Here is a 144179-nt window from a genome sequence, read left to right as displayed (position 1 = left end):
CTCCAGCTGAAATGGCAGAAACTACCACTCCTCTGCAGAGGGTCAGCAATGGTCCCCCTGGCCTAGCTACGCTACTACATGACGTAGTGCTTTGAGAATTGGAGTTGAAGATCCAGGTTCAAATCCCCACTCAGACATGAATCTTCCTAGAAGACCTTGGGTCAGTCACCATCTCGCAGGCTGACCTACCTCACAGGGTGGTTGTGAGGACAAATTGAGCTAACCATGTGCACCACCCGGAGCTCCTTGGAGGAAGAATGGCATTAAAATGTGAAAAATAAAAAATAAAATAGAAAAGACACAGTGGGAAAAAGTTATAGGCTGTCTCTCTCTTTCCATTGTTTGTTTTCCTCTCTCTCTCTCTCTCTCTCTCTCTCTCTCTCTCTCTCTCTCTCTCTCTCAGCTAATTTTCTCAAGGAATTGGGAGGGGAAAGTGGGGAAATTAGCTCCTAATAAAAAAGAGGTTCATTGAGTTTCTCTTGAGAAGCTATGCATGGCTGCTGGACTGTGCTTGGTTTGATGGCTCACAAGTTGGGGAAGTGGCACATAAAAAAAAAAAATTAAAACTGTTTAGGGTCTAGGCCAGGGGTGTCCAAACCCCGGCCCTGGGGCCACATGCAGCCCTCGAGGTCTCTCAATGTGGCCCTCAGGGAGCCCCCAGTCTCCAAGGAGACTCTGGCCCTCCAGAGATTTGTTGGAGCCCGCACTGGCCCGACACAACTGCTCTAAGCATGAGGGCAACTGTTTGACCGCTTTGTGTGCGCTGTGGAATGAGGGCTCCCTCCACTGCTTGTTGTTTCATGTCTGTGATGCAGTAGTGGCAGCAAAGGAAAAGCCAGCCTTGCTTTGTGCAAGGCCTTTTATAGGCCTTGAGCTATTGCAAGACCTTCATTCATTCATATACGTTCCATCTCTAATGTATTCATTTAGATAAACTTATGTAAATTTATTCAAATTTGAAATGTAAATTAATTCTTTCTCTCCCCAGCCCCCAACACAGTGTCAGAGAGATGATGTGGCCCTCCTGCCAAAAACTTTGGACACCCCTGGTCTAGGCTATAAGAGGGATGCTAAAGTTTTTTTTCACATGTTTGCCAAAGATCGGCACAGAAGGGTAATCTGTTGTATGGCCCACTCATCAAACTCTAGGTGTCTCCTTGCCATCTGTCCTTCATGTGTCCTCTCATTACCAATATCTACTTGTGAACCACCTGAAACCAAACTAGTTTGGCAGTCATTTCTTGTTGCTTTTTTTGGACACAGTAGAGCAAGAAATCTGGCTACTGTTCTACAGCATGGGATTGGCAATCTGGCACTGTGTTGCAGTGATGGGAGTGTTTGGATGGACTTCTCAAGTTCAAATCTTTCAAGAAGATTTGTCAATAAGATGAGAACCTTTAGCCTGGATTTATTTTTATCTCATGGCTAAAGATGCTTCTTTGCTTAACTGCACAGTGATGGCTTTTGATGACTGGTGGCTACAAGTGAGTGAGTGCACTTACCTACTCAAGTAGTGGCGGAGAGAGGAGAATGTATGAAGCTATCTTCTCAAACTGTTGGTCCATCTAGCTGAGTATTGGTGACACTGACTGAGAGTAATTCTGCAGACTTCGGACAGGTTTTTCCTGGTCCTAATTGGTAATACCAGGGATTGAAACAGGGATTGACTGCATGCAAAGCAGATACTGTAACACTGAGTTATGACCCATTCCCCAAGGGAGCTGAACTAACACAGTTTAGCAGTTAGGACGCCACCAGCAAAAGAGACAAAATATTTGAAGTTTGCTGCTGGCTGGCAAAAAAAAGTCTTGGGGGTGGATTCTGAGAGCATGTTGTTTGCTTTGAGGGGTCTGATACCATTTTACAGGGCAGCATTCTCCATACAAGTGCTTCCCTATTCTCTCATGTTTAATTTATCTATAAATAAGCAAGTATTACAGTCTGGAACACCATAAGTTTCTGGTGCTCTAGGAACTGTAAAAGGCTTTCTCCTGGGACCTTCTACTTCTCAAGAAAGTGGAGAGTGGAAAGTGAAGGAGTCATTGTGAGCAAGTGGGGTGTATTCACCTCCCTTACTTTTAACCAGATTCATCTGTTCACCACCATTGTCAGGTGGCGGTAGTAGAGCCAATGATTGGCGGCTGCCATTTCCCCCCAGAATAGCCCTATAAATCATGCCACCATATCATACAGATTTGTCTATAGAGGAAATTCTTGAGAGGGGAAAAAGAGTGATCAGTAAGCAATAGTCTCTTACTACTTTAGTCTTACTACTTACTACTTTAGACTTTAAAGCAGTAATAATAACAACAACAACAACTTTATTTTTACCCCGCCTTTCTCCCCGAAGGGACTCAAGGCGGCTTACAACAGGTTAAAACAGATTAAAAACATAATTTAAAAACAGATAAAAGCATATTAACACATACCATAAAAACAGTAGATAAAAAGTAGTAAAAAGGTAAAAAGAGCATAGAGCAGCAAGTCATAAAAGAATCAGGCCTGTAAAAAATTAAAAGATGTTGAAAAGATGTTAAAAAGGCCGAGAACTCAGAAGGCTTGTTTAAACAGAAGGGTCTTCAGGCCTCGCTGAAAAGTCTCAAGAGAGGGAGCCATTCTTAAGTCAAGGGGAAGGGAATTCCATAGCGTTGGTGCCACTACTGAGAAGCTTCTATTTCTAGCCACTGCCCCACGTACCTCCCTAGGCAGAGGCACTTGTAAAAAGGCCTTCTCTGATGACTTAAGAGGACGAGCCAGATTGTACGGAAGTAGGCGATCTCTAAGATACCCTGGCTCAGAGCAGTATAGGGCTTTAAAGGTCAAAACCAGCACCTTGAATTGGGCCCAGAAATGAATGGGCAGCCAATGTAGTCACTGGAGAAGTGGACTGACAGAGTCAAACTTCCTAGCTCCAGTAACCACACGGGCTGCTGCATTCTGCACTAATTGCAGTTTCCGAACCGTCTTCAAGGGCAGCCCCACATAGAGCGTGTTACAATAACGATGTCACCATGGCATGGATCACTGTGGCCAGGTCTCCATTATCCATGTACGGCCGCAGCTGGTGCACCAGCCAAAGCTGAGCGAAGGCCCCCCTAGCCAAAACCGCCACCTGGGAATCCAGGAGCAGCTGCGAGTCCAGGTGGACCCTCAAGTTGCAGACCTGCTCCTTCAGTAAGTTTGGGAAACTTCTGGTCTTGTCACAATAAGTTCCCCTTTCATCTTCCCGAACATCATCAAAATGTCCTACATTTTGGCCACTAGCAAATGGGGTGCTGAAAATTAGAGTGGGGGGGGGGGATGATTTCAGTTCAGCCCTAGTGCTATTCACAAGCCTGTTATTATAGGACTGCTTTTTAAAGTAAACAATATTTATATACTGCTTTTCAACAAAAAAGTCCACAAAGTGGTTTACAGATAAAATCAAATAATTAAATGGCTTCCTGTTCCAAAAGGGCTCACAATATAAAACGATGCTGGTCTTATCCTTCAGGTAGCCACAGACTTTCCCCCAAACGGCATTTTGCAAGGGACGCCCATCTCTCAAATCAAACGATTGGGATGTGATTTCCCCGTATTTTCCTCCCAACAGAAACATTTGGTGTCTCTGAACATCCCCCCACCTACTGTACAATCTCGACTCCCACATTTACGTTTATTTTCACTCACTCGTCATAGTGCTGAAACCCTGGGCTTGCCAGTCATCCAAGAGAAGAAAAAAAGAATGTAAAAATGTGATTTGCTACTCAAACGTTGCCGATTGTGGGCTGCTGAGTGATTCTGACATGGCCACTGACGGCAGGAGTTCTGTTGGAATATGCCAATGTGTGACAGCTCTTTTCCACTGCTTATTTGTCAGGCTTTCGTTAGAGCACCATATTTTTCCGATTAAGCCATTCGGAACTATTGCCCAGTAGCTAGAGGCACTTGTTACACTTTGCTGGAGCTTGTAAAATACAAGATATAGCACTGCTCACTCCACAAGAACAAGAAAAATGAAAATTATACATTTCTACCCCTGCCCCACCACCACCCAAAAACCAGAAGTAAGATGTTCTTGCTGTGTGGAGGAAGACGGAATAAATCGTAACTTTTTTTTACACCTTTAATAAAATATTGCAATTCAGTATTGTAAAATTGTGATTTACAAGTGGAGAGCAATGCAAATATATGCAAATGTGGTGCTTGGAGGGAGGTAACACTTTCTCTGTGTCATTCACATTCTCACAAACATCCTCGTTAACATTAGACCTCACATGCAACGATCATATGAACATAAAACTAATACGCACATAATCACACACAGTTCTTATATACCACAGACCAACAGTTGACTGGCAGACAAAATAGCTTACTTTCTTTCTTGTTGAACCACATCCCATCTGTCAAGAACCTTGTCTATCTTTACATCATGTATGTTGCTAGTTTAATTTTCACGCTTCTGAGCAGTTGAAATGTTCAGAAACATTCCATAACATGCAGCAGCTGAGCTGAAATGAGAGTTCATTTCTTTCTTTCTTTCTTTCTTTCTTTCTTTCTTTCTTTCTTTCTTTCTTTCTTTCTTTCTTTCTTTCTTTCTTTGCTTTTGTTGAACTTGTATGACATTAATGTTTTAATTGTTTTTTTGAAAAATATATTGTTTTATTTATGTTGATATTGTTAGCCACCTTGAGTCCCCTTTGGTATAGGACAAAGGCAGGATATAAATCCTATAAATAAATAAGGGCAAATTGGTTTTAAAAAAGCAAAACAACAACAACAACAAGAACAAAAACTGACTGCTGGATTTGACTTTGTAAATCTATAAATCTGCTAATTTTAGTCCTTTTTCCCCTGATTGCTTTATTGCTATTATTCTGTTCTTATGTCTTCTGTTCTTATGTCTCTTATGTCTCTGCTCTTATGTCTTGAGCACAAGGATAGGAATGCAGGGTAAATGTTTTTCTAATCAATCAATCAGTCAATCAATCAGTCAATCAATTCAGCACACCCAGTGAGAGCCATCCACAAGCAGCATTGCATTGGCTCATTTGTTGATATCAACAGCCCTTTAAAACATGATTATTTCACGCATGGGGCACATTTGCAGAGATTCTGATTGCATGGATAGATGCGCCACCTCCAGCTATACATATACAGATTGCTCTGTTTAGCCGTTGTTCCCATGAACATGCTTAGGTCTTGCTGCCATTCCCATGGCATGTTTGTTCTACATGCAATATATGTCATCTCTTTATTTGTTTAAAAATATATTTTAAAAATTTCCAGTTTACAAGCTAAAATATGTTACAAAAACATGCCTAATATGATAAAGCAGGGGTTCTCAGACTGGGGCGTCATGACCTGGCCTCTGAAGGCCCTGGCCTCTTTCCTCTTCAGGGGGGAGGCAGGGAGGAGGCAGTGATGCGATCCCCAGGATCACATTGCTCAGAAGGAAGGCAGGGACTGGGATGCATTCCCCAGTCCCTGAAACAACCTGTCGGGGGTGCCCGGAGCCCTGCAAGAGTGTCTGAAGGGCTCCCCAATCTGCAGAAAGTGAAAGTGGAGTGATCGCACTCCACTTCCCCAAAACCTGAAGTGGAGCGCAATCACTCCACTTTCACTTCTAACAAGCTGGGGAGCCCTGCAGGCGCTCAAACAGGGCTCCCCGCACCCCCAACAGGCTGCTGCAGGGATGGTGAGTGCATCCCAGTCCCTGAAGCCCTCCTGAGCAGCGTAATCCTGAGGATTGCATCACTGCCTTCCCCCTGCCCCCGCTGCCCCCCACCCCCGCAAGCACTTACAGCGGTGCAAACTCTCCTAGAGAGTTCGAAAACCACTGCAATAAAGGAATAAAAAGTATATAAAAAAAATCTGAAAAGCATCTGAAAAATCAGCATCTGAAAAAAAGAACCAGGAAAACAATTCAATGCACAATTTTAAAGCCTAGCCTGGAACAGTGAAAAGGTCTCCTCCTGGCCCCCAAAGAATGTCAAGACAAGTATCCTTCCCTGGGAAGAAAATGCAACTAAACAGGGAGCCACCACTGAGGAGACCCTCTCCCAGGTTGTCACCTGCTTCACTCAGGTAACACTTGCCTGAGGGACTTGAAAGATGATATGATCCAAAAAAGTGCAATTTAAGATTAACATATTTATTTTTTCACATTTTTATACTGCCCTTCCTCCAAAGAGCTCAGGGTGGTTTACACAGCTGCTCCTCTCCTCTTTCTTGCCCTCACAATAACCCTGTGAGGTAGGTGAGGCTGAGAGAAAGTGACTGGCCCAAGGTCACCCAGGAAGCTCTGTGGCTGAGGGGGGTATTGAACCTGGATCATCCAGGTCTAAGTCCACCTCCCAAACCACTGGGCCCAATCCTATGTCTGTGTAGTGCAACTCTTGTGTGTGCTACCCAGGCAACAGCCATTGCCAAAGTGCGATAGCATTTTGCAGTAGGCCAGCACCAGTTGCTGCTGAGGCTGGCACTGGCCTTTTGCTCTGGTGGGAGAGGGAGTGGCCACTGGACAGAGTAAGTGCGGTGGCAGGAGGGTGAGGGGATGTTGGAACAGGGGCAGAAAGAGGGTGTAAGGTAGTGGGGGGAGTATGGCCCGGAGGTGGTTCTGGCCTGGGAAGGGCAGGAATGGTAGCAAATTCTATCCCCTCCCCTGCCTGAAAGCCCCACACAGGCTACTCAAATCTTTACCAGCTATTGAGCTGGTGCAGATCTGAGTAGACCAACAGGAGCTGCCTGAGTCTGACATGGGGTAAGGAAACTAAAGGAACCCTCTGGCTACCTCCTCGGCCCCATGGGGTACAGTGGCGGCCGTTTTGGCACTGCTATACCATGGCGCCAGCAGCAAGATAAGATTGGACTGTGAGCCAGTCCATTGTTCCAACTCGCTTGGTATAAGGATGCCAAAGTTTGAAGTCGAGACCTTCTGCATACAAAGCAGGTGCCCCATCACCCATCTAAAGATGCAACCGAGGCAATTTCACTCTCTCTAAAGCAGTACATTGGAAGAATAGCATTCCTATAGAACAGACATCACTGGTTGAGATGCTCCTTCAGCCAGCCTCAAATTGACACATATATGTGCAAGTATAAGGTTCAAACACCACCCTTCAGTTGCTCGAACTGAATATGATTCATAAATGGAATTGTCAAGACCAGCCATTATCTTTGCCCACATCACATCCAAACCCGAGATATTATTAGAAATCAACAAGTTATATTTCTTGTTATAATTATAGTTATAGTTATAAGTTATAACCAACAATATGGTTATATTTCTCCATCTCAACAAGCAGCTTTCAAATGGCTATATTATTTATTCATTAGCATTACATCACCCCTGGGGGCTGGGGGATAAGAATAGGCCCTCAGTTTGGCTGTACTTGTCGTAAGAGGCGACTAAACAGCCACCGGGTAGGTGGGAATCAATAGCCTGGGAAGGCAGCTCATCTGAGAGAAGGAAAACTCTGATCCCAAACCTCCACTGCCTTGTGGCTACATCCAGTTCTGGAAAAGGCTTTAGGAGTCAACCTCGAGGCAAAATCCGGAGCCGGAGTCCCTGAGGCAGTTCATGGCTGAACACAGTCACATTCTGGCAACTCCTGCAATGCTGCTAGAACCAACTGTATTGGCTTCTGCCTTTCCATTGGACCATTTCAGCAACGTGGAGAGGGGGGATTTGCTGCAGGGGAAACAGTCTATCCTCCATATCTACTTTACCCAGGCTTCGCGCACTGGAGGGGACACTCTGTTCCAGAACCACCATTCAGAGCGCGATACCAGAGTCTTCCAAGACGGAAGGATGCCAATGCCAAGCATTACATTCAAAGTGCTATTTCCCTTGTTCCTTGGTGAGATAAATGAACGGAGGCCAATATACCCACAAAATCCCAATTTACAGCTCTTACCAGCCCGAGAGAGTTGTGTCATAAATTTCCCCCTCCGCTCCTCTAAAGACTCTTCATTGCTTCCACTTGAGTTTGGAGTCTTGGCCTTGGAATTCACTTGTCTTCTTCCATTCTCATCTCTCCTAGCCAAGTTACTTGGGGAATGATCCAAAACTATTTGGAGAATCAAATTGTGACATACATGGCCAAACTGTTTACAGTATTCTGTTAGTTAAAGTGCTGGGTCAGGGTCCAAAGATTGGCAACTAGGCAAGATTTGTCGAAGCTCAGAGACAGTATAGTGTAGTGGTTAGAGTGTTATGACTTATTGAAGTGCCACAGATAACACAGGCCAACACACATTTTGCTTCCTTAAACGTTACACCAATTCCTGGGTATATTTGGGGTGCCGATTCAAAAAATGGCATCCGTTTTGCCCTATCACCTCTAGTTTTGGAGATAGTATAGCCTCATTAGTGAATGGTTCAAGCAGCTTCCTCATGAAGAAGCCATGGTGTAGGCTTTCTCATGAAGAAGCTGCTTGAACCATTCACTAAAGAGGCTACGCCGAGTCTCCAAAACTATACGTGATAGGGCAATACGGATGCCATTTTTGGAATCAGCACCCCAAATTCATATCAAACCACCATAAAGTTTGGGAAAAACTTTTCTGACCCTCAATTTTGTAGGCCTGTGTAATTTTTCAGAAGAACTGAGGCTTAGGAGTAGACCCTATATTTTACAGGCAGAGGTTGATTTCCACATTAAAACCAGCTATCTCCATGTAGGGTTGGGAAAGGCCTCCCTCTGAAATGTTTGGAGGACTACTTGAGTCGATCGAACCTAACCACAGTGGTCCATGCCTTAAGTGACTTCAAGACTGGATTACTGTCATGCGCTCTACATGGGGCTGCCTTTGAAGATGGTTTGGAAGCTGCAATTAGTATAGAATGTGGCTGCCTAGGTGTGGGGCTGCAAGTTTCTGGAGGAAAAATCCACCACGGGTTACAAGCCATGATGTGTATGTGCAACCTCCTGGTTTTAGAAATGGGCTATGTCAGAATGCCAGATGCAAGGGAGGGCACCAGGATGCAGGTCTCTTGGTGTGCTTCCTGGGGCATTTGGTGGGCCATTGTGAGATACAGGAAGCTGGACTAGATGGGCCTATGGCCTGATCCAGCAGGGCTGTTTTTATATTCTTATGGATGAACTGTTTCCTGCAGAGTTAAATGAAGTGAGGGTAAAAGTGTAATCCTTCCCTAAAACAGATTCAAGTTGCAAGGGCAGAGCTTCACCTTGCAAGAGAGACTTAGCCAATCTCTGGTGGGGCCACAAAGTAATTTCCACCGCATCAGAGACTCATTCCAAAATTTGCCGGGATATAATTTCAGGCCCAAAGAAGAAAAAAAATAGATGCATTGCATCCATCCCCATCCTATCTTTTTCTATTGTTCTGTGATCTATTTGCATACCTAAAGGGAAGCGGCCTCTTTAATTTTTTTCCCTTCTCCTAATCATCTGAGGCCTATTAAGAAGTACTCTGTATCCTGTAATCAGACAATTTATACAGTGTGCTGCCTGAGGCTAGTGCCATTGTAAACAAGCTGGAAAACTCCTTTACAATAAATGATTAACATGGGAAGACACCATTCATAATTAATTCCCTCCCCACTCCCATTTTGGTTGGCAGATGGTCGAGGAATCTGAGCAATGGCCTATGGCCCACCCCTTTTATGTTCGCAGAGAGGAGGCCAGTCTTCAAAGGGAAGAAAGAAAAAATTGTCTGGACAGAGGGTTGGTCGGCGGGCTGATCTAGCCAAGCTCCCCGTCTCCTCACTGATGCTCACTGCAGGTCTGAGCTGAGAAATGGATCAAAAAGTCTCGTATTCATTGGCCGTGGAATTGCAGCTTTTAAAACACTGTTATTTATCCTTATTAAGAATATTTACATGTCTTTTTAAAATAAAAGCCAGAGATCTTAGAACAAAATAATGGAGGTAAGAAAGGAAAAAGGATGGTCAGCAGTGACCCTGGGCAACTTTATGCCCAGGGCCATGACCTCAGAGTGCAACCCCCTGGCTGGCACCCTGTCTCTTACCTGGGCACTTGCGTGGTGTTCCGGAGTGCTTGGAAGCCTTCTGAGCCTCCGAAATGTCCTTAAACCCCTTTGGTTTAACCCCTGCTAATTGGGTAAGAGGCACTTTTTCAAGTGGGTGCTCCTTTTTTTAGCAGGGGGAGAGTAACTGGCCCACCTCACCCCAGCACTGTATGTTCTAGTGGCTGTCTGCTGGTATTCATTTGCATCTTTTTAGATTGTGAGCCCTTTTGGGACAGGGAGCCATTTAGTTATTTGATTTTTCTCTGTAAACCGCTTTGTGAACATTTAGTTGAAAAGCGGTATATAAATACTGTTATTGTTATTGTTATTAAACAGTACAGCGGTGCCTCGCATAACGAAATTAATCCGTTCCGCCAGTCCTTTCGTTATGCGAGTTTTTCGTTTTGCGAAGCGCGTTTTCCCATAGGAATGCATTGAAATTTGATTAATGCGTTCCTATGGGCAAGAAAAGTCAGAACAAAGTCAAATTTGGTTTACAAAGTGTTTATTAAGTGCTCTTTAAAGGCATACATACTGTACAGAGGATTTCAAAAACGGGGGGATGCTGAGTGGGGAGCTTGAAGGCTGTAATCCTGTGCACACTTTCCTGGGAGTAAGCACAATGGGACTTACTTCTGAGGAGACACGCACAGGATTGTGCTCTAAGCTGGGGAGGACACAGCAGCTGCACTCAATTGCTTGCTTTTGCCGTGATCATGGGGGGAAACGTGAAGGAAATGGGGCAGTGAGAGGGTGAATGAGCGATGGGGGGATGCTGAGTGGGGAGTTTGAAGGCTGTAATCCTGTGCACACTTTCCTGGGAGCAAGCTGACATGAAGATCCTCCCCTTACTAGGGTGGATGGGATCATAAAGTGACATGAAGATCCTCCCCTTACTAGGGTGGACGGGATCATAAAGGGACGTGAAGATCCGCCCCTTACTAGGGTGGATGGGATCATAAAGGGACATTAAGACCCGCCCCTTACTAGGGTGGATGGGATCATAAAGGGACATGAAGATCCGCCCCTTACTAGGGTGGACAGGATCATAAAGGGACATGAAGATCCGCCCCTTACTAGGGTGGACGGGATCATAAAGGGACATGAAGACCCGCCCCTTACTAGGGTGGACGGGATCATAAAGGGACATGAAGATCCGCCCCTTACTAGGGTGGACGGGATCATAAAGGGACATTAAGACCCGCCCCTTACTAGGGTGGATGGGATCATAAAGGGACATGAAGATCCGCCCCTTACTAGGGTGGACGGGATCATAAAGGGACATGAAGATCCGCCCCTTACTAGGGTGGACGGGATCATAAAGGGACATGAAGACCCGCCCCTTACTAGGGTGGACGGGATCATAAAGGGACATGAAGATCCGCCCCTTACTAGGGTGGACGGGATCATAAAGGGACATGAAGATCCGCCCCTTACTAGGGTGGACGGGATCATAAAGGGACATGAAGATCCGCCCCTTACTAGGGTGGACGGGATCATAAAGGGACATTAAGACCCGCCCCTTACTAGGGTGGACGGGATCATAAAGGGACATGAAGATCCGCCCCTTACTAGAGTGGACGGGATCATAAAGGGACATGAAGATCCGCCCCTTACTAGGGTGGACGGGATCATAAAGGGACATTAAGACCCGCCCCTTACTAGGGTGGACGGGATCATAAAGGGACATTAAGACCCGCCCCTTACTAGGGTGGACGGGATCATAAAGGGACATGAAGACCTGCCCCTTACTAGGGTGGACGGGATCATAAAGGGACATGAAGATCCGCCCCTTACTAGGGTGAACGGGATCATAAAGGGACATGAAGATCCGCCCCTTACTAGGGTGAACGGGATCATAAAGGGACATGAAGATCCGCCCCTTACTAGGGTGGACGGGATCATAAAGGGACATGAAGATCCGCCCCTTACTAGGGTGGACGGGATCATAAAGGGACATGAAGACCCGCCCCTTACTAAGGTGAATGGGATCATAAAGGGACATGAAGATCCCCCCCTTAAGACAAACCAGGACAATAAAAAAAAAATTCGTTATGCGAAGCATAAGTCATAAAAATTCGTTATGCGAGTTACCAAACTTTGCACACCGCTTTCGTTCTGCGGGTTTTTCGCTGCGCGGGGCATTCGTCATGCGAGGTACCACTGTACTTCCAGAAAACTGGAAATATTGGGCCCTCCAGAGGGACCTCTAGAGGCTCAGAAAGCTTTCTGAGCACTCTAGGATGCTGTGCAATGCCTCACCACCTGAGGCCCCCTCCCACCACAGAGCCCCCTAGTTCTTACACCAGGGACGCCACTGAAGATGGTTCCATGTTCGAAAGGGACTCTGCTGTTGAAAAATGGACACATGGGACATTACAGCAACAATCGCTGGTGTGCTTCTGAATACCAGTTATGGCAGTGGTTTTCAGACTGGGGCATCGCGACACCCCAGCCTAAGAGCCCTGGTTAGTTTTCCCTTAAGGGGATGGCCTGTGGGAAGGCAGAGATGTGATGCTCAGCATTGCGCCCCTGCTGCCTGCAGCAGCCTCCTGCGGGTCAGGGGAGCCCGGCACCAGCCTCAGCAGGCCTCCACATGCAGCGCAGAGCCCTCCAGAAGACAATCACGACCATTTCCAGCTTTGCGAACGTGAAACAGGAAGTGGTTGCGATTGACTTCAGGAGGGCTCTGCGCTGCGTGGGGAGGCCTGCTGAGGCTGATGGCAGGCTTCCCTGACCCCCGGGAGGCTGCTGCAGGCAGTGGTGCGTGGCAGTGCGCCCCTGCGCCCAGATCAGAGGTGCGATGCTGAGCATGTCATCTCTGCCTCCCCCCTGCCCCCGCTGCCTGCAGCAAAGACTTAGTGGCTCTCAAACTCTCCCACTCTCTCTCTCCCCCAGAGAGAGTTTGAGAACCACTGAGTTATGGGGTAGCAATAGCAGGAATGGGGGTGTATCACTTATCTTCATTAACGGCATTTGGGTTGATCAGTTGGAAAGACCACAAGCAAATTGGCCCTTGGCCTGTTCCAGCAGGTATTCTTCAGGGTCTTCTGTTCCTTTTGTACTGATTGGCAATGACTTTAAGAGATGGGTGGACGTTTCCTTCTTAGCAGGGTGCCCTGATTGCTCCTGACCTTGTAGAGCCTGAAATCAGATATTTCTTAAAGCCAAAATACTGGTTGCTTACAAGATCCAGGACTGTATGTTCCCACTGAAATACAGGTGGGATGAGGTTCAGTCTGTACTTGTAGCAGCAAGAGGTTGGATGGATGTTTTCCCTTTTCTTCTCTGCCTTGTTTTGGCAAATCAAAATCTTTCTTCCCAGGATATTTTCCTGTCTTTGCTCAGTGGCATCTGGAAGTTTTCTCCACAAACAGGAGCCTTGATGAGCATTTTGAACACGAAAATAGCAGGAAGGGAAAGGTAGGGACATCGCTAAGGCATCTGGCACCCAAGGGCACAAAAATTTTTAACACACCTCCATACCCTCCATTAACACCCCCCCCCCATTTTTAAACAACCCCCTTATGATATCTTAGAGGCCTCCAAGAGGCACTTACAGTTTTTGGCAAAAACTGGAAGTGCCTTTCAGAGGCCTTCAGGTGACCTTAGGAGACCAGGGGGGCAATGGATACCTTATGACACCTTGAGGCCTTCAGTGAAAACCAGAAGTGCCTTTCTAAGCTACGGGGAAAACCAGGGCAAAAACTGAAAGGAACTGCCTTTCAAAGGCCTATAAGACACCCCCTCAAGGCATTGCATCTGGGACAATGTAGCTTCCTGCGCCCTTAGCTACTCCACTGGGGAAAGGGGTCATGACATGGACAGGTGAGCAGTAAGTATGAAGAAAGCTACAGGGACAGGAGAAATTGAAAGGTGCCAAGACAGGAGCTCAGCTCAGCCAATGCCAAATGTGGAAGGCCAGATCTCAACATGATGCTTATTCTGGAAAGGAATACTTTTTGTCCTCTCTCTTTAGGAAACCCGCTCAGAATTGGCTGAGCAAAGCAGGAAACGGGACTGTCTGGATAATCAACAGCCAGCAAGAGAGAGATTCCAAAGAGCCTTTGCATATTTCTGCAAAAGGCTCATGTAGCTATCCTCACTCCAAGGCAATTGCCTCGCCAGGAACGGGGGACTGGGCACGTTCTGCATGTTTGACATCACTGGCTTCTGCTGCGACTGTCAGCACGAGGTTTGCACGATGATTGAAAGGCTGGGATGACCTCGGCTTCTGTCGTTTATTAAGCGATCCCGGCAAATAAAGAGGTTCCATCAAGTAGTTCAGTACTAGCCTTGGACTCACCTTGATGGCTTAACTGACATTGTGAGAAGTGAATTTAAACCGTTGCGGTTTTTTGAAAAAAAGAAAAAAAAAGAAAAACTTTTAGGAAAGGGGAGAACTCGACCACCAAGCTGCCAAACTTCAAAATACGGGAATGTTTTCATCCAACAACGTATTAATTTTTCAAAGCCATGTAGTTCTGTTCCAGCATTCAGTTTTAGCCTAAGTACTCTGGTACACAGTGGATCTGGGTCAAATCAATCACTCAAGAACTTTTGGCCTCAACTTGGCAGAAGTTGAAGAAAAACTGCAGTTCAAACTGCTCGTTGCCTTAGATGTGTCCCCCCCACCTTCTATCATTGCCTGTTTCACAGCATTGATGCTTCAGAACCAACATTTGCCATGATGATAGAGTCCAATTTTTCAACCTTCCCCCATGCAAAAAACATCCAGCATGTGGTAAATTGAGGACACTGTGCTCCACAGTGCTCATTTATAATGTGTAAAGGGTATTTAATTTTTTTTTTTTTTTTTTTGCAAGAGAAAGAATTCTAAAAGATGAAGCCCACACAAGCTTTCTGCCACCTCAGCTTACTCCTTCATTCTGCATAATGTGCAGACTGAATCTGGCAAAAGAAGCAAGAAGGGGGCTCACAGGAGACACCAGCAACAGCCACTGGGAGGCATACCGTGGTGAGATGAATGGGACCATTGCTCTTCCCCTACCATCACTTTTCAAAACCCTTCTTTACCCACTCAGCAGGGCTTGCCTATCACTAAATAAAACTTTTATCGCAATAAACAATCCCAAGGGAGTGCTGGTGTATGCATTCAAAGGTGTACATCCAGTGTATGAAGGGCCACAATGAGGGCCCAACTGGTCCTGCTTCACCTCCCACATCAAAGGAGGGGGCACCCTTGAACATTTCCCAGAATTATCTGCAACACACAGGAGTTCCACGGCAGAATCACCTGTGATCTGGGAGCACATGGCTGTCGAAAAATGTAAGCACGTCTCTGGGTTTTGAAATCTAGGCAACTGAAAAGTCATTAAAGTCCATCTCAAATAAATGTGGCTGTAGTCTATCCCGGAGCATCCCTCTCATACATTTCCACTCTGGAAGCACTGGCTATCACAGTGGGCCAACCAATTCTACCTCTTGCGCAGTGGGCAGTACAATCTGATGCAATTGATTGAATGAAGTTGCAGATCTCTTGACTAAGGTATGCAACTTGTCCCTCAAAACAGCCACGGTACCAGAAGATTGGAGGATAGCAAATGTCACGCCTATTTTTAAAAAGGGAAAGAGGGGGGACCCGGGAAACTATAGGCCGGTCAGCCTAACATCCATACCGGGTAAGATGGTGGAATGCCTCATCAAAGATAGGATCTCAAAACACATAGACGAACAGGCCTTGCTGAGGAAGAGTCAGCATGGCTTCTGTAAGGGTAAGTCTTGCCTCACAAACCTTATAGAATTCTTTGAAAAGGTCAACAGGCATGTGGATGCGGGAGAACCCGTGGACATTATATATCTGGACTTTCAGAAGGCGTTTGACACGGTCCCTCACCAAAGGCTACTGAAAAAACTCCACAGTCAGGGAATTAGAGGACAGGTCCTCTCGTGGATTGAGAACTGGTTGGAGGCCAGGAAGCAGAGAGTGGGTGTCAATGGGCAATTTTCACAATGGAGAGAGGTGAAAAGCGGTGTGCCCCAAGGATCTGTCCTGGGACCGGTGCTTTTCAACCTCTTCATAAATGACCTGGAGACAGGGTTGAGCAGTGAAGTGGCTAAGTTTGCAGACGACACCAAACTTTTCCGAGTGGTAAAGACCAGAAGTGATTGTGAGGAGCTCCAGAAGGATCTCTCCAGACTGGCAGAATGGGCAGCAAAATGGCAGATGCGCTTCAATGTCAGTAAGTGTAAAGTCATGCACATTGGGGCAAAAAATCAAAACTTCACATATAGGCTGATGGGTTCTGAGCTGTCTGTGACAGATCAGGAGAGAGATCTTGGGGTGGTGGTGGACAGGTCGATGAAAGTGTCGACCCAATGTGCGGCGGCAGTGAAGAAGGCCAATTCTATGCTTGGGATCATTAGGAAGGGTATTGAGAACAAAACGGCTAATATTATAATGCCGTTGTACAAATCGATGGTAAGGCCACACCTGGAGTATTGTGTCCAGTTCTGGTCGCCGCATCTCAAAAAAGACATAGTGGAAATGGAAAAGGTGCAAAAGAGAGCGACTAAGCTGATTACGGGGCTGGGGCACCTTCCTTATGAGGAAAGGCTACGGCGTTTGGGCCTCTTCAGCCTAGAAAAGAGACGCTTGAGGGGGGACATGATTGAGACATACAAAATTATGCAGGGGATGGACAGAGTGGATAGGGAGATGCTCTTTACACTCTCACATAATACCAGAACCAGGGGACATCCACTAAAATTGAGTGTTGGGCGGGTTAGGACAGACAAAAGAAAATATTTCTTTACTCAGCGCGTGGTCGGTCTGTGGAACTCCTTGCCACAGGATGTGGTGCTGGCGTCTAGCCTAGACGCCTTTAAAAGGGGATTGGACAAGTTTCTGGAGGAAAAATCCATTATGGGGTACAAGCCATGATGTGTATGCGCAACCTCCTGATTTTAGGAATGGGTTAAGTCAGAATGCCAGATGCAAGGGAGCGCACCAGGATGAGGTCTCTTGTTATCAGGTGTGCTCCCTGGGCATTTGGTGGGCCGCTGTGAGATACAGGAAGCTGGACTAGATGGGCCTATGGCCTGATCCAGTGGGGCTGTTCTTATGTTCTTATGTTCTTATGCCTGTTCATTTGGCAACCAACCAGTCTTATTCCCAATTATGTGTGCTTAAGTGTGGAGCTACCAGAAACATCAAGATGAGAAATTGAAAAATATGCAACTTGGGGTGCAATCCTATCCCCATCTACTCAGAAGTAAGTCCTGTTATAGACAATGGGGCTCACTCCCAGGAAAGTGTGTTTAGGATTGTAGCCTTGCTCTCTCACAGCTTTAAAAAAAAAATTATAAATAGAATCTGGAATTCCCAACTTGGATTGAGACTATAGTGGGTGAACCTGCCCCCTCCCATGCTGTTGACTTGACCCCAGTTGCCCACACAGTTGCTTGTTCCATGGGGCAAAACATATAGGTACCGTACAGGTAAACAGCAGCTCAGTGTGTGATGTTGATTGGTAAAATGACACAGGGGCCAACCAAGTCCCTCCCCAAACTCTTCTTCTCCGCCATCATAGATGAGATCTTCAGAAAGAGCTCCATTGGCTTGGAGTTTGAGCTACAGAACTGCCTTTACTCTTGCTTCTGCCATGAAATCATTGCATGGCCTTAGGTATGCCACCCCTTTTCAGCCTCAGCTGCAATATCATTACAGGGTTGTTGTTGAATGGTTTAGATCTACATAATAAGGTGAAATGCTACACATATGCTAAATATCATCATTGATTCTACTCTTCTATTACATCTAGTTTAGTCCACAGACTGGTATTGTTATGAAACATCATCCTAAAACCATACATATTGAGGGGAACCATTTTGCACTGGCCACAAGGGACTTCAGAACACACTTTGGCCTCTAGCAGGAGCGCCAAACCCCCCATGGCTTAAAAACGATATAAAACCGTTGCAATCTGTCCGCCGACGAAGGCCTGGCCGGGTCCCGGAACACAACCTCCTGGCCTTGAGGTGGGAACCCTCCCTGGTGAGTTTTCCCTGACACAAATGCATCCTGCCTTGAGTTAACACAGCCACAGCCATTTCAGTCCTGTGGAAATAATGACTTGCAGGAGCGCAGCTTGTTGGAAGAGCTTGCTGAGATTTCAAACATGTGGCAATTTACGAGTGTCAGCGTTGGGAGGTTCCCCCCCTTAAAAAAATACAAAACACAACCCTTGTGTGGCAAAACGTGCTGTGCATTAGAGCTGGAATCCCCCTAAGGCTTTACCACCATGACTGTCCCACAGTGATTGTGTGGACGGATGGATCTCCTGGTGCCGTTTCTCTTGCTTTCTGCTGGGCAAGTGGACTATAGTAGAAGCAGCCACAGCGATTACTGCAATGCGGAAACCATTTTGCAGACTAGCTGGCATAACAGAAAAGGGTTTCTGCTCCATTTGAGTGTTACCTGTGTCAACCTGTCTGTCTGCTGAAGTTAACCAGTGAGATTCAGCTAAAAGTTTTCTCCTGAGAAGTTTCATTAGTGAAGGCCTTGTCTGGTCATGCTATAGAACGTCTACCAACACAATAGAATAGTGATTCCCAAACTTTTAACAATGTTGACCCACCAAGCTTTATGAGACCAGAAAAAAAACGTTTCACCTTACCAGCCGCTCAAGCCTCTGTTTTTATCCTTTTTAGTATGTTAGGAGGGTGTCCACCTTCTGGAGCATTTCTTGAGCTCCACGTACATCAAAATCAGGACCATTCTGGTGGCCTTTGTTCCCCTTCACCTGACCTTTGATAAGAGCCAAGGCTTATTTGCCTACTTGTGAGTAAATACACACGTGCAGCTCAGTTTCACTTTCCTTAGGGCTCAATACATTTTTCTTGTCAGCTATCAGCTTGCTTCAGTTTCACAGCCCACCACATTGCAGGTGGGGAAGACTGAGGCCGAGACGGAGTGGCTTGCCAAAGCTCACCTTGTGAGCTCACAGGAGAGGCATGATTTGAACAGTCCTCATTTGCAGGTTAGCCTCTTAGCTGTTATGACATACCAGCTCTGATAAATGTGCAGCCAAGATTTCACTGTGTTACAAGGAGGAGACAAAATCCTCTTCCCTGCTGCTGTGCCTTCCTGTTGCGTGCCTGCCATAGACCTGCCTGGGGCAAATACCCCAGGCTCCGGCCGCTGGGACCCCGCAGAAGCCTCTCTGAGGCTCCCGACGGGGGCGGAAACTGTGCTGCAGAGGTTCATGGCTGGTGCCTTCCCATTTCTAGGCAGTAAAACTGAGAGGCAGTTCAGCAATGTTCAGGTCAATGAGAAATTTGGGGGTTGTGAAGTACACTGGTGATAGCACTCCTCCCAGTGGTCACTGGTTGGGGAGCTGTCATTTTTACCCCAGAACCCTCATCAGATTGATGCTATTGGGATCATAATACTATGATGATGTGGAATGCCAATTTCGTCATAGTATCTTTCTGCCCTCGTTTTGCCTAACGTGTACACTGTGTCTAAATTGCTTTGAGAAAAGCTGTAGCTGATAGTGATGATGATGCTGTCATCGTAATTATTATTGTGTCACTTGACAGAGCAACTTGAAGGCAAACAATGCCTTCAAGTTAGGTCCCTGCCCCAGGGTGCTTCCAGTCTACATTGCAACAGTGTGAAGAAGACTCATGAAACCAAAGACAGAGAGAGAGAGAAAATGGGGTTGCCTGAACACTTTTGCAGGCTACCTTTCAGATTGTCCCACACAAAGAAAACACAGAGTGAAAATGGAAAACCTGCAGTCGGTTACCCACATGTTACCCAGAGAGAGGAAATAAAACTCCATTTCTAAACAGCAAATGGAAAGGGGGGGGCAGTTAAGCATGTCAGGCTTTCTGGAGCTTTTAAATGTGCCCTGTCATCGTTTATTAACTTATTTGCTCAAAGCCTCAGGAGAATAAGGCCTTGTTTTGTCTGGATTCCTGGCTAAGCCTCCATGCAACAATGCCAATTTCGTGTTTCAGTGGCCGTGCTTACTCGTGGTGACATGTGAGCCCCTACCGTTAGTGGGAAAACATGTTGCGGGGGGCTAGTAGCTGTTTAGCAACACAGGCGAAAGCCCCGGTGCTGCTGATCCCTGGGCTTTGAACAAAATTACTTCCTTTAACACACGACCACCTTAATTATGTGTTGGGAAACAGAAAGCAGGTCAGACAATTTGTCCCGGGACGTCATAATTCCATCAGTACAATGCTGACATTATCAGAGATTTATGGATGGAATGTCATAATTATTTTTTTAGTAAACAGATCAAGCCTGGCTAATGGGAGGAGGCTGAAAGTAGTAATTAGCTTTTCTGGAAACAACCCTGTGAGATGAGGAGTTTTGAACAACAACAGAAATTTTTTTTTTTTTTTAAAAGCCCTTGCTATTTCAGAGATAGCCTGCAAGTCTAGCAGATTTTTCTTCTGCAGGGAGGAAGGGGTTATGGGGTCTCCATTGCCATTATTCCTGCTTGCCAAGCTTGGCTTCTTGTTCCCTGCTTGATTAGACTAGTAGGGAAAGTCGTGTGTGGTTATTTGTTGCACATTAACTAGGAAGAAAAAGCCGGAGCAGTTCCAAACATGGTGTCATTAAATACGAGCAGTTTGGCAGTTGCTCTTAGAAAATCCTTTGCTTCTGGCTAACCAGGTGACTGTACAGAAAGGTCTCTGGGCCACTTGGAATTCTGGCTGGCATGGAAATTTTGCAAAAGTGATTCAGTACACGTGTGGATTTCAAAGCAAATACCAGATTCTTCCCAAAGAGAAGTATCTGAGGATGTTTAAGGGAAGCTAATTTTGTCTAAGGCAGCAGTTCCCTACTTGACGGCAACCGCAGACCATTGCACCCGTACTTGGGTCTGTTGTGGACCATCGAGTGCACAACCATGGGAGGATGTGGTAATAGCACCTTGACATCATCACACGACAGCCAATGGCAGTTGAATTGCTGTGATGTCAGGCCAATCCAGCTGAACGGAGGGTGGGTACCCTGAGGGTGGATACCAGATGTTCCCCTCTTAACTGGTGGGATATCAGCAACTATACCTCCTCCTCCCCTCAATCCCCAAGTTTAAAAAAAAAATATGAAAGGAACAAAATACAAGAGGAAGTGTAGAGGAGACACACTCCTCTACACTTCCTCTTCTGCTCCATCCCCCGCATCCTTTGAAAATTCAGGCAGCAGGTGGAAGAGTAAAGGAGATGGTGAGCTGCTCCTGTCATCATTCACTGGAGGCATCTACTGGGCAGCCCAATCCTAACCAATCCTTCCAGCGGAGTGCCAAAATGGCCTCCGCTGCATCCAGCATGGAAACAGCGGCTGCTGGATGTCTCCCCAAGGCAAGGGGACATGTTCCCTTCCCCACTCCAGGTAAGCCTCAGCAGTCACTATAGTGCTACTTGGGCTCACACCAGCAAAAGCACGGGTGCAAGTCCAAGCATTCTTGTGTTCAGCAGATCAGACCCTGAAGGGGGCAAGAAGACCTGGTGGGAGTGGCTGTCACAACCCCCACTCCTCCTAGGCCTGATCGTCTACCTGCCCCATTACACCTCCTCCCTACCTCCATTCTGCCCTTCCCCCATCCCTCTGCTGGCACACAGAGAGCCTACCTGTTTTGGCAGGCGGTGGTTCTGGCAGGCCAACACAAGCCTATTGGGCAGTTCCACAATCCTTTGTGCTGCTGCAGTGTGCCTTACAGCATGTTTGTGACAATGCATACACCCACCCGGCTGGAAATAGCTGATTTAGGATTGTGCTGTTGTCAGTTCCATGATGGACCAGCCCTGCGTAACCACCCTTCAAAGAGTGGGATAAAAGAAACAAGTAGCTAAGTTCATATGCATTTCCTACTCAAAATCTTTGTTTCCCAGCTTTGAAACTATATAAAGTCTAGAAAATGAGCAACCTGCAAGAATTCTTAACAATTCTTAGTTATTTGAGAGTTTTGGTCATTATCATGTGAATATACCAGATAGGATGACACCAGTCAAGAAAATTCATAAATTGGACCAATTTAGAAAGTTTGCTTGTCAGTTTATAAATGACAGATCTTTTGACAAAGAAAAATTTAACAAGCAATGCAATAAAAAAAAAAAAATCACCTTTTGTGGTAAGAATTTTTTCTTTTTTAACTAAAACTCAGAATAAAGTAATTGTGATGAGGAACAGTACAGGAACTGAAATATGTACGGGGGGGGGGGAACCCTCAATCCACCAGCCCTAGTTGAGCTGCAGCGGTGTGCAATTAATTGCATGTGAAATCAGCTATTTTCCGTAGAGCTCATTCACATCACAAGATACATCTGGTCAGTTTAGTGCATCTTAGAAGAGCATTGTAAATTAGATGTAAATATATCTTCATCATTTGCATCAGTGCATGTATATACAACCTGAAACAATTCTATGGTTTGGCCTCCTTTGGAATACTGTGTATAGTCATGGTTGCTTAATAACGTAGAGAAGTGTTTCTAAAACTGTGTGTCGGGTCTAAAACTAAGTGAGTCATGAGCGAATTTCAGGTGGGTCCCCATTCATTTCAATATTTTATTCTTCATATATTAGACTTGATGCTGCCATGGTATGTGACTGCATTTGAGGAAATATGACAGACCTGTACTTCTAACAGGCTACTATGTATGTACTTTGAATAATGGTAGTCAATGGGGCTTACTCCTGGGTAAGTGTGGGTAGGATTGCAGCCTAGGATTGTTAAAACTCTTCCTGCTTGATGATGTCACTTCCGGTCATGACATCACTTCCGGTGAGTCCTGACAGATTATCATTCTAAAAAGTGGGTCCCAGTGCAAAAAGTTTGAGAACCACTGACGTAGTGCAATGGTTTCCAAACTTATCGTGGTCAAAGCACCCTTTGGTTGGCAGACCAAGCCCAGGAGGGGGGGGGGGCAGACAGGCCAATTACACCAGGTTGCTCGGATCTGTGCCAGCGATTTCTCTGGTGCAGATCTGACTACCCCCATTGCAGTGGCTAGGGCATTACTCAGAGTAAGGGAACATCAACCCCTTTATTTAGATGCCTCATTAAGAGCATCTTTATTGTGCTTTGACCACCGTCATATATGCGGTCCTTTGTTAAGCGAACAGTTGTTAAGCAGCACGTGTCTGTACTTGCCTGGGGAAAAAAAAATCATAAACCCTGGGCAAAATTCTTTTCTGACTGAATAAGCTTGTCCGTACTGTCTTTATTAATCCTCCTTCAACTCTGGGAACCCATCTAAGCCTGATGCCATCCATTTAGTAGTAATGATCTGTAGCTAAGTTGCAGGTTTTGTTTTTGGTTCAGTGATGCTGAGGTCTTATTACACTGTCTCCTTGTTTCTGAACTGATTTCTCAATGAGGTTAATAGATAGCAAGATGCTAAGGCTGGAGCAACTCAGCAGGGAGCCTGTTTCACAAAGGTTTCTCAACCCTTTACATTTATTTTCCTTACAGTTTTTACTGTTTATTTTCAATTATTATTATCCCCCCCCCCCGTATAGTTCAAAACATTAGCTTGAAGGCTGGCAAGCAGGGTTCAATCTTTCTCATATTCAAAGGCTCCTCAGAGACATGATCATAACTTGTTTGGGAATTCACAGTAACGTCTTGTGAACGCTGCCCCGTCTCATGCTGTGAAGGGCACCGCAAGTTCAGAGACAACCGTTGCGGGTTTTGTGACTCAGCATTGAAAATATTCAGCTTGGGAAGCAGGCTAAAATCAAGCTTGATGCGATGTGATGCAAACTTTGTCTTCCTACAGAAAGTTCAGCCGATGAACATGCTACCAGGTTGAATGGCTAATTACTAGTCAGAGTTGGACCACTAACAATGGCTAAGTGGACAAGAGTCACATCTGCTAGGAACATGCAAAATTCCACTCAAAAAAAATCACTTGTTTTAAAAAGCAGGCCAGATGTTTGTCCTTGAGAGGAGCCTGAAATTCACACAAACTTTCACTTTGTGTGACGTTTTGGTGCCAACCCTACTGGCAACTCAACCAACATTTCTGCAATGAAAATAGGGATATTCATGTATCAACCGCATTTTCATAACAAGGATCACTGTCCGAGCCCCCCCCCCCCACTATTGTAACACTTTCCTGAAGACACGGCCCCCCACCACCTGCCTGCTGTATTTGGTAGGAGTTGTGCACTTCTTTTCTGAATGCAGTGAATTTGACCAAACAGAATCCAGCTCACTGCTTTTCCTAGTCTGCCACTTAGAAGTTGCTTCGCCCTGTATGGGCTAGACCTGCCTGCTTCACTTGGGGTGACTCAGCAATGGAGAGTCCCACAGGTCATTGCAAGTTCCTTGCCTGTCATTAGGGTGTTCCCCTGGAGTCATGCACAAATGCCTTGACCCAGAATCCAGAAGGACCTGCATGTGGTTCTCATTTTTGGAACTCACAACCCAATCCTGTGCTTTCCAGCAACCAGGGCTGCAGCAGCGCTGAAGTGGTTTATACTCCCTTACCCTGTGTAATCCCCAGGTGGTCCCGATGGGTCTCCTTGGATCTGCGCCCACTATTGAGTGGGTGCAGATTCTAGGAGACCCATGTCAGATCTCCTGGGTTGGGAGGGAGGTTAGGTTATGGCAACAGGGCCTGCTGCCATCACCTAACAATTAATTGAGGCCCTCCAAATGGATCCAAAAACCAATTTTAGTGCGTCATCAAATCTTATATGGTTCTGAAATGTATTGGGGTTTCTTTTTTAAAAAACATTTGTTCCTCTGTCTCAGGGATCTCAAACTAGAGTTCTTAGTGCAGGGAATTCTCTTCTGTGGATATGAGACAGTGAGCTCTTCTTATGTGCAAATATTCAGTTGGATCTTGCACTATGAAATACAACTGATTTGTAGATTAGAGTCCCACCACCAACACTATAGTAGTGTTAAATCATACACATTTACAAGCGTAACAATAGCGGAGCCAAAAGAGAAATTAAATCATATAGGACAAGGAGAAAAGAAAAGGTGTTTCATAAAAATAAATGTAAGTAATTAGCACTTCTGCAATGCTTTTTTTCATCTTCCAAATGTTGTGCAAATATTACCTTTTCAGTTCCCACAACACCCTTTACAAATTGGGTAAATATTAAACTTGCAGCGTGCTGTTACTGCATAATCTCATAAAAATCCCAGACCCAAGATCTTGGATTTGAGAGAGAAGTTAAACGATATGGTTTTTATATCATGAACGTATGTGGACGCAGGTTAGGTCCCTGCCCAAATCAGCTTACAATCCCAGCATATAACGACTGAAGCCAAGGAGCAGGTTATGACTCAAACTCAGGTGGGCCTACATGATTTGAAGAATAACCAAGGCTAGGAATCCTAGATGTGAAATGAAGGGGGGGAAATGGATACTATTCCAGATACCATGGAGAATGAGAAAGAAAGGGAGGGGAAGTGTGGTGATTAACAGAAAGGCAGCCCAATCCAATATAAATTTCTCTACACTGAAGCAAAGGTGCCAGCGTGGCTTTCACTGCATCCTGTGGGGGAACTCCTTGAGGTAAGGGGACATTTGTCTCCTTGCCCCCAGGTAAGCCCCAGCAGCTGCAATGGGGCAATTTGGACCTGCACAAATGATTGAGCTGGCATAAGTCTGTGTTGCCCTGTGTCAGTGGATCAGGCCCTGGTGTGGGGGGCGGTAGGATATGATGTGAGTTGCTGCCACCAATCCTGCCTCACTCCTGGGCCTGATTCAGCCCATCCATGTTCCTGCTGCTGCCCTTCCCTGCCCCTTCTCCTACCCCTGCTCTGTCCAGTGGGACCTCACCTGCACACTGCTCACTATGCCAGCACTGGCAGGACAGCACAGGCCTTTCTGCTGGTTGACCTGGAGCCTGTCCTGTTGCAACATATTTTCTGGCAAGTCTGCAACAATCTGTGCCAGTGGAGCAGGAGCTCTGCCAGGGGATCGGATTGTGCCACAATTACTAATGAAGACGTTCCTAATTAAATTATCATCTTAGTCATGGACTTGGGGATGCTATATATGATCATCTGGGAGTTCTATAGTTAAAGCTCCTGGTTTTTCCCCAGGAAGCATCTATGGGGTAGTTGAGACTGGGGTCATGGCATGGAGGAAGAAGGTCTAAATCTTGCCCCTACACTGAGCCCCTGACTCAAATTGCCCCCTTCCAAATCTGCTATTAGCCATGGAGATAAAAATGTACAGGTACAATTGTGAGCTTTAATATGTTCTCCTCTGAAGCTAATAGGGGAGGTAATAGGATTGGGGTCATTGCAAGGGGGGGGGGTGAGACCTCTTCTTTCATACCCTGTTCTGATCCAAATTATCCCAATGGCTTCCGTTTTGAGGGACAAAATAAAGATATTGAGAGTTCCATTCTGGTGGCATCAATTCCCCCACCCAACCCCTCAGTTTCCAAACATGATGCTTCATCGAATGCATTCTGGAGAAATGTGGTATGATAGTGCAATTATTTCCAGAAACACCTTATTGTACATATTGTGACAGCGGCAAGAATATTGTTTGCACAAAAATGGAAATCTATAGATGTGCCATCTAGAGAAAATTTAATAGACAAAATTTATGAAGTAGCAGAAATGGAAATCTTAACAGAAAGAATGAAAGAGAGAGATTTAGATAGAGTAAGTCAGCTAACGTGCCTGTATGGGCATGCTAGCAATGATTGCCATTGCTGGCCCCCTATCAGCCGGCAGCAGGGCTTGCTGCCAGCTGATTGGCTGGCTGGCATTGGGGGTCGGAACAACTGAGCCTGATCTAGCGCGCAGGTGCTAGACCCGGCTCAGTTCCGTTGTTTTACAATTGGGTAGACAAATTTAGTTAGATAAGATTGAGTGTTTTGTAAAAGTCAATTTTTTATATTGATAAAGATGATAGCCTTTGTACTGATAATTATTGTGTTGTTTTTTGGGGGGCCAAACCTTATGTGTAACCTGTGTTGTACCCATCCTAAGTTAAACCTATTTCCTTTCCTGTACCTGTAATAAATAAATAAATAAATAAAATATTAAAAAAATAAATAATATTAAAAATAAATAAAATATTTAAAAAAATGAAAAATGCTGCCCAGAGAGGTGCAAGGAGCAGCAGCAAGAAACGGGGCCTTCTCAGTAGTGGCACCGACTCTATGGAATTCCCTCCCTTTTGATTTACAAACTGCTCCCTCCTTGGAGCAGTTTCTTTTCAGGCAACACATTTCTTTTCAGGTAAGCCTTCTGAGTTCTCAACCTTTATAACTGCATCTGACTTTTATAGGCTTGGTGTTTTTATAAGTGGGTTGCAGCTGCTCTTATGTTTTATTGGATTAATGTTTGTTGGGGTCTGGGGCAAGGCCGAACCCCTGACTTACCCCACCAGATGGCAACCCTGGGTGGAGCGCAGACAAGCAGCAGCAAGTGCGCCCTCCTCGCGGTCTCCCCAGCATGCCCGCCCATGCGACAAGGAGCTGCATTGTCATTTGAGGGCTTTCTTGGTCATAGAGACGACTATAGCTCACCTTAGGGGCAAGATTTGAGGACATTTGAGGGCACAACTTGCTGAAATGAAGAAGGCTTAGGTTTGGTCAGTGCTTGAGTAAGTGATCACCTGAGAACACTGTGATACATGCCACTGTGAGGTCCATGATGGAAGAGAGCCAAATGCAAACTGCATATTCAGATGGACCCCTGTATCTGCAGGGGTTCTGTGCCCCCCCCCCCCAGGGATAGAGGAAATGGTGGATAAGTGAAACAGAGGATACTGGATCCGCGGATACAGGGGCATGCCTCTTTATAGCACTTTAAACCAGTAAGCAAATGTTATATAGTACCATGTACCAAAATAGACACCAACTCATTTATTTTAAATTCCTGATTTCTAATTTATTCAGCATTATTATTTTCATTCAGAGATGAGTAATGTTTTTGCAAAATCACTGACAGTATATAACTAGATTTTTGTTTGTTTGTTTGTTTATATATGCGCTGAGACTGGGTACTGTTTACTCCTGCATAATCTCCTTCCAAATGATTCCTTGTTTACAATGTGATTTGTGCATTTTCTTACGTAAGCCAGAATTAATACCTCCCCCCCGCCCCCAGACAGGAAAGAAATATGCCATATTATGTTTTTACGGCATTGAGTTAGGCCCTGCCGTATGTCTTCCTTAACTCCATAATGGCATCCAAAATTGTCAGACAGAACTGTGAATAAACTAAGACAAATGCCTTGATTAGGGAAGAGCGATAAAGCACTCTGGATCACATGTACACCTCTTGCAAAGGCACTTGCTTCTTGAGAGCTGGGAAGGGATAAACTGTCTGCAGACTTTTGAAACAAGAATAAGATTTGCATCACAAAGACTTCGCTGAGAGTTGAAAGCCAGCTGCAGTGAAGTCAGGGTTTCACTGGAGGAACTTGATGCCTTCAAAAGAAAAGTGCAAATGTACCTATTCAGGTTGATAATGCTGCGGCTTGAAGGTGATGGCTGTGGCCATCATCATCATCATCATCATTTATATACCACTTTTCAACAAAAGTTCACAAAGTGGTTTACAGAGAAAATCAAATAAACTCTACAACTGGGTTCATGGCAGATTTCCTCATCAGAAGAGGGACCCATGGAATACTTACAACAAGGCATCTAGATAAACAAGAACAATAATGATATTTGTAGTTTTACTATCTGGTTGTGCAGACCTCATGGTAGTGGGTCATGATTCAGAGATGTTGAAGAATCTCACATTTTGAGAGTGTTTGTCCTATCCCAATTTTCCCTATCCTGCTGACTACGCCAATTTGTCCCGTCCAAATATTCCAACTCCCTTCTAATGCCCACTTTTTGGCTAATTAACACCCTCCTTTTCCAAGAACAACAGCTGTGATGTGCAAAGAAATGCAGAACTCCTTATCAGTTGAGCAATTAACAAGAATTTATTGCTACAAACACACTCCCAGCAAGTCATCTTGTCCAGAGGCTTCCCTCCCCAAAACTCCACTTAACTCAGTGGGTAAAGGTCTGAAGCCTCCAGTCCAAGTCCAATCCAGTCTCTAAAGCAGTGTCCTCTCCAGCAGAGTCCTGGCAGTCGCCTTCTCCAATAGGTCTGGGTCACGTAGGGTCTGGTCTTGGGTCCCTCTGGTCAGGTATGTTGCTCCTTCTGAAGCTGCCTTTTATCCTGCAGCCCCTTGTTAAGTCCAAACGCAGCTCAGCTGTGAGCTACCTCGTTAGCTCATTCAAAGTCCCATCAAGGTCAAATGAAGCTCAGGTGTCCATCCAGGTCTCCATTGGCCTTGATTGATTACAGTCAAACAGCTGTCAAAACATGGAATCGCTGTCAACGCTGCACCATCCACCTGATGATCTTCTGATCTTCTATAACAGTGTTGCAGCACTGCTAACTGCAAGACTGTAGCTAGTGGTTTATTAGTAGTGTGGCCAATTTTGGGGTGGAACCATAGCCTAGCCAGCCACTGTTGTCCATACTTTGGAACTTCCAGACTAGACTACTACAATGCACTGTGCATGGGGCCGCCCTTGAAGACAATTCAGCAACGTTAATTAGTGAAGAGTGTGGCAGTCCTCCTGTTCATAGATGTAGACTGCTGTCCGTTTGTCAATCCCACCTGTTTGTGTGGCTTATTTTAGGGCATGACTCCTGCATGAGTCTCCCCAGCCCTTAAGATCTCCTGGGGAGGTCCTCCTCCAGATCCAATCTCCTGGAGAGGCTAGGATAGCCCCTGCAAAGAGAAGGTAGCCTCAGTGTCCTGGGATTTGTTTCCAAGAGAAGCTGATTCAACCTCCTCCTGGCTGCCCTTTCAGATCCGAGCAGCCTGGCACTATACTGGGTCACCTGAGAGTGGGGTAAGGATCTGGCCTAAGTGCTGGATCCTGGCTCTTCCTCCCACTTGGTTCTGGGCAGCCCACAGGCCCTCCCCCCACCCTCCCAAGACTCCTGTACCAGCCTGATACGGCCAGCGCAAACTCACCCTTCTGAGGTGGCCTCCGGAGGCCAGTGCATACCCATGTGCTTGCCTTCTGACTCTTGAGGGGGTGCAAAGGACTTGCTCCAGCCCAAGGGCGGCTATGGATTATGCCTTATGTCTATTAAATCATAACTTATCTCATACTTAAGGTAGACTATTTAAGGTACACTGGAAAAGAGACTTATGTTAATAATAATAATAATAATAATAATAATAATAGTAGTAGTAGTAGTAGTAGTAGTAGTAGTAGTAGTAGTAGTAGTAGTTAAAGTTTCCATTATATGCAGATGCATTTAAAGGTGATTATTACATTCAAGTTAAATTAATATTATTTGTTGTCAGAATTTATCAAAAGTTCCTGCATAGTTGTGCTTTATAATTGTAAGCTGCCCGAAGGTCATTTTGCAGAAAAATGTGTGAATAGAAATTGTATCAATAAATGATGGTTTAAAAGCCAGTGGTGGTTTTTTTTGTTTTTTTTAAAAGCCCATGATCGGTCAATGCCTGGAAATAAAGGTCTGTTCTATAGAGACTGACTATTCTTTCTTGTTTCTTTTTTGCAATGATGTGGCAAACAGTTTTTATCGTTAAAATATGGGAAAGATGATATAGATAAAATATCTCGAAGAGAATTATGATCTATGGTAGTAACTGGGTTGTAAAGTTTGACCTTATGAATCCGGTAATGCGATGGCCGTTGGGGACCTGAGGCCTATGGTATTTGCAGGGCTGGAGTTGTGAATCCCTGGCCAAGATATAAAAACAACCTAACTTATCTGTAGACTAAAATAAAAGTTTATTTCTTCCTGTCTATCCACAAGAACAGAGTCGAAGGACACTTGTGAAAGAGAGCATAATTTTCTTCTTCTGCAGAGGTTGATTCCAGTTGCAACCTCCCTCTTATTCCCAAGTGGAAGGGAGTAAGGGAATCCCAGCCAGCTACCAGAACATGCAATCAGTGGCGTCACTAGGGGGTGCGAAGGATGCAGACCGCACCTAGTGACAACTCTTGGGGTGTGTGCGTGTGACACCACTACTGGCCAAAATTGTGAGTCAGCTTTCATTCCATTGCACCAGAGCAAATACTAGAATTCTTCCATTCAATCCTGAAGGTTCATAGCGCCGGCGCTGAGCTCCAGCACTGAGTGTCGTAAACATTCCATCAACCATGTTGACGGTACCCATGGAGGAAGGGGTGCCAATTGGTACTCAGCCCAGTGCCAGGTGGAGGACACCTGAAGGTGAGTAGCACCACTGGGCTTTCAAGAAGGGGGAAGGCTTTCCGGAGCAGGGGAAAGGTGGGGCAGTGGAAGAAACCAGCCCAGGAGGGGGGAGGGACCAGCTGAGGCCTCCTCTGCCAGATCCTATCTTCCTTGTCAGGCTGAAAAACCTGACACAGTGTTCTTAAGTCTGTGCCTGCAAAATAGAAGCTCCATTGCAGGTCCTGTGCCTTTCCCTAAAGAAGCCTCTGGCAGTTTCTCAGTGCCTGCAGCGTACGCTGGTCATCATTTGTGTGAGTGTCATCAAGTTGGCCACTGGTCTTTTACTGGTGACTGATTTGTTGGGTGACCTGTACTTTTATATATTGAAAGAAAGAAAGAAAGAAAGAAAGAAAGAAAGAAAGAAAGAAAGAAAGAAAGAAAGAAAGAAAGAAAGAAAGAAAGAAAGAAAGAAAATGGGGCTAATACAACCCTAGTGTTGCCACTTCATTTATGCTGTGCGTATTATATTGCAGTTTACTCTGTGTGATCTGGTGCAGGAGGAGGTTCATCAAGGGGATGACACAATGAGCTCTCTCATCAGGTGATGCAAGCCCTAGTGATGCTTCTGCATGAAACTGCTCTCACTCAGCAGTGAACCTCTGGCACAACCACTGATGAAATTGAGTCCTTCCTATCTGCCCATGAATAGTAAAAAGAGCTGCAGTTCTCAGGGAAGGGGAGTAAGGAGGACACGGCCAGGCAACAGAACTGTTAATCAGCACCTCACCTGGGGCAAAGTTATTGAACCTGCCTCTGCTTAGGTGGGGTGAAAGAGTGGGAACAGCCAAAACAACATAATATTAACTGAGTTCTTGGGGACCAGAAGGAGAATATGCATTCCTTGTGCAGTGCTATGTGTTGGAGGGCGATGATTGTATTCCATTGCTTGACACATGCCATCTTGCAGATCCTTTTGGACTGAGCAGCAGGATATAAACCATATCAAATGAATCAATAAATGTCTCATTTCCAGAGAAACATCAATTTCGCATTGTGTGGTTCACTTATAAAACTTGCCCATTTGCACTTACAAGTCAGCAGTTGCTGGTGCACCTCAAGCATTTAATGCGTGCAGTTAATTCATCACCATCTACATGGATGGTATCATCAATCATCATCATCATCATCAAATTAATAATAATAAATTGCAGAACATAACCAGCCTTAGCATACTTGCTTGGGCTGTTTTGAAGTATCCTTACAAGAAAATGTGTGAATTCACCTCTTGTAAAAACCGGGTGTTTTTGCCATGTAATAAGTTATCCCGAGACCTATATCCAGGGTGATCTGAATTCAAATCCCTACTCAGCCATAAAAATAATTGGCTGATTCACTCTCAGTCAGTATCTCTCAGGGTTGTTGTGAGAATAAAGGGAGGATAACCTTCTATGAACATAAGACCCCCACTAAAACAGGCTAAAGACACATCTAGTCCAGCTTCCTGTATCTCACAGTGGTTCTCCAGGTGGCTCAAGGAGAACACAAGACAACAAGACCCCTGAATTCTGTTGCCACTCCCTTGCATCTAGCATTCAGAGACAGCCTACTTCTAAAACCAGGAGTTTGCACATATCTACCATGGATTGTAACCTGTGATTAACTTTTTTTCCAGAAATCTGTCCAATCTCCTTTTACCATTTTAAAGGACTCTAGACCAGACGCCATCACTGCATCCTGTGGCAAGGAGTTCCTCAGATTAATTACACACTGGATAAAGAAATATTTTCTTTCATCTGTTCTAACTCTCCCAACACTCAATTTTTAATGGATATCCCCCTTAGTGGATGTCACCTTCTTCGCTGATCTGAGCTCCTCGGCGGAAGGAGGGGGTGAGAAATTATGTCTAAATAAATATGGCCTCTCTGCCAATGGTCTAGCATCTTCACTTTAAAACCACCCTTGATTGCAGTCGGCAGGCCCCAGGAACAGCAGTGGCATTTCAGCATCTCTGCCAACACTCAGTCCACTATCATCAGCTTCCGCCAGTGTTTATTGTTGCTTTACTGCCAGCTAAGTGCAGATGTGTGTTAGTCAGCAATAAAACCAAAAATTAGCATCCTTCAGCGGGAAGAAGCTGCTGCAGGATGCATTCCAATAAATAACATTACAAGGTCTCATTATTTATCCTTTAGCCATCATTCATTATCGCATCTTCTGCTGCAGCTCTCGATTCAAGAGTGTTTTACTATCTGACCAGCACCTGGCAAGAACAGCTGGACAATGTCTTCATTAAATATGGAGCGCCGTTTTCCTTAGAGGGCTTTAGTTCATATATCGGATGCAATTGCCAAAAATGCCCTCTCCGCAGTTGTTCAGACCTGCCAGCCGTGTGGCTCCTATAAAAGGCAAGAAAATTGGTGAAATTAAGAACCAGGGAAATTGCTCTTTACCCTGAATCAGGGGTGAGTTGGTCTGATCTTGCATCATTTATATTACTATTGCTATTATTGATGTGTTTTACATATATGTATTTATTATATACGAAGCATATTTATTTATTTTGCACATTTCTATACCACCTTTCCTCCAAGGAGCTCCAGGTGGTGGTTCCTTCCCTCCTTTTGTGCTCACAAAAAAACCCTTTGAGATAGGCAAGGCTGAGAGTGACCGGCCCAAGGTCACCTGGGAAGCTTCATGGCTGACCGAGGATTTGAACCTCAGTCTTCCAGGTCTAACTTGCAAACCACTAGACCATCCTGGCTCTCAGCTGCCTTTCAGACAATACCTCCCATACAGCATACTGTTCCCTCTGAAACAGTGACTTTCAACCTTTTTCATCTCATGGCACACTGAGAAGGCACTACAATGGTCAAGGTCACCATCAGTATTTTTACAATTTACAAGGCACACCACACTTCTGGCTGGGGGATCACATCCCCCAATGGCCCTACTAACCCTCCTACCCCAAACTCCTGATGCCTCCCCCAAACTCCTGGGGCATACCTGCAGACCATTTGCAGAACACCAATGAGATATGGCATAACAGTTGAAAATTGCAGCCCTAAAACAATGGGAAAAAAAATATTATTTTAAAAAGTACAATATTTAAAAAGAAGCTTAATTTAAGAAGAACTTAAAAAGTACAATATTAAAAAGTACAATATTTTTAATACTTAAAAAGTACAATATTTAAAAAGAAGCTTAATTTAAGAAGAACTTAAAATACATAATATTATATCAGCAGCAATGCGCAGTTTAGAAGTTTGGCCTGGAGGCTTACATGCAGAGAGCAATTTCACTTGTAGAATTTTGTTCAGCATCATTTGAAAATTCTCAGATGCCTTTTGAAACCCTAGTGCCAACCTTAACAATTAGTCCTTCTAGGGCTCTGGGAGGCAGCACATTTTTCCAGTTCACATAGCTCACAGAGGGCGTTTTGGGGAGGGGAGAGGTCTGGTGTTGCTGCTGGAAGAAGCAATTTCTTGTTCCAGGATCATGATTATCATGAGATAGATTTTATCATGGAATAGATTTTTACAGGGTTTGTGTTTAACAGTGTTGTAAAATTCCCATAGTGGTGACCGACAAGATTTTGTCCGACTTTTAACAAAGGCACAAATGGCTGCAGTGGGTGGATGGGGGGGGCAGGACTTCATAAACCACTGTAGGAAGGAGGAAGAAAAAAGGAATATGCAACTCAGAATATTTTCTTGCAAGAAAAACACATCACCCGGCAAAAAACCACCCAGTAAAAGTTGGATTTTAGAGGGCTGTGCCTGCTTTCACGAGGACGGGAACTAGTCAAGGGAAGATGGAGTCCACTTTTGCAGCATCCCCAAATCACAATAATTAGTGGCAATGCTCTAAGTTCATTTCTATAAAAAGCGAGAGGGAGGGAGGGAGCTGAAAGTCTCAGTGTTTAGACAGCCCTACAATCCCCCTTGTGACCTTACTCTGATATTTTACAAAACATTAATCTTCTTGCCAGCAATTATAAAGAATACAGTGATGTAGCTGGGAGTCAGTGAGTGAGTAATAGTAATTCCATTGTTCTCTTTTATTTATGCCTTGGCTGTACCAGGCAGATGAGGTAAGTTGGGCTTTTTAAAATGTGATTATTCCAAACTGGCAATACATAAAGGCCAATTACACAAATATCTGTCTGTTGCAACAGTGAGGGTTTACACCTCCTTCCAGTTCCTGATCAAAGTGTTTCAACATTTATGAAATCACAAGGGGGGGGGGATTTGAAAGAAAAAAGTTCTCCTCCCCCATGTCTTTGTTTGCATATGAATTACAGGCTTCAAAGTTTTTGCTTTAAAAAAAGAAACAAAAAACACAGTGTGTAACAGTGACATTTCCTTTTGACCCAAGGCCTAAAACAAGGTGTTGCGCATTAGCTCTTAAAGGTGACGACTGGCTCAATAATGCGCTTGTCGGCGCATAGAGCAGCCCCTCCATTGAATAGAAAAGGGCAGCTGCTGATTTAGTTTCATGTAGACAGTCCCAGATGCAAACTCTGGGATCTCCGGTTAAAACGATCTTAATTAGAACATGCTCCCAGAGAACTGTTGCTAGTCAATGCACACAGTGCTGGCAAGTGGGGAACCGGTGGTCTGACTCTCATCATGCAGTTTTGTGCAGTTGCGTTATTAAAACACTCCCCACATTTAAGAATGTGTGTATGTATGTATGGGTGTGTATGTAGGCTGTGCAGCATGGCCTTTCCCAGTTTGAAGAGACACTTGGCCAACAGACTGAGGCAAAGAGGCAAAGAAAGAAGGCCCATAGCCAGGGAGACAGAGCAGGGACAGACTGCACTTGCTCCCGGTGTGGAAGGGATTGTCACTCCCGAATTGGCCTTTTCAGCTACACTAGACACTGTTCCAGAACCACCATTCAGAGCACGATACCATAGTCTTTCGAGACTGAAGGTTGCCAACAACAACAACAACAACAACAACAAAAAGGGATGGGTTTTCCTTCACTGCAGCTCTTTGAAAGTGTGTACTGACTCTCCTAGTGCTGTGGAGGAGTGCTTCACCTCTGCACTATATGCCTCAATTGTAGTGTTGATTCTCTGACATCTTAGGGGTTAACAGGGGTGGCTGTTTGCCATCTGTACCTCTATAATAGTGCTGTGGCTTGACTCCCTCTCTGGACCAATTTGTCTCCCACCTCCATGGTTCACCAATGTATGTATGTATGTATGTATGTATGTATGTATGTATGTATGTATGTATGTATGTATGTATGTATCTTTCACATTTTTCTACTGCTTTTTCTTCTATGAGCTCAGGGTGGTATACTTAGTTCCTCTCCTCCTTTTGTCCTCACAACATCCCTGTGAGGTAAGTGAGACTGAGAGAGAGAGAGAGAGAGAGAGAGAGAGAGAGAGAGAGAGAGAGAGAGAGAGAGTGTAACTGGCCCAAGATCACCCAGGAAGCTTCATGGCCGAATGAGGATTTGAACCTGGCTCCTCCAGATCTACATTCAACTCCCGAACCACTAAACCATCCTGGCCCTTTTATACTTTAAATTTAATGTATAAATAAATTAAAATATAATAAAGTATAAATTTGCAATATAAATTTGTACTTTGACTCCTCCCCACAAAATATATCTACGATTAAATGTGAATCGGAACCAAAGAATCTAGCATAAATTATACCACTTTTATTAAAAATAAAATTAAAAATTAAGTTAAATTAACCCAGTGATGCATTTCTGCACTGGCTCCCACCTGTGGTCAGGATTGTCCAGTTTGTAAAGCCAGCATCTCAACATGCTTCCAAGATAAACAGACAAAAGAGGGAATTCCAAGTGAAGGCTTAAACCCTATTCATAATATCTTGCATTGTCAAGCTGTGTATGAGATATGTAAGACCACCGACTGTTTGGAAACCCCTGCCATGTCTGGGCACAATGGGACAAATTGGAAGCTCAGCTGGAACCCTAACCTTTTGTCCTTATTAATAAGATGTTTCAAGTTATCAGAGTGAAACTCTGGGGGCCAAAATATAAATATCAATGAAGCCATGGCTGTGAAATGCAAACGGATTTTCAGGGGGTCCAAAGCATCCTTTTTGAGATGTTGACATTTTTAATTGGGCCTGCCACACAAATCTATGTACTATAAATGGAATTTGAGAGAGATTATAGTTTCACACATAGAAAAAAAAAAAGAAGATCCTTGCTGGATCAGGCCAAAGGCCTATCAGGGTCATTTTCCCAGAGTGGCCCACCAGCTGCCTCTGAGAAGCCCCCAAGCAAGAGGAGAATGCATATCCTTCTTCCATCTTTGCTCCCCTACAACTTGCATTCAATGCCATGCTGTCTCTAGACCTGGTGGTGGTGCACAGCCATCATGACTAGTAGCTATTGCTAAATGGGGCCTCCATGAAGCTATGGAGTACATGTAGTACAATTCTTTTAGTGAAACACTATCTAAGTTGGTACTAGGGTATTTGCATCCAGGACAACTGTATCCTGGTCAAATGCCTCCCAGTCATCGGCGTCCTTGGACGTTCACGTCTATGGTGTTTTTTTGCATCCCAGGTATTTGCATCCCATAATAACTGGGCAACGAACCCCATGCTATAAGTCTCTTATCCCAGCCCTAACCCTAACCCCAACCCTACCTTTGCATTTTAAAAAGAATGAAAATGCAATCTATGTATATTGGGACACAAATGTGCAGGCCTCAAAAAGAAGGGTTGCAAATGTCCAATGCGGGGACAAATTTGACTGGGAAACAAATGGGAAACTGTCTTGTCACTATCTAAGCTAGTGGCTATCACTACATCTTTGTGGCAGAAAATTCCCCAGATTAATTGAATGAATACTGAGGCTCAGTGGTGTCACCAGGGTTTACATCATTCGATGTTGAAGGCCAGCACTTCTCCCCCATGATGGACCCCTTCCCATGTTTTTTTTTTTGGGGGGGGGTGCCCCATCACCCTACCCTCACTGGTTTTTTGGCTATAACTTTTGATCAAATAGAGATATTTCAACATGGTTTGTTTCATCAAATTCTGCATGAAATCACACAGTAGATGCTGTATAACATGATGGTATTATTAGAATATACCAAGATTTAAAATTTTTTTGCCAGTAGTGGTGTCACCCCCCATGTGACCCACATCCCCCTAGTGATGTCATTGCTGAGACTTTCGTGGTCAGAATGTCCAATAGTCAATTAAAAGTGTTGAGGCTTGAAGGCCATGTCCAACAGAGTAACTTTCGCCTGACGTTTCGCTCCCATCATGCTGGACAATGGCCTTTAAGCCCAGACATTTTTAATTAGATTATTAATGGAATGGTCTGTAAATAACTTCCTTTTGTACACCCTGTATTTCCTGTCTGTCCCTTTCTTTGGAAGACCCCCTGGTTCTATGCTGTGAAGCTGAGTCTAGATATTATCACCAAACCATAGTCTCTGCTGAAATCTACAGCCTTGCACCTTTCTTCTCTCTTTTGTCATTGCTTGCAAATTTCTCCACCTCTGCACCACTTCATTGGCTGTTGCTTACAGGGGTAGGGTCAAGACATCCAAAACATGCTCTGGATTCACTTTTGAATACATGTTTGGCTGTACCATAGTAGCAAATGGAAAGCTGCTACGCAACTGCCACTTGGCTGCCTTCTTAATTTGCTGCCATCACTTCTTCTTCAGGAATGAAGCACCATGCTCCATTATCAGTGGATTCAGTTATCCATGGTTCCCCATGCTGTTGCAGCCCCCTCCCCATTAGTTTTGTTAATATTGATTACATTCCCCAGAGGCGATAAGGTGTCTTGCATGAACACATGCTATAAGCAAAGGGCTTATAGTAAGATGAACAAGCCAGCCGCTTGGGAGAAGGGAGACTAAAAGTGAACAGTAAACAGGAAGCAGGAAGTGAATGTTTGCTTTTAGTCTCCCTCCTAGGCTGCAGGGGCTTGCCTGCTTGACTTTCTATAAGCTTTCGGTTATAGTATTTCTTCAAGCAAGACATCGTATTACTTCTGGGGAACGTAATCAACATAAACAAAGAGACAAGGGTGTGTGGAGATTGTAGTCCCCCTTATCTGCAGTTTCTGGTATCCGTGGCGGGGGGAGAGGAACATATGCCCCACAGATACCAGGGGACGCCTATACACTCATAGATAGATAGATAGATAGATAGATAGATAGATAGATAGATAGATAGATAGATAGATAGATAGATAGATAGATAGATAGATAGATAGATTCTTCGCTCACAACCGGAGAGGAAACTGAGCACTTTCCACATGCGCTGCCTCCGAAGCATCCACGGCATCACCTGGCAGGACAAAGTTCCAAACAACACAGTCCTGGAATGTGCTGGAATCCCTAGCATGTATTCACTGCTGAAACAGAGACGCCTGCGTTGGCTCGGTCATGTCGTGAGAATGGATGATGGCCGGATCCCAAAGGATCTCCTCTATGGAGAACTCATGCAAGGAAAGCGCCCTACAGGTAGACCACAGCTGCGATACAAGGACATCTGCAAGAGGGATCTGAAGGCCTTAGGAGTGGACCTCAACAAGTGGGAAACCCTGGCCTCTGAGTGGCCCACTTGGAGGCAGGCTGTGCAGCATGGCCTTTCCCAGTTTGAAGAGACACTTGGCCAACAGTCTGAGGCTAAGAGGCAAAGAAGGAAGGCCCATAGCCAGGGAGACAGACCAGGGACAAACTGCACTTGCTCCCAGTGTGGAAGCGATTGTCACTCCCGAATCGGCCTTTTCAGCCACACTAGACGCTGTTCCAGAACCACCATTCAGAGCGTGATACCATAGTCTTTCGAGACTGAAGGTTGCCAACATGATGATGAGATAGATAGATAGATAGATAGATAGATAGATAGATAGATAGATAGATAGATAGATAGATAGATAGATAGATACTTTATTGTCATTGTACCAGGTACAACAAAATTTCAAACATGCACAACGTGGGGAAAGAGCCTTTAGGTATGCATAAGGTGGAGAAGGCTTGGATGTGATCATTGATATGAGACGTGATATTGATATGAGACAATGGTAGTTCCCCTTGCAAAATATGGGGAGAAGATGCATTTCCTTTTGATGAAAATGCAGCATGTTAAGCGGATTCATCCTGCATCTCACTTGTTGCTTCAGGATAGGCCTGGGATGGGCCTCCTCTTCTCTGCCTCTCCGTTCCAGTTTTGCTCACCTATCGATTGCGCTGTTTTCAACCTGTCAATTTCACTTAATGAGCATCTCCAAACTCTGTGCTTACTGTTGCAACTCTACCTCTCTGGGTTACGTTCTCACCATTGATTATATGATAATGATTGTCTAGCTGATCTCTCTGTACAAGCTGTCTCTGAACTGCAATCTGTACAGGTTGAAGTGGAACTTCCGCTTTGCTTTTGTCTCCTTGGTTTTGCCAATGTTTCCTCTTTGGATTGCCTTTCTCCTAAGCTGTTTTCAATGGCCATTTTTAACCTAACTCCCTGATATTGTTTTGCTTTGATTCCAGGAGACTTTGGTTGGTGAAACAGTCTGAGGGATTACAACACACTTTGCGTATCAAACCACTTGGCAATGCCCTTTATTTTGCATTGCTACGCTCCTTATTCCAAACACCTGTTCTGTAGTTATCTAGCCAGTCGTAATACAAGCAGAACTGTTGCTAAGCTACTCACAGGATTTCAACCTTGGACGTTTTAGAAATGTTGGCTTGGCTAAATGTAGAAAAGACTGACAGATTTGACAACTACATGTCCCATTACTCCCATGGCATCCCTGAGAGCATCTCACATGTGTGCAAAAGTCAAATTCCTTTTTAAAATGTCAAGAATTGGTTTCCTTTTGTGACCATCCGGCTCTGAACATAAAGCAACTTATGGTGTTGGATGGGGAGATTTCTTTGTCATCATGAAGTGGTCATGTGCGGCGAGCCACCACAGCAGATGTCATCACTCTGCACCAAGGTCTAAAGGCATCTAAAGAGTTGAGAAAAGTTGGAGCATTTTTTTTCCTCAAATGCCCAAAATGACATTAGCAGTTTCAATTTCAGATTCAAAATTATGGGGACATTAACCAGGTATGGCAATGCAGTGTCTTTTCCACACGTGGATCCATTCACTTTTGTTGATCATTTCTTATGAGAAACCTACCATCTGGACTCAAGAATTCAATATGTTTAAGGTAGAGGTAGGCTGCCTCTGTTAACCAGATGTGTGTGTGGGGGGGCCACCAGGACACAGGTTGTGTCTGTTGTTTAGTGCAGTGGTTCTCATACATTTAGCACTGGGACCCACTTTTTAGAATGAGAATCTGTCAGCACCCACCGGACGTGATGTCATGACCAGAAGTGACATCATCATTCAGTAAAATTTTTCACAATCCTAGGCTGCAATCCACCCACGCTTCCTCAGGAGTAAGTCCCATTTACCATCATTGTTAAAAAAATATACATAGTAGCTTGTTAAAAGTACAGGTCTGTAACATTTCCCCCAATCCAGTCACATACCATGGTACATCAAGTCTAATATACTAAAAATAAAATATTGAAATGAATGGGGACCCACCTAAAATTGGCTTGTGACCCACCTAGTGGGTCCTGACCCACAGTTTGAGAAACACTGGTCTAGTGTATTCCCTGAAGCATTTGGTGGGCCACTGTGAGATATAGGAAGCTGGACTAGATGGGCCTTTGGCCTGATCCAGTGGGGCGCTTCTTATTTTCTTATGCTCTTAATGAAGAAGGTCTACATTTGATACTACAGTAACGGAGTGATACGCCAACCTGTGAACCAGCTCTACAGTGAACCAGCTCTACAGTCATGAGCTTAATTGAGTGGGGTAAGGCTAGCTATTACTAGTAAAAAAGTCATGAAAAAAGTATTACCAATGCATGAAAAAGAGCAGATCAGATTTATTGCCCCCCTTCCCAGATTAAACAAAGAAGCCCCCACTTTCCAGAAAGTGGGTGGGACTTGCATGAACGCAGCATGCTCACTCTCAAATTTGAATGGAGGATCTGGTGGACAAAGTATTGTCCAAACCAATTCATTACATTTAATTTTTATTTATAATATTTATATCTCATCTTTTTTCCATCATGAAATGCAAGACCTGTTTTGCTTCAGCAAGGGGACTGAACCATAACCCGTGAACTTTTTATGTATAGACAAGCTGGATTAGATAATGTTACTGCAAGGAATGACAGTTTGGTTTCACAATCAGTGACTACCAACTACCTGGAGGATGCTACAAACTGTGAATTGAGGATACATGGAATGCTTTTAGCATTGAAATGCAAAGCATTGGGAATTTATTGTGATGTATGTGTTGCCTGTCCAGTTCAGATCCATTTATTTGCCTAAAGAGATTGGGTTGCTGCACTTGGATTAAGTCACAAGATATCAAGGCTGCGAGGCCAATTCAACAGGAAGCTTTGCTGACAGAATTAGGTATGCCAGTGATTTCAATGTCCTTGTGCTTTTCAGTCTCAATGTTCATAGAAATGAACAGCAAATGTGGCTGCAATCCTAAACTCACTTTCCTGGGAGTAAGTCCCATTGAATACAATAGTACTTACTTCTGAGTAGACCTGGTTAGGTTTGTGCCCTGTGCCACAGCATTTTGGTGCATTGCACCCCCAGGTATCCAAGTAGGGTAACTTCAGAGCACATCCTTAGTTCCACTCCATCGCTTTAGAGCCATTTAGCATCCTGAGCTTTATGGGCCTCCCAAATGAAAGGCAGAGGCAAAGTGCGAAAGGTTGTTAAAACGACGGTACATTTTTAGCAAGCCATTAATGCATCGGAGTCATATAAACTACCACAGATCCATTCCCTCTGCAAAGGTTTTCTAATCAATAGGAAAGGAAAGGCAATTTAATTAAACATTTAAAAGTGCAAAAAGTAGGGGGAGGGACCATAAAAAAGCACATTAGGCCAGAAACATCCCCAGATTTTGGATAGCAGTGGAACTGTCGTTGCATCGCCATCTGAAATACATTATATAATTATAAACATACACTGGAAATTATTTGCTTCCAAGCTTTGAGCAAGTGCAGGCATTCCAGTTAATTACAGTATTTTTTCCCTTTGTTATCCCCCCCCCCAGTGTATATTTGAATAAAACAGAATGTAAATGATTCTTGTGCCAAAGGCAACCACCCAATATCCGGAAAGTTATTTTTTGGATTGGGGGATTTAGGCGTTTGCTGTATTTACATTTTTATACCACTTTTCAGTGAATGATCCCAAACGCAGTATATAATCTCATAAAAGAGTCAACATCTCAATAAAAATAACGTAAATCAACATGACAAAACAACAGTCAAACAAAGAACTGGACCAAATGATCTTGGAGGTGGACTTTCAACCAACATGGGAGGATGGGGGAAGGCTAGGGTTGTGTTTGGATGCATCCCCAAACCTGAGATTTTTGAGCATTGTCACCAGACTGCCAAGTCACCAGACTTTGAACAATGAGGAAACTTTTCATAGCGGGATAAAGTTCAATAGTAAAAAAGGCAGCAGTAAAGGGTTAGAGCAGCAGTTCCCAAAACCTGCATCATGACACACGCCCTGGCCCTTGTGAGGCACTCTCACTGCCACTGCGGGTAAATCCTCTTCCTGAACTGTTGATCCAGTTTTGCTAGCCTCCCCAAAATTGAGCAATGAAAGGCTGGGGTCATTTTAGGTTGCCCCTAGACAAACAAGACACTTGAGGAGACACTTGGCCAACAGATTGAGGCAAGGAGGCAAAGAAGGAAGGCCCATAGCCAGGGAGACAGACCAGGGACAGACTGCACTTGCTCCCAGTGTGGAAGGGATTGTCACTCCCAAATTGGCTTTTTCAGCCACACTAGACGCTGTTCCAGAACCACCATTCAGAACGTGATACCATAGTCTTCCAAGACTGAAGGTTGCCAACGGACAAACAAGAACTACTTCCTCAGCCAGAGAGAGAAGGAAGGGTACAGTCAGGAGAAGTCATCTTTAACATCCCTTATAAGGATTACTGAGTGCATTTTATTGACTCTTTTTGATGCACCTGATTTTGTGGGTTTTTTTTTTTTTTAACACAGAGGAAAATTCAGAAACAGTATTCTTCAACTGCTTTGTTGGTATAATACAGTCCAACTCTACCAGATCCAGGTGCTACAATCTCTTTCTCCCCTGCGTATAGGCCAAGGCTCATCCTCTACCACATCCCCAGGACATGAAGAAGGTAGTTTTACCCTAGTAATATCTTTGAATATCTTCAACCTTCTTGGTTGCGTTTTGGTTTGATGTTTGGCAGCAACTGCGCTCAAGCTTGGTTTTAATTTCCAAGTGGTTGTAGAGAAGGTTTGTGGTCAAATCTTTTATTCTTGGTTAGTTTTGGCAATTGATGTGATGATGTGATGTCACATCTTGTTTTCATCAGTCGGATTGTGTTCATAGCTGAGGCCTGTGTGAACTTTGCAGCCTCTGTTTTGTTTTGTTTTAATTTTCTGTGTTGTGAAATAATTATGTATCCAGTAGCTGCTTCCATGAAATACTGCATGTAAAATCATGTATTTAATTTAAGACACCCAACTCTGGTTATAGATTTTAACGCTGGAACATCTTCTACTTTGAATGGACATCTAAAAATGCATAATCATAAACGGTGCCATTATGGAGATCATGAATTACACAGCTAGGCTCTATCATATTTGTATGGATTCAAATAAATATTGAAAATCCATTTGATGCTTATAATGATTGCATATGCTTAGTATAAAAAGCTGTAAGTCATAGAAAGGTCCTCTTAGTCTCAACACCCATCTTCCCCCTCCTTTGTGCTCAGAACCTCATGATCACTATTGACTTCCCTTATTTAAATTATGTACAAATACATGCCTGTTAATATATCATATTTTTCCTTTTCTTCTCGGATCTCAGAGTGACTTTCATGAGGCAATTCAGTTTTTTGGTGCCGCGGAGTGGCTAAGGGCCTGATCCTATTCAACTTTCCAGGGGCCTTTGCAGCTACAGTGCAACCCTGAGGTAAGGGAACAAACATTCCCTTACCTTGTGGAGACCTCTGTGACTGCCCCCCAACTGCAAGATGTAGCACACACCCATTGCTCCAGTTGCATCAGTGCTGGAAGGTTAGACAGGATTGGGACCTGAGACAGAATGATGAATCAAGTAGTTTCAGGTTGGCCTTTGGCCAAGCATTGTTCTCTTGGAGACAGCCCCTCATTTGCAATATGGTACATAAGAATATAAGAACCCCACTGGATCAGGCCAGAGGTCTATCAAGTTCAACTTCCTAGATCTCACAGCTAGTACTTTATTAGCAATCGTAGTAACTACTTCTATTTCAACAGTAGCAGACAAACAAAAAAAATCAATAAAATGAAAACATTAAATAAGTTTTTAAAACTTTGTCCCCCATTGTGCATTTGTCCAACCTTCTCTGTCTCTTTCCAGTGTCAACCAATAAAAACTGTGTGTTCTAGTTAGAGGTGTGGCAAACTCCCCCAGTCTGGCTTAGACCTACATTCAGAAAACTCAGCAATTTATCCCACAATGTGGAAAATAACTTGGTTTATCTGGACTCCATTGTGCCCCTGATTCTATAATTGAGGGCATGATGTGGTCTAATCCTACCCCAAGCCCCCTGAAGAGCCTGCAAACCCATTTCTCTTTTCTCCCACCTATTACCACATCTCCTCCCAAAGGAGTACATTGAAGGCTGTTATGCCAGCCTCTTATTTAACTCATTTCTGCCCAGCCTACAGGTGTACACATTTAATCCCTGTTGCATATATGCAATGTTGGGTAGAAATGGCTTAAGCAACCAAGATTCATATTTTCAAGGCAGGAGTGGTGAAACCTGGTAATATCAGTCACGTTGGAAGCTAAGAGAAGAGGGTGAACAGGATGCAGGGGTGTCATTTCAAAAGGGACAATAAGCTAAGTAGCAGAGTATGTTGTTTGCATGTGGAACATTCCAGGTTCAAGCCTTGATATCTCCAGACAGGGATGTGAAGACCCTTTTCTGAAGCTCTTGAGCAGGGGTCTCCAAACCCAGGCCCGGGGGCCAGATGCGGCCCACAGTGAGCTTCTATCTGGCCAGCCTCTTGTCCCCTGAAAGCCTCCGACCTACTTGGCCAAACATGACTGGAGCTATACTCTGGTTGTGTCTGGAGGGTGTTCTAAGGGCCAGAGAGGTTGAATGAATGAGCCCATTCATTCATTCATTTATTCACTCATCTACGTTCCATCTCTAATTTATTTATATAAATTTTATATTTAAATTTTTTTTCTGGCCCCCAACACTGTGCCAGATATTTGATGCGGCCCTCTGGCCAAAAAGTTTGGAGACCCCTGCTCTAGTGAGTCATTGTGGACCAGTGGTTCCCAACCTATGGTCCAGGGACCTGAGATGGTTTGCAGGAACACGGGAGATGGTCTGCGAGCTGGCTGGATGCAGCAGTCAACAGGCAAATTGAGTGCCGTAGGCTCGTCGCTTTGCCAGTGGGCCTTCCCACCCTCTCTTGGCTCCAAGTGACTGAAATCAGAGCAATTGATGGCATGATGACAACATTACACAACTACACATTACACATTTCTGCCAAAAGATAGGGAAACACTGGTATAGACAATATAGTATTGAGGCTAGATTGATCTGACCTCTTGTGCTCAAATTGGCATCACATCTCTTTCCAAGACTTTAACCCCTGGATTTCTAAGGTTGGGCACACTGGTCAGCATTTAACCTGACCAAAGAGCCTTTCAATTCCAGCGCAATCTCCAGTGGACCAAATTACCAGCAACATGTTCTCATTAATTCCTGTAAGGGATGCTGGAGCTTTGACCCTTCATTGTTCTCCTTATCGGGAAGTGGCTGAGTCATCCTATTAAAAAGGCATCACTCACATAAGTGGTCATTCAGTTTGCCTGGGCGAAAGATAGGTTCAGCCTTTTGAAGTTGAAATGGGGGCAGTGAAAAGCTCTGATAATTTTCCTTATGAATGGTCATTCAGTCTGGGGGGAAAAAAATAAAAGAAGGAGGTTTCTACCCTCTCCATTTCTGATATATATATATTTTTTTTAAAAAGAAGTGGCGTGTATAATTTGGGAAGAAGGAAAGCTTCATTGAAATGGAATGATTTACAGCCCAATCCTGATCTCTAACATCGCCAGTCTTGCATGTCCTGCCCAGGACCACCATGAATGAGCCATGAATGCCACCATGAATAGTTGCCACCAGTGCTGAGGCCTGCATGGGCAGCACTAACCTCTCACACCAGCAGGAGAAGGATCGGTCGCCAAACAAGATAAGTGCAGCACCCAGTGTTGGGGTGATGGATTTGGGTGGGGGAGGGTGGGGGGAAGGCAAGGATGGGCAAAACTGAGCAAGGGGAGAGTGAGGAGGAGGGTGGTTCAGACCTGGAAGGAGGGCACGGATAGCAGCAGAGGGTGCTGCCAGATCCTACCCCTCCCCTATCTCAGACCTGAAAGCCCTACATAGGGCTACTTGGTTCTGCACCAGCAGTTGAATGGCGCAGATCCAAGTAGACCCATGGTGACTGCTGGAGCTCAACAGAGTGAGGGAACAAATGTTCCCTTACCTCAAAGTGACCTTCAGTTGCCTCCCTGTCCATGCAGGATACAGCGGCAACCAGTTCAGGTGGTCCATTTAGGATTGGGCTTAGATAATGGGGCAAAGAACACTCTACTTCACAGAGCGCCATGATGACATGTATATGAAAGAAAGCCATTTTAGGATGTGATTGTCATGGTTAACACTGAGACTGGAGGGGAGGGGGATAAGGGACCCCAATCCCGATTTCTATCATCGCCAGTCTTGCATGTCCTGCCCAGGAGAAGGCCATGTGTTACTCTCACAGCAACAGCAGTGGAGTAAGGGTGATCTTGTTCCAGCAAAAATCAAACAGAATTTGGACCAGAGTTTTTCTGGTTGGCTATTATTGTTAAAAATGAAAGGGGGGGGGGAAGGGAGATATGAGGACTTTAAATTTGTGACAGATGCAAGGGGAAAACTGAAGGATGTATAGATAAGTGTTTCTCAAACTGTGGGTCAGGATCCACTAGGTGGGCCGTGAATCAATTTCAGGTGGATCCCCATTCATTTCAATATTTTATTTTTAATATATTAGACTTGATGCTACCATGATATGTGACTACATTTGGGGAAATGTTAAAGACCTATACTTTTAACAGGCTATTATGTATATTCTTTTAACAATGATCATAAATGGGACGTACTCCTGGGTAAGTGTGGGAAGGGTTGCAGCCTAGGATTGTTAAAAAATGTTCCTGCTTTATAATGTCACTTATGGTCATGATAACACTTTCGGTGGGTCCTGACAGATTCTCATTCTAAAAAGTGGGTCCCAGTGCTAAATGTGTGAGACCCACTGGTATAGATATTATAAACAATGCAATATTGCATTGAACCTAAAATGTGCAAATACTGGAATTTGGATCAATTCATGCATAAGAATGTGCAAAAAAGAAAATGCCCAAGTTACTTCATTTGGTGGTCTGATTCATTTTGTTGGCTCATTTCAACAATTTGTTTCGCTTCGTGCCCAATTCCAATGGTGGCTTTGTTTCAATTTTGATTCATCTTTCCATTGTTTCCTGTTGACTTCAGTGGGCAAAATGTAATTCCCTGCAACTTTGAAAAAGAACTTGCAGAATGGGATGACACTGATCAGGTTCGCTGCCCTATATATAGCATCAGAGGGCTTGTGTGGCCAGGCCGACTCCTGGACTCTCCTTACCAGTGGTTGCAGCATCCAATTCACCATCTGGGGGCTAATGGATTGCCATGGAGAGCCCAGAGGAGGGTTTTGCTCCAAGACCCCCAGCAACCTTGCACAGGCAAGGATTGCAGTTTACGTAAGTGTTGACTCAAAGCAAAACAAATACAGAAACAAAGAGGAGAATTGTCTGGGGTGGTTGCACTGAACTAACTACTGGGGGAAATGTGTCTGGGTCTTGGGAACAGACTTAACAGAGAACAATATAAATGAATCACACTCACAAGAAACAAGGTAATTCTGATGGAGAAGAATGAATAATTCAGAAACAATGGAATGGGAAGGAATCTATTGATTTAAAGAACACACAGAGGCTTATGGAAACTTTCACTCCAAGAGAGAACGTAAACCAGGTGGACAAAATAGCCCCAAATTTGACTTTTCCGTCAGGGGGGCCTTGCTTCATTTAGGGTGCTCTCCAAAGCCTGAGACGTCTGCGGGATGATTCTGTTTGGAGCGTGATTCATTCTAAATCAAATGCACGCCCCTATTCTCACAACCCTAATTCACTCCATAAGTAATGGTATGACTGAAAGCCACACACCCACATCCAGAGGAAATCTGTTGCTCTTATGTTCCATTCAAAACTATGGAATTTTTAAGTCAGTTGTGACTAATTTCTCTGGCAGATTTCAGTGAGAACAAGTGACTACTCCTGGATTGTGGCCACTGTACTTTTTTTCAAACCTAAAGTTCTCAGTGAAGAACCTCTAACTGGATTTCTTTTGGGGTTAGGTGGAGGGGAAAAAGAGGATTTGGATGGGCCCTTCCTACTTTTCATTTTTAGCAGTTTGTTTTACAATAGTGATGCTCCTTTAGGTGATCAAAGATGGGTGGTCACCTTTTTTTCTCTCTCTGAAGTCTGCAAGATCATTTCTACATGGTGAAGAAGCATTATTCTGATGGGGGCTTCTAGTCTAGTCTCTGATAACCACTGAAATTGATGGATGCATCACTTGCAAATGGGGGGGGATCATATTCTTACTATAGGTCACTGGTCCCAGACAACAGTGGATTGAAACCACATTTCGGTTACAAATGAGAGCCAGGATGGCATAGCGATTGAGAAGTTGGACTTAGACCTGGAAGATCCAGGTTCAAATCCTTGCTCAGCCATGAAGCTTCCTGGGTGACCTTGGGCCAGTCACTATCTCTCAGCCTCACCTACAATTAAACAAATCCCAACAGGAAGAGGAGAGGTTGTCTCAATGGTTGTTGTGATGACTATGTGGATCTTCTATGGTCGGGGCATACTGAATATCAGTTGTGGGGAACAACAGCCAAGAAGAGCAGCTACCTTTGTCTCCTACTTGTGGGTCTCTTACACAAATCTAGTTGGCCGCTGTGGGGAAACAGGATATAGGGCTAGATGAACCTCTGATGTGATCCAACTCAGCTCTTTTTACGTTCTTCTGATTAAGAGTTTCTGTCTTAGGCACCTCACTGTCATGGGTCTAGTGGCCATTGCTAGAGGGTGCAGGCCACACCATGTGATACACAAGGGGGGGGGTGACACCACTACTCACCAACAAATTTTAAATCTTGGTATTTTTGAATAATACCATCATGTTATATATCAATTGATGTGTAATTTTATGCAGAATGCAATAAAACAAATCACATTGAAAAATCTCTATTCTATCAAAAGTTATAGCCAAAAAACCAGTGGGGGCAAGGCAATGCTACATTACCATGCCCACTGCCCAGGGAATTTCCCTGCCCACTGTCTGGGAGGAAATTCATCATGGGGTGATGCACTGGCCCCTCCCACTGAGTGATGCGAACCCTAGTGACGCCACTGCTTGGGTCATCTCTGAATCCCATTCATTTAGGTAGGACTCACATCAGAGAGCGATGTGACCACACAATGCCATGTGCCCTTAGTTTTGAGAGCTCGTGTTTGCTACAGACCCAGTTGTAGCAAGTTTGCTTGTGGACCAGATTTGCCACCGTCAGTCCCACGTTGACGGTTTCTAATGCATTTTTTTTTAAAAAAAGGTCTCATTGGTGGCCAATATTCGACCCATTAAGTGTATTTTTCATGTTAGCCCAGCACACACAAAGACTGATGTAATCCACCAGGAGAACACACAGTCCGAGTTTCATTCATGTTTCAGAGCATTGTCACAGTCTGGCACAAAAGAATAATCTGATTGTGCTTCAAAATGCAAGAATGGATTGTGATTGAAGGATGCCTTCTATTTAAACCCCAGGCTTTGCAAAGCCTATTGAACTTCCCATCAGAGTCACCTCTGATGCATACACTGGCAACACAAAGCGGCCACGCCATGGCCATTCAAGGGCTAATTTAGTATCACATGGCCAATATTGCCGACTCACAGATTACAAAAATCGCCAGCTCGCCCAACCTGGGAGAGAATAAATAAATAAAAGATTAAGAGACGGAACTCTCCCAGGCGAGCTGTGTGGAATAAGAAACGAGGATAAGACCCTAGATTCCTGTTGGTTTATTAATATTAATATTTATTTATTTATGTTGAATCCAGATGACATTTGAGAGGGAAAAGCTGCATTTTCTTGGGTGGAAAAAAGTCAAATGAGTGCAAGTGGTACAAAAGAAAACTAGATTCCATCACTCTAGGTCAACTGGAATAATGAATGCTATCAAACAGAAAGCATCTTTGGAGCACTATCCTATGCTTGTCCATAAGAACATAAGAAAAGCCCCACTGGATCAGGTCATAGGCCCATCTAGTCCAGCTTCCTGTATCTCACAGCAGCCCCACCAAATGTCCCAGGGAGCACACCTGATAACAAGAGACCTGCATCCTGGTGCCCTCCCTTGTATCTGACATAGCCCATTTCTAAGATCAGGAGGTTGCACATACACATCATAGCTTGTACCCCGTAATGGATTTTTCCTCCAGAAACTTGTCCAATCCCCTTTTAAAGGCATCTAGGCTAGACGCCAGCACCATATCCTGTGGCAAGGAGTTCCACAGACCAACCACACGCTGAGTAAAGAAATATTTTCTTTTGTCTGTCCTAACTCCCCCAACACTCAATTTTAGTGGATGTCCCTTGGTTCTTGTGTTATGTGAGAGTGTAAAGAGCATCACTCTATCCATTTTATCCTTCCCATGCATAATTTTGTATGTCTCAATCATGTCCACCCTTAGGCGTCTCTTTTCTAGGCTGAAGAGGCTCAAATGCCGTAGCCTTTCCTCATAAGGAAGGTGCCCCAGCCCAGTAAACATCTTAGTTGCCCTCTTTTGCACCTTTTCCATTTCCACTATATCCTTTTTGTGATACGGCGACCAGAACGGGACACAATACTCCAGGTGTGGCCTTACCATCGATTTGTACAACGGCATTATAATATTAGCTGTTTTGTTCTCAATACCTTTTCTAATGATCCCAAGCATAGAATTGGCCTTCTTCACTGCCGCTGCACATTGGGTCGACACTTTCATTGACTTGTCCACCACTACCCCAAGATCTCTCTCCTGATCCGTCACAGACAGCTCAGAACCCATCAGCCTATATCTAGAGTTTTGATTTTTTGCCCCAATGTGCATGACTTTACACTTACTTACATTGAAACGTATCTGCCATTTTGCTGCCCATTCTGCCAGTTTGGAGAGATCCTTCTGGAGCTCCTCACAATCACTTCTGGTCTTCACCACTCGGAAAAGTTTGGTGTCGTCTGCAAACTTAGCCACCTCATTGCTCAACCCTGTCTCTAGGTCATTCATGAAGAGTTTGAAGAGCACTGGTCCCAGGACAGATCCTTGGGGAACACTGTTTTTCACCTCTCTCCATTGTGAAAATTGCCCATTGACACCCACTCTCTGTTTCCTGGTCTTCAACCAGGTCTCAGTCCAGGAGAAGACCTGTCCTCTAATTCCCTGATTGTGGAATTTTTTTAGTAGCCTTTGGTGAGGGACCATGTCGAACGCCTTCTGAAAGTCTAGATATATAATGTCCATGGGTTCTCCCGCATCCACATGCCTGTTGACCTTTTCAAAGAATTCTAAAAGGTTTGTGAGGCATGACTTACCCTTACAGAAGCCATGCTGATTCTCTCTCAGCAAGGTTTGTTTGTCTATGTGTTTTGAGATTCTATCTTTGATGAGGCATTCCACCATCTTACCCAGTATAGATGTTAGGCTGACTGGCCTATAGTTTCCCGGGTCCCCCCTCTTTCCCTTTTTAAAGATCTGCGTGACATTTGCTATCCTCCAATCCTTTGGCACAGTGGCCGTTTTGAGGGACGAGTTGCATATTTTAGTCAAGAGATCAGCAACTTCATTCTTCAATTCCTTAATAACTCTTGGGTGGATGCCTTCAGGGCCTGGTGACTTATTGATCTTTGATTTATCAATGAGGTTTGAAACATCTTCTCTTTTAACCTCTATCTGACAATTCCTTGGTCAGGAGGGGCCGTTCGGGCAGCGGTATCTGCCCGAGGCCCGAGGTATCTGCCCAATCAGAAGTAGGTCCCATTGTTATCAAAGGGCTTACTCTCAGGAAAGTGTGCATTGGATTTCAGCCTTACAATGCAATCCTATGCGTATTTACTTGGAAGTAAGACCCATTGCCTTCAATGGGGCTTACTCCCTGGTAAGTGCACATAGCATTGCAGCCTCTTAGGAATGAGGAACAGGTAGGGATTGTTTTTTTTTTTCCCCTGTGGGGGGGCATATGTGTGATGCCATGTAAAAAACTTCATTGAGGACATATTTGTAGTTGGAAAATCAAATAAAACTTGAACCCAAGTTGGCAAATCGCTTCAGGGTGATTTTTTTTCTGGACTGAACCAGAACTGAAAACTTTTTGTTTGCCTTAAACTGGAATCAGAACTGAACCCAAAAGAAACCGAAGAAGGTGTGGTGACCCATTCAAGATGATTTGCTCATCAGGCAATATTCCAATATTTTTTTCCTGACCCCCTCCTTCCCCCCCCCAAAAAAAAATTCCATAACATGCACTTTGTTAGGGAAACCTTTTTAAAAATTCCAATAGAAAGTTTAAAAATAAAATTTATTTTATTTCATTCAATAGAACTCATTGAAATCATTTGATAGTGTTACACTACAAGCAAAAAACAGTTGGATGTTCTTCAGCAGGAAAAGTATTTGGATTGGTTCAAAGCCAGCTCAGAGTGTCTGAGGCTGCAATCCTATGCACACTTTCCTGGGAAAGAGGCCCATTGAACACAATGGGACTTACCTATGAGTAAACAGGCATAGGATTGGGCTGTAAGCTGCTTACCGAATTACTTTCTAAAGTGAATGAACAGGAACTGGACCCAGAGAGTTTAAAATAAAATAAAGAGGAAACGGAACTAGAACAGAACCCAGATTTATAATGGGTCAGTGCCCTGCTTGGAGCATTAAGAGTCAAGACAGCTGCTGTCATGCAGCCCTAATTGTGAGTTTCATTTGGTTGATCTTTGGTTCTAATTTTGCTCCTTCTTTTTTTCCCTCCAAGCTCTCAGCTATAAAACATTAAAACCTGCACCCAGTGAATGCTGCTCTGGAGGTCTGCCACTTGCATTCATCCAGCCATTTGTACTTTTTGCAGTTGTAATCGGACCCCTGTTGCTATCAGTGGGGACCCTCTAGCTCGGTTGCTTTACGTTTCAAGAGGAGGGGGCTTTGTAGATTGATCCCCTCCTTCTCTCCCTGCGCTCACAAGATTTCCAGAGACCTTGAGGAGAGCTGGGAAAAAAGAAGGGTGTTTGATTTAGGCATGCAGAAGGACTGCTTTGTGTGTGTGTGTGTTTATATTTTCTCTGCATCCATTAAGGGGTGAGAGGTAGTGGGGAGAAGAACTTCATTTATATGTTAATACTCACCCCTACCCCTGACTAAACTGACAGAACTATTTCATGGGAAGCTGACAAATTTTGTCAGCTAGGCTATCCTTCCAAGTCTCAATGGCTGCAATAATCTTGATTAGCAAAACAATTGGATCCCGCAGGACTCCTGCAGTTTCAAAGCCGCCCTTGCTCTCAGGTTACAGTTTGCTAATGTGATGAATCCAGAGAGAGCCTTTCAAGTTGGGGGGGGGGGCAAGGAGGAAATATATATATATATATATATATATATATATATATATATATATATATATATATATATATATATATATATATATATATATGACTCAAAAGAAGCTGAATGTAGGCAGATTAAGGGAACTGTTTTGGACCTTGGACAAAAGGGGTTAATTTGATTGACCGTGTCTCCATAGTCTTATCATAATCATTGACTTAACAAGCACAGAGCCAGAGATTCTCGGGAAAGTGGTGGCACTAACAGAAGTTGGGGGGGGGGAGAATCTATTGAGCTCTGATGTCTGGGAATTTGAAGGCTAGAGAGAGAAAGGGAGAAAGATGTAATTATTGCATGTAGTCCTGGTTCATAGACAGGAACTCTAGCAAAACTTAACTTTTATGAAATGATGAGCTTCCATTTTTAATCGCTTGTTCCCTTGCTAATTAAACCTTTGGAAATTAATTATGTGCTTGTCATTCCACAGCAACAAGATTCGCTTACAATGCTTTGGTGGAGTCCTTTCCCATTTTTTGATGGGCCAGACGTTACATCTGCCCACATGTGCTTGGACATTTACCCCCCTCTCTCTCTTCACTTCTGTGAGCCCGATGGTTCTTGTCTACACAGGGCCAGACCCCATCCAACTTCTAATTGAACTGTACCAGGTGTGGAAAGAAAGGGACTTGCCCCTTTATTTGGAAAGCCCCTGCTTTATGGGAGACATAAGCCCTGTTGATTAGAATGTTGACATCACTACAATCGGTAGGGCTTCCAAGTGATTTCTTTTGGGCATTGGGAACATTCATGTCCTATGCCAGCAGTCCCCTTACTTACCAGGGGAATTCCCCCCCCCCCACAGCCTCCTCTTCCTGCTCAGTTGCCATCTTGGATATTGCCGCCATCTTGGATATCACAAAATCTCTTGAGATCCACAATGGCGGTAACCAAATCTTGCAAGATTTTGCAAGATCCAATATGGCAGCGCCCAAGGGGAAAGGTAGGAGGGCCCACTGGGGGGCCCCCAAGGCATAGGGATGCACACTTTGGGAACTCCTGCCCTTTGCTTTCAAACACTTTATCCCTTTTTACAAGACCAGAAATTGTATTGACTGAGCACGGCCCCCAGACCTCTTGTGTGTGCGCATCAGTTCTGGAGGACTGAGCCTTTGCAGTGGTGGTGCTACCATTCTGGCAAGCTCTCCCCAGGTTTACTTAGCAGGTGCCAACCTTGTTGTTCTTTGTTTTTCCACACTTTTCATGGTTAATGCAAATGCTATGGTTTCTAGATTTCTTGCTTCTTGTTTGGGTGACTGTTTTCTCTTGTTGGGAATAAGCCCCATTCAACACAATAGGAGAATTGAGCCTCTTGCCATCAGGAAAGGAATCCTCAGGTCAGGACCTTATGTCTTTGGTAGCCAAAGGGTCACACCAACATAGATGAGGGAGAGCTAAACTGACCAGGATGGCCAATACTACAAACTTGTAGAGCTCTTGAAGATAGGACCCAACAAAGCTTGTACTTGTTATGTGAGGAGCCCCTTGAGTTAGGATGCCCAATGGCAACTCACCTTGAGTCTGATTCCCCTGGAGAATGGCCTTCACTGCATTAGACCTCCCTAGTGTCAACCCACCACCAAAGGACCATATGGGTGTTAACTGAGAGTTAACTGCGAGTTAAAGGAGGGCAAGGCTCCAGGTCAGAGGTCTAGCCTTTTAAGACTCACTGCTTCTGAGGAAAGGACTGGAGTTTGGAAGGGGCAATCACACTTGGGACAGTAAATAAGGCCTCCGCTGAGCTCCAGACAGTACATTTTCTGCTTGGAGTTAGCCATGATCCAGCCCAGGTTGGCCTGCCTAGTTTTGCCACCTTCTGATGCCTACTTGTGACCAAGGTCTCCCACCTCTGTTCATTATTCTTCATTAAAACTTGCCTGATTAATCATAGGAACTTTTTAATCAATAAAAAGATTTTTTTTTTTAATTGCTTGATCTAGTAAATAATTAACAGCTCACAATTCTACAAGTTTACTCAAAACTTATTCAAAACTGCTTCCTAGTAAGTGAGTTTAAGACTGCAATGTTGTGTAGCCTTACTTTCGAAATAGGATACATCTTGAGAATAAAAAGTTTGCATGCTTTAACTCATGAATTATCTCTGGTGTAGCTGCTGCCGCTGCTGCTGCTGTTGTTGCTACACCAGCTCTTCCTCTCTGGCCTTGGGCAATGAAGTCATGGTGGGGGGGGGAGAAGGGAGACTTGCACAGTCAGGCAATGCAACATCCAGCTAGTAGAACACCCAACTGCTGCTGCTGAGAAGCTCACATGAGGAACAGCTGCTGAACTTGGCTCCTCATTAGCTTGGACAGTGAAAAGACCCAAAGTCTTATGAAGAAGAGAGTGAGGAAAAGGCAGCCAGGCAATGGACCACTCAGCTGTCAGTAGCTGGAAGACCACAGTGGGCTGAAAGTCGATGGGAACAGTCATAGTGACCTAATGGAACTTGGGCTTATGGCATTTCAGAGTGGGGAGAAGGAACAGCTTCATGCACTTGGCCTAGCTGCCTTTCACAGGGGATCTGTGGAGGAAAAGTCAATCACCGGCTACAAGCCATGATGTCTATAGGCGACCTCTGGGTTTTAAAGGTAGTGTAACTCTGAATGCCAAATGTAAGGGAGTGGCAACAGGGTGCAGGAATCTTTTTGTCTTCAGCGCTCCTTGGGACATCTGCTAGACCATTGTGAGATACAGGAAAAGGGACTAGATGGGCCTTTGGCCTGATCCATCAGGGCTCTTTTGATGTTTCTATGGACAGAAAGCAACCAAACAGATAAACAAATGATGGATTAAACACAGTTCAATTCCCTCACAGAAAAGGAAGTACACTAACATCACACCGCTGTTAGGAGCTCTCCAAAATGGTTGGCTCAAGAGTGCCACGACTCTTGTGTGTTGCATTGGACGATGGCCTCCTTCAGAATCAAGTTGCCCGAGAAATCTGAAATGAAAAAAGCAAGAGGCTTGGAATCAACTTTTAGAATTGTAGTGTGAATTAGAATTGCACACATTTTCAAAGGCAAGATAATACACTTGGTTACGTTCCAAATCCATTCAGCTCAACAAACACCAAGGACAATCTTTAGTTATAGATTAATAATCCGGAGGACAAATAGTTCTGAGCAAATTGTGGAAAAAACATAAAACCACAATATTAAGCAAACTGGAGGGCAAAGGCCAGCCACATTTACTAATCATTCGCAGAGTTACATCTTTCTTTTCCCTCCTCTCTCTCATTGTACAGTGATGACACAAACTTCATAAAACTTTGAACTCTGCCACACAAATATCAAGGTGAATTACTCTGAATCATAGAGGCTGCAATGAATAATGAAATGCAAACTCAGGGATGGAACATGCAGTTCCCAAACAAACTGGGGTGACAAAATCACATGTGTTTGATCAACAGGAAAATGGACATTCTGCCTGAGAAACAGTTTAAAAAATGTCAGCTTTTCTAAGGGGGGGGGGGAGTGACATTGAACTCTGCATTATGACATTAAAAAATACCACTAGTACAAACAGGGATAGAGTATCGATAAAATTTGTGGAGTTTACTGAGAAAAGGGCAAATTGATTATTGCATGGAATCATGACCTACACCAGGGCCTCTGGGAAGAATTTAATCAAAACATACAAAAATTATTTTTGGCCCCTTCCTTTCTCCATTGGATCATAATTCCATATGCTCATTTGATCGCAGTTTCTATGAATTACAATACAGACAGCTATGTAGGTTTACCCAAAATGTGAATGCTAGTCTTTTTTGTACAATATATGCAAACATTTTCTGAGATCCCAGGAAATTCCCAACTCCCCCCTTTGGCTTCTAGTCCCCTTTTTTTAATCGTGGGACCAGGTACAATGTACCCCCTGCACCCCCCAACTGATGGGCCTTGTCGAGACAGAAAAATGTAAGATCCTAGGAAATTTTTGGACTCCCCCTTTGGCTCCTGGGTCCCCTTTTTGCCCCAGGCCAGGGTACAGTTTAGCCTTGCAACCCCCTCTTGTGTCCTGATCCACACTGCTGAAGGACCCCAGCAGACAGTCACTACAAAAGGCACTGCTGGGGTGAGGAGGGCCAGTTAGTCTTCCCTTGTTACATAAAAGAGGAGTACCCACTTGAAAAAGTGCTTCTAACCCAGTTAGTACATGAGGTAGATGGGTTCCCCAATATTCCATTTAAGAGTGTAAAGGGCCATGGAGACCAAAATGTTTAGAACTGCTGCACTAGAGACTAATCCCTGAAAAAAAAATTGCTATCCTTACTCTGTGTCTGTGCCTGCATGAGTGTGAGAGTGTGTAAGGTCTTCAGAACCTCTTTGTGTTTCAAAAGTTTGAGATGGGACAAAAGCTGAGATCAAGAAAAGCTGGAGCGTCTTGAGACCTTCTTAGCTGTCAATCCTGTGTTATCATTTCGTGCTTAAGGTTATCAGCTTACTAACTTTTTGCATCATATGAGGATATTGGGTTTTTTTTAAGGCCCTAAACCGGGGATCTCATCAAATTCATAGCAAAGCATGAATTGAACCGAGTGTTGCTCAATGGTGAGTCATTCATTAATCATAAACAAAACATGTCTGGCATTGATAGATACATCAGCACATCATGTAAAAAGTTAAACAGTTGCACAAGCTTTTGAAATCTAATATTAACTATATTATGTTTTTATGTGATTTCTGAGAATTGAATTTTTTTTAAAAAAAGAAAACTTCCTGGCACTCCTGTCTACTTACGCAGTTTAAAGAGGGGACATCACCAACATAGGAAAAGCCACCTCAAACAAGCTCTAAAAACAGAAACCATCTCAGACAAAAAGCATTTCACACAAAACCATCTCAAACAAGCTCAAAAACCATCTCAAACCAGCATGAGAAAAACCATCTCAAACAAGCATCTCAAACCACCTCTAACAACCATTTCATAGTGAAGCTTTTCACTTCATGGAGAAATATAATTAAAAACATTTTAAATGGCCTTTCATCTGTGTGTTTTTATTCTTTCTAAAAATGCAGGTTTCTAATCAGGCAGATCAGAAATGTCCTCTCCATTTTTTTTTTCCACCCCATTCAAAGGCAGAAAAAATTGGAAGAAATTTTGATAATTTTTCATGGGGAGAGAGCAGGACTGAGAAATGGCTTTCTTTCCCCAGAAGCTTTGCTGTTCCCCCCCCCCCTCCAAGAAGCCCCCTTGGAATTATATTCTATTATGATGCAGTAGTATTCATGGGTCATTTCCAAGGGAAGAAGTGGGTGGGATTCTTGGTAACCAGTGGGAGCTTTTCAATAAAAAGTCTGTTCTACTGCTGCTGCCCAAAAAATAATGGGGAAAAGGATAGCCTCCTGTCATATACCAGTGGTAGGCTGCCACTAAATTTTAATCAAAATTGTATCTCATGTATCTCATGCATTTTGCCCATACCATACTCCAGAATGCCATTTCATTGTGCTGTCATATCTAAAGACACAAGAGGAACCCTGCAGAATTGCATCAAAGGTCCATCTAGCTCAGCATTCTCTTTTCAACAGTGATCACCAGAAAATGATCGGGAAATGCTCAAAAAGGACATGAAAGTAACAGCTTTGCCCTGATGTTGCTACCTTCTGAACCCAACTGCCTCTGAACATGGAGGTTCTACAAAACCATCATGCCAAATGGCCACAGCCCACTACATAGATTCAACAAAGTGGTCACTTTGAGCAACAGATTAGTGGAGGCAGTGGTGGGTGCATCGATCTGGCTGCATCTGTCAAGCTGCCTGTGGTCTCTGCTGGCCATCCAACCAGCCATTTGGATGGCCTGGCCCCTTGTAATGCCTGCCAACCATCCAACTTGAAGTGCTCGCCATGGCAGAGCCTGGGGAGCAGAAGAGGACATGCAAAGGGTAGAGTGGTGGCCAGAGTCACCACATACGGTTGTACAGAACACAAGAGTATCACATGTAAGGAGATGCCATTCACATAGGAAGGAAAAAGAATGCTGGTGGCCCCACTTCTGGTGGGGAGGAAGGCCTTTTTCTAATGTGCACTGTATGGGCTAGTGCAGTGGTTCCCAACCTTTACCTCACCGTGACCCAGCTTGTCCAATGCGATGCTCCTGGTGGTGCCAGGGGAGGCCCTTTCCAGGTTGCGCTGGGCCAGCAACCCACTCTCTTGGCTTCTGTGGGCCTTGGAATGGCCTGCTGAAGCATCGCTACTTCTGATCAAACTGGAAGTCACCTCCAAAAATCAGCAGTGTCACTGGGACAGCACCACCCCCTTCTGGAATGTGTCCAATTTGGAGACAAACAATTCCAGGGGCAGGCAAACGGGCCTAGCTCATGACCCACTGCACATGGTCTCACAGTCCGCCGCACATGGGCTTGAGACCTACCAGTGCATTATGACTCTGGGCTAGGGAAACCCTGGGCTAGAGCTGTTCTGGTGGTGGCAGCCAAAAGCTTCTTCTAGCATGGAGGGTGGTTGGGTGTGGGTCACCGCTGGAGAGGTTTACTTTCCATGAATATAGCTGCTCCATTAGTTCTCTTCCTTTCCCATTATCAGGCACGTGTCTTACTACCCGTACATCCTCAAGGGCTGTCAAGACGTATATTTTGTCTCCCACCACATACCAACCCCCTCAACCCCCCCATTAATAATTAGCTACGTAATCCAGATGCCATATGATATATTAATCAAAGAGCAATGTTACCTCCACAGAACACATACAAAACAATCGGAGGAGATACTTTAAAAAAAAAAAAAAGTAAAAGAAAAGAACAGATAACCTCAAACATTAACAGGAGAAAATTTGTTGAAATCAAAGCATTTTCCCCTCCCCTTTCTTTCATAATAGCCTTTCATTCTTTATGATTTTGTCTTTGAAAGCTCCTTCAGTAGATGACAGTCGATATTGTTCTTTTATCCAGTTGGAGACAGCAGTGGGGAGGGGAAAAGGGAAGAGAAAGCATTGTACGGCTTCTCCTCTCTGCAACATGATTTTTTTTAAAAATAATTAATATATACACACTGCACTGAGCAAGGTACATTATAATGAAGTACAATTAAGAGGTGTTTGTTCCTGTCCCACACAGACAATGACTATAATTTCCATGGCTGTTTAGAAGTCACCCGTTATTGCATTTCACGCATCTCTTTTCCTGCTCTTTGCAAAAGAAATGGGGCACCTGATTTTTGTTTATTTTCAATTAAAATCCCAAACAAACACACATTTAGGGGAGTAAAGGGGGGGGAAGAATCTGATCTTTCAGTGCCGTCAACTTTTAAATGCAGTCTTGAGCCGCTGTTGATCTCACATTCTTCAATTGGTCGTAGTTGCTTTGAGAGTTGATTCGAGGTGAACCCATCTTGCCAGTGCTGTTGATCATGGTTTTTAGATGTGACCCCTGAAATTCCAGCCTGTGGCTGGGGGGCATTTGAGAAGGGGATAGGTCAAGAGAGAATGGGTCCTGTCCCAATGGGAGTTGGCCTTTATAGAGGCACAACAGCCTCATTGCAGATTGTAAAAATAGGGATGAGTTGATGAGAGTCCGGATGGCACAGCAGTTTGGACACAGACGTGGAAGATCCAGGTTCAAATTCCTGCTCAGCCATGAAGCATCCTGAGTGACCTTGGGTCAGTCGCTCTTTCTCAGCCTCACCGACCTCACAGGGTTGTTGTGAGAACCAAAGGAAGTGAACAACTGTATACACCAGCCTGAGTTCCTTGGAAGAAGGGTGATATAAAAACATGGAAAATAAGCAAGCAAGTAAGTAAGTAAGTAAATAAATAAATAAATAATTTCTCCAGAGAGAACTTTCTGCCAAGCTTTGGATGGTAAGGTGATGCCTTCTCTTGGAGTCACCTTATTTCACTGCTATCAGCTTATTTCACCATTTTGAGGACTAGTAGGGGTGATTCTCAGTGGCAATGGTGGGAGGCAACCACCATTTTAAACTCACACACACAAAATTACAATTTGAACCAGTGACGGCCTTAGGAGCTATGAGGCTCAATTTTATTTTTACAGGGCCCCAAACACTTTTTGTGGACATCACCCCCCCTCCCCCCCGGTTGCACGCCCTCCTGCTTACAGTGACAAGAGGTGGGCCCGGGCCACCTCTTGTCCTGGTGTGAAGCACAGCACTTAGAAGTAGGTTGGTGGTGACGCAATCACATTGCATCATAGCCAACTGCTTCCAGATTGGCCTGATCAGGCCAATCAGAACCAAGGGTGGCCGGGAGGGAGACCTCCAGCAGCAGAGCAGCACTTTCCACACTGGCCTCTTGACACCTCTGCACTGAGACTTACCTGCGAAGTGCTGACTGTCGATGATCGATTTGCTGCCCTAGCACAGTGGCCTCATTGGACTCAATCAGCCCAATCAACCTGATGACCCGGCCCTGCTCGAAACCACATGGTGCCATTTATTTATTTATTTACAATTTATATCCCGCTTTATTTGCCTGATGGGCATCCCATAATGTTGTGCTGAAGGGGTCTGGGGGAGGAAGCTAATAACTGCTAACCACTGAGATAAGTGTTGCCAGTGAAAAAGCCCTCCATTTGTCCCCACCAGATCCTTAGGTTATCCTTGAGGGTTATCTGGAGCCCTGAAATTCTAAACAAGAGATGGAGTTTTCCTTACAGAAAATGAGTAAGTTTTCACTTACACTAATGGGAACTAGAACTCGGATTACCTCCAGCGTTGGGCAAAGCACACCAAACAGGCTCCTACTCTTGTAAAGGAAATCTTACTTTAGACTCCGAGCCAAGGAAGACATCAGCAAGCTCACCGTGTAATGCGCCTGGGCATTATGAGCTGGGAAAATTCTTACGCCAAGCCTGTGATTTCCAAATTTCAGCACCACCTCCGGCTACAACATTGTTCTCTGCTCCAAGTTTATGCAAAAGTGTCAGGCTCGGAACAAAGGGACAGACAAACAAGGTGGGGTTTCCACCACCACTGAAGGTGCTCTGGAAAGGAAGCCAAGAGGGGTTCTGGCCTCACATCGCCTTTCCCTGAACTCAAACTGGAACGTTACAGGCAAGCGTGCAGGCCCAGCCTCCTTTCAGGCACAAGCTGGGCCTGAAGGAGCCCGGTACGATGCCTCGATCGTACTATGTTAGCTTCATTCAAGGTGCTGATGTACTTAATGGGAAAGATTATATTAATGGGATCTGTGCAAATTGTCAACTGACTGGATTAAATGGAATATGGCTTTCCACGGCTTTTAGGAATGATTCTGTGCTCTCCGCAGGAGAACAAACACCGAAGGTTCTTCTCTAGAGTGCATGAAGATGTTCTCCAAAACGTTGGCGCTAGCCCTGCCCCCAATGACAATGTGTGCCAGCTCTGACCCCTCCCTTTCAACATTCAGCATTTGACTGCAAACCCATTGACAGGGAAAGCTTCTTCCTGCGACTGGAACCCTGAAACCTCCAAATATTCCACCCAGGGCTGGTCTTCGGAGGTGTGGGGCCCAACTGGAAACATTTTTTTATAGGGCCCCAGGTTCACAGTGAATCTAAAAAAAAAAAAAAATGCACAGATATTTGCCAAAATGTCTTTTCAACTTTTTCAAAGAAATAATTTTTTATGCTGCTCTATAATTAATAAATTCAAGTATAGTAAAACATTTTCAAAACAGAAAGATGTTTTAGGGTGGGGCAGGGTGGTGAGCAGGGGGTGAGGCCAGGATCCAGCACTTGTACTGGATCCTAACCCTAGTCCAGTGCTATTCAAACTGGGGTGTCGCGATGCCCCAGCCTGAGGGCCCTGGTCTCTGCCCCCTTAAGGGGCGGGGGCAGCCTAGAGATGGGGGAAGGCAGTGGCGCGATCCCCAGGATCGCACCGCTCATGGGGCTGCAGGAGCTTGGGTGCACTTACCCAAGAGCGATCGCGCACCACTTCCGCAATCCTGGGGATTGCGCCACTGCCTTCTCCCCGCCCCAGCTGCCTCCTCCCCCTGCCCCTGCAAAGACTTACTGGCTCTCAAACGCTCCCAGAGAGTTTGAGAACCACTGCCCTAGTCCTAGGCAGCCTGGATCTGTGCCACCTCTTGAGGTGGCGCAGATTCAAGTAGCCCCAGTGGGGCTGCTGCAGCATGACGTGGAGTAAGGGGAAGCAATTCCCCTTGTCATGGGCTGAGCTGCTTTCTGTCCCAACCCTGTTCTGGATGCGGGTCAGGCCACCCAGCCTGCTTACTCCATGGCAGTTTAGGATTGGGCTGTACGTCATGTTTGATGCTCTGCAACAGACTTTTTGGAACCTCTGCTTTGCTTCTGGTCCACTTTGATTGACAATCGCCAGACCAGAGTCCTAGAACCCAGAGTTCTAGAGCCTGAGCTAGGAGTGTGCAGAAATTCTCTCACTCACTTGTACTACATTTCATTTGGATTCTCATGGAAAATTCTCAGATGTTCCTCTTTGGAAGGGACCTTGAAATTAATCTCAGATTTCACTTTGGTGAAATTTTGGGGCTGACCTGGACTTTTGTGAGGCCTGTTGGAATCTTATTTTTTATTCCATGAAGTGGAATATAAAGAGGGTGGAGCCTCAACTGCCAGGCTGCAGGAGGGTGTCTGAGAGGCCAACCCAAGATGGCAGTGGCAGTGAGGGTTACCCTGCAATTTGGTTAGTGCTGGCTGCAGCCAACCACAAGACAAAGCGCACAATCTTAACCAACTTTCCAGCATTGACATAGCTGTGCCAATGTGGTGTGCACTGCATCCTGCAGTGGGAGGTAGTGAAGGGAGCCTCCTCAAGGCTACAAATATACAAATATAAACAAACATGTTTCATAAAAGAAAATGTTAATTGTCTGTGCTTCTTCTCTGACCATTATTATTATTATTCATTTCACATCATGATTATTACTCAAAATAATTTTGTCACGGAGAGGGTACCAATGACCTTGGTATACTACTGGCCTGATTTTTTTTCTATAAACCACTTTGTGAAACTTTTTGTTGAAAAGCGGTATATAAATACTGTTATAATAATAATAATAATAAATAATACTCTTTGAGAAATTTTTAAGCCACTTCCTTCTCTAAATGCGGCATGCACTGGGCTCTTACCTTCCTGATCAACACATGATATACATTTTGACTTTGCTGTTCCCAGGCATTACTCAAAATTCCACGCTCCCTCCCTGCCGTGAACCACAGCAGGGTGCTCTTTTAAAGCAGGAGAGATTGGTGGGTGGATAAAGGAAGGAGGAGACCACAATTATACCCCATTTCAGTGACATCTCTGAAACAGTGTCTCCAGACAAAGAAGCAGAGAGATGTATGAAAGTTGCCATATCTTCAAGACAAACCTAAAAATACCTGTCCACCGTGCAGGTTTGCCGAAGCTTTCCTGCTGGGTTTGGAATCATTTGCAACATATTGTCTTGCAAATACCTACCTGGTTATCAGTGAGAGCAGAGGACAAAGCCCTGCTCTAGACAGAGCAAACACATTGTTGTCTTTGGAAAGCAGAAAGCAGGCACAAAGAATTGGAGAGTTTGCATGCTGAATTTGTTTACAAGATTTATAAGAATTGTCCTTTCACATGAGTAATGTAAGGCAGAGGTGGGTGGACCTTGAAGATCACGAATCCCTGAAGAAGCACTTGAACATGGGAACATAAGAAGACCCCTGCTAGATCAGATGAAAGGGCCATCCAGTCCACCATCCTGTTGCCCACAGTGGCCAAGGAGGTGATTTCAAGAACCAGAACCAGGGTACATCCACTAAACACCAGACACAGCAAACACACTTTTCAACACCAGAACCAGGGGACATCCCCTAAAATGGAAGAGTTAGGACAGATAAAAGAAAATACTTCTTTACCCAACATGTAGTTTGCCTGTGGAATTCCTTGCCACAGGATGTGGTGGTGGCGGCATCTGGCCTAGATGCTTTAAAAGGGGATTGGACAAATTTCTGGAAGTCCATCACAGTTTACAAGCCATGATGGGTATGTGCTTCCTCCTGGTTCTAGAAGTAGGCTACCTCAGAATGCCATATGCAAGGGATTGGCAACATGATGCAGGTCTCTTGTTGCCTTGTGTGCCCCCTGGGGCATCTGGTGGGCCACTGTGAAACAGGAAGCTGGTCTAGATGGGCCTGTTCCCGCAGGGGTTTTTTTATGTTCTTAAATCACTTCCAAAGTTACTGAGAAAGAAAAAAAAAAGGTAATAAATACTGAGAAGGAATATTCAGACAGTGAGAAGGACCAGAGAAATAGAGTTTTGGAGTTTGATGTCATCTCTGACAGCTGCAGTGATGATCAGTGTGTGAAACTTGACAGTTAAAAACTGAAGGGCTAAAGCAGAAGGGGAAAAAAAAATCTTTGAGTCTTCAAACACTAAATTATTTGTCTTAATTGATGTAAATGTACAATGCATAGCCAAAGTATAAGATGAGCTTCCAAACAGGTAAGTTTGATACATGCCAACTGAGAAGGCAGCCTTGCAGGCTTTTGCCAGCTGAATGGTAATAGCTGACAAACTTAGTTCTTCTCTAAAAAAAAAAAAAAGTAGATGTATTTTAATAAAGAAAACAACAAGCACAAAACAGGGTTAAGCGTGTAATCCTAACCAACTTTCCAGGAGTGGCATAGCTGTGCCAGTGGGGCATGTGCTGCATCCTGAAGTTGGATGGAAGTCAAGGAGGACTCCTCAAGGTAAGGGAATGTTTGTTCCCTTATCTCAGAGTTGCATTGCCCTTACCTTGCTGCTGGAAAGTTGGTTAGGACGGCACCCTAAATCAAGTGCAGTGGGCCCTTAGTATCTGTGGGGGATCCATTCCAGGACCCCCCATGAATACAAAATTCCACAGGTAATGAAATGGGGGGCATGCAGGGAAACTAGAAGTACCTTTTAGAAGCATGCAGGAGGCCTTCTGAGATACATATAACCTCCCTGTGCCTCACAGACGTGACTGGAGGCATTTCCAGATGCATCTTGGAGATCCTCAGTGGCCCTCCAGTCGCAGGCTTGTCATCCATGGATATTAAAATCTGTGCATACCAAGCCTGTGGATAAGGAGGGTACACTATACTGGTTGTTAAGCTTCATCACCATAGGTGGAGTGGGCTAGGGCTTTATACTGAAACCTTCATAGAATCCTTCACAGAAAAGCTGGGTTCTGAGAAGGGATTTGAAGAAAGTAAGAGAGGAAGCAACAAGGTTGTCTTCTGAAAGACAGTTCCTGGCAAAAGGGGCAGGAATGGAGAGAAGGGCTGAAACATTTGAGAGAGCAGGAATGCATCCGGATATGAGAGTTTTGGGATGGGCACTGGGAGCGAGGCTATGGGGAGTGTTGAAGATCAGGACACAAAACGTGTACATCAGCTGAGAATTGGGAGAAGTGTTCCATAGTTAGAGTGATGAGAGAGGCAAATGCGTTTTTGCAGCAGAGTCCTGGATGGAGGTGAGAGGACCCTGGTGGCACAATGGGAGACCAGGTAAGAGAAGGTTACGGCAATCAGGATGAGAGATGACCAGAGTGTTGAGCAGAGATTTTCCTGGGGGGGCAGAGAAAGCCCATGTCTCTGTAATGCTGCAGAAGGAACAGCAACTGATGTGTCAGTGGACTGACCATGATTGCAAGGAGGAAAAATGAATCAAAGAGAAAACCATAGCAATTATGAACTTTCCCTCAAGAGGATTAGAATTTGGGTCAGATAGAACAACCCCCCCCCCCAATAACACAGAATATTGTTCAGTCTCGAACCCACTTTGGGGTCTGTTGTGGACCATATCACATTCCCAGCAATGTCATCATCATCATCATCATCATCATCATCATCATTATTATTATTATTATTATTATTATTATTATTATTATTATTATTATTATTATTATTATTTTATTTTTAATTTTAATTTTTCACTTTTTATACCATCCTCCATCAAAGGAGCTCATGCTGGTGTATATAGTTCTTTTCCACTTTTAGTTTCACAACAAAACTGTGAGGCTGAAAGAGAGTGAGTGGCCAATGTCACCCAGAAAGCTTCATGGTTAAAAGGGGGTTTGAAACCGGACCTTCCAGGTCTAAATCCAACTCTCAAATACTGTTTCTGACAGGGTCCCATAAAAAACCCAACACCCCTCTCCTCGTCATCCCTCAACCCTGGGCTTGGGGTTGCTTGTCCTTTATGTGATAGGCTCAAAGGATGAGACAATAAAAGAACTGCTGACTATGGGTTGATTGGTTAGAAGCCTTGCTCACCACACAGAAGATACATGACTGGATTGGATAGCTGCAGCTACATTTTAAAAGTTCTCCATTATGCTTAAATGGTGGCAATGGCTTTCCAATGCCAAATTAAACAAATGGAGACAAAGTACACCCATTAATGCAAGATGCCTAAACTCACATTAATCTAACGTAAACTGAAATACAAAAAAGCTTTTCTGAAACAGAGATAGGAGTCATAAATACAGGCTCGTTTCTCATAGGTTGTTTGAAAATGGAGTAAAGCTTATTGGTCTCTTCCGTACCTGATGTACAGATAGTTGTGAACAAAAGGACCTCCATGGTCCATTTCCCATCTCTAGCATGCATAACCTTTGTACCTTTGTATTGTCACATTTACAGCGCAATCTTATCTTGCGCTGGAACAGGCAGACAAGGAGGCCTGCGCTGTATTCAGCGTAAGATAGGTGCCCAAAGTGGCTCAGCTGGAGGCAAGGGGAAACTCTTCCCCTTACCCTTGGGTAAGCCACTGTAGCCCCAATGGGTCTCCTCAGACTTGTGCCACCTCCAGAGGTGGCATAAGTCCTAGGAGAGCGGAGAGGCTTGTAGCCGCTCTACGCTGCTTGGGGAATGGGGTTGCGATCCAGCATAACAGCCAGATGTTAGCCCCGCCTCTGCTCCCCATCCACCCACCCCTGGGACCGCCCTCTGCCAGTCCTCCCCCCACCCTGGAATGCCTCCCTCCCGCCTCCTCCCCGCCTCCTCCCTGCCCTCCCCAGACCCCTGCGTCGGCTGACCTTGGCCGACGCAACCTACCTGGGGCAAGCTGGCACAGAGGCTGGATGCAGTCTCTGTACTCCAGCGCACCTCCGTGTGCTGGCACGGCTTGCCCCTGAGGAGGCACGGTCATGCTTTATGGCACATTTGTGACCCTCCTGGGCCGGTGCAAGAGACTTGCACTGGCCGAAGTGCACTTTAGAATTATGCTTTTAAATTGCATGAACCTGCCTGTCAATTGAAATCCTTATCAGGGATCCTCCCCGCTTCTTGAGTCAGAAGGGTGGTGACTTCTGAATTAGGTCACCAGAATGAGGATGACCGAGGTGGCACCCTAATTACTGAACTCTCTCTAGATGTGGGCTGTCTCATACAAGGGACTTGCGCTGGCCCATGTGCAGCTCAGGATTGCACTGTAAATCTTATTGTGCAATGTTGTAAGGAGAATATCAAGTATTTTGCTCACTCATAAAGAGCTACACAAAGAGCTTAGTATTATTATCTATACAAATACTCCTACATTTTCCTTTATTTGTTACATTCATTGGGGTGGGTTAGCCGGACCTGTATTTACCATTTATTCCTGTCTTCCTTTATCTACGTGTGCCCCCCCCTTCCTGCAATATCTCTTCTTGTTCATTAATTTGCCATCTAGCAAAGAAGAAAACAAATAAAAATGGAGGAGTGTGTGTATGTCTCTGTGTGTTTTGATTCATGAATGTCTCTGTCTGACACAAGTGCCTGAAGATCATTCAGCTCCTTGGCAAGGAGATGTGGGTTCCTGGGAGAGTTTTTTGGAAAGCACTGCCAAGTTTTGCTCAAAAGTAATCCTCCCTCCCACTGATACAAAGCTATTTCACCTTGGCTTTTCAGTCCTCTCCAAGTGAATCCGAAACACCTGTTTTATGGAAGGGAGTCACTGTTGGATTCTCAGCGTTGAATTCAAACCACAGATTTTTTCGGTGACAGCAGATGGACTCCAGGGCATGATGATTTCTTAGCAATGAGACTTACACAGTGTAAGTGCCAAGGTAAATTATCATTGTATGGGTTTCTTCCAATATACACTCAGGGTCAAATCGGCTGATATATGAGAAAGCTATGAGCAAGAACTTCTACATTTTTTTTAAAGTTCAAGTCAATTTGGGGGGAAAAAGATCACATCACGGTTGTGGTAGTCCTTGTGAGAATGTTCAATCCACCCCCAGTTTTTTCCAATTTTATCACCCATGAACCTGCTATTAGACCTAAAAAGGGGGACTGGTATGAAGCTGTTTAGGGTTCAATCCTATCAAACATTCCAGCACTGATGCAGTTCCAGTGCAGCCTCGAGGTAAGCGAACAAACCTTGAGGAGGCCTCCATGACTGCCCTCCCACTGCAGGATGCAGCTCACACCCCATTGGCACAGTTGCATCAGCATTGGAAAGCTGGATAGGATTGGGCCCTTAATGTTTAAAATTTCAGATCATGCTCAAGTTATACCCTCAGGCAGTGGTTTTCAAACTCTCATGGGAGTCTCATGGGCGGAGGGGGGAAGCAGTGGGGGCAAGCAGCGGGGGAAGGCAGCTAAAGCGGAAGTGGAGTGCGATCACTCCATTTTTACTTTCACAGCTGCGGGGAGCCCTGCAGATTGTTGTGCTGGGGTCCCCACAACCGGGGGGGGGGGCTGCAGGAGGCTTGGGTAAGTGCACCCAAGCCCGTGCAGGCCCCTGAGCGGTGCGATCCTGGGGATCACACTGCTGCCTCCTCCCTGCCTCCAGGCTGCCCCCGCCCCTTAAGGGGGCAGAGGCCAGGGCCCACAGGCTGGGGCGTCATGACGCCCCAGTCTGAAAAGCCCTGCTCTCAGGGACTTGCATCAAAGGAATATTAAGGTCAATTCTAAATTCAAAGAAACTAAGGCATGAACAGAGGAAGATCCTGGATGATTCAGAAGGAATTCCATTGAATGCATCATCCTGTTTCCATTCATGGTCAATCAGATGCTTTCAAATGAGACTTCCTGCTTTTTATGTCCCCAGTATCCTATGGTCAGAAATCATGTTTTTGAAACCCAGAACTTCCATTTGGCTTTCATAATTGACAGCAGTAGACAGGACTATCTCCCAGGAATTTGCTTGACCCTTTTAAAAATGTCACCCAATGACTGCTGGCCAATGCCATATCCTGTGGCAGTGTATAAAGATTTCTAGAAATGAGTGCGCATGACCTTAATTGTATGGGGCTGGTCCTAATTGCAGGGATACAGGGGCCCTCCTTATCAGGAGCAGGGGGAGGGCAGTCCCAGGGGCGGGCAGTCTGGAAGTGGGAGGTGGGGCTGGGACCTAGCTCTTATTCCAGATCCCAGCCCCTGCTCTTGAGTGGCATGGAGTGGCTACAAGTCACTCCGCTCTGCTCTCCTTGGACTTATGCCACTTCTAAAGGTGGCGCAAGTTCAAGGAGACCCTTTGGGGCTGCAGTGGCTTACCCGGGGGTAAGGGGAAGAGTTTCCCCTTATCTCCGGTTGAACCACTTTGGGGTCCTATCTTGCACTGGATACAGCACAGGCCTCCTGGCCTGCCTGTTCCAATCAGTGCAAGATAGGATTGTGCTGTCAAGGACCTCAGAGGACCTCCTAGACTGGAAGTCACCAGCACAAACCGGAAGTGGCATCCAGTCACTTCTGCAGCTTGCCCACACAACCTCCAGAGGGCTGGTGTGGCTCCCATATAAGTTATTGTGGCAACATGGTGGATTTAATTATCCATGGATTTTGGTATCTGCAGAAGGTCCTAGAACTGATCCCCCATGGATAGTGAGGGCCCACTGTATCATCCAAACTAGCCCCTGGTGTGTTTATGGAGGAGAAAATATTGAGCTTGGGGCATCTGGCTGATTGCCAGCTCTCTTCATTAGTACGCAGTGCCAGTTGACCATATTATAGTGAGCAGGACGGGAGTCATTCTTTGGTGCATCTGACCTCTGGAGAGAAGCAAAGACCAGAGGCATGGAAGAAGCTGTTAGACATCCCCTCTGTTTACCCACTTCATTTGCTAAATGCATTAAATTAAACTGCAGATGTTCTGCTGTCAGCACAGCCAGTGAGCCTTAGTGAGTGGCTTCCTGATGGAAACATTTTATGTACTCTAAATAAACAAACACAATCTTGTTAATTAGTTAATGAATTTTTTTAAATGCTCCATTAGCCTCTTTATATCGCGAGCTACTTTAGTTCCTATTTTTAATAAATAGAGACCCTTCCGTTGCATGCGGAATGTTTGAGCTTGCATCTAATGAAGGACTAATTATCACTACTACCCTAGAGTTTAATATGATTAGATGTTGCCTGCAGTATTTCTGGCTCTGACAATGAGACTACCAGGAGCATGGAAAAAGGAAAAAGAGATCCTGACAATGGTGGGAGCGCCGTCGTTTAAGATTTGAAACACAATATTTTTTTCCCAATCCCAAGGTCAACTGAGCTTTCTAATTGGCACAATGAAGGTCAATTGAGAGGGATTCACACATGCAAGACTGTCAGTTCATATCTCATCATGCCGTCTATGCCGCAATGCTCTGAGGAATTTGGTGGTGATGACGACGATGAAACTTCTGCTGGGGCATGCGTTCATTTCTTTTTGTTCATTTTTTCTTTACCCCCTTCCCCAAATGCAGCTCAAAACAAATGGAGCATGAATGTGGCTCATATTTGGGGGTATACAGTCCCATTTTTACCTATTCAGGCAGTCAGGGCCTATGAGAGGGGGGGCAGGGGGTGAATTGTACCTGGGCCCAGGGTCAAAAAGGGGACCCAGGAGCCCAAACAGGGACCCCCAAATTTCCTGGGATCTTGCATTTTCCAGTCTCACCAGGGCCCATGGGAGGGGGGTGCAGGGGATACATTTTAACTGGGCCCAGGGTCAAAAAGGGGGCTTGGGCACCAAAGGAGGAACTGCAAATTTCCTGGGGTCTCAGAAAATGTTTGCAGATATTGTGTGAAGACTGGCATTCACAGTTTGGTTAAACCTGCATAGTTTTATACATCATAATTCGTAGAAATTACGATCCAATGAACATTTGAATTTATGATACAATGGAGAAGGGAAGGGGTCCAAAAGAATTTTGTATCCTCTAATAAAATTCCTCTCAGAAGCCTTGCGGACAGGGGCAGGGTCTTACTTTTTCAACTGGCCAGGGAACCCCTCCATATGTTTGCAAAATGGTGGGTCACCGTTTTGATTTTCCCCACAATGTTTCAGTCACAGTGTTATGCTGCAGTATTGGGGGGGGGGTAGGAATGATAGATGCCAATGGAACCCCCTTTCTTTTTGTGGTTGTCACCACTGTTTCCCACCATGCCCTGAAGAACACCGCACCTGCATTGTGGGGGAATCAATATGGGGGCTACCAATTGTCAACTGCATAGAGCAGGGGTGTCCAAACTTTTTGGCAGGAGGGCCACATCGTCTATCTGACACTGTGTCGGGGGCTGGGGGGGAAAAGAATTAATTTACATTTAAAATTTGAAGAAATTTTACATTTGAAGTTTACATAAATGAATATATTAAAGATGAACTTATATGAATGAATGAAGGTTTTGCAATAGCTCAAGGCTTATGAAAGGCCTTGCACAAAGCAAGGCTGGCCTTTCCTTTGCTGCCACTACAGTATCCCAGACGTGAAACAATAAGCAGTGGAGGAAGCCCTCATCCCACAGCTCATGTGAGAGGTCAAACAGTCGCCCTCACGCTGAGAGCAGTTGCGTCGGGCAAGTGTGGGCTCCAACAAATCTCCAGAGGGCCAGAGGCTCATTGGAGACTGGGGGCACCCTGAGGGCTGCATTGAGATGCCTCGAGGGCCACAAGTGGCCCCAGGACCAGGGTTTGGGCACCCCTGGCATAGAGGAACAAGTCATTAAACAAATGACAATTGCATTAACAAAAATGAATGGAATCAAATCATGAATCAATGTGTTTCTTGTACACCCCTAAAAAAATGGTGAAGCGTGCCTTTGCCACCCACTCAGTGTCCCCAGCAGATACCTCAAAGCCCTGCACTAGCATAATGAGGGCCAAAAAACACTTGGGAATCATACACTTCCCTCATAACACTGAATTCCACAGTTTTGATAGACAACCTATTAATTGACTTCTGAATTTGAAATGCCAGTGTTGGAAATTTGTGTGCATATTTTACTGTAATCCTCTCTGGGCTTGGACCCATCCTGTCACACTTTACACTGACAGCCAACATGGCACAGTGGTTCAGGAATGGGACTGAGGCTTGGAAGAACCGGGTTCAAATCTCCGCTCAGCCATGAAACTTCCAGGGTGACTTTTGGCCAGTCACTCTCTCTAAAGCCTCACCTACCTCACAGGTTTGTTGTGAGGACAAAAGGTGGAGACATCACCCTGAACTCCTTGGAGAAAGGCTGGTGTAAGCATGTTTATAAAATAAAATAAAAATGAATAAATACCATATACATTGATGGCATAATAAAAATAATTTTTTAAAGGGACAAAATATTACTCACAAGCAATAATTGGCACAATGAAGGCCCACTGAGAGTGGTTCACATGTGCAAGTCTATCAGCTCTGATCTCATCATGCTGTCTCTGCTGGAAGGAGGAAGAGGCACCTTAATGATGAGGAAAAGGAGCAGTCTCAACATTGACGACGAGCTGGCTAAAGCTGTGTAGCCTGTTTTCTTCAAGTTGCTACCCTAGTGTCAAATCATTGAATAGCCACCTGGTTAATTGAACAATTCCAACGCAATTTCTTACTGAGCCAGTTCCCAAGATCCAGCGTTAGCGCAAAGCTGTGGATAAAGGTCAGCGGAACACCAAGGCAGCCATATGCTAATGTCAACATTCTCACATCATCCTCTATAATAGAATATGCAGCACTAAGTCAGAAGGGATTTGCACGGGCTCAACGCTAACACCATATGGTTAGGACGCTGCACAGTAATCACGGCCTAAGAAAAGAATCTTAATCAGGTATGGCTAGAGAAGGAATCAAATAGCACCACACAAACCAATCACCAAGCTATTTAAAAGAGAAATACACAAGAGATATTGCTGAAGTGACTCTGCTAACTAAAGCTTTGTCTTAGCTAAAGACATTCACTGCATCACCCCTCTTAATCTTAGCCTCTGTCTGACTGCTCTTTCCCCACACCAAACCTTGGTACAGTTTCCAGAAACTTGGAATGACATCCTCTCCAGTGTGTCACAGATGGAAACAGGGACACACAGTGGGCCCTCGGTTTACCCAGAAGATCCATTCCAGGACGCCCTGTAGACACAGAATTCTGTGGATAATGGAGGGGAGGGCAGCATGCACTTCAATTACTTACCTGGGTTTATGCCTGGCTCTCTGGAGGTCACACATGATTTCGTGGTCTCCTCAGAAACTTCCAGGACATGAATGGAAGTCACCAGCAAGAACCAAAAGTTATTTCCAGTTGCATCCAGGAGGGATTTGAGGTGTGGGGAGCCTCCCAGATCACTCAGAACACCTCCTGAACGCAATCAGAAGCCACTTCCAGTCATGTCTGGGAAGCCCTCTGAGCATATGAAATCCACTGACACTGAGCCCATATCCAGTACATATCCATATGCATTGGAGGGCCCAATGTAATACTACTACTAATAATAACAACAACAACAACAACAACAACAACAACAACAGCAGCAGCAGCAGCAGCAGCAGGTATTTATATACCGCCTTTCTTGGTCTTTATTCAAGACTTTATTCAAGGCGGTTTACATAGGCAGGCTTTATTTAAATCCTTTATTAAATAGGGATTTTTACAATTGAAAGAAGGTTCTTTCTTTCAAGAACCACTACATTCAGGTGTTTCATTCCGATCTGGCTTCACATTCTGGCCTCCATCCTCCCATGCTCAGAGCAGATGGAATAGCTCGGCTTCAGCTTGTCAGCTGCTTCAAGGACGCACGGTGCCGGTGGCCTCGAACTGGCGACCTTGTGGATGTTATCTTCAGGCAGACGGAGGCTCTACCCTCTAGACCAGACCTCCTGCCCGGGTGTTGTAAAACTCCTGGTGTTATAACATGGGTTACTGCCCGAGTCCCCCTTGCTTAAGGCTCTGCTAGACTCGCTGTACATATTCATTCTGTAATCTTTCTGCTTGTTCTCCACAATGGCAGTGTTTGTTCTTTTGCTTAAAGGTAGCAAGAGCCGGCCCATCTGTGAGGCTGAATGAGGCAACTGCCTCAGGTGGACTGGTGAGAGCACTCAAGCCTCCCATTCTTTTATCCTCCACATTTCATCTTCTGCTCTGTCCCCTTCCCCTGAGTAAGGGTGCAGGCCCTACAATGGGGCTACTCAAGTCTGTACTGGCTATTTTGCCAGAGCAGACCGAAGAACCTATGTGCCAGACTTTGCAGCTCGACACGGAGAATCCTTCCCCCTCCCATGTTGGTCACTCCCCTACCCTGTCCTCCCTATCGTCCCCCTGCCCTAGAATGCTTCCCCCTTCCCTGAAAACCTGCACCGCCACCCGGCAGTGTGACATAAATTTGGGCGCTATCACAACATCTCGACTCTGTGCTGAGGTCCAGCGCCAACTGGCGCTGACCCAGTGCTGGTAGCCCCTCCTTCCTGGATGCTGCAGATGTGTCTTACAGCATTTTTGCAACACCTAGCACTGGCATTGGAGCTCAGCACCAATGTTTGGAGAAGTTAGTATTGGGCCATATGCTGATCCCTGGAGTTTATTCTTTGGTTATTTTCTGGGTTGTTGTGTTTTTTTTTTTGAATAATTTAAATTCTCCTTTAATGTATTTCTAACTGTAAGCTACCCTGAACCCCTGCTGGTGAAGGAGGAGGATATAAATACATAAATGCACAAATTGGAAGAAATGTTGGAAATTAAATGAGCAAGTGTGTGTGAGAGAGAAAGAGAGAGCTATCCAGCATTTTATGCCTAAATCAACAAATTGTTTGCTACAATGGAGGGGGGGGGGGTTTGTTTGAAAATCCTCAGAAACAGTTTCAAATTTGCAAAGAAAAAAATAACACTCTCACAACAAACTCTAACCTCCCTAAAATCTTCACAACAATGCGGGGAAAGAAAATATGACATGTCTGGGCTGGGCTCAAAGACTGTAAAAGGAGCATTTCTCAGGGAAGCACAAAACATACTTTAAAGAAACTTTTAGACATGTATAAAATTACTTTGAAAGAAAGAGAGCAGAAAGAAAAAAAAAAAAGGAAGGGGGGAGCCACACAAATTAGGCTGCATTTTCGGCAAGGAGCCCACTGTTTGCTCTACTTTGCTTTATTTATTAGTTCTTAAGGTATTTAAAACGCTCGCATTAAAACTGTGGAATGATTTGCAAATGAATGCCATTGCAGTTGTGAAAATATAACTCACAGCTGAATGTGGGTTATTCAGACAAATGGTCGCTTTGTTCAGCGAGGGGAAGTGAAGTTCTGTGTTAATTTATTACAAACTGCAGCATTTCAACCCCGATGTCCAGGCAACAATGTTTTTTATTTCAAGTAATTTATAAGTACTTCCCATAGCACTTAACAGTGATGTCTTTGGCGGTGCTTCACCATGGCATCGGAGTGTATATGTATTTACTGTGGGAATTTGTTTTTAATAAAACTGTTGTAAGGCATTTTTATTCCCTCTCTTTGTTACATTAGCAAACATTTGCTGCATAAGTAATGGATTTTTGTCCTCCTCGAGATGCAGCAGATTATGGCTGGAACTGTATATTGCTGGTGTAAAATAATGACAGGGGAAGGAAGGACTCAGACCTTTTCTTGCTTTTGGACAATGTTGGTGTCTGGTCAGAATCGCCTCTCAGGGTTTTTTTTTCAGACATTACACAGCACCAGAGTTGGCTTGGTCATCAGCCCTGGGCTCTGGAACAAGTGGACTTCATAGGCGACACCATCATAGCTCCCCCCCCCCAAAAAAAAAATCACATGACCTTCTGCCTTGCTTGCCCATTACTGGACCCCTTTGATAAATTAAAAGGAAAGGATCTATCTATCTATCTATCTATCTATCTATCTATCTATCTATCTATCTATCTATCTATCTATCTATCTATCATTTTTATTTCTTTTTTGTACTATCTTTCCCCCAAGGAGCTCAGGGTGGCATGCATAGTTCCTCCCTTCCTTTTGTCCTCACAACAACCCTGTGAGGTAGGTGAGGCTAAAAGATAGTGACTGACCAAAGGTCATGCAGGAAGTTTCATGGTTTAATGGAGATTTGAACCTGGGATCTTCCAGCTCTAGGTCCAACTTCCAAACCACTACACCATCCTTGCGCCATCCTTGCCATCTATCTATCTATCTATCTATCTATCTATCTATCTATCTATCTATCTATCTATCTATCTATCTATGAGGAGTTCCTCATGGACTTATATCTGTTTATTTTAGTTTGGAGCATTAAGGGGAAATGCCCCATTCTGTTTCTTTCAGGAGCCTAACACGTGAACTCAGCTAGACATGAACTTTTATCCCCTATTAACCTCACAGCTATTAGCATCCTTGAAGGATTCATGTGTTTCCCATCACTCTCAAATTAATTAAATTCACCAGTGACATAAGATCAGACAGCAAGAGTCATCTCTGTGCGCACAGCAGAGGTGTGCGCTGCATACAGTGGGATGCAGTTGGCTCTGCTCTTGCCCTGCGCACATCCAAATCATGTTTCCAACATGCCTACATGGCTACCCTTGCATTGGCACATTGGCAATCCCTCACGTATTCAGGGACCCTGAAAAAAGCAGGGCCTTTGTATGCTTGTAAGTGTATCTGTACTCTGCAGACATTCATTTGAGCACAGCAGGGGAATGGAGCTTCCCGCCTCCCGTCATAGGAGTGTTCATTGTATACTTGGAGACAAGTTCTGTTGCCTTAGCAGAGCTGCCATCAGAGGTGTATAAAACTACAGCAGCCTCCATATTAGCAAAAAAGAAGAAAGAAAAACATCCAGTTAGGGTCAGCTTTAAGAAAATTGGACCAATTGCTCCCAATTGGGCCCCCGCACCTATGGGGCCCCCTGGGCTAGGGTAAAAAAAATAAATCAATATTTTAACTAAATCATTTCACAGTCATTAAAACAAGTGGTTTTGTAACTACTTACTTCTCAAAAGATCATCTACACATTTTGTTAGTTGACTTGTAGGCATACATGTATGCAATTTTATATTAAAATGGGCTCATTTGGTCTATTAAGTTGCATGCATTATTAGGCACAGATTTTGCTTGCTTTCTGTTCTATCATAGATATATGACGCCCATAATCCAGGGCTTTTCAAACTGGGACATCGTGGCGTCCCAGCCTGTGGGCCCTGGCCTCTGCCCCCTTAAGAGGTGGGGGCAGCCTGGAGGCAGGGAGGAGGCAGTGACACGATCTCCAGGATCTCGCCACTCAGGGGGCTGCAGGGGTTTGGGTGCACTTACCCAAGCCTCCTGCAACCTCCCCGGGGTGCGGGGAGCCCGGTGTGACTTTTGTCAGGGCTCTCTGCAGCTCCACTCCCACTTTAGCAGGGCGCAATTGCTCCACTTTTACTTTCACTGCTGCTTTTACTTTCACCCGCCGCTGCCTTCCACCCGCCCCTGCCAGTACTTACAGGGGCTCAAACTCTCCATGAGAGTTGGAAAACCACTGCCATAATCAATTGTATTTCTATCTCTACGATTCTACAGACCTTCGGCTGTGAACCTGGGACCCTGCAAACAAATGTTTCCAATTGGGCCCCACAGATCCTAAGGCTGGCTCTGCATCCAGTGATTCTTGACATAAAATATATGCTCTATGGCTGTGATGCTCTACACCACTATTTCTCAAGAGTATCACCACAGTATCTCTTCACATTGTCCACCTATTTCAAGTATCATGGAAGGAACTGGTGATGACATAATTGCCAGTTACTTCTGGGTTGGGAGGCCAGATGCCATGTGACAAGTTCTAGTATTATGTTCCATGGTGGCAAAATCCCCCCCCCATTTTCTAAAGAAGTACCTTGAGCATGAACTGGACCATCCATGAGGCCCAGTGAGACAACTGCCTCAGGCAGATTAGTGGAGACTGCCTACCACCTGTCCCCATTCACCTCTAAACCATCACTCTCCTCTCCTCCAAATTCCCTGTTCTGCTCCACTGTCCTCTTGCTTGTTGAATCAAGGGAATGGGAGGAGAAGGGGCAACTGGTGCCCTGCAAGAAAGGAGGAGACATTTGGCACACCATTTCAGGTCTTGGATTGGCCTTCGACCTGCTAGAAGACTTCCTGAAGGGCAGGGTATACATTTTTAAAATACATAACAGCTGACCAGTGGAAGAGAGCATTGTTTTCATGCCCTGTGAATTGACTTCTTGGAGACCTGGTCACCATGTCCTGGAGACCTGGTCATCCTGGACATCTGGACTTCCTGGAGATCTGGTCACCTTCCTGGTCATCCTGTCAAGCTGGATGCTGGATTACGAGATGGTGCATTCTGATTTGACACATTTCTTCTTCATTTTTCCTTATGAGATTGTCCTATCAGCTGTCCTATCTTCCTTAGCGAGACTGGTCTAGCATTTTCAGTTCTGACAGTGCTCATTGCTTGTATGGAAGGTAGCAGATAGGATTGCAAGCCACTGGCATAGCTAGAGGGGGGTGCACTAAGTTTTGCAGGGAGCCTCCCCGCAGCATGCAAGCGGCTCCTCCCCTCCCCTTTGGAGCCATGGGGGGGAGGGAAATGGAGGTGAATGGCTCCCAACGGAAGGGAGAGGACCCTTGCACACTGCAGGGAGACTCCCTGCAAAAATTAATGCACCACCCCCTCTCTAGCTATGCCAGTGTTGCAAGCAATCCTATTCCTTAATAGTGATCTCCTCTACATAACCTGCTAGTTCAAGGCATCCTAGTTTGCAAGACAGCATGCAGGTACAATATGATGAGTGGCACACAGACCTTTCTGGAAGAATAATGTGTTCACTGAGAAAAATCATCAAGGTATATACAGTTCTGAATCCATATGCCCGAAATGACCATGATTCTCATGTTTGCTGAAGGGATGACTGGGTTTGAGAACTGGGCACATGTTCGAGGTTAAGAAACTCCCCCCTCCCCTTAGAATTGCCTGTTACTATTGCCTGTTACTAAGCTTACAAAAATACAGCTCCTAACGATGGTCTCATTTGAAAGGTCTCGCCCTCCGGATCCTGTCTGTGTTTTCCCAACTTATTTTTGCAGCTGTGGGGAAAACAACACATATGGACAGTCCCCAAATGTGAAGTTTCACCTTTTCTGCTGGTGGGCGGTTCTGCAAGAAGCCTTTGGCTCATTGTCAGAGTAATGTCATGCAACACCCTTTTGCCCTCTTCTCCGCAGAAAAATGTCAGGGTCAAAGGAGGGGCCTGTCAGAGACCACACGCTAATCCAGGGCAGTAGGGCCTAGTGGTTATCATGCTCACCCCCCTTCCTTTTCCCTTCTCTTCCCTGTTCAGACACACAGCTAAGTGGGGGAAGCCTTGGTAGATTGTATCAACTGTCACCAGCCCAGAAGCCAGAATGGTGTAGTGGTTCACGACTTAGACTGGAAGGTCCAGATTCAAATCCCCACTCTGCCATGAAGCTTGGTGATGTGGGGTCAGTCACTACCTCTCAGGCTGATCTAACTCACAGGGTTGTTGTGAGGACAAATGGAGCAGGCCTCCATCTATGTGGTGTCAATCATCTGAAAATTCAGGATTGCCCTAACCCCAACACAGCATGGGACCTGGGGCATCTGGCAATATTAAAAGAGTTGGCTGCTGGTACAGAAGGTGGATTGCTCCAGAGGCTGCTCCATCCTTCTTTTCCTGTAAGCCATAGTATACCTACAGGGTGATGAGGAGGAGATGTGGTAGAAAAGAGTTGTCCATCTCACTGTCCTGCATATCAGGCCGTGGCTACATGGAAGAGTTCTCCACACATACCTGCTACTGTTTGGTTTCTTGCCTCCCAGAGAAGGTCATGACTGAGATCAAAATCAAGCATTTGGTAGATAGAGTGGATACAGATAGAGTGGATACAGAACACCAGAACCAGGGCAAATTCATTAAAATTGAGTGGCAGGAAAATTAGAATAGACAAAAGAAAATATTTCTTCATTCAGCATGTAATTAGTCTGTGGGACTCCTTGCCACAGGATGCGGTGATAGCATCTGGCCTAGATGCCTTTAAAGAGGGAATGGACAGATTTATGGAAAGTCCATCACAAGTTACAAGCCATGATGGGTACATGCAGCCTCCTGGTTTATCTCAGAAAGCCAGATGCAAAGGAGTGGCAAAAGGATACAGGTATCTTGATGTCTTTTGTGCTTCCTGAGGCATCTGGTGGGCCACTGTGAGATACAGGAAGCTGGGACTGGATGGGCCTATAGCCTGATCCAGTGGGGCTTTTCTTATGTTCTTAAGGAGGGAGCTCGTGTGCATGCACACATATGCACATATGGAATATGTTCCCCAGGCCTCTCCGCCAAAGTGTCACAGACTCAAGGGAAGTATCCCATTTGAACTTCCAAAATCTCCTGACCTGGCTGCCAGAATGTGGTTTTTGCCTTGCCGCTTTGCTCCCTGCTCAGAGTGAAGATGTTCACTGTTGAAAGCTGGTGGAGCTCACTATTCATCAACCTGCCATCTCAGACTCTCTCCATTTATAGGAAGCTGCAGGAATCCTATTTTAAGACAAGTCAAGCTCCTTTATATCAGCTGCTGTTGTTGTAACAGGCACACAATGGGAAGTGTGATTTTGGTATCAGAAACGTAACAGAGGAGTGACTTGTACTTGACTTTGAGTGAATCAAGTTCTGTGACTACGGAGGAAATTGAAAAGTGGGGTTGGGGGAATATACGACGTATTTGAAGATGATTAGAAATATCCCCAGTGGGCAGTAACCAGAGGAATAAAAGGCATGCAAAATAAATCTTATTGATGAATTTAGTTTTATGAAAGTGAAAGTAAAGAAAGGTCCAACTGAAGGGGTTTCCCCCCTGTTTCAGCAGAAGTATCTTTCTTTATCTTTCACATTTTTATACTGCCCTTCCTCTGAGGAGCTCAGGACAGTGTACATAGTTACTTCCTCCTTTTTGTCTTCACAACAACCCTGTGAGGTAGGTGAGGCTGCAAGACAGTGATTGGCCCAAGGCCCCCCCAGGAATCACAATTACATCACAACTCTTCTCACAGCAGAGACATCGCTAGGGTTCATGTCACCTGGTGTGAGAGCTTCCACACATTCATCGCAGGCTAATATACATTTTGTTGTCTTAAAAGTTAGACCTATTGCTGGGTATATTTGGGGTGCTGATCCCAAACATGGGCACCAGTTTTGCCCCATCATGTCTAGTTTTGGAGATACGGTATAGCCTCGTTAGTGAATGATTCAAGCAGCTTCTTCATAAGGGGGCCTAAGCTATGGCTTCCTCACAAGGAAGTTGCTTGAAGCATTCACTAATGAGGCTATGCTGTATCTCCAAAACTAAACAGGGCAAAACTGGTGCCAGTTTTGGAATCAGCATCCTAAATTCATATAAAACCGTCATAAATTTGGGGGGAATTTTTTTTTTCTGATCTTCAATTTTGCAGGCCTGTGTTAGGTGTCATGTGAAGATGTACTTCTGTGTTTCAGTCCTGAATTAGCTGCCTATCAGTTTCACTGGAGTTCTAGCATTATATGCAAAACTTTATGCAAAACAAACAAGCTTTCACAGAAAGCTGTGTGTGTGTGTGTGTGTGTGTGTGTGAGAGAGAGAGAGAGAGAGAGAGAGAGAGAGAGAGAGAGAGAGAGAGAGAGTCACTGTACCCAACAGTATGCATGTATATTTTTTTAGGTTTATGTCTCTTCATCATAATCTTTTCCCTAAACCATGCCCTCTAGGGAAATAAAGCGGGATATAAATTTGTAAACAAATAAATAAATAAACTGAAAAGTCTCAAGCTCATTAACCTATCCTTAGGGAGGGAGGTGCTCCAAATTTCTGATGGTTTTGGTCGCCCCTCTTGCCACATCTTACAACTCAAAGATATCCTTTTTATCTAAAATTACGGATCTTCATCCATCATCATCTAGTAACTCTAACCTGCTCGCAAACATATGGACCTGAGGGTGGGCAGGGAATTGAGAATGAAGCTTCCAAATCAGACAACGGCTTCCGGGCAGAGCTTCAGCGTAGGAATCGCTCTTCCTCTCTGTCTCTTTATGGGATTCTTCATAATAATTTCAGAACCTTTGAAACTCCAAGAGATCTTTCTGTTCATCTTCCAGATCATTTAAAAGGCAATCTAAACTTATAATAAACAGAAACAAGCTCAGATGGCCAATATCAAGCTCTCCTATCTCCACTCTTCCCCCCCCCCCCAAGTCTATGGCTTGAGATTTTGAAGAAAAATTACCCATAAGAGGAAAGGGCATTAGCCATGCTTGGTTTCCTCTCTCTCGCTCATTCTCTCTCTCTTTTTGTTAAGTTTTGAATGACTTTTTTCCTTCAGTTCTTTTCTTTCAAATTCTCAGCGAGTCTAAAGAGGAGAACCCACGCACAGAGAAGGCGAAGGGGAGGGGGCCAGGGCAGTAAGGAAAGAAAAACCACACAACCCTCCTTATGCCAGAGGGGTATGAAATATGAAGGCCAGGCGATTGTTTGAGCTCAGTGCGTCGGAATAACATTGGTTAAATTATGGATAGTTTTGAATAGTGTCAGTCCCCCCGCCCGCATCTTCTGCAGATGGCTGTTCACACAAGGCGCCTGGGCCTGCATAATTGTATCACTAATAAGCAGCGAGGCAATTAGTTGTGTAAGTGTGCTATAATCATTCCAACAGAAGAGATGACGAAGAGACAAAAAAAGGGAGGGGGCCACCAAAAAATGTCTTTTTCTCAATTCATCAACTGACAGCCATAATTAGATATATATAATTGAAAATTCCACAGTGGGGGGGGGGCAGCTTATACAAATGATTTTTTCCCAGGATTTTTTTTTGTGTGCATCTCTTATGCATTCACACACACACACACACACACACACACCCTCTCGCCCTATTTTGCTTAAACATCTCCGAACATTTCTCATTCTGAGTGGGAACGCAAGCTATACAAACGGCGGGTTGCTCGGTTTTTGAGTCATGTCAGAACAATCTCTCTCACTCTCTCTCTTTGGCATAGTCAGCGAGCTTTGAAATGGATTTTTTGGAGGTGATGTTTTTGGTGGCGTGGGTGGCTTTGGAGGCCAAAATGAGCCATGCTACAATCACCCCCTCACACCGTACCCCCCCATCTTTTTGATGATCTATCTATCAGGTTTCCAAACATGAAGTATAAAACTCTAGAAAAGAGATGCGGCTTCTTCTTTTTCTCCTTCCCTCCCTCATTGACATGGAGAGGGCTTCAAGTTTTGGGAGGGAATGGGGGGGGAGTTGTGAGTCAAAATAGAGAATGACATCACCAAGTATTATGGGAAGTTGAGGGATTTCTTTGGAGCTAAGCCTGGTTATGAAAAGGCTATAATTAAATTTGGGCTTTCAAAAAAAAATGCTCAAGTGCTTATGACTTTGTGGAAACTATACACAGAGCAGCTTTTCACTGAATTAATCAGCCTGCAAGATTTCATTATGCAGGAGCGTCTCTTTTTAAAACTGTAAGCCCACAAACAGACCTTCTCTCTTCTCTCTTCCTCTCTCTCTTCTCCTAAAATTTAATTGGACAAACCTTATTTGGGTTTTTTTAAAAGAGAGAGAGAAAGAGAGGGCTCCGTAAGATTGGAGCTTGTTAATTAAGTCCCTTAAATGCCCCCAGCTGTGAGATACATTTTTCCCCCAACACAATGGGATACTTATTTTTAACATTTGCTCCCTCCGTTTTCAACGGCGAGTTATTTTTGCAAACAAAACCAAATGCATCAAAAATTAAAGGCGCTCCGATAGAATGCCAATGCATTGCTTCCAATCAAAATGGCCAGATTTTTGGGATGCTGCCACTGTTGCCATGAAAGATGGGGAAAAGTTTCTTGTGGGCACTTTTGGAAATAGTGGTTTGCCGATTTTCTTCAAATGGGGCAGGGATGTGTGCACCAAGTGGACTGGGCAAGGTCTGGTTTTGCTTTGACCTCATCATCTTGAAGGCTGCTGTCCTCCAGCTTCTGGGATGGGAGATGCTTTCAATATAATATTTACTTTTCAGTAGTGTGTTCAAACTTCTAAAGCAGGTGTAACATCAGACATTGGCAAGGTAGTCACTGCTGGAACTCCTATGACTATCAAAGGGCCTATTTGGCCAGGCCAACCCCTGAAACATCAGTACCGCTTGCAATGGGAGCATCCAGGGTGCTATCAAGGAGGGATGGGGTATCACAGGGGGCTCAGTGCTGAGCTTTGTCCCAGGGATCCCAGGACACATCATACCAGGTGGAGGTGTAGCCTGGAAGCTGGTTATCACCTTGCCTGAAAAAGCTAAGCAGGATCAGCTTGGGTCTCACCTTAGATGGGTGACTGGAAGCTGCTGGTTAGAGATGGAGAAATGTAAACTGGCAAGAAGTGGATAACATTGTGAGAAGTAGTGTTTTTGAGGTGTTTTTGGTAGCTTGGAAAGTGCAAGAGCCGTGCAACCAGGATGATGAGTGCACCATGAAATGAAAAAAGGGGTTTATATGTCTATACGCCTGCCTATGTAAACTGCCTTGAGTCTTTGAGAAAGAAGTCTACGAATCCTTGAGAAAGGTGGTATATAAATACTGCGATAAACAAACCAATTTGGGCACTAGTTCACAGTTCTATGTACATATCACTTGTGATCCTTAAAAGAGTCTTGTGACCCCATGTTGAACTTCCTTCTATGTAGTAGGCAGGGCAATGCCCTGGGTCAGAGGTGCCCAAACCCCGGCCCGGGGGCCACTTGCGGCCCTCAGGGACTCCCAATGCGGCCCACGGGGAGCCCCCAATCTCCAATGAGACTCTGGCCCTCCAGAGACTTGCTGGGGCTCATGCTTGCCCAACACGAGTGCTCTCAGCATGAGGGTGACTGTTCAACCTCTCGCATGAGCTGTGGGATGAGGGCTCCCTCCACTACTTGCTGTTTCACATTTGTGATGCAGCAGTGGCAGTGAAGGAAAGACCGACCTTGTTTTGTGCAAGGCCTTTTATAGGCCTTGAGCTATTGCAAGACCTTCATTCATTCATAGAAGTTCCATCTCTTATATATTAATTTATGTAAATTTATTCAAATTTGAAATGTAAATTAATTCTTTTTCCCTGGCCCGCCTACACAGTGTCAGAGAGATGATGTGGCCCTCCTGCCAAAAAGTTTGGACACCCCTGCCCCGGGTGATGGACATGGTGATGCACCATTGCCCTAAACGCGCTGGTTTTTTGGTTATAAGTTTTGATCGAATAGAGATATTTCAATATGGTTAATTTCACTGCATTCTGCATGAAATTACACATTGAATGATGTATATCATGATGGTATTATTAAAAAATACCAAGATTTTAAAAGTTTTGACCAGTAGTGGTGACACCTCTGTGCGTGTCACCCAGTGTGACCCACACCCCCCCACACCTCCCTAACAACACCACTGAGTTGGGGAAGACTGTGGAGTAGAGGAAGTGACCTAATTACGGTCAACTTGTGAGTTCATGAGAGAGGGAAGATTTGAAACGAAGAAGTCTTGAATCATAACTCAGTCTTTTTATCCACCCCACTGTATCAATTCTACTTGAGAAACCAAGTAACCTTCACCTATGTGCTCAATGTGGCAACCTCACATGAAGCATTTTGTGGCAAAGATGCTGAATGGGATGGAGAATCACTGCAGAACAAGTAGCCCAACAGAATTAATTTTAAATGTATCCTTCATGTATAAGTCATCAATTCCATAGAGTATGTCCTGAAAAATTTTCCTTTCATCTCTGTAAGTAACATACAAGCATGCCATCTTTAAGGGTCAAACTAGACCAGACCTTAAATGTGTTACTTGAACTTCTGGCTTTCTTTTTATAAATTGGAAAGAGGGGGTAAAACGTGGCCAAACTGCAGTGGGATAGAAGGTGCTTTCATACTCTACCCTCCCCACGATGGTCCCAACTGCGCTCCCCCCCACTGAATTCCAATTGAAGTTTTTTTCTAAGTAAAAATAGCTGGGGGGGGAGGGGAGAGATGTGATCAGGATTAGCCCCTCTTGAGCGATGGATCAGTCTTGGAACTTGTTATGCCTGTAGCATCAATGGGAAATGAAGGTGAAAAAACAGCTGTGAGAGGTGGGGGAGGGATCCTACTTTTGTTAATATAAAATATATTTCTGGCTCCAATTTTCTGAACTTTACTTCCAAGTTTTTTGCTACCCATTTTGAACGCAGCGATCATTTTTCACTCCTAACAATGCAAATCAGATCCGGACAAAGCCTGGAGACTTATTTTGGGGAGAAGTTCTTTAAAAAAAAACAAATAATCCATTTCCTCCTTTTTGTTCGAGCAGCTGTCTCAGGTGCTGTTCCTCTTGTACGATGCAATAACCGATCAGATGGTCCACCAACGACCACATTCATGAACGGCAGTCATATTCCACTCTCTCTTTTCTCCCCTTAAATTTAAGAATGAATGCTTTTATTTTATTTCATTTTATAGGAGAATTCTTGGCTGTATTTCCAAGGCACATAATGGCACATTTGCTCTTTTGTGTTTCTAACTAAGTAATGGTATAGTTCTTCTAAACCATGAAAAATGGTGCGTTTGATCAAACCAGAAAGGATGAACTTCTGGGGAATTCCATTCACAAGACTCTGAATTAGACCCAGAGCCATTCTCTTCCTTGACACCCCCTGCCAAACTGGGCTATAACTCCTTCCACCTCATTGTTGCTTTTTTTTGTTTTGTTTATAAATTCATTGAGTACAGTTCTGTCTTCACCAACTCGACTTGCCTGCTGAAGGCTCGATTCTCAAACATATGGATATGTTGAAAATTAAATTGCAGGGTTTATTTGAATTTATAGATAGCTCAGTGAATGTATTTTTGAGATACAGTCTCCGTCAAGGAGATAGATGTCACCTGCCACAAGTAAGTTGATTGTATAATGTTCAAATGCCGCATTCTCTTTGTAGGTAATTCTATTCAATCACATGTTGCAAAGATTTCAGTAATGAAGACTTGAATATCTCTGGCTGCTGCAGAGGCTGTTTTCTGCCCCTTAAAATCTTGCTTTAGGAGACATTGATATTCTTTTGTGGAGTGTAACAGTGTGGTCCAGCTTTTTCATTCAAGATGCTGTGAATTCTCTAAGTACCTCACAATTCTTTCTGTGTCCTGTGTCCAATCATTGCCCATAGTGTAAACCTTGGGAGGAGACACCCCATGCGTATTGCATAAGGAGCATGAATTTGCTTCTAGTTTCATTTCTGAATATATGAATCTGCTCACTCAGATCATTGGTCTACCTTCCTCAGTATTGTCTGCTTTGGTGGATAGTGGCTTTCTGGGTCTCAGGTTCAGATTTGTACCAGCACGTACTATTTTTAGATTCCACCCATGAATCTGGACCCCATATACAAAATTATGGGCTATGCCAGATTCGTTGCGACTTCTTTGTAAAGTCTTTGTAAATATCTCATGCTGAGACTAGGAATACAGCAGGTGGATCAGATGGAAAGGTGGAACAGCTGAATTTTGCCAGACAGGGTCAATAGTGGCATCAGAGGTTGTCCAGGTCAGGCTGAGGTCCATGCCTATCCAAATGCTCACCTAGCCAGTCTGACTCATAAACCCTTGGTACCAGTGGCAGGGGTAGCATCCAATGCATCATTAGGGTATAGGTAAGGATGCCATAGGGGGCCCAGTGCAAGGTTTGTCCTATGACCCCTGGCAATCTGGCGTCATTACTGGCTGGGGTATTTGTGTGTCCTGAAGTGGCAACCTTAGATGCAGAAGCCAATTTCTTACACCACCAGAAGACAACTGCTCATAAGATTGATTCCCTGGAACAAGACAAGTCTCGTTAACAGAAGGCTTTGCTGTCTCATCACTTCTGCAAGGAAAACACATGCTCTATGACTCAGCTAACGATGGCTTCACCCCCAGTAACTGAGCAGTGACCATATTTGATCTGATCCAGTAAATCTTACATAGGCCATTTGCAGCAGTCCCAAGACCGTTTGCCTTGTGCATGCTTCAAAACTTTCCTTACTCTCTTTGACCAAGCAGGACTGAGCTTTGAAAGCTTATCAACAGGTGCATTTTGCTTTTTCTAAGAATGAATGTTCAACACTTTCAGAGCTTATTTTGTTTATTTGACTGCATTTATTCAAAGTACCCGAGTCCTGCTTATCTTATGAGCCATTCAGGTCACTACCAGATTTGAAAACCTGAACATAAAATAAAACACTGAGATTGCAACTTTTAAGCAATTACCCACTTAATTACAAGCATCAAAGGAAATGTTCCTGATGAACTGGCTAGCAGATTTTAAAAAAAATTCTTATTTTCTTCAAACTATGGGCAGTAGGCATCATCATTACCTTGTTCTTTCACCTTGTTCCTCTAAGAGGAACTACGTTCTCTAAGATGGTGTTTGGTTTGGTATTGAGATAGCATCGGAGACCAGCCAGGTGGGGCCCTAGTGAAAGAAATACAACTATCTGATGGTCCAATAGGCTGGACTGACTTCGTAACCCTTGATCTACTAGCATTAGTAGCATTCAGCGCTCATCAGGGACTGGGCAGGTGTGTGTGCCATGGGAGCCTCAGCAATATGGAATCAGCATTGCTGGGCATGCACGTTCTAAAAATAAAAGAAGTCAGGTGTTGTCTTCAGAACTATTGGTTTATTATCCCTCAGTGAGCAAAGGTAGAGAGAACTTGGAGCCCAATCCTAAAGGCTCACAGTACTGGTGCTGAGCTCCAACGCTGTCGCTGGGTGTCGTAAATGTACCATAAAGCATGTTTAAGACACCCTCCAAGTAGGGAGCACTGGTGCTCCAGTAGTAGTTGGCACTGGGCCCAGCGCCAGACAGATGCAGCCAGGGCCTCCAAGAGGAGTCCTATCAGAGGGTACAAAGTTTCTTTGGGACAAGAGGGAGGGGGTGAAACAGACGGGGGGAATGGGGTGGGCAGCCTTCGATAGTAGCTGCAGCCCCACAGCTCCATCCACTTCTTCATGGCAATCAAATCCACAAGCCAAAGAGCTCTTGGAGCAGGCCAGCTTCCTCCCAGATATGACACTGTTAAGGAATGTATGCATTCCTGGGCCTGGTGCATGTGGCTTCTGGCAGTAGTTGCTGCCATGTACCATGTGCATCCCATGTGGGCAGGGAGCCTGGGTGAGACTGGAAAATGTAAGATCCCAGGAAATTTCTGGGCCCCCTCCTTTGGCTCTTGGGCTCCCTTTCTGACCCTGGGCCCAGGTACAAATTATCCCCTTTACCCCCCCTCTCCTAAGCCCTGGATGCAGCCTGGAGCAAGGGAAAAGATCTGAATGGCAGCAAGCTCTTTCTGGGTGGAGGGAGACATTCTGGGGTGGGGGGAGGGCAGGAGGAACCAGCCTGGGAGGGGGGTGGGACTGGCAGAACCTTGCTGCACTGGATTCTAAGTTCGACACAGAGGTTCTTTAGCCGGCACAGACTTGAGAAGCCCATTGCGGGTTCTGGGGCTTTCCTCAGGGGAGGAAAGTCCCCTTAGGAGACCTCTGGTGGCCCCAGCAAGGCTGCTGGATACAGCAGTCACCATTTTGGTGCAGCTGCATCCAGCGCCACCACCAGGGATAGGATTTGTTGATATGTTTGACTTGCAGAAGAGAGGGCTGAGCGGGGATATGATAATACTCTTCAAATACCTGAAGGGCTCTCATACGGAAGAAGGAACAAATTTGTTCTCAATTGCCTCTGGGTATGGAACTCGAATCAGTGGGTACAAACTGCAAGAGAGGAGATTTCAACTGGAAATCAGGAATAAACTCTTGATGGTGAGGGCTGTTTGGCAGTGGAACAGATTGCCAAGGGTGGTGGTGGATTCTTGCTCACTGGAGGTCTTTAAGCAGAGGTTCAATAGGCACGTGCTGGAGATGCTCTAGGAGGATTGCTTGCTACCAGAAGGAAGTTGGACTAGATGTTCTTGTGGGTCCCTTCCAGTTCTATGATTCTATGGCTAATATGCACATTTATAAAGATTGAATATGTAAATTTAAAAAAACAAAAAAACTCATCCAATAAATCACCTAGGATTTATCTGATTGGGTGGAAGTCTTACCAATTTTTTATATACAGTTATGGACCAGCAGTCACCTCCAGCACAAATCCTCATTAACTTCCCTAAAGCCAATGAATTCTGAACCAATGAATACTGCAAATTCTACTACAGCCCATCAGTGACATGTTTTGCTGCACTCTTTCTGGGAGACTCTTCTATAACATTGGAGCAGGCACGGAGGAAGTCCTGTTTCTTGCTGAAGTAGTTCTGAACTCACAAAATAACCATATGTGAAGCATGATGTCTACCCCAGTTATAATATGATGAGCAGGAACATGTTGGGGGCGTATGGAGTGCATGGGGGAGTCTTAGCTATAAGTTGAAAAAGACATAATTTCTCTGTGGAATAGTATTGGAATGATAAGTTTGAGGATTGGTTGGTTATGGAAGATCTAAGATTTCCTTTGATTGCTGTGAAATCAAATCACCATCTGTCTGCAAACAGGAAACTACAGTATCTGCATGTAAACATGGGGCAGGATGACACAGTGTTAAAAAAACAGATCACCGCTTTGGGGGAGAGGAGAAAACCACCGCTAGCGAATTATCTGAAGAGGAAATTGAGTAGAAGGAAGAGAAAGAGCATTGACACCCCTTTCCAGTTTGAAATATAGACTCTTTTCCACAGTTTCCCTGCATCTCATGTCCTCAACGTTTTGAGTGGGTGCAAGGAGGGCTCATTCCTTAATTAAAGTACAGGAAATGGTATGGGGCAGTGTCTTTTCTGGATGTATGGGAAAGGAAATATGATATGTAGAGAGACTGACAGGAAGCTCTCCCCCCCAGCCCGCCCTTTTAAAAATTTTTATTACCCCCATCTCTTTGAAAGCAGTGTACTGTATCAACGGCCTTGATGTTTTTAGAACAAAGAATTTACGGTCTCAGGAGGTGTAACACACCTTCCTTTGTTTGCAGAAATATATCATCATTTGGTGCCTTGTAGGAGCAAAAGTAATTTAAAAAGAAACTGCCAAAATAATATACAAACCATTAAATCTGCCCATTAATGCATTTGTGGCATTATAAACATGGGGATTTGGGGATGACAGAAGCTAAAATCAACTCATTTAAGTGTGTCATTGTTAGAAGGCCTGAGGGCTGGGATAAGAATAGGCCCTCAGTTTGGCTGTACTTGTCGTAAGAGGCGACTAAACAGCCACCGGGTAGATGGGACTCCTTAACCTGGGAAAGCAGCTCATCTGAGAGAAGGAAAACTCTGATCCCAGACCTCCACTGCCTTGTGGCTACATCCAGTGATGGAAAAGGCTTCAGGAGTCAACCTCGAGGCAAAATCCGGAGCCGGAGTCCCTGAGGCAGTTCATGGCTGAACACAGTCACGTTCTGGCAACTCCTGCGACATCGCTGGAACCAACCTTATTAGCTTCTGCCTTTCTGTTGGACCATTTCAGCGACGTGGAGAGGGGGGATTTGCTGCATGGGTAACAGTCTATCCTCCATATCTACTTTACCCAGGCTTCGCGCACTAGAGAGGACACTCTGTTCCAGAGCACTATTCAGAGCACGATACCACAGTCTTCTGAGACTGAAGGATGTTAGAAGGTGATATACTTGCTTTTCGGTCTTCCACTCCAGCCCAAAGTACATTCTGTGGACGTTCACCCCGTTGGTGTCCATGGAGAATTTTCAAAAGGTAACAAAGAGGCCAGCACAGCACTAGGCAAAGACAGGCAGCATTTGACTCATGTTCTAGGGAAACTTGGCCTAGTCCTGCTGAAAACATACCTGGTTTTTAAAACATCCAAAAGAAAAAAATTCCACAATCTCCAGAACATTGTTTCTAAGCCATATAGGATCTCTGCGTTCTCAGGGCTGGCCTTAGGGCAATGTGACTGATGTTGTGACATTGGACCATACTCCCTGGGGGCCCTTGCACTGGGGTGGCAGGTGAATCTCTGCTGCAGCCAGCATCTGGAAGCCTGGGAGGGCAGTGCAGCAAGTGGAGGTGGGCTTGTTCACCCTCCCTTGGGACTGTTTGGCCTGAAATAGGCCTCCTGGAAGTAGTTGGTGGTGATACTATGTCACCAACATTTCCAGGTGCCATGCTTTGTGCACAGCACCACAAGTGTCTGGCCCACTGCAGTTAAGAACATAAGAACAGCCCCACTGGATCAGGCCATAGGCCCATCTAGTCCAGCTTCCTGAATCTCACAGCGGCCCACCAAATGCCCCAGGGAGCACACCAGATAATAAGAGACCTCATCCTGGTGCCCTCCTTTGCATCTGGCATTCGGACATAGCCCATTTCTAAAATCAGGAGGTTGCGCATACACATCATGGCTTGTACCCCGTAATGGATTTTTCCTCCAGAAACTTGTCCAATCCCCTTTTAAAGGCGTCCAGGCCAGATGACATCACCACATCCTGTGGCAAGGAGTTCCACAGACCAACCACACGCTGAGTAAAGAAATATTTGCAGTTGCCATGGCTGCCTGGTGATTGGGAGGCCCCACGCAAGCGCCCCGCATTGGGCATTGCCGGTCCTGGGGCCAGCCCTGTGCATTTTATATTCTTTTCAACCACCAAATGATAATCAAATGTTTTAATTTAGTACAAAATTAATAATGCAATAGCTGATCAAGACTCTGGTAATGACAAGCACTGTCTTTCTGAGATACTTATATCATCACTAATTAATTTTGACACACTGAGATCAACAATATAAAAAATAAAATCAACTCCTTAGCACTCAAGATGTCATCTGGGGATAATCCCACCTTGTCAAAAGGTCTCGAAAAACAAATTCTAGTCTTGATGTCGTGTTGGCAAGAGAACAGATGCCAATTTATGCCATCTATCCATCCGGAGAAAAAAAAGCCCATTTCTGTTACGTGCCAGTGTGACCAAGAAACAGAAACTGGGGTGGGACTATGAAGGTAAAGGAAGTAGGGCTATTATAGTAAGCTTTCTGCAATAGTTAGGAAGCAGGTTCTCACCCCCACCCCCCCACTCTCAGTGATGTCCTCAAATACATCCCCTAATTTATAAATGAATATTGCTATTCAGTCTTCCAGGGAAGCATTAAAGCATTGCATTCTGGGACACTATTGCAATGCAAGCAAATCTGCTCTTGGCTTGCTGAGAGAGATTCCACCATAATGTGTATGGATGCATGCATATCAGGTGCACAAACAAAGTGTACACCTGCGCATAGAGTGCATTGCAATCCTCTCACGGTGTCTTTGAAGGTACAAGCTCTCCTCAAATCTCTGCTCCTCCAGCACAATGATTGGCTTTTTGCTTATGGTTGGCAACCTTCAGTCTTGAAAGACTATGGTATAAGCCTACAGCACCCGGTATTCCCAAGCGGTCTCCCATCCAAGTACTAACCAGGCCTGACCCTGCTTAGCTTCCGAGATCAGACGAGATCAGGCATGTGCAGGGTAACAGTTGCTTTTTGCTTATGTTCAGTAGGGTTGTCCCCCCCCCATTTTTTTTTTTTAGAAAAGTAAAATTTAAAGCAATTCCTCCTAAGAAGAAACTTCTGAGAAAATTCAAAGGAAGTCAAACAAGCTTCTATAACCAGTTAGAAGGCGTCGCTAGCGGGGTGCAGGTTGCACCAGGTGACATGCACGTGGGGTGACACTACTGGCCAAAACTTTTAAAATCTTGGCATTTTTAAATAATGCCATTATGTTATATATCAATTGATGCATAATTTCATGCAAAATGCAATTAAACAAACCATGTTGAAATACCTATATTGCATTAAAACTTATAGCCAAAAAAAACAGTGTGGACATAAGAACATAAGAACAGCGCCACTGGATCAGGCCATAGGCCCATCTAGTCCAGCTTCCTGTATCTCACAGCGGCCCACCAAATGCCCCAGGGAGCACACCAGATAACAAGAGACCTCATCCTGGTGCCCTCCCTTGCATCTGGCATTCTGACATAACCCATTTCTAAAATCAGGAGGTTGCACATACACATCATGGCTTGTACCCCATAATGGATTTTTCCTCCAGAAACTTGTCCAATCCCCTTTTAAAGGCATCTAGGCTAGACGCCAGCACCACATCCTGTGGCAAGGAGTTCCACAGACCGACCACACACTGAGTAAAGAAATATTTTCTTTTGTCTGTCCTAACCCGCCCAACACTCCATTTTAGTGGATGTCCCCTGGTTCTGGTATTATGTGAGAGTGTAAAGAGCATCTCCCTATCCACTCTGTCCATCCCCTGCATAATTTTGTATGTCTCAATCATGTCCCCCCTGAGGCGTCTCTTTTCTAGGCTGAAGAGGCCCAAACACCGTAGCCTTTCCTCATAAGGAAGGTGCCCCAGCCCCGTAATCATCTTAGTCGCTCTCTTTTGCACCTTTTCCATTTCCACTATATCTTTTTTGAGATGCGGCGACCAGAAATGGACACAATACTCCAGGTGTGGCCTTACCATAGATTTGTACAACGGCATTATAATACTAGCCGTTTTGTTCTCAATACCCTTCCTAATGATCCCAAGCATAGAATTGGCCTTCTTCACTGCTGCCGCACATTGGGTCGACACTTTCATCGACCTGTCCACCACCACCCCAAGATCTCTCTCCTGATCTGTCACAGACAGCTCAGAACCCATCAGCCTATATCTAGAGTTTTGATTTTTTGTCCCAATGTGCATGACTTTACACTTACTGAAATTGAAGCGCATCTGCCATTTTGCTGCCCATTCTGCCAGTCTGGAGAGATCCTTCTGGAGCTCCTCACAATCACTTCTGGTCTTCACCACTCAGAAAAGTTTGGTGTTGTCTGCAAACTTAGCCACTTCACTGCTCAACCCTGTCTCCAGGTCATTTATGAAGAGGTTGAAAAGCACTGGTCCCAGGACAGATCCTTGGGGCACACCGCTTTTCACCTCTCTCCATTGTGAAAATTGCCCATTGACACCCACTCTCTGCTTCCTGGCGTCCAACCAGTACTCAATCCATGAGAGGACCTGTCCTCTAATTCCCTGACTGTGGAGTTTTTTCAGTAGTCTTTGGTGAGGGACGCCTTCTGAAAGTCCAGATATATAATGTCCACAGGTTCTCCCACATCCACATGCCTGTTGACCTTTTTAAAGAATTCTATAAGGTTCGTGAGGCAAGATTTACCCTTACAGAAGCCATGCTGACTCTCCCTCAGCAAGGCCTGTTCGTCTATGTGTTTTGAGATTCTATCTTTGATGAGGCATTCCACCATCTTACCCGGTATGGATGTTAGGCTGACCGGCCTATAGTTTCCCGGGTCCCCCCTCTTTCCCTTTTTAAAAATAGGCGTGACATTTGCTATCCTCCAATCTTCTGGCACCGTGGCCGTTTTGAGGGACAAGTTGCATACCTTAGTCAAGAGATCTGCAACTTCATTCTTCAATTCTTTAATAACTCTTGGGTGGATGCCATCAGGGCCCGGTGACTTATTGATCTTTAATTTATCAATGAGGTCTGAAACATCTTCTCTTTTAACCTCTATCTGACTTAACTCCTCAGTCAGGAGGGGCCGTTCGGGCAGCGGTATCTGCCTGAGGTCTTCTGCCATGAAGACAGATGCAAAGAACTCATTTAATTTCTCTGCCATCTCTAAGTCTCCTTTTATCTCCCCTTTCTCTCCCTCACCATCCAGAGGGCCAACCGCTTCTCTGGCAGGTTTCCTGCTTCTAACATATTTGAAGAAGCTTTTATTATTCCCCTTAATGTTGCTGGCCATGCGTTCCTCATAGTCTCGCTTGGCCTCCCGTACCACCTTCTTACATTTCTTTTGCCACAGTTTATGTTCCTTTTTACTCTCCTCATTAGGGCAAGACTTCCATTTATGGAAGGAAGCTTCCTTGCCCTTCACAGCCTCTCTAACTTGGCTGGTTAGCCATGTGGGCACCCTCCTGGATTTAGTGGAACCCTTCTTTCTTTGCGGTATATACCTCTGCTGGGCCTCTATTACTGTTGTTTTAAGCAGCCTCCATGCACTCTGGAGAGATTGGACTCTTTTTACCCTCCCTTTCAACCTCCTTCTAACCAGCCTCCTCATTTGGGGGAAGTCTGCCCGTCGGAAGTCAAGGGTTTTTGTGAGAGATTTGCCTGTTATTCTTCCCCAATAGCTCAGTAACGTTTACATCTCTAACCAGGTCCTGCATACCGCACAATATTAAATCCAGAGTCAGGGCAGCGGTACATCACCACACCCACCGCCCAGGGCATTGCCACACCCACTGCATGGGAGGAGGTACATCTTGGGGTGATTTTGCTGGAAATTTTGTGGGATCTCAGAAAATGTTTGTATATATTGTGTGAAGACTGGTGTTCACATTTTGGGTAAACCTATGTAATTTTTGCACTGTGTATCAGAATTTGTAGAAATGATCCAATGTTCATATGCAATTATAATCCAATGGAGAGGGGAAGGGACCCAAAAGAAACTTTGTACCCCAACAGGGGCCAAAAATACACTTTGTACCCCTTGATAAAATTCATCTCAGAAGCCCTGCTTCTCACAACAGCCAACTCTGACAACACCATCACAATATCCATCCATTGTTCTGCCCATCACATTATTAGTGCAGAAAACCATCACATTATTAATGCAGAAAATTTAATTTCTTTGAGAACAGTGCCGCAACAACACAATGGATTATTCTCTGCACTCCTGTTGTTTTTTTTGGAGCTGAACATCCCAGATCACAACAGAAGTGGGAGAGGTAAAATGGGGAGGCTCTTTTTATTGTCCCCCCCCCCACCATCACACTATCTTTACTGCGGGGGAACATTTGCAGTTCTGGATGGGGCCGCAACATCAGGAAGTGTCCCCAGATTCACAATCTGTGTTTGTTTCGAAGAGAAAATTTTTCTTCCCCTTGCCAACCACGAGGAACATTTTTATTTCAGAAAGTTGCGCTAACTTTTTTTAAGCTCATCAGCATTCAGGCCTTGTGTCGAAACTGACAGTGGTCCCATGCCTTCATGTTTTTAATTGGTACTGTCATTTTTAATATGCTGACAAAAGAGTGGGACTCCCCACCCCCCACAAGACTTTTTCTTTCTTTCAATGAACAGGTATCTCACTCTGATACTTTTTTTATTTTTCATGTGCCTAATTTATGACGTCAAAGAAGGCGGAACAAAATTCTCTTTATTTTTCATCAATGTGACAGTAGGTCTTGTCAAGAGGGATTAATTTGGGGCCCTTCTGGAGAGATTCCATCCCCAATGTTTTTAAAAATGAAGATGTCAGATTGTTAAATGTCTTAGCTGTGAAAATTCCTGGTAATCCAATCCCTGGGATTTGCTTGAGTGTCTTAAAGTGTTTTGAGTACAAACACTGGGAGGAAGGGCCGCCATGGTCACTCCTCTCTCTTAAATCTTCTTACGGTTTTCCATTCTGCTGTGTGGCCTGAGAGCAGGTCAAAAGGTTTTGGCACAGCAGTCCAATTCCAGAAATAATCACCTTATAGACTCACTAAATCAATCATAATTAATGCACTTGGCTACTTCTGTCAGAGGGCTGCAGCTGGGGGCAAAAATGAAGACGCCCTTTCTGATGCAATTTGAAATGAGATCAAATCTGTCATTTCCTTTAATAATTGAACCAAATGAGAAAAAAAAAAAAGTTGGGTCAAAGGTTACCTGATGACCTTATGTAAAACCCAATAATACATAATTCATTTTCATTTTATGGAATTTATAAGATCCTGTAAACTGTCCAGGATAGAAACCCATCTGCTTTTGGTTTCCCCAACCGCCCTCCTTACAGTTTACCATGCAGCAAATGGTGAAATAGCAGAACCCCCCCCCCCTTAAAATGGTGCATTCTTACTGTGGGAACCTAGAATCGTTTTGCAGGGACTGGTATTTAATTCATTCTTCCAAGCGTGTGAAGTTAATAACCGCAGTTCTTTCGGAATGATATAAAACCTGTAATTTATTTATTGAGTATTACAAATACAGTCAGTGGCATTGCTAGGGGGGTGCTAGTGGGTGCGGGCCACACCGGGTGACGTGCACGGGGGGGTGATGCGGACTGGGGGGGTGAAACACTAAAATCGTGGTGGTTAGGAGTAACCCCATCATATTATATACTGTCGGATGCGGAATTTTGAGCGGAATGCAATGCAAAAAATCAGAGTGAAACATCTCCTTTTTATCAAAAGTTAGGGCCAAAAAACCGGAGAACAAAAAATGCATGGATCCCTATGGAAAGTGAAAGTGAGCTGTATCATGCGTTTACTTGCGAGTAGGCGAACTTGCCTTAGTCTGTGGGAAAGGGCAGGCTGAGAGGAATCCAACAACACCTGACAGTGATCTGGTTTAAACAGAAGTTCTTAAATTGAACTGGGCACTGGGTAGGGTTGAAAACCTTACTGTTTTTTTTTTGTTGTTGTTTTTGGGGGGGGTGTTATTGCAGGCAGGCTACAGAGGAAATTTACTTGGTGGACCAGGCTGGCTTCTGCATATTTAATTATTTGTTTTACTTTAATTATTTATACTTATTTATTTTAATTTGCCTGATGATGTCACTTCCACCATGACATCACTTCTGGTGGGTCTTGGACAGATTGTTATTCTAAAAAGTGGGTCCCAGTGCTAAAAGTTTGAGAACTGCTGCAATAAGGTGTTAGTAACTTGACACCCTTGGGGGGGTGACACCACTAGTGACCAAAATAACTAAAATCATAGTTTGGAGGAATAATACCATCATGTTATATATCAATCAATGCTTAATTTCATGCAGAATGTGTTCTATCTTTGTTCTATCAAAAGGTACAGCCAAAAAACCAGTGGGGGGCAGAGTGATGTTACATCATCACGTCCACCACTTGTGGTGTTGCCCCACCCACTGCATGGGGGGTGATGCGCTGGCAACCTGCACCGGGTGTCGCGAACCCTAGTGACACCACTGAATACAGTTAAAACATGTTTTCATGCAAAATGGATTTCTTTCTTTTTTCATCATTGCCACAAAGATAATAGGAGATTTGGGGGGAAAAAATGTTTTATCAACTGCACCAGATAAATACATATCGCAGAAAAAGTGAAACTACACTTTCATGTGAATCCCAAGCATTTAAAATGCAGTAGGTAAGCTTTTGGGTCTTGCAGGATTCTTTCTCAAGCTGACTGGACTGGCGCACCATTGCTGGTAAAAATACTGGCAGGAACGAATATGTACACATTAGATCACAGCACATTAAGAAAAACAAAAACCAAGCATTCGTTCACATAACACAATTCAAAAAGTCCACCTTTATCAAGGTACTCATGCACATTGCCCATGGGGGCATATACAAATGAATGGGAGGAACTGAAACTGTGGCCAACTGTTCACGTGCTAAGGGCAGAATTCTTTTTAGAAATTCTTGCTTCACCAAAATTTAGAAGTGGATCAGAGAGGATACAATAAGAAAGACAAACAAAAGAGGAATGAGTGAGGAAATTTCTACAAAATAAATGTGTGCTCCATTTCTGTTCTTTGGGAGGTACACCTGAGCTTCCATATCTGTCCTGACTGGGATCTGAAATGACAGTAACCTCTGAATTCATCATAATGTCTCAGTTTGACCTCTGACACACAAGGTCACTGCACCCGGGGGAGCCATTCTCACGACTTATGAACACATTCCATAATTCTGGAGTTGGCTAATGCTGCTCTGTGAATCCCATTAATCATGGCAGAATCACCAGGGGCATGGTGAAGAAAATACAGAGGCTTATCAGATCCCCTGCCCCAGATGATTAGGAAGTCAGATAGGCACATCAAGTCGACAAAACAAACAAGCAAATGGATCAGGAACAAAAGACTCAAGGATTGTAACCTGATGCAGAAAAGGAAGAAAATACAGGGGAATGACTTTTCCCCGTCCTTTTTGCACAAAAGATTTCATAAAGCTTATTTTCTTGTATTCTGTCGGTAATCAAGGCCCAACAGACTCAAGATGGAGACTCCTGTGTCCTACCAGGCACAATTTCCTTGATATGCAAGTGCATATTACACATACTCAATTGGAAGTTACTGCATTCTGAAAAGCAGATGGTATAATAGCTTTGTTAGGACCCAGTCCTAAGCTGGGCCAGAGCTAGTGCTGAGCTCCACCGCTGACACTGGGTTTCACATAAGGCACATCCGCGACACCCCACGCAGAGTTGGTGCTGAGGCCAGCACTGGTCGGACACCGCCTAGAGCTAGGAAAGAGCACTGGGCAGCAGTGATGGCCTCAGGGGTGGGGGGAGGTGTTCCAGGGTGGGGGAGGATGGGTAGAGAAACTGGGGCAGGAGGCGATCCTGAAATCCATGTCAGGCTGGAAGGCCTGATATGGAGTCTCTCAAGTCTGCGCCAACAAAATACGTAGCTGGTGCAGACTTGAGAAGCTCAATTGCGGAGCTTCGGGTTTTCCCCATGGAGACCTCCGTTTGCCTTAGAGGTGCTACTGGATGTAGCTGTAGCCATTTTGGCACTGCTGCACCTGGTGGAACCACTGCCTTCAGGATTGGGTTGCCCGTCTTTCAGGTGCCACAGACTTTTTTTTGAAAGAGAGTGGATTTCTTAATTGAAAAATTGTAGAAGAAAATGAGAGAAAGAAACAGAGATGCCATTTAGGTGAATGAGGAATCTTCTGCCTCCTCTGCTTCTGTTTTTTAAGCAGGAGGTGCATAGCTTGGTGGTGAAGCACACAGTCTGCATGGAAAAAGTCCAAGGTTTCAGCCTTCAAATATTCCCTGAATATTTCAGGTAGTGGGATGGAAAAACACCTGTCTGAATCCTTTGAGAGCTCTGGCCAGAAAGAATAGGCTTTATTGTGCTAGGTCAGTGCTTTCCAAACTTTTTAGCACCCGGAGCCACTTTTTAAGGTGACAATCTATTGCAAAACACTAGACCAAAAAAACAAATCTAGAAAGAAATAATATTTTATTTAATCATAACAAGAAATTATTAATAAATAATAATTGGGGTCCTGTGCTCCTGAGTCTACTAGAAAATTTATGTATAGTGAGTGTGTGTAGACATTTGTTAAACTTTCCCTAGAAATGGAGTTCAAGTCCTGTTCCCACAAACCTTTATAGTCCTATCCAGAAGGCTGAACAGCAAGATGTGCAGTTAAGGACTACCAGGTCCGACAAAAGGCTGAAACTGGATTCATATGCGATCTACGCCACACTAATTACTAGAGAAAATCAGAAAATGTGACATTTTAATTTGGGGGTATGAAGTTGACCTCATACCACAAGTTAGCATTCCAGTGTTTTGCTTCCACTGCCTGGAATGGCTCCAAAGGGGAAGGGGAGGGGCAGCTTGCAGGCAGTTTTCAGACACCTTTAAAACTTAGTGCTTTGCTCCCCCGTTAGCTACTCCACTGCATGACAACTTCTAAACCATGGCTGGCCAATTGGCTGCCCCTAAGTTGGGTGAGGCTCCAGCAATCCTACTTAATTTTCATCTAAACAGTGGTCAAAAATGGTCACTGTTCTAACATGCAAGGGGTATGCGTGAAACTCCACACAGTTTGGTTTCAACCAAGCATGTGTACATAAGACACATTTCCTTTGCAACACCGAAGCTGACTGGCAAGACATAAATAATAATTATGATTTATTTAAGCTGTGATCCTGTTTCGAGAAATAAAATCAATTAGAGGAAAGAATTTATAGTTCTATATGTTTCAGAGGAGGACATGGTTATGGCTGCAATAAATAAAGTATATGGTTAAGTGTACATTCAAAACTTGACTTAACCACTTCCTTGCTGTAATTTAAGTGCATTGCCTTGCTGGGTATTGCACTGGTTTTGCTGGGATGCCTGTTCAAGAAGGATAAAAGGTTTGACTAACTGCAACACAGAAATGTATGACTGTGTCTTGTTCAGTCTTGTTTAGAATGTGTGATGTAATTTTCTTTTGTGGATACACCAACAGACATGCATATGGGCGTATACGAGATGTGTATGGAGGGAGTCCCTAAATGATATAGAGATCCCTGTGAGGCCCAAATGTGTCTCTGAACTCTGCATAGAAATACACAGAGCCCACTGAAGCACTGCACCCTATCAGGGAAGCAGAGCGAGTTTTAGGAACTGCAGGCCCAAATGGAAACATTTTTTGTGGGGACCCATGTTCACAGCCAAGGTCTGTAGAATTTTTTTTTTTTTTCATAGGAATAAAATTTTTATGCTGTTCTATAATACAGGCCAACACACATTTTATTGTCGTAAAAGTTAGACCTATGCTTGGGTATATTTAGGGTGCTGAATCCAAAAATGGCACTGGTTTTGCCTGATTCGCTCTCATTTTGGGGGTACAGCCAGTGGCAGACCTGGAAGAGGGCAGGAGGTAAATACCCTGAGCGCCACGCCCATAAGGTGTTCCAGACCACTTTGAACGTCTTCTGAGGCTTCTTATACATACTTAAGCAATAGCTCCAATTTCCCGGAAATACTGTTTAAGATTGCAGGGAAGCCTCAGAAGGTTTTCCAAGTCATCATTGGCATCCCACGAGGCTCTATTGCCCTGGGTAAGCAGGGGTGGCAGAATGAGGCAGGGTGTCCCATTGTGGACTTTTGCCCTGGGGCGCATCGAGGGTCAGGTTTGTTACTGGGTTACTACAAAGACTGTTACCCTGCACATGACTGATCTTGTCTGATCTTGGAAGTTAAGCAGGGTCAGGCCTGGTTAGAACTTGGATGGGAGACCGCCTGGGAATACTGGGTGCTGTAGGCTTATGCCATAGTCTTCCGAGACTGAAAGTTTGCCAACCATAACCATACTGATTCAAGCAGCTTCCTTGTGAGTCAATCAGGCAAAACTGCTGATGTGGAAAATGTATTAAGCCCGATGGAAAGTGAAAATCTGTCATACAGGTGTATTTACTCATGAGTAGGCAAATGTGCCTCAGCTGTTATTGAAGGACAGGTGAAGAGCCACCAGAATGGCCACCAGAATGGTCCCAATCTGATGAACGTGGAGTTCAACAAACGCTCCAGAAAGCGAACCCCCCTCCACCACTGTAAAAGGGATAAAAATAGAGGCTTGAGTGACTGATAAAGTAATAACTCTTTTTTTTAGACTGGTAAAGCTAGGTGGGTCCCGATTGAGTGTCATTTTAAAAAGAGAAGGCCAGTGCAAAAAAAAAAGTTTGGGAACCACAGTTCTTACAGTCTTGGTGTGATGTAACTGAAAGGCAAAAAATAAAAAAATGCCCCTTCAATATGTAATCAAGGAATTGTGCAGTTCAATCAGAATTTATATCATCAGCTTCCAATGGCATGCTTGCACAGTCTTAAACATGAATTCTTGATGATAAGTCACATTTAACCCAAGGTGCCTTATTTCATTATCCAAAATAAGAGCCCAAATAAAAGAGAACGAGTTCTAGTCATGGAATATTAGTGGCTGGGTTTGTTTCTTTTCCCCTCCTCTCTCCGTTGCTAATCATTACTTTAATTTTTAATGGAAAAGCATTGCTTGCACAATTAGCACTCAATTTACATGAGCATCCAAAGACCCAATTAATTAAATTTTATTGATGCCTAGTTGCTCTTTAAAATGTTTTCCAAATGTCTCCAAACAGATTTGAAATTGCTAATCATGAAAGTCATCTTGTACTTTCCCTTAAGTAATATTCACCATACTAGGACGGTTACCCCAGGGCCTTGATTTTGTTATGTCAACCCTAAGATGTTCACCTAGATCTGGGTCCCCAAACTCCCTTATTTGACCTCAAAAGAAAAGACCCATAGCATCAAGGGCAGGGCTAATTGAAGACTGAGACCCAAGGTAGATGAGACAGAGATATGCTTAAACCTCTATAATAATAATAATAATAATACAGGTATTTCTATACCGCCTTTCTTGGTCTTCAGATTTCTCCTTAGACTTTATTCAAGGCGGTTTACACAGGCAGGTAATTTAAATCCCCGTAGGGATTTTTACAATTTGAAAGAAGGTTTCTATCTTTCAAGAAACCACAACATTCAGATGTTTGTTTCTTGAGCTGGTCGCACATTCTGTCCTCCATCCTCCCACGCTCAGAGCAGATGGAATAGCTCGGCTCAGCTTGTCAGCTGCTTCAAGGTTGCACGGTGCCGGTGGCCTCGAACTGGCGACCTTCAGATGTTATCTTCAGGCAAATGGAGGCTCAACCCTCTAGACCAGACCTCCTGCCTATTTCTGGTATACTCACTTTCCACTTGCAGATACCCCTCCTATAGAAAAACATCAAAGAGTGATGACCAGGCATTCTAACTTATCTATGGTTAGAGAAGGTTGTTAGGGTAAAATGTTGCGGGGGGCAAGGTTTCCTTGCCTGAAAAAGGAAGTGGGAGACATCATGGAAGAGGAAAAGAATGTCTTTGAGGCTGTAGCCCACCACTTCTCCTCCACACTTCCTGTTTAGCAATGCCCTGTTCTTCCTTTTCCAGTCCAGGGAATGGGAGGAGGAGAGCAATGAAGGAAAATGGATAGAGGTGGGCACCCTCTGCCAATCTGCTGTCTGACGCAGCTGCCTCCGCCAGCCTCAGGGATGGGGCAGAACTGCCTAAGGGCCCGATCCTATCCAACATTCCAGCTCCGATGCAGTCTCAGTGCAGCCCCGAGGTAAGCGAACAAACATTCCCGCACCTTGAGGAGGTCTCCATGACTGTTCCCCCGCAGTAGGATGCAGCACCCACCCCATTGGCACAGCTACATCAGTGCTGGAAAGTTGGATAGGATATAGCCCTAAGTTCTTTGGAATAAAAGTGTGATATAAAACATAATAAAAAGATGTCCCGATATGAATCTATCATTTATTTTATTCCACCCTTCTTCCAAAAAGCAGAGTAATTCACCACCTTTTATCCTTTCACCAGAAAAGTTAGGCTGAGATATGGTCCAAGTCACCCAGGGAGATTTGAACCCAGGACTCCCCAGTCATGCTCAAACTGCAACCCCTCTGTCTCTCAGGCAATGCCCATACCATGCAAGCTTTATTTGTTAACATGTTTTAAATGATCATTAACCACCCTAGTAAAGGAGCAGGTCAGTCATTTTAATGCATGCATTGCAGAACACAAAACAGAGTTGCCTGAAAATCCAGTTGGCCTTTTTGGTCAGCATGCCTCAGCCATTTGATATAATTTGAAGATTGATCTCCCAGCCTCTTAATCCATCCTAACCCCAACTCATAAGGCACGACGAGATGATTCTTGCAAAATGCTTTGACATCCCTGCGCCTCCCTGCAAATAACATTTGATGCAGCGAGTTCAATATGAATTAAACTGTTACGACTTCTGCAGTTTATTGTTTACAAATTTGCCTTTAAATAGAGATTTATTGGACATTTCAGCTCCGTGCTGACAGAGCGATATTAATGTTCTCACAAGGGTGTGTGCGTTAAAGCAATCTCTCGCTGGGGCCGAGAGAATATCTGTAACTGTCATTCAGGAGGACTTCCTTCATTCCCTCCCTCCCCTCATTGAATTGATCTTCTTTTTGTGCTAGAGCCAACCTAAAACCACAGGAGATGGGGAGTTCAAGTGGCTTGTCTGTCTCTCCCTCAATTGCAGGGGGAAGCACCACCAGGTGTTCACTGGGCCTGGGACGTTTAATTGGCTAAACAGATAGAAGAATTAAACGTACTTTTTGGTCAACTTCAGAGCTGCGATACAAGCTGTGATACAAGGACATCTGCAAGAGGGATCTGAAGGCCTTAGGAGTGGACCTCAACAAGTAGGAAACCCTGGCCTCTGAGCGGCCCGTTTGGAGGCAGGCTGTGCAGCATGGCCTTTCCCAGTTTGAAGAGACACTTGGCCAACAGTCTGAGGCTAAGAGGCAAAGAAGGAAGGCCCATAGCCAGGGAGACAGACCAGGGACAGACTGCACTTGCTCCCGTTGTGGAAGGGATTGTCACTCCCGAATCGGCCTTTTCAGCCACACTAGACGCTGTTCCAGAACCACCATTCAGAGCGCGATACCATAGTCTTTCGAGACTGAAGGTTGCCAACAACTAGAGCTGACCATGATTAACTGGGAAATACACTCAAATTGATGCAGACTGGCAGAGTGGTAACTAGGGCAGAGCCTGAGGGATACCTGCCCTGAGTGCTTCGTCAAGCAGGGACACATGATTGTCCCAGGCTCCACTGTAGTTATGGAGGAGGTGCTGGCAGCTTTATGTGCCCTGTTCTCCTCTGGAGGCTGGGGAGGAGAAAGAAGCAAGGAATGTGAAGCTGCCAGGGAGCTGCCAGCACTTCCTCCTCCAGGGAGAACCTGGAAGCAGCACAAGGCACAGGATGTGGTGATGGCCGCTAGCCTGGCTGAATCTCAAAAGGAATTGGACAGATTCATGGAGGATGGGTCTATCAATGGGTACTAAAGATGGAGATGCCCTCCAGATTTAGGGGCAGTATACCTTGTAATACCAGTTGTGGGAGAACAATGGCAGGAGACAGTAGTGTACCAAGGGGGCACCTGGGGTGGGGCACCCTGGGATCCAGGCTGGAGTTTCATGTAGGGGATGTCACATGAGGCCCATTTAGGATGGTGACTGCTGCATCTTAGTGTTTCAGTCCCCAGGGGATCACTAAGAAGCACTAAGAGGCAGTTGTGACAAAATGAAGGGGGTGGCAAGGAAGGGGGCACTTTCTCCTCCTTCGTCGTTGCCCCCTTCAACTTGCCACTGCTGCTTCTTGGTGTTGCAGGACAGCTTCCGGATTATGAAGAGACACTTAAGAGGTTGACACATCCTCCGTTCCAAGGACAGGAAGTAACATAGGACGCAATCCTAACCCACGTTCCAGCACCGACATACGGGCAATGCAACTCCGAGGTAAGAGAATAAACATTCCCTTACTTTGAGGAAGTTTCCATGAGTGCCACCCAACTGCAGGATGCAGCACATGCCCCATTGGCACCGCCTATGCCAGTGCTGGAAAGTTGGTTAGGATTTGGGTCATAGTGACATCACATGATTACATGAGCACCCCAGGTTCCGGGGCAGGTTGGAACACCATTGACAGGAGAGAAGTATGTCTTTCTCTTCTGCTGGTGGGGGGGGGGAGGGCTTCCCAGACACAGTTGCTGGACCACTATGGAAATAAAATGCTGGCCTAGATGGGCCTTTGGCCTGAACCAGCAAGACACTTCTTGTATTCTTATTATTCATTGTAATGCTTTAAATATTGCTGGCTTAAAAAAATGACATTTATGGATCCAAGAAGCACCTTGAATGAATGAGGAGGCAAGCTAAAATGCTTTCAGGAAATAAATGCATTAATTAAGGTTCATGGAGAGCTCTCAAATGTACCTTTAAAACTAACATCCTAGGTCACCTCTGTGGTCCAGTCCTGTGGTCCTGAGATGGATTTTTTTTCTTCTTGTGAAAGCAGTTTTCTTTGTAGACCTCAGAGGCAGACAGTTGTTAAGCCAAACTATCCTTGTAGGTCTGGAATGAAACTTAAAAAAAAAAAAAGGGAATGATAATAACAATAATAATAATAATAAAAAATCTTCCATGCTAGAGAACAGCATTGTATCTCCCCCTCCCAGCTCACCTCTTCATCATCAACCCTGGTAGACTTATTTCATAAAAATGTCGGCTATTAAGTTAACATTATTTAAAGGGCTTTAGGTTGTAGTTACTGAATGCAACCTAAGCTATATCCATAAAGGGCTGACATTGATCCTGGCTTGTATAAAACATGATCCAGACAGGCACTAAATAAATTATCTGTATATGGCTTCCAAAGCATCTCTATTTATCACTGCAGTAATGATAAGGATCTGATTTAAAATGAACCCTGGTGAGGGTCAAATCCTCGCACAAACCGTAATATGATCAGCAAGAGAGTGCTGATAACCTGAAACAATATGAAGAAATCTTGTCAGATAAATAAAACAAACTGGTTGTCCATTAAAGAGAGGGAGAGAAGGGAGGAGGAGGAGGGGGAAGAGAGAGAGAGAGAGAGAGAGAGAGAGAGAGAGAGAGAGAGAGAGAGAGAGAAGCAATGCTAACCAGGGCCAAGAAAAATTATTTGCCAGAAACAGAGACAGCATCTTAGTTGCACCTGAAATGCAAGCCTCTGTCTACTACTTTGCAAAGAACACAGTGCAAATTTTGGAATTTTTTTCCCCATATAGAAGGAAAACTATTTGTTAGCATGTGTGCCATGCTTTTCAGCTAAAGGACTTGAGTCTTCAAGGTTATGAAATGGGTTATGTCAGAATGCCAGATGCAAAGGAGGGCACCAGGATGAGGTCTTTTGTTATCTGGTGTGCTCCCTGGGGCATTTGGTGGACTGCTGTGAGATACAGGAAGCTGGACTAGATGGGCCTATGGCCTGATCCAGTGGGGCTGTTCTTATGTTCTTAAGGTTTCTGGTTTAAAATAATACCTGGCAGATCAGAAGCACGAGGAGTCTAAGAGCCATTGTTGTTGGCAACCTTCAGTCTCAAGAGACTATGGTATAGCGCTCAGAAAGGTGGTTTTGGAACATTGTCTAGTGTGGCTGAAAAGGCCAATTCGGGAGTGACAATCCCTTCCACACCGGGAGCAAGTGCAGTCTGTCCCTGGTCTGTCTCCCTGGCTATGGGCCTTCCTTCTTTGCCTCTTAGCCTCAGACTGTTGGCCAAGTGTCTCTTCAAAGTGGGAAAGGCCATGCTGCACAGCCTGCCTCCAAGCGGGCCGCTCAGAGGCCAGGGTTTCCTACTTGTTGAGGTCCACTCCTAAGGCCTTCAGATCCTTCTTGCAGATGTCCTTGTATTGCAGCTGTGGTCTACCTGTAGGGCACTTTCCTTGTACGAGTTCTCCATAGAGGAGATCCTTTGGGATCCGGCCATCATCTATTCTCACAACATGACCGAGCCAATGCAGGCGTCTCTGTTTCAGCAGTGCATACATGCTAGGGATTCCAGCACGTTCCAGGACTGTGCTGTTTGGAACTTTGTCCTGCCAGGTGATGCCTAGAATGCGTCGGAGGCAGCGCATGTGGAAAGCGTTCAGTTTCCTCTCCTGTTGTGACCAAAGAGTCCATGACTCGCTGAAGTATAGAAGTGTACTCAGGACGCAAGCTCTGTAGACCTGGATCTTGGTATGTTCTGTCAGCTTCTTGTTGGACCAGACTCTCTTTGTGAGTCTGGAAAACGTGGTAGCTGCTTTACCAATGCGTTTGTTTAGTTCGGTATCGAGAGAAAGAGTGTCAGAGATCGTTGAGCCAAGGTACACAAAGTCATGGACAACCTCCAGTTCATGTGCAGAGATTGTAATGCAGGGAGGTGAGTTCAGGTGGGTATCAGGAAATTGGAGAAGGAGCAGTGGTGAGACAAACGGGATGCAGGCGGAGGGGCAAGAGAGGGGCTTGTGGGTATCAGGAAATTGGAGAAGGAGCAGTGGTGAGACAAACGGGATGCAGGGGGAGGGGCAAGAGGGGCTTGTGGGTATCAGGAAATTGAAGAGGGAGCAGTGATGAGACAAATGGGTTGATGAGCCTTGTCAGCCTGGAAAGGCAGCTCATCTAAGAGAAGGAAAACTCTGATCTCAAGAGCAATTATACAAGGAGGAAGAGAAGGAGAGAAGTAAATAAGTTCAAGATACCAGCTCTTACATGATACAGCATCATCATAATGCAGCATAATAATGTGTTAACAGCCCAATCCTATGCATGTCTACGCAGAAGTAAGTACCATTATAGTCAATGAGGCTTACTCCCAGGTAAGTGTGCATAGGATTGCAGCCTAAATCCTGGTACAGCGACACAGCGGTGTGGCATCCCACATGAGATTTTTGGCTTCTTAAGGTCTCCTTGGGGTAAGGCAGAGGTTCCTAAACTGTGAGCCGTGGATCCCCAGGGGGATGCAGAAACCAGTCAGGGGAGCTGCGGAATCCTTGCAAAAAACCTGCCGTCCTATACAATGTATAAGATTGTAGCCCTAATGGGGAGCCATGGCCAGTGGCCCAGTAGGTCAAGAGAGCCACCCATTGAAAACGTTTAGGAACCACTGAAGTAAGGGGACATTTGTCCTCTTGCCCTTAGGTAAGCTCCTGCAGCCATGATGGGTCAACTCGGACCTGTACCAATGATATAACTGGCCCAAGGTCATATTGATCTATATAAGCAACTGTTATCCTGTACATGCCCAATCTCATCTGATCTTGGAAGCTAAGCAGGGTCAGGCCTGGTTAGAACTTGGATGGGAGACCGCCTGGGAATACCAGGTGCTGTAGGCTTATACCATAGTCTTTCGAGACTGAAGGTTGCCAACCAAGTGGGTCAGGCCCAGGATTCAGCGAGTGCTGCTGCTGCAGTTCCCACCCCCCGGGGCCAATCTGGTGCCATCTGGTACATTTAGGGTGGTATACCAAATAATATATGATGCAGTTTGTACAGCCAGGGACAGAGCCAATACTGTACTATTCCACGCAAGGAGTACAAATGAAGAACAAAACCTAATCAAAGATAACCAATTAATACCCCCATTTTTACAGGTCAAGAACACTGAGGCCAAGAGAGAATCAATTAGCATGAGACCAGCCATGGCAGACAATATTATACAGTACTTGCAGTTTCCCTTACAGTTGTTAATCTATTGGAAACTGTGAAACCCTTCTGATCTGCTTCAGATTGGCCAGGGAGTTACCAAGAGATTCCAGTTGACCTCCTGCCCAGTCCTAATTTAAAGAACAGGGTTTATGGGTCTTTCTTCCAAAGCGCTTTGCCAGTCTAGTTTTGATTAGACTGTAATATGGAGCACAAGACGACTTTCCAAGGAAAGCGACAGGAAGTCAGTAATAAAGGGTGGATTACAGAAACAAAAAGGTGTGAACCACGAAGACCATTAGGAGGTTAAAGGAGCATCAGTGTTAAGTTAATTAGCAGAGGTTTAGGCATCAAGCAAGGTGTGGTTGCAGGGCAGTCATGATTCCAAATGGGATTATGATCTGCGGATACTGGGGGAAGTGGCAAAACTGTTGGCAGTAGCATAGTTAGAGGGGGTGCAAAGCACTAAGTTCTGCAGGGAGCCTCACCGTGGTGTGCAAGCAGCCCCTCTTTTGGAGCCATTCCGGGTGCTGGGTGCAAAATGGAGGTGTACACCGCCACCCACCCTCTCCCATCCCAGAACACCCACGTTCCACCCTCCCCAGACCCCTGTGCCAGCCTGACTCGGCCAGCACAAACTCACCATTCCACCAGTGCAATGGGGCCAGATTCTGCATGTTTGTTTGCCAGCCTCCTGATTCACACGGTGGCACAAAAGTGCCTTATGGGCCGGGCCGGCACAAGGGATTGCTCTGTTGCAAGTGATTGCTCTCTTACTCTGAGTAGACATGCATAGGATGGCACTGTTAGTCTGAAATGGGCAATGTACTTTACACTGAAAAATGAATAATGTCAACAATATTTATATTATACACCACGGTTTCAGTGGCAACAAGCATTCACAAAAGGGTTTCGATAGCAAAACAAATGTTTGAAAAAAATAGTTCCCTGTGCCCAAAAGGCTATCAAGAGTACTATTTCTACTAAAGGGTAATCATCCTAACAAGACAATCAACACTAACTGTAACCCACCTCGCTACCAGCCTATGCCGTCTAAGTCTTTGCGCCCCAAAGCTATTTTCTGCCCTGGAATCTCATGCATTCGTTACTGTGTCACTCCAGAAAAGTAAGTCAGGAGTGGATTAACTCCCATCTGGCCATTTAATTGATTTAACAAACAGAGATGAGATCAAGATACTTATGTGGCATCAAGGGTGGGGGAAGCATGCACAGGAACGAGCAAAACCTTCTGAATTTTTTCATGCTCAGAGTTCTTTTTGCTGTGGTGACAAAGTTCTCCTAGCCCAAGGCACAGGGGGTGGAGCCTGGAAAGCCAAAGGTGTGGTCTATTAGAGCAGAGGGAGGGGCTTGACATCTTTAACCTAACATCCTCCTCTAGTTCACCTCTAGTACCACAGTTTTTCTTTTCCATGTGTTTTTGCACTTCATTCATTATGCATGCCTTGGCATGTGCATGCTCTTTTGAAGTTTAGCATTTATTCATTCATCTGCATCCCACCTTTCTCTGGCATCTTAACATTCCAAAAGGTTGCCTATTTGGGTCTGGGCTGAAAACAATTCTTGACCTACAGGAACCCGACAAATATTCCTCTGCTGAATTTCCATGGTTTCCTTTCCTTTTGCACTTCTAATCCATGTTTAATCTCTTAAATAGGACATCCTTTAGCCATTGGAATCCAAGTCTTTAACAGTGCAGTGCTGGTTACATGGCTCAGAAGAAACTTTTTGCGACTTTCCTTGCTTGGTTGCAACACCTGAGTACTGTGAATTTTAAGAGTTGAATGTGCATACGCTTGGTCTCTGTGCCCATATTGATCTCCTCTTTCGAGTACATTAAATCAGAGATTCTCAAACTTTTTAGCACTGGGACCCCCTTTTTAGAATGACAATCTGCCAGGACCCCCTGGAAGTGATGTCATGGCCAGAAGTGACATCATCAATTTAGGCTTCAAACCTAAGCCACAATCTGCCAAAGGTCCCATTACACAGTGCGTTTGTGCTGTTATTTTGCATAGTTTGGAATGCAAACATTCCAGCTCGGAAGTCAAAGCAGGATGCAGACTTGGATCGTCCTTCAACACATAGCCTTCCCCCCTTTTCAGCAACCCACCTATTTAGGGCAAAGCAACCAGCCTCTCTCCCATTGGGAGCCTGCCCTGCCCAGCAGCTCTGTTTGGAGCTAGGTACTTTGCGACCCACCTGAAAATGGCTTGCGACCCACCTAGTGGGTCCTGACCCACAGTTTGAGAAATGCTGCATTAAGTGAAACGGTGCAATATGCCTTTGCATGTGCGATATGCCTGTCTTTGAGTCTTTTTTACTTTTAATATCAAAATAGATAATACCTAGAAGTGTTATACCTCTATGGCATGCTCAAAATGCTGTGTTTGTCTTGTTTTATTAATTCTTCAGAAATTCTATAACATAGAACAGCATTCTTAGCTCAGCACCATAGAGGGGAAATTTGAACCTAAGCCTTCCTGGTTCACAGCTTAGTCTTTTCACCACTGTAAACATTCAATAAACAGCAGTCTAGAAGGAAAATTGGACCTATTTAATCAGTCCAGAACTGCCAAATTTCCCACTGACCCCTGCTCCTGTGTCTTAAGTAGCAACTTGGTTCACATACATCCATGGGCGATTCTGCTTCAACCAGGGTGACCAGACGTCCTCTTTTTTCTAGGACATGCCCTCTTTTCTAGCTTTGTGTCCTAGAAAAGAACTTAAATGTCCTTCTTTTCTCTGTGAGCAGGCAGCGCAGAGCCTTCTTGTAATTAATAAATTATATGTAATATAGTATTAAATGTAATAATGGTAATATAGTGTTTAAATTAACCACATGAAATCAACAGATGAGTATTTTCAGCTTTTAATTTGCCATGTCCTATATTTTTTCTTGGATGTCCTACATTTTGGGGTGCCTTGTCCTCTCTTTGCGGTTATGATATCTGGTCACCCGGGCTTCAACCCACATAGTAGAAGTGTTGCCTTCTCATTTCCTCATGTCAGAGTGGTGTCGTGGTCATAGATTTGGATTTGGACGAGAAGACCTGGGTTCTGATTCTGCTCAGCTATAAAGCTTCTTGGTTGAGGTTGGGCCAGTCATTATTTCTCAGCCTAACCTAACTTACAGGGCTGTACAGAAGATGAAAGAAGGGAGAGGGGGAAATAATATGCACTGTCTAGAGCTTTTTGGAGGAAGGACTATATATGCACATGAAAAATAAATGAAATGTCTAATGGCACTAGAATATGCAAGGCTAGTTTTTTTTACAGGTCGACTGGCAAACCCAGCAGTGGGATGAAATCCTTTAATAACCTTTAAAAAATCCAAAGCCAAGTGGGGGGGGGGGGATATCACCAGGTGGTCACTTCTGCCCTTTCCTGCCTCTCTCTGTTTGGATTTCTCTCTCTCTCATTTCCCCCTTTATTGCCGACCTCCTGTGCAAAAACTTGCAGCTCTGTGTCAGTGCCTGGGTGACAGCAACTCAAAGGAAGACAATCGCTGTTTATTAGCAATTTGCCATGAATGCCCTTCCTGTAATTAACCTCCTTTTCGTGGGCACTAGTATTTGCTCCTCAACCCTCTCATAAACAGGAGTTCCATTTCTGTTATTGTTCAGTGCAGTGAGTCACCAGAGGAGACTGCTTATCTCCATCCAGATTTTTCAGCCAGATCTTTTGTCTCTGTAAGATATTAGTCACTAGTAGTATCCATGAGATGACAAGAAAGCAAAAGATTTGGGCATCTTCCTCCCTCCCTCCTTCCCTCCCTCCCTTCCTCCCTTTCCTTTTCATGCATTCAGGATGCAGGGGGAAGAGCATCAAAGTGGCGAAACGGAGTTATAAAATTCCCCCTTCCGTTGAAATACACTTTGCTTGTATGATCACTGAATCATAACCGAGAATTCCAGGCTCGGCTCAGCTAACGGGGAGGTCTTGAAACGCTGAATAAGCAGGCTGCTTGGTTTGTAGGCCGTAAAGAGACAAAGGCAGAAGATTTGTTTTAACATTTTGCGAGCATTCAAAGCGAGCCAAGAGACAAGACTGTGCCTTGCCTTTTGTCTGGGCCTTTCTCGGAGCGGGGAAGCAGGGCAGAAACATGATAATACGGGAAAAACTCAAAGACAGTAAGAGCATGTGAAGATTCTCTACACAGGCAGAAATGTACCACTTATTGATCGGAGAGAGACACCATGGGAGAAACACAGTACAACGTAAAAGAATGCAAAATAAAATTGGATGACAATCGGCGGTGCATAATGGGTTGAATCAACGTGTATTAGCAGATGCTTCCTTCAAATTACTTAGCCCTGCATCGTTCCACTGTAGGGTGTTTTCACAGAAGAGATTTGCAGCACAATCCTATCTTGTGCTGGAACAGGCAGGCCAGGAGGCCTGCACTGTATCCAGCACAAGATTGGGGCCAGAAGTGGCTCAGTCAGAGGCAAGGGGAAATTCTTCCCCTTACCCCTGGGTAAGCCACCACAGCCTCAATGGGTCTCCTAGGATTTGCACCACCTCAGGAGGTGGCATAAATCCAAGAAGAATGGAGCGGCTTGGAGCAGTCGTGTGCTGCTTGGGGAACGGAGTTGGGATCTGGTATAACAGCCGGGTCCCAGTCCCACCTCCTGCTCCTCACCCGCCCACCCTCTGCCCATCCTCTCCCCACCCTAAAATGCCTCCCTCCTGCCTCCTTCTTGCCCTCCCCAGATCCCTGCATTTGTCAAGCTTGGATGACGCAACCCTCCCTCCCCAGGTCAGCACAGAGGCTGGATACAGCTTCCATGGGCTGGTGCAGATCCCTGCGCTGGCCCAACCAACTCCCAAGGAAAGCACATTTGCAACCCTCCTGGGCCGGTGCAAGGGACTTGCACTGGCCTAACAGGAGTTAGGATTGCACTCTTAGAATGTAATCCAAAATTGCAGGTACGTTGCAGATAAGCCAGCCATTGCACCAAGTCCCGAGTGTCCTAAATGTGCCATAAAGCATGTTTGTGCTGACTCAGGAGTTGGCTGGGCTGTCGTGGAGGCCCTCACTGGCTCAGCAGGCCAGATTTAACCCCGGAGGAGATAAGTTCGTGCCAGCCTGGGCAGGCCAGCACAGGGGATGGAAGAGGGTGCCTGGTGGGCATTTCTGAGGTGGGGAAGGGGCTTTTTTAGATAGGGGAGGGTGGATCAGGCCCAGGAGGAGGGTGGAACTGGCTATAGCAGCCCACACTGAATGCTAACCCTTATCCCTGGCCCAAGCAGTCTTACATGGGCTGCTCAGATTTGTGCTAGTGAATTCACTGGCACAGATCAGTGTAGCCCCAGCCCCATGGAATGGCTGGGGCTCAACACAGGGCAAGGGGAAGAATGTCCACTTACCCCAAGTTGATCTCCAGCCACCTCCTAATCTGTGCTGGATACAGCACAGACCAGTTAGCCTGCCTGTTCCAGAGCAGGTTAGAACTGGACTACCTGTGGATGTTCTTTTGTGCTTACAGTTTTCAGTGGAGAAGCAGCCCAGACACTTGTTAACCACCACTGTGAGAACCAGGTCTGATACAGTGCACAGCATACCCCAGGTTGTTAAACACCCATTAAGAAAGGAAATTGAGGCACATGTCCTCTCTTGTCATTTTGCTTGATGAGAATCCCCCTTCCACCTCCCCTGTCTCCATGCATACAGTTCACTCTGCAACCGATCACATGCGTAAGACGTATGAGAAGTCAGTTTTGTTTTGATTGAGTTTTCCACTCCCTTTGGGAGTGGCAACAAAGTTCTGGAGCTCTGCCACGTCGCTTGCTCAATATAGACCGTGGTATTTATAGACGCAAGATGCACCCTGACATCGTTTGCTAAGGCGATCAGGTTGCATTGGCAAGAAGAACCAGATTTTCAGAATTAAAAAGAGCAAACCACAATTATAAGCTAGTCACCAACATTATGGTCAACACTGATGGTCTCCAAAGCACTTTTTTCTCCTTACTTCTAATTCTTAACTCAAAGCATTGGCTGCATTTTCCTTTAGGGAATTTTCTCCTATCATCAGACTAGACATGATGTGGGAGTTACATAATGAGATCTTCTGATGTCCCCAAAAGCATCCGAGGGTGTTGGGATTTCAATTGGGGATGTGGCTTGAGGGGAATTGTATCCTTTTCCCCCTTACTCTTTACCCCTGACCGAAATCACCTCTTTTTTTTAAAAAAAAAAAGCTGCACTCCTGTACCACTGTGTTTTTCAAACAGTGGGTTGGGACCCACTAGCTGGGTCATGAGCCAATTTCATGTGGGTCCCCATTCATTTCAATATTTTATTTTTAATATATTGGACTTGATGCCACCATGGTATATGTCTGCATTTGGGGACATGTGACAGACTTGTACTTTTAACAAGCTACTATGTATATTCTTTTAACAATGACAGTCAATGGGACTTACTCCTGGGTAAGTGTGGGTAGGACTGCAGCCTAGGATTGTTAAAAAATTGCCTGCTTGATGACGTCACTTCCGATCATGGCGTCCCTTCCGGCAGGTCCTGACAGATTCTCATTCTAAAAAGTGGGTCCCTGTGCTAAATATGTGAGAACCACTGCTGTACCATGTTGGTTTAGTGAATTATACTTCCCTGGGCTTGCCCAAAATCCATCAACTCAAGGCAACCCATCATTGTCACCTCCATCTGTTCCTTCTATAAACTAGGACTCTGCCCATCTCTTCCTTAAACTGGCCATTAGAATGCTAACTGACCTATAACGAGAGAGAGAAAGATAAGGAGAAAAAATGGGCAGAGTCCATTAGTCCATTAGTCTCCCTCCCAACCTTTTTCTGTTGTAATTTTTAAAATAACATTTTTTCAATGTTTTCATCATTGTCAGTGGTAAACCCATCCAGCACCACACCCAGGACAAGGTGACCGCACCCAGGACCTTCTTTTTTTGTTGAAAAGCAGTATATAAATACTGTTGTTGCTTCTGCTGTTGTTGTTGATGATAATTATGAAGCATGATTTTCGGTCTGAAGAAACTACAAAAAGAAAACAGAATGATATAGTTTGGACATGGATGTTCTCAAAACAAAACACCTCGATTAGGAACCAGGTATCTGGTGTATCTTGACTTCACCTATGAAAGGGGGAAAAAAAGTACAGGCCACTCACTCAGAGCTGTGAACGAGTAGTCTCCATGCGCAAGATTGGACTCCAGCATCAAAACTGCCAGACTGCATGTCTTATGTTGAAAGTTAAGGCTGAACACAACAAGTTGGTCAGCTGAACAAAATAAGCCGGGCGTGTGTTAAAAATGCAGGTCCTTTAAGAGATAGGCAACAACAGAAACACCTGGGTGGCATTTGGAAATAAACTAACACCACTTCGAAGTCTTCAGATGTTGGAATGATTAACTACAGGCAACGGAGCTTCCTCTCCCCATCTTCTGGTTTCTGGAGTTTGCTTAATTATAGCTCAACTGTCCCTCATTCTGTCAACAAGTTGTGAAGTTCTTTTTCCCCCTGCTCAAGCCTTTCCTCTTGTTCCAGCTATCATAACACTTTTGCTGGTGTGTGTGTGTGTGTGTGGACCCCCCCCCAACCCCCCCACCCCCATTTGAGATTTGCATTTCCTGATTTTCATCTTGGAAAAACAAAACCCGCAGCTGTGGCAAAAGTTACACAGAACAGCAAGAGGGGAACTCTCTGCTAGGTAGTGATTTGCAGGTCCGGCCACAATGAGTGGCATGAAATGAACTGGGGAGGGTGGCCTTTTCTCACTCACTCCCCCACCCCACCCCGCCAACTCTTTCCACAGCTGTATTTTGAATCAGCAGAAGATACATTTTGCTTGAAAGTCAACCCCTTCTTCTCCACCCCCTTCCCCCAGCACATTCTTAACCTTCTATCTTATGCATGGATCACTGGTTAGCTTAGAAATGCGTGGACACAAAAGGGCCCACTGACATGTATGGCTTGGCGACAGTAATGACCGTTTATAAGCCTAATCCATCACATTTAGTGGACACCTCCATTTTTGTCCTCCTGAAAAGGTATAAAAAATAAAATGGTATAGCTTTGGTTCAGAGGTGCCTTGGTAAATATTTTAACTATTTACAAGATCACTGCAATAACAAAGAGCGCATCTGTGACCCATTTACCCAGAGGCCTCTGCAGCGAAGACAACCCAGATGCTACTCACAATTCAACAACAATAAAAACTCTTCCCATTTTTTTTTACCCCCTCAAAAACACGCCTTATGTGTTCTTTGTCACAAGATGGTGGTTGATATTCCAAAGAGTTTCCACTCAAATAGATTTTGGTTACACAGATTTAACCCCTTCAAGATTCCATGTCATTATAATTTTCTAAAAATTAAAAAAAAATTAGATTAAAAAGCCTCTGGAATGGAAGGAAATGTCCATTTCAGAATGTAGGTATGCAGTGGAGAAATCTGATCATTATAAAATCACTTTTTTTTTTTTTGCTTGGATTAGCAGTGTTTTCATTCTCACCCATGTTTTATCTGGAACAGACCAAGGTTAGCTTTGTGTCAGAGTCTTAGATAAACTTCAGCCTGCTACTTGGCAGGTCCAACCACTTCTCTTCTGCAATTTTTTTTTTTTTTGCTCTGGATTTTGTTTCAACATCACCTCATCAGACTGAAAGCAGCAGTGTGCCTAGGGATAAAACCATGCTTTTGCAATGAAATGATCCTTTGGGGGCCTCCGAAGAAGGAACCTATCCTGCAACGTTTCACAGATCGAAATAGGGACACATTTCTAACACCCCGACTCCCATCCTAAGAGTTACTGCTACCATTACTCATTGTTGAAACCTCATATATTTCTATGAAATAACAGGTAATAATAGATTTGCTAAGATACATTGATTTGCTGTGATGGGGTGGTTGTAAGGACAGTCATCCTTCAGAAGAAGATTTCTTCAAGGCTCCAAACCTATATGTAATTATCCAGGAGTGAGTCCTATTGAACTTGCTGGGACTTACTTCTGAGTAGACCTCCATAGGATGGTGCGCTGGTAAACAGGCTCTGCAGGGTTTTGTGCTGTTTCAGAAATCTTCAAACACTGTTTGATGAGAGGGAACTGTGGAGGAGAAGATAAATATGTGTACTCCATGGAAAGTGGTAATCTAAAACTATAAGGGGAGTATACACACATGCACACACACACACACACACACACACACACACACACACACACAGAGAGAGAGAGAGAGAGAGAGAGAGAGAGAGAGAGAGGAGGGTTTAAGCTTATTAATCCATAAACAAGGGTCTTTCATCTTGCGAAATCTAATCAAAACCTCCCACCCTGAATTCTCTTTCCTCTCCTAACACTGAAATCTGAAAAAAGTTTCCCTGGCTAAATGTCATTGAGATCAATGAGATTTGCTGGAACATAATACATTTAGGATCTTGGTGTTGGAAGAGGTGGAACCAAACACTGGTGTTTCCCCATTTCCCAAATTTGGCCTGTAAAATTAACAGCTGCCTTTTGAATAGAGGAGCATCACACCTTCAAATAAACTCAAGCTGTCACCCTTGCTGTCCTGAGGAATGTGTGGTTTGAATTTCACAGCTCTTCACCAAAGCAGAGAATGAATGGCAACTGGTAAACAAACAGTCTGGGCGCTCTCTCTCTCTCTCTCTCTCTCTCTCTCTCTCTCTCTCTCTCTCTCTCTCTCTCTCTCTCTCTGTTGTTTCAGTGGCCCTCCAACGATGCGTACTGGCCACAAACAGAAACAATATTTATCAGACGAGTGCTTAGCTCTGATTCCAGTGGGGCCACCATAAAACACAGCACCATCCAAACATTTTCACAGCTGAGTTTGCACTTTAATAAACAGACACAAACAGCAGTCCTCGGAGGTCAACAACAAAAAATAAACGCAGCCGAGAGGGTCCTCCTTTGTGCCACAAAGGAGGAGCTGCTCAAAAGCATTTATGATGCAACAAGGCAATCTGGTCTATTTCCTCTGATCTTCAGAATATGTTTACTGTTAGGGTTAATGGATCAGAGAAGTCCAGGGAATGAAGGCACCATTCAAAACTCAATCAAGCTAAGGCTGCAACCCTAGAAACACTTAACAGAAAGTAAATCCCATTGAACTGAATGAGCCTCACTTCAAAATAGACAAGTAAAGGGTTATTCTGTAAATTCCCCTAACACTAATAACAATAACTAAATAATTGTGAACGAAAAATAATTGTCTATTTTAGTGATAGGAACATTGTGTTTCAGTCAAATGCATCCCAGTACTGGGCTAGGGCTGGGATAAGAGACTGTGGGTGCAATCCTAACCCCTTATGTCAGTGCTTTCCAGCTCTGACCTAAGGGCAATGCAGCTCTGAGGTAAGGGAACAAACATTCCCTTACTTTGAGGAGGACTCCAGGAGTGATACCCAACTGCAGGATGCAGCACATTGTCCCATTGGCACCGCTATGCCAGTGCTGGAAAGCACTGACATAAGGGGTTAGGATTGCGCCCTTAGGATAGGATTAGTTGTCCAGTTATAGTTTGTTTGTTGCCCAGTTATGGTGAGATGCAAATCACTAGGATACAGCAAACAAACAAACAAACAAACAAACAAACAAACAAACAAACAAACAAACAAACAAACTGATGCCAGTGACCAGGACACATTTAACCAGGACACAATCATCCAGGATGCAAATATCTAATATAGTGGTACCCAAACTGTGAGCTGTGGCTCCCCGGGGAGCCCCAGAAATTAGCCAGGGGATTCACAGAATCCTAATGAAAAGCCCACCTCCCTTACAATGAATGGGATTATAGCCCTAATGTATAGGACTGTAGCTATGGCCAGTTGGTCATGGGACCTGCCAGTCAAAAGTTTGGGAACCACTGCTATAATGCCATGCATTTACATATTAATGCTTTCATCCTAAATATACATTGATGTAAGCTCATGAGGAATGTCTGTGACAGATAGTGAAAGGAAGAAAGGAAGAAAGAAAAGCAATCTGAGGGTGCAATCCTAACCCCTTATGTCAGTGCTTTCCGACACTGGCATAGCAGTGCCAATGGGACGTGTGCTGCATCCTGCAGTTGGGTGTCACTCCTGAAGGCCTCCTCAAAGTAAGGGAATGTTTGTTCCCTGACCTCAGAGCTGCATTGCAGGAAAAGTTACTTGTCTGATGGTCACTTGCCCTCTCCCCTCCCCATTATCATCTGTGCATATGGGAAGCACAGAGATCCTTCCAGTATTCCCCACTGGTGGTGATGGCCTGCTTTCCAGAAGCCGGAGACCAAAGTTAGCCAGGGTCCTGCTTCCTAGCACTGGAGTGTGCAGCTCATGGTCCCTGCTTCAAATGCATTAAGCCACATACCAAAGTAAAAACAGTGCCTTAAAGAGGAACACATGAACAGATAAAGCAGGGAAGGAAAGGAAGTTCACGTGGTGTGCGTGACTGAGGTGCAACTAAAATGGAAGCATTCAAGGAAACCAAATACAGATTATAGAACGTCAACATCTCAGCAGCTAAAAGAAACTGAACTTCAAGGCTATCGTTGTCAGGAAGAAGAAGGGGGAAAAAAAGAAGCCCGAACCCCCAACCAAATACAAATTTTCCCTAAAGCCAAAGAACATTAGTGATATCAGAAAGACAGACAGTAAGTTATGGACATAAAACCCTTTTGTAGCCACACCAATTAACCCTTCCCCGAAGGCATCTTTTTTCCTGTTGGTCATTTAAATACTTTAACAATTTACAGCCTGTGTTTCTCAGGGGAGGTCCTCCTGCTTTGCTCAGATCGCACATCCCAGAGCACTGCACATGTGATCCTGCTGAAGCCGCACAGGCCAGCCAAGACCAGGAAATCCTAGAGAAGTTAGGCTCAGATCCAGCCCTGCTGCTGAGCTAGCATGTCAGAAATGAACCGCTTGAAGAGACAACACAGTGCGATCGTCATCACCGAGATGTTCTCACACGTGGTCCTTGGAAAAAGATTGACAGCAAGGTTGAACTGAAGAGGCAAGGAATTCCAAACTCTGCTTTCAGAATTCCGATGAGTGGGTTTCAGGGCCCCCCCCCCCAAATATCTGCCAGTTGGCCCACTCACCTCCAGGAATGTGCTAGTACAATCACTCACTTCTTTTACTGCTTTGGCTCCTCCTTAAATCCCTACACAGGCTTCCTAATTGTTCTGGGATTCTCCACAAGCCCTCCATGGCCTCGCTCATCCATTTACTTTCTTGTCTCAAATTAATCTCTGCTAAGATGGGTGGGTCATGCCTCTATGCCACTTGAAACCACCCCCCCCCCCCGCCACAAACACACACACTTTTTTCTCATCTTTGATAACCTGCCCACCCCCTATGGAATAGGGGATGGATAGGTGGGTGCAGGTTTGGCTTTAAGCCAATTGGACCAATTACTCCCACTTTGGCCCCACACCTAAGGGAACCCTGCACAAGAGTAATCTACTCTAGTCGGGATGAAATTTTATATTAAAATGTGCTTAGATTCATTTGATCCATTAACTCCCATGAACATTTTAAGAGCACATTTTGATTACTTTCCATTCTTACCATCGAGTGAGAAAGTCTACAATAAATTTTATTTGTATCTCAGAGCCCGATCCCTACCACCAGTGCACAGAGCTCAGGATTTGGCTCTGAGATACAAGTAAAATTTGTAAGGGATGTTTGCGGAGCTTAGCGCCAGCCCAGCACTGGAGTTAACCCAGCATGAGCCCAGGCTGGGCCAGTACCAGTGGGAGGCCGGCGGTCCACTGCTTGGTGGTCGTCCAGACCGCCTGGTGGCTGAGAGGTCAGTGGGGATGTGGGTGAAGGTGGGGAGGAGGTGTTCCGGGGCAGGGGAGGTGGGCATAGGGCAGCTGGAGGGTGGAAAGAGGCATGACAGGGGGAGGGAGCAGGAACAGAGGGTGGCAGGATTAGTGGAGCTCAGCTTCGCTGGATCCAGAACCTTGCATTGAGCCTCTCAGTTTGACATGGATCTCTATGACTCTGCACCTGCTCAATAGCAGGCACAGAATTGAGTAGCCCCATTGTATGGCTAATTTCCTTGCATGGGGGAAGGAACAAAAGTCCTCCTGAGGAGGTGGTGGTGGCTGCTTGGGGCACGTTGGATGCCATGGCCGCCATTTTGGCGCTGTGGCAGCCCTGCGCTCCAGGCACCTCCGGATTGGGCTATCAGGCAGCCCAATCCTAACTTGTGCTGGAACAGGCAGGCTGAGCGGCTTGTGCTGTACACAGCACAAGTTAGATGCCAGCTGGTGCACAATTCAGGATAAGGGGATACCTTTCTCCTTATCCTTTGTCGAACCCCATCCACCCCTATGGGGCTACTCTCATTTACGCCAGGGAAATTGCTAAGACAAAACTGAGCGGCCCATGTGAGGCTGGTTGGGCCAGGAGTGGGGGTTAGGGGGTTAGGAAGTGGCCCTAAGGTCCCCATCCCCCAAGCACCCTTCCCCACCCCTGGAATGCCCTCCCATCACCCTCTCCACCCTCCCACCCTGGACAACATGAACTCACCTGGCTCAGGTTCAGGGGAGGCCGGAACTCATCCTTGAGCTGGCCTGGACTGGTTCAGAGTAGTTGTGAACATGCTTTATGGTATGTTTGTGACACTTCTGGAACAGTGTAAGTTTGCAACGGCCTATCAAGCACTCTTGATTGCACTCAAAGATTCTACAGATCTGGCTGTGAACATGGGGTCCCTCAAAAAATATTTCCAATTGGACCCCACAGCTTCCAAGGTCGACCCTGGGTTGGTGAGTGAGTGACCAGACAGCAGGAAATAAATATTTGTTTTTAGCATCTTAAGGACCTCTAAAGTGATGGACAACCTTTAAAATACATTAGGAAAAAATAATAATAAAACTGAGACCACAGCATCCTGCTCTTTCATGCAGAAATTCACTGAGAAATTAAACTTTTTTATAGAAATTCATTTAATTTCCTTTGAACGTTCAGGAGGAACCTTGAAATCCATTCCAAGTTTCACTTTGTGTGATATTTCAGTGTCAACCCCAGGGGTGTGCAGAACCCCCTGTAGAAATTCCATTTGTCTTCTAGGGACCCATTTGGCTTCCCTTTAAAATTCCTGAGTTAGCTCTTTTGCCTAGGAAGGAATTCAGAAATTTTTTTGGAGTGTCCCTCTTCAAAATTTCAATGCCAGGCCTAGTGGGTGGTGAGCGGACAGTGTTCCACGTGTGAACAAACGGACTGACTAGCATCTATATAGCATATCTGTATACAGAAACCTGGTTCCATGAGCAGTCTGGATTTGATGGGTCAATCTCTAAAAGAGAGGACAGGTGCCCTTAAAATTCTTGCCCAACAGTTATTTATCTTGTCTTTCCAAAACATGTCAACGGTGGGCCTTAGGGGCTGGAAGTTGGAAAGATTTTTTGTAGGGCCCCAGGTTCTCAGCCAAGGTCTGCAGAATCTTAGAGATATAAATATAATATACTATAGACTTTATCTCTCTGTGGTAGAATGGAAAGCAATCAAAACGTGCGCTTAAAAAGTGCGGGTGAGCTCATGAACTAAATGAATCTAAGCACATTTTAGCATAAAAATGCATACATGTAAACCTACAAGTAAACAATCAAAATGCGTAGATTACCTTTGAAAAGTAAACGGTGACAAAACCATTCGTTTTCATGGCGGTGAAATGATATAGTAAAAATATTAATTTTATTTTTTATTTTTACTCTCGTGCAGGGAGCCCTTAGACATTGGGGCCCAATTGGGAGCATTCGGTCCAATTGGCTTAAAGTCAGCCCTGAACATGTCTGCATGTGTTTTGACTCAGTGATAACTCTGGAAATGTCTTTGGGTGACTGCTTCTGCTAGGACAATGTTGATACACGTTTTACTTGCAATTTCCCAAAGAACTCAGGGTGACCCTCCTTTTGAAACCGATGAAACTGACCATTTTGCACGGGTAAGCAGAAGGAAGTGTTTTTATTTCCCCCACTTGATCTCTCTTGAAAGATAACTAGACATTCAGGTAACTACTTAAGTGGAACTCTTGGTGTCAGGTTACCAACTTCTCCCTCTTTTTAGTACCCCCAGGGCAAAGAGCAACTGTTAATGACACACTTACCGGAAAGAAGGTTAAGTCTGTTGACACCAAACTGTAAGCAGCAGTGCACTTCAACACTTGCTCTATCCTCACTCTCTGCCGACGCTTCTTGAAGCACTGTAGCTTGTCTGGGATGCTAAAAAACTACCTCTGTGGAGGAAGAGAAAATTGAATGAACGATTTTTTTTAAAGTGTAGTAATATAAAGGAAGAGGAGGAGGGCAGTGAATTGCTTGTTCCCTCTACAACCAAGTTTGGTGTGAAAAATACAGGGCCAAGGAATGCTGGGAAGAAAACACTCCAGCCATAGGTGGCATTTAGTGCCCCTATCAGGGATTTCTTCCCTAGGGCAACTAGGACTCTGGCAACCCAATCCTAACCCACACCAATGCAGCAAGGCCATAGCTATGCTGGGATTGAGCAGGCTAGAGGGTCTCCTTAAGGTAAGGGGACTTTTGTCCCCTTGCCCCAAAGAAAGCCTCAGCCTATACAATGGGTCTATTTGGACCTACAACTCCTAATTAACTGGCACAAGTCTGATGGAGGCATGTCAGGATTCCGAGCCTGAAGAAGGGGGATAGGATATGGCACATCTGCTGGCACAGATTCACCCTTCCCAGATCCCAATATGCCCACCCCTCCCCTCCTGTCACACCCCTCCCCCGCCCTTCTTCTGCCCCTGTGCATGTTTCAGCTTGCTCTGACACCTGCCTTCCTGCAGGTGCCCCTATCTTTTGTTCTGTCATAACGTGCTTTACCGTCACTGCACTGGTGTACGGTGTGTCTAAGATTGTCTTAAATCTTCATGCAGGTCCACTGCTGGTCCACAATCATCTTGTCCATCACTGGCCATTTGTGTTTGTCTTTGGCCACCCGTTCCTTTGCGTAGTGGCAACAGAATAACTCTCAACTCTCTCAACCAACAGTGCAATCCTATGCATGTCAATTCGGAAGTAAGTCCCACTGAGTTCAATGAGACTTTCTCTCAGGTAAGAGAGCATAAGACTGCAGTCCAAGTCATTCCCTTGTTGCCTTCTCTCTCTCTCTCTCATCTCATCTGCAAGTGGAAGCTATCCTCCAGCGTCTTCTCTGGGTTCTGGCAGATCCTAAATCCCACCATGTCTCTTGGGGACCCACCCGGGTAGTAGGAGGGACCACAGTGGGCATTTTGCAAAGGTACATCAGCTTCAAACTTGAAGCTGGTCCTGGTTCAGTTTGTGACTGTTAAAATAAGTAATCATTACAGGTACTTGAAGACTTATTTACAACAGATGCCCCTTGTCAACAGATCCTTGAAACACTCCAGGTAATCAGATTTAACATGCAGTCAGGCAGAAGTGCTGTTCAGATATTGCTTCACGACAGACAAGATCTTTATTGCAGCAGGTGTCAAATAATTTTCAGCCAGTCAAAATGTAGGAAATCTTCGCACATTTCCAAAACCCATAACCTTGCAAAGAACAGTTCAAGTTACGCTTAAATGTTTTGCGTGTGGAAGACACTTTCCATGTTTGGTTAAAGCAGAATTTATGATTGCATAAATCAGAGCTAACATTGACATTTCACAATAAGGGCAGAGTTGTTCAACAGTCCAGGGGAGATGATTTTCCCCTCTAGAAATATATATTTTTTCATTTCTCTTTGAGTTTGTTTATTATTGGGTGCTGATGTTAAGGATATTCAAACTGCATGACAGAATTATAAAAATTTAGGGAGGTGCCATCCCTCCCTGGGGAAATTTAAAATGCCTTATAGAAACTTGTTTGACTTCTCTCAGTGTTTCTTCTTGGAAGGAATCCTAAAATTCCCTTCAAATTCCCCTTTTTTGACATGCTCACGCCAGCCCATGAAAGTGGCAATTGCTTGTGGCTCCAATACAATGATCTTGGAAGCTAAGCAGGGCCAGGCCTGGTTAGTACTTGGATGGGAGACCGCCTGGGAATACCAGGTCCTGTAGGCCTATACCATAGTCTTTCGAGACTGAAGGTTGCCAACTAATACAATGAGACTCATGAGGTCTATGAGGCTGCTGGAGGCTCCAGTTTGATGGAGCTGCCCTCCCACCTCCTCCACTCCCTGAATTTAAAAAGAAAGATGGTATCTGGGAGAAGAAAGAGAACTGTGGGCCCAATCCTATCCAGCTTTCCAGCACCGGTGCAGCTACAAATGTTCCCATAACTTGAGGATGTCTCTGTGACTGACTTCCTCATCACAGGAAGTCACACCCCAGCATACCCCATCACATCACAGCACACCCCATTGGCACAACTGTACTGACACTAGAAATTTGGATAGGATTGGGTCCTGCAACAGTTGGATAAGGGGAACAACACTGAGTTGTTGCCAGCTCTGTGTGGTTATTTTGAGTAGGACTAGAACAGCAATGTAAAACTTGTTTCATATAGTGGGCCGAATAGCATTCATGGTGCCTAATGAGGGCCGGAGGTGACATCATTAAGAAGGAAGAGGATGGCCAGAAAGAAGCACTTTGTTCTCACATAGAGACTCATTAGCGGCAAATTACAGAAGAGGAAATGTGCACATCTTAATAATATTTTCAAAATATGGGAGTGCCCATTATCACGCAGGCCACCCTTTCAGCAGCGCTGCTTCTGCCTCAGTGTCACTCCATAGCTCAGCAGCTGAGAGGTGGTCTCCAAAGTGACTCCTTGGCAGAGGCAGTGCTGCTGAAAGGGCAGCCTGTGTGATAATTGGGCTCTCCCAGTGCCTTGGCAGCACCTCCCTTTCTCACCCATCTTGGTCTGCCTTTTCCTTCATATCATTGCTTGTCTTCTGAGGCCGCTTCCATCTCTCCTCCCAGAGCTTCTGCAGAAGCAGTGCTGCTGAAAGGGGGGCTTGAAAGAGCCCAATTATAATGGAGGCTATGTCTGACATCCCTGAACTGGAATTTGCAGTGGACCTTAAAATATGCCCTGAAAGGTATCTCCATTTGAGTGCCACCACTCAGCTATGGCAACCCTCCCCTTGGTTTGATATAATGTGACTGCTCTTTGTTTTGTGTTTGTTATGTCTTCTAGTATAAGTATATATTAAAGAGTATTGGAAGGTGTAGCATCCAGAGTAACTAAAGAAAGGCCTTTTCTATTATTTATATTTTTTTCTTTGTGTAAGGATTAGCTGAAAGCATCCTAGCTGTTTCTCCTTTGTTGTCTGAATGGATGCTTGCAAACCCATACACTTTGGGTAGCTTGTTTCGTTTTTCAATGGAAAAATAGGAATAGTCATTTTCTGGAGAATAATTCAGAGCATATGTCAAAAATATTCTTTGCTATGGCTCATGGGCTTATGAAGTTTAACTTAAAATAAATTCCCTAAATAAAAAAAAAATGGGTGCTTTATGGCATATAAGTGACTAAAGTGGTACCATTCTTTTTCTCAGCATTGTTAAATGGTAATGATTTTAAAATGTTTTATACCACCTTGGTTTTTTTGGCTGCTTTTCCACTGAAATGAAACTCACAATTTAGAGAGAAGGAGAGTTATATTATACATATTTCCATCAGAGGATTTTAAAACTCAAGGACTCAGGTCAGTCATTTGTTGTTGTTTTCAAGGGGGCTTTAATAAAAAAATTGTCATTTGCTTAATTTTAGAGGAGCCATTCTTTTGGAAGAGCAGAACTCCTCTGCCAAACCCATTCAACCCTCAGGAAAAGTTTTTTAAAAAAGTCAAAGAGCAACTAGTTGTGAAATGATGGAAGAAAGTTTTCTTGGTGATGTCAATGCTTGTTAAATTTGAACAGATTGTTTCCACAGCAAGCATCTTAACAAGCAGATGTCCAGGTGCGTCTCATTTTCCACGCACCCCTTCTTTGGTTCTAAATATACCTCCCCCCCACACACACAGGTTCTCCACCAAAAAATTCGTATTCACCAATGCATTAGAATTCTCCACTGTTTAATATGCACTCTAAACCTAATCTCTTTTGTCAAAGATGATTCTGATACAATAGATATGGAAAGTAAAGAATTAGGACTAGCATTAGCCTCAACGTGCAGAAATCCCAGGTTTATTTTGGACAACACATTTCAGAGTCTAGATCAGGGGTGTCAAACATAAGGCCCGGGGACCGGATGTGGCCCACAGAAGCTTTTTATCCGGCCCTCGGGCTCTCAGCTGCTATGCAGTGCTGAGGTGTTAATGCTGAAAGGGTTGCCCACATGATAATTGGACTCTCCCATATGTTGAAATATGATCAAGATTTGCCTATTTTATCTTCTGTCATTTGCAGCTAATGTGTTCCTAAGTGAGAAAAAAGTGTTTATTTCTGGTTATGACTTATTTAATGACATCATTTCCTGCCTAATGACATCACTTCTGGCCCTCAGCAGGCATCATAAATGCCATTTGGCACACTGTATGAATCGAGTTTGACACCCCTGGTCTAGATGAAATATCAAGATTCCAAAATGGGTCTTAAAGCATCCTGGCCTGCATACATACTCCTTCCAGTGACCTTCAGTAATCTCAGTCTGATATGCCAGAGCCTAGAGACCAGGGCCACTAAGAGGAATTTTATCAGGAGCCCACAGGTTGGGCATCTCTTATCCAAAGTGCTTGGGACCAGAAGAGTTTTGGATATCAGATTTTTCCAGATTTTAGAATACTTGCATCTACCAGATGAGATATCTTGGGGATGATCTAAACACAAAGTTCATTAATATTTCATATACACATAGCCTAAACCAGTGATTCACAAACTTTTTAAACTGGTGACTCCCTTAATTTGGGCCATTGGTTGTGGCTCCCTATTAGGGCTACAATCCTATACATACATTGTATCAGGTGGTGGGTTTTTTGTGAAAACAGCCAGCTACTCCCCTGTCTGTTTTCTGTGGCTCCCCAGGGATCCTCAGCTCATAGTTTGGGAACCAGTGGCCTAAAGGTAATATTATACAATATTTTAAATAATTTTGGGCATTTTGTGCAACCCATCACATGAGGTCTGGTGCTTAAAGAAGTTGCAGTTTTCAGAATACTTAGGATTTCAGATAAGGGATGCCCAACCTGTACAAACTCTTCCCTTTTCCCCTCAAAAGTGAATTTGGCTCCCAAGCAGTCATTTGGGGGGGGGGAGCTCACTTTGGTCCCAGGCCCCTTTTTTGACACCAGGTCAACAAACAATATGCCCCCTCTCAGAGGCTGAGTTAGCTGCCTTGAGTCCCTTCGGGGAGAAAGGCGGGGTAAAAAAAAAAAATTATTATTAGAGATACACACATTTGCTGCACCCCGGTGTTGGTTGAGTACATCCCATCAGAATTCCCACAGAGTACTTCTATGCATGTTTTAAGATGCCCCATATATGAAAACAGACCATTAGTCCATGTTGTTCTATTGTTGGCATTGACTAGTAGCAATCTCCTTCAGGGTTTAGAATAGAGTCTTCCAAGTTTTGAATGCAGAAGTTCTACCACTGACCTACAGTCTCTCCCCCAGAGTCACTGAGTTCTCCCTTGATTATAAATTAAATTGGGCAATGGTAGCAATTTCCTTTCCGTATCTAGGGTTTGATATTAAGGATGTGCAGAACCCCCCTGAGAAATCTGATCTGCCTGATAGAAACTCATTTTGTCTCCCTTAAATATTCTTGGATCTTGGGAGGAACCTTTCAATTTTGCCGTGTGTGCAATTTCGGTACCAAATGTCAATTTGTTGTTTGTGGTTGAGGTGACATCTCAACCAGGAACTAGTTGCAGTAGTACACTGTAGTTCTCAAGAGGTTTCTATATATTCCTCAGTCTTCCAGTACTTACACATTTAAAGGCAGAGATAGTCACAGACTGGAGTATTTGCATTCTTCACACCAGCATGGGATGAAATAGTACAACTGATCAAAGGGATCATAGCTCTGTGTAATGAAACCCACAAGCTTTTTTTTTTTTATGATGCAATGTCAGCAACAGACAACTTCAGCTGAAAAAGATAACACTTGAGACAGAGTTTACAATAAAGCAGGAAACAAAAGAAAGTTGATAGTAGGGGCCTTTGGACTGTCAGGTCATATGAGTTACCAATGAGCAATGGTCCAGTACTTGATAGAAGCAGTGTTTCTCAAAATGTGGGTCAGGACCCACTAGGCGGGCCATGACCCAATTGCAGGTGGGTCCCCATTCATTTCAATATTTTATTTTTAATGCAGTAGACTTGATGCTACCATAGTATGTGTCTGCATTTGGGGAAATGTTACAGACCTGTACTTTTAACAAGCTACTATTTATATTCTTTTAACAATGATAGTCAATGGGACTTATTCCTGGATAAGTGTGGGTAGAATTGGAGCCTAGGATTGTTAAAAATTTTCCTGCTTGATGATGTCACTTCTGGTCATGACATCACTTCCAGTAGGTCCTGACAGATTCTCATTCTAAAAAGTAGGTCCCGGTGCTAAGAGTTTGAGAACCACTGTAATAGAGGTGTGCAGCGCAATCCTGAGCTGCACTTGGGCCAGCGCAATCTACATGTATTAATTGATTAGCATCTTAATTGATGCTAATCAATTAATTGATTGGTGCTAATCAAAAGCATATTAATTTATTAGCATCTCTCTAATTGATTATTAGAGAGATGCTCTTTACACTCTCACATAACACCAGAACCAGGGGACATCCACTAAAATTGAGTGTTGGGAGGGTTAGGACAGACAAAAGAAAATATTTCTTTACTCAGTGTGTGGTCGGTCTGTGGAACTCCTTGCCACAGGATGTGGTGATGCATCTGGCCTGGATGCCTTTAAAAGGGGATTGGACAAGTTTCTGGAGGAAAAATCCATTATTGGTTACAAGCCATAATGTGTATGTGCAACCTCCTGATTTTAGAAATGGGCTATGTCAGAAAGCCAGTGCAAGGGAGGGCACCAGGATGCAGGTCTCTTGTTATCTTGCTTCCTTGGGGCATTTGGTGGGTCGCTGTGAGATACAGGAAGCTGAACTAGATGGGCCTATGGCCTGATCCGTGGGGCTGTTCTTATGTTATTATGATTTTTGAGGGTTTCATACAGTGACAGCCCCATGCTGGAAGCAGGTCTCTGAGAGGAATTTTATCAGAGACTACAAAGTTTCTTTTGGGGCCCTTTCCAAAGGGGGATAGGATTAAACAGGGCAGAGGGAGGGCAGCAATGGGGGTAGGGAAGGGCAAAATGAGGCAGTGGGAAAGTGGCAAAAGCCAGAAAATCATCTGCAGCCCAGGTCTACCACGCTTTCTGATGCAAAGTTCAGATCTACCTTGCCCTGTAGACCGGCCTCCTGCTCAGCCCAGCCTCCATCTTTTGTTCTCTGCAAGGCCAGCTTGAGATCCCAAGAAATTTCCAACTCTCCTCCTTTGGCACATGGTCCCCCTTTTTGACCCTGGGCTCAAGTACGATGTACTCCCTGCACCTCCTCTCACAGGCCCTAGCTGGAAACCATGGGACACGGGCTTCTTTGTATCCCCTCAAGGCACATGGGGTAGAAGTACATTGACTAATAAGAATGGGGGGAAAGGGAGCTTCTATGCAATTTTCTTGGCCAAGAGACTTGTGCAGCTCTTTCTCTTGCCCTCCCCACCCAATAGGAACATCCGCTATGCCCACGGAAGTGGCAAGGGATTTGGGGGGATGCTTCAGTTTGTAGATAGGGTACTGGATGCCACCACTGTGCAAGTCTCTTAGGGGATTCAGAGACTGCCCAACTGGATGGGCTCTGATGGGTGTGGCATCTCAGGACCGAATCCTATCCAATTTTCCTGCGCAACCATGCTAATGTTAGTGCAACCATGCTACCCATGCTAATATGCTGTACCCTGTGGGAGTGGGGGAAGTCACAGACACCTCCTCAAAATAAAGGAACATTTGCTCCCTTATCTCAGTGCTGCATGGTGGCTGCATTGTTACTGGAAAGTTGGATGGAATTGGGTCTGTACCAACCTGTTTTGGCCCTTGATGCTCCACTAACTTCACATAAGAATATGCAGAACCTCCTGATAAATTGTCTTGGCATCAGAAAAATTATTTTCACTTCCCTCAAAATCGCTCAGATGTGTCTTCTGAAAAGGAATCACTTTATCCATTTTGACATTTCACCGTAGGCTGAGTCTGACATGAAACATAAGAACAGTGGCATCACTAGGATTCGCGTCACCCGGTGTGGGAGGCCTGCATGTCACCCCATGCAGTGAGCGGGGCAATGCCCCAGGTGATGGGCGTGGTGATGTACCATCGCCCCGCCTCCACTGGTTTTTGGGCTGTACCTTTTGTTAGAACACATATATTTCAATGTGGTTTGTTTCATTGCATTCTGCATGAAATTACACATTTGTATTGGCAACCTTCAGTCTCGAAAGACTATGGTATCGCGCTCTGAAAGGTGGTTCTGGCACAGTGTCTAGTGTGGCTGAAAAGGCCAATCCGGGAGTGACAATCCCTTCCACACCGGGAGCAAGTGCAGTCTGTCCCTGGTCTGTCTCCCTGGCTATGGGCCTTCCTTCTTTGCCTCTTAGCCTCAGACTGTTGGCCAAGTGTCTCTTCAAACTGGGAAAGGCCATGCTGCACAGCCTGCCTCCAAGCAGGCCGCTCAGAGGCCAGGGTTTCCCACTTGTTGAGGTCCATCCCTAAGGCCTTCAGATCCCTCTTGCAGATGTCCTTGAAGGGATTGTCACTCCCGGATTGGCCTTTTCAGCCACACTAGACGCTGTGCCAGAACCACCTTTCAGAGCGCGATACCATAGTCTTTCGAGACTGAAGGTTGCCAATACAATGTATCGCAGCTGTGGTCTACCTGTAGGGCGCTTTCCTTGCACGAGTTCTCCATAGAGGAGATCCTTTGGGATCAGGCCATCATCCATTCTCACGACATGACCAAGCCAACGCAGGCGTCTCTGTTTCAGCAGTGAATACATGCTAGGGATTCCAGCACGTTCCAGGACTGTGTTGTTTGGAACTTTGTCCTGCCAGGTGATGCCGAGGATGCGTCGGAGGCAGCGCATGTGGAAAGCGCTCAGTTTCCTCTCCTGTTGTGAGCGAAGAGTCCATGACTCGCTGCAGTACAGAAGTGTACTCAGGACGCAAGCTCTGTAGACCTGGATCTTGGTATGTTCCGTCAGCTTCTTGTTGGACCAGACTCTCTTAGTGAGTCTGGAAAACGTGGTAGCTGCTTTACCGATGCGCTTGTTTAGCTCGGTATCGAGAGAAAGAGTGTCGGAGATCATTGAGCCAAGGTACACAAAGTCATGGACAACCTCCAGTTCATGCTCAGAGATTGTAATGCAGGGAGGTGAGTCCACATCCTGAACCATGACCTGTGTTTTCTTAAGGCTGATTGTCAGTCCAAAATCTTGGCAGGCCTTGCTAGAACGATCCATGAGCTACTGGAGATCTTTGGCAGAGTGGGTAGTGACAGCTGCATCGTCGGCAAAGAGGAAGTCACGCAGACATTTCAGCTGGACTTTGGATTTTGCTCTCAGTCTGGAGAGGTTGAAGAGCTTTCCGTCTGATCTGGTCCGGAGATAGATGCCTTCTGTTGCAGTTCCAAAGGCCTGCTTCAGCAGGACAGCGAAGAAAATCCCAAACAAGGTTGGTGCAAGAACACAGCCCTGCTTCACTCCGCTTCGGATGTCAAAAGGGTCTGATGTGGAGCCATCGAAGACAACAGTGCCCTTCATGTCCTTGTGGAAAGATCTGATGATGCTGAGGAGCCTGGGTGGACATCCAATCAATTACACATTGATTGATATATAACATGATGGTCATTCCTCCAAATTCCAATTTTAGTGATTTTGAAAACTTGGAGTCTCTCTCACACATACACCCATGTCTACTACTAACTATCACCTTATTGCAGCAGTTCTCAACTTACTTACTAACACCTTATTGCAGCGGTTCTCAAACTTTTAGCACTGGGACCCACTTTTTAGAATGACAATCTGTCCAGGACCCTTTGGAAGTGATGTCATGGCCAGAAGTGACATCATCAAGCAAAATTAAAATAAATAATTATAAATAAATAAAAATGAAAGAAATAATTAAATAAGGGGGAGCCAGTCCTGTTCCACCAAGTGAATCTACTCTTAAGTAAGTCCTATTGTGGTCAATGGGGCTTACTCTCAGGAAAGTGTGGGTAGGATTGCAGCCTGTGAGCTCAAGCCTATGCATGCTTACTCTGAAGTAAGTTCCATAGTGGTCAATGGAGCTTACTCTGTAGTCTGCCTGCAATACCCCCCCCCCCAAAAAAAAGAATCAGTGAGATTTCCAGCCCTCCCCAGTGCACAGTTTAAAGTTCTTCTGTTTCAGGCATATCAAGATAAAGATCCTCCTGGCTTTGCAAGTGCAAAGTAGAAAACTTTCCCCTTACCAGTTCAAGCCTCTTTTTGGTCCTTTTTAGTGAGGGGGGGAGGTTGCCTTCTGGAGCAGCCTTCTGGAGCAGCTCCTTTGGATCAGGACCATTCTGGTGTCCTCACATTCCCCTTTGCCTGGCCTGACCACCAGCCAAGCCTCGTCTGCCTACTCGCGAGTAAACACGACCATGAGGCAGCTTTGCTTTCCATAGGGCTCAATAGGGCAGCTGGGAGGCAGGGACCTCCTTCTCAGGTGTTTTTGGGGACTCCATTCATTGGATCAGGACCATTCTGATGTCCTTGGAGTCCTCTCAGCCTGACCTTTCCAATGGACTATGGCAAGTTCGCCTACTCGCAAGTAAATACAGCCATGTGGCTTCGTTTCAATAGACTCGCAGCTGGGAGGGAGGGACCTCCTTCTCGTGTTTTTGGGGCTGCATCCATTGGATCTGGAACACTCTGGTGTCGTTGGATTTCTCTCAGCCTGCCCTTTCCTCAGGATTATGATGAGTTTGCCTACTCACGAGTAAACGCATGATACAGCTCACTTTCACTTTCCATACGGCTCCATGCATTTTTTCTTTCTGGTTTTTTGGCCATAACTTTTGAAGGAAAGGAGCTGTTTCAATTCTGTTTTTTACATTGCACTCCGCTGGGAATTCCACATCCCATGGTGTATGGCATGACAGGGTAGGTCCGAAAGCTGCGAAGTTAGCACATCACCCCCCAGGGCGCATCACCCCCCCGGCGCATCACCCAGTGCAGCCCGCACCCCTCTAGCGATGCCACTGTGTAAGAAGCAGAATAACTCCAACAGTGAGGTCCTTCTCTTATGTAGTGGCTTGCACTGCCAACGCAATGGGAGGAAATCAGGTCCCAGTCATTCCACTGTATCCGCATCTACTGAGTGAGAAATATTAGGGACGGATGGCTTTCTGTTTCAAACAAAAAACTTCTGATTCATGTGAATATCACATATTTTCCTTTTATTTCCACTCTTCTCTCTTCTGCTAAAAATCCCCAGCCTTTTTCTTCCATCACTGAAAATGTCTACATTTAAGAACATATTTAAAAACATTTTTAAGGTATTTCCTACCCAAAGAACTGGTGCAAAACTGGCACTCATATAAATATATTTTTTTTCTCTGTTGTATGAAATGCATCAATGCAGTCTAATCAATCCAGTGCAGTACAGGTGGGGTCTAGAACCTTGTGCTCTGCTACAAATTTTATCAAGAAAGGGACACAGGAACAGTTGTGTCACTGGGGGGGGGGGTGCAGGCCCCACCAGGTGATGCACACGGGGAGGGGGGGCGAGTGACACCACTACTGGTCAAAAAATTTTAAATCTTGGTATTTTTGGATAATACCATCATGCTCTATATCATCTGATGCAGAATTACAAGCTGAATGCAATGAAACAAGTCATATTGAAATATCCTATCAACGGTTCAAGTACAAATACAAGTCTACCTGCCCTGGCAATGTCCAGGGTCTACAATGGTGGGGATCCACTTCTGCAGCCACCTTGAGACAGCGGCCCCAATGACCTGGCTGTGATGTGATCTTTGTGCAATTGTAGGGCCTTTCACACCAGCAGAACTGTAAGACACAAGAGAGGCTGTGAGATACAGGAAGCTGGGCTAGAAGGACCCTGTGCCCAATCCAGCACGACTCTTCTTATGACCAGCCAGCAGGCTGCTAGTGAGTTTATGGCAGGGGTAAGGTTTGAACTAGGGTAGCACTAATTCTCAGTCTATGCCACTACCCACTATGCTGCACTACCTCTTGGGTCAGGTGCAGCCAAAAAACCAGTGGGATGAGGCAATGGTGCATCACCATGCCCACTGCCTGGGTGTTGCTCCGCCCACTGCATGGGAGGAAGTCCATCATGGGCATGACACACTGGCCTCCAATCCTGGGTGGCACAAGCCCTAGTGATGCCAATTCTCAGGAACATCCCTTAGAACTGAAGTTACTACTGAAGTAAACTTCAGAAACTATGAAATAAACAGTGCTGTGAGAGTGCTGCCTTCTGTTTCACATATGATGTGTGACCTTTTACCAAAGTGGCTTTTAAGCTGAAGTTTGGCATGGCTCGGTGAATGTCAACACCACTCCATGCTACTTTTGTTTAGATGAAAATAAATCTAGGTGAATGTGCAGTCTAATGTCCTAAATCAAATCTAGCCCTGGGAAAACTGTCCTTGGGCCAGAGAAATGATCAATTACAGTTTTATGGCTACAAATCGAGCAGGTGTGCTTGGCTCTTGTAAAAAGCTCAGATTCATTCAGATACATTTATAGTAAATTTTAACTCCACATCTGGTTCTCCCATTGAGTGATGTTGGGGATCATGTCAAGTGTTCGAGACAGTCTTCAAAACTCATTTGGCCACTCAGTGTTGTACATATTTAAAGGCTGTTACGAACTGGTTGTACCATGAACAATAAGCCATGAATTTGGGGCCTGGAAGTTATGGAGAATCTGAAACTAGAGGGGTTGAAGTAATCTAGGAAAGGGTTACGGCTAAGTAACAAAGAACCTGCTTTGCATGCTCTGGGTCCTCATATCAATTTTTGGCACCTCCAGGTAGAGTCAGAAAGACCTTTTTGTAGAAAGACAGGGCCAAAAAGTGTGACCAATACTGTGTTAGAGGAACCAATGGTCTAACTGGGTATACAGCAGCTTAAAATGCACATTTTTTAAACTCAAAAATTTGGCAGCTGTTGGACCAAACTACAGTGAGCCCTTGAAATCTGTAGAAGTTTTGTTCCAGGGCCCCTGTAGATACTGATTTCCATGAATAATGGAATCTATGGGTAGGGCCTCACAGGACTTCCCAGACACATCCAGAAGGGCACTTCTGGTTTGCACCTATGAGGCTCTCCAGATGCAGGCTTAATACCCGCGGATACTGATATTCGTGGATGCCAAACCTGCAGATTAGGAGGGCCCACTGTACTCAGCTTACTGTTACCCTGCACATGCCTGATCTTGTCTGATCTTAGAAGCTAAGCAGGGTCAGGCCTGGTTAGTACTTGGATGGGAGACCACCTGGGAATACCGGTTGCTGTAGGCTTATACCATAGTCTTTCGAGACTGAAGGTTGCCAACCAACTGTATTCACTCATGGTTAATATACCATACTGAAAAACCACGTTCATGCCCCTGATGTTCTTGTAAGCCAAACATATTCCAACCTAATTTAGGTCCCTTCCCGCACTGGCTTTCTTCCCACCCTCCAATCCTCACTCCCACCCAGATTTCAGCAAATAAACTGTTTTAAAAATGATTTCCAGGGCGATGCCTGTTACCATAGAGATGACATTAGATGAAAAGGACAAAAAATATAGAGGGTGATAAACTCCATGCTTGGATGACATACTTGACTTCCAAGCTTGTGTTCAAACAAGGCATACATGCCAAGATTTTTTATGAAAGACAAAATTAAATTGTACCACTATCAAGCCATAACTGATGAGCCATTGTGCACTGGGCTGTTAACATAATGCTCCATATATTTATTGTTTGTCATTTTTCTGGCCCCGACAAGGGTCTCGTTGAGTTGTAAATCATTCCAATAAAAATACCGCTGGAAATGGGAGCTTGGTTTTTGCTTTTTTTGTGTGTGTGTGAAAAGGAAGAAAAAAGGAAACATTGAACTGAATCACTACGTACGGGTTTCTGTTGTGCTACAGACCTTAACTATCACATCAAAGATGACACTAGGGATCTGGCATAATTACAGGTGTTGGCTCATGACCTAGCTGGAGAGAAAAAGAGGAGGGGGGGGGAGAAAGAAAAAGCTCTTGGTTTCCCTAGAACTTAAATCCTCTTGAGAAAAAGACTGTTTATCACCGCCTGTAAAATACTGTTTATCCTTGTGCTCCCAGCTGACCTTCAAAGGTGTCCAGTCTCAATGCTCCTTAGGTCCACCAACCATATCTTAGTTGACTAAGATATGCTGTTTTAATCAATTAATGAATGGACTAAATCTTTATTATTATTTATATAGAATCACAGCTGTACATGACACTCTATGTAGAATGAAAAGACCCCAAGAGGCTAATAATTTAGGTGTTGATGCAAGGGGAACAAGAGCAGGAGGGAAATTGACCAGAGGTGGGTTAGATGGGGGACCATAAGTGGAAGCTTCTGTTACATGCACTTAAACTTGGTTAGAGGAAGGAGTTATCATCATATGGGTTATCATCATAGCTATCATCATTGGTTTATATCCTAAATTGAATTAATGTAGGATCAGAGGTGTACTGTCCCTATGGCAAAACATGGTGCATGCCATGGGTGCCATTGGGGGTGGACGCCAGAGCATGTACTCCAACTGCTTCCCTATTGGGGAAGCCAGGCAGCCGGTTGGGCGACATCACCTGGCTGGCTGCGGAAGCAGTTGGTGTGCAAGAGCATGGATGATGTCATGATGCTGTGTGGCGTCATGACACCAGGTGTTGCCCTGGTCGCCAGAAGCCCTAGGTATGCCACTGCGTGGAACTGAAATCAGTAGATCTTAGGGCCAGTGGCATAGCTGGGGGGACGAATCACTCAGCCTGGCAGGGAGGTGGGCGAACAGCCCCTCCCTTCGGAACCATTCCAGGCAGGGGGGCAAAACGGAGCCGTACGGGGGAATGGCTCCGAAGGGAGGGGCCGCTCACCCACCTCACTGCCCAACTGAGTGCTCTGCCCCCCTTCCAGCTATGCCACCACTTAGGGCCCAATCCTATGAGCCTTACCGCTGATGAGCCTTACCCAATCCTATGAGCCTTACCACTGATGAGCCTTACCCAATCCTATGAGCTTTACCGCGCATACCTCTGGCTCTAGATGTCGCAAATGTGACATAAAGCACGTTCGTGGCACCCAGGGAGCAAGGAGTACTAGTGCAGGGTCAGTTGGCACTGGGCCTCAGCGTCAGGAGGACAACGGCAGGTTGTTGTGGTGGTGGTTACACATGTTGTTGTGTTTTTATATATATTAAAGGACCAGTCCCTGCTTTAAAGAGTTTACAATTTGGAAATAGACACAAGAGAGGTCACAAGGGAAG

General features: G+C 44.8%; 1 pseudogene; it reads right to left on the bottom strand.

Moving 5' to 3' along the window:
- Positions 1-96508: 96508 nt before the first annotated feature.
- Positions 96509-96628, bottom strand: LOC136660730 (5S ribosomal RNA; annotated as a pseudogene).
- Between the last annotated feature and the right edge of the window lie 47551 nt (positions 96629-144179).

The sequence above is a fragment of the Tiliqua scincoides genome, chromosome 9 (assembly GCF_035046505.1).
Source record: "Tiliqua scincoides isolate rTilSci1 chromosome 9, rTilSci1.hap2, whole genome shotgun sequence".
Lineage (NCBI taxonomy): Eukaryota > Metazoa > Chordata > Lepidosauria > Squamata > Scincidae > Tiliqua > Tiliqua scincoides.
This window is presented reverse-complemented; position numbering and strand designations above follow the sequence as displayed.